This window comes from Thermobia domestica, chromosome 9, assembly GCF_964235325.1.
Source record: "Thermobia domestica chromosome 9, izTheDome1.hap1.1, whole genome shotgun sequence".
Classification (NCBI taxonomy): domain Eukaryota; kingdom Metazoa; phylum Arthropoda; class Insecta; order Zygentoma; family Lepismatidae; genus Thermobia; species Thermobia domestica.
The window spans coordinates 126,603,095-126,747,273 of NC_137462.1; the positions used below are offsets into that span (position 1 = coordinate 126,603,095).

General features: G+C 35.4%; 1 protein-coding gene across 2 annotated transcripts; it reads right to left on the reverse strand.

The window, feature by feature from the left end:
* Window positions 1-18,185: 18,185 nt before the first annotated feature.
* LOC145694105 (uncharacterized) lies at window positions 18,186-101,166 on the reverse strand. 2 transcript variants are annotated; one of them, XM_081770222.1, is made up of 4 exons: window positions 100,899-101,166; window positions 86,331-86,464; window positions 22,285-22,594; window positions 18,186-18,318 (listed from the first exon to the last, which is right to left on the reverse strand). In XM_081770222.1, the coding sequence occupies exons 2-3, from the start codon at window positions 86,457-86,459 to the stop codon at window positions 22,313-22,315; spliced, it is 411 nt and encodes a 136-aa protein (XP_081626348.1). In that variant the 5' UTR covers window positions 86,460-86,464; window positions 100,899-101,166; the 3' UTR covers window positions 18,186-18,318; window positions 22,285-22,312. The 2 variants fall into 2 exon arrangements, with proteins under 2 accessions (XP_081626348.1, XP_081626349.1); XM_081770223.1 differs by lacking the exons at window positions 86,331-86,464; window positions 100,899-101,166 and adding an exon at window positions 31,380-31,444.
* Between the last annotated feature and the right edge of the window lie 43,013 nt (window positions 101,167-144,179).

Below are 144,179 nucleotides of genomic sequence, written 5' to 3' on the forward strand. Positions count from 1 at the left end.
CGTATACAGGGACTGCATATCTCCCAGGCCTTTGTTTCATGGCCAAATGATAATGAAAAACGAAAGATAACCAATTCTCCAAACTGAGATGAATCTTTATTCTTTGGAGTGTTTTGCCAATGAAAACTATAGGCCTATATCACTGACATAATTATGAAATGAAATGAAATCTTAAAGTTTAACGTCCTACGGTTATGCCGGTTAGGCTAAACGAGACAGTGATAATGAGAGATGAGTGAAATGGTGGAATGAAGAAAGTGCGAAGAAACGGGAGAACCCCGAAAAAACCCATGAGCACGTTGTTTGTCCACCAACTGACATAATTAATTGTGTGCGTAATGTATTTGCTTATTACATATTGCATGCAGGAAGAAAGAAAACACTAATCATAGAAACTCCAACTCCAAAAATTAGAAACTCCAACTGGAAGTAGGCTCAATCTTGCAAACGGTGCGAGATATTGAAAAAAAATATTTAAAAAATCTCCCCTTTATGATACCCATTGCGGATTTTTATCAAGACGTCTTTCACTTGTGCCTGTAAAGGGACATGTAGAGATGTTATGAGGAATGTCAAGGAGATTCATACTTATATGTGAATTATGCGTTGTGTAGAGAGCGCAGGTTCAGCTAGTTCTAAATAAAATAAAATTATCCATTAAACTGTATTTGTATCATTAATATTTATCTACTGTGACAATATGTGCAGTAATAAGTAGTATTATTACAGAACAAAATTGGTTTCAAGAATTTTGCCGATACTTTAAATTTCAGGTCTTTGAATTATAAAACAAAATTACATTTTTGTTTATCAAGATTCTTTCTTCCTGTCAAGATATTAATAATTTAGGTATGTAGTTAAATATTGTGTAATGCTCATAAATACAGCCTTTTCGTTATACAGAATTATAAAAAAATATTGTTAACTGGTAAATACTTTGTATGTACAGTAATGAAATTCGCGTTATAGAAAACCTGTGTTATCTGAGGTATTCATGTATTTCTTTAGGAGCTTTCCACACGGTTTACTTGCGATGCTAATGAGATTCAATTCGTTCTAGGATTCGAACACAATCCTTTGCGAATCCAAATTACAACGTATTGATCTTTTAACTTATGTGTCACGTATAAAGATACAGTATTATCGTATTGAACTTCTTCTTGGTAAAATTTTATTGACATCAAATATGAAACAAATTTCTCAACTAAAATGTTATTATTTCTTCATCCTGTTTATTGGAGTACATACTGTATACAGGATGTTTACTGCCACAGATGATAACTCCTTATTCACTTCTAAAACAATAGGTATGCATGCTTTGTCAGCCAGTGCACACCAAATTCCTCTTGAATATGAGAATTATTTCAATGATGTCATTGCAACACACGTTTAAGTCTGCATTCCAAGTTTCGCATGTCACAAGCGTTTCATCATGATTCATGTTATAAGCAAACATAATTTTGTGGGGGATCAACAATAGGAAAAACAAAATAATTATATATATATATTCATCTTTATTTCACGTTTCTTTATCTAACATGTCTTTTGACGTCATCATATTTTCTTTCCCACGCATATCTCGGACACTCTATTTCATGCAGTAATTTTGCATTTTCAGTTCATTTATTTATTTGTTTGCTTCTTCTTCTTCTTTTCCTAATGCTAATCATGAGCACTTCCATGAGCAATCTTATCCTAAGATCTTCCAATCATCTTTTTCTACCATTTTAATTCTATTAATTCACAGTCCGTAAAAATCGAAGTGTACCTTTGTAAACAAGTGAATAACGCACATTGCCCCAGTCTCGATCCCCAGTTGAAACACTAAATCCCAAATAAAAACAGCCATAGTAGTTTGGATTTGACTTTAAATAAAGCTCCCGCGTAACTATTTGGCTAATGTACGTTTGTTCGCTACCGGAAACCCAGACTCGATTCCTAGCGGTAGCTCATATGATTCGAATCCCACGTTTTATATAGCCTCGCTGTTGAAAAAGGGACGTTAAAGGTATACTCGAACAACCACTGACTTTAAGCAGTAGGTTTGTCTCATATAGAACTTTAAAAAAAAGTTTTTTTTTTTTTAAAAAAAAAGGGACGTCAAACTACAATAATTGTATAGATCTACCTATAAAAAATCAATTCTCTTCCTCATAGGTAAATCAACAGCGTCGTTTCAGATTTTTTTCTCGGATGGGGGAATTTTTCCACCGACGGAAGTGTTTCACGTTTTATTTTTATTTTTAATGTACGGCAATAGACAGTCTGTTTGAAATTATGTATATTTCAAACTCAGGAGGATCGATTAACTTCTCGACTCTATAAAGAAATGTTACCTACGGAACCGCATTTGTTTAACTATCAAATAACGAAAAAAAGTTATTGTTACCGTCTTTAAAGATATAAACAACAAACTTTTCTATAAAATTTGCATTGTATTCCGTAATTCCTAACTTTTTTCTTAACCGTTTATCAGTGATTCCGTCTCGGCACATTACTGTACCGGAATACACATTTTTTTAAAAAATGTCTGCTATGTGTAATTATTTATTTGTTAGCTTATTTACTTGATTTAATTTGATTTTAGCGTCCCTTTCAGCAGCGAGGCTATATGAGACGTGGGCCTACAGCTTAACGTGGGATCCGAACCACATGAGCTATCGCCGGCAATTAAACCCGGGTCTCCCACAACAAAGGTGCGTATCCTAATCACTTAGCCACAAGAGAGCTCTGTTTGCTTATTTAGTTAGCTTCTGTTCAGCAATGGTGTTTAATGTGCTTTAGAACTAAAATAGCACGAGTTAAGTAGAAATAAAATACGTTATCTTCATTCTGCCAGAGTCTTACATAACTCTCCTGGGTCGACAGATTTCCGGATAAACTTGTAGAAATCTTCTTTTAGTGTGTGTGTGTGTGTGTTTTTTTTTTTTTTTTTTTTTCTTTTCTAATTCAATTGTCACACTTTTGTATAGTTACTATTTTCTGTCGATTGTTTTCGCAGGTCACCTGATATGGAAAGAAATTTACGTATGTCACATTCACTCTTACAGTTACTCACGCTAACCAATAAGTGAGTTTCATTTCACTTGAACCGGAAACGATTGACGTAACCCTTTCGATTTCAATAAAGATGAGAACAGTACCTACTCTTGGTAGACTGAAACCAACTTAATACGTTTTCTTGTACCTCTTAACGTTTTTGCTCTATTAGCATCCAATATGGTTACATTTATCAAATTGGAAACTGGTTAAATTTATCGTTGCCTGTTTCATTAGATATATAAAGACAGGAATTTTGAATCTATCCTTGAGATGCTGAACCCACGTAAAATATTCCTTTCTGTCTCTTATTGTTTTTGGTCTGTGACGATCACTATAAATACCCGAATGCGGTATATTTGCTTATATTCCATAATATATCACATATGATATCGTTTTATTCCATAATATATCTGCTTCCTTTTCAGTAGTGAAAGCATAGAGGTGGGGGATGGAATCTATTCCTAGGACGCCAAATCCGTATCAATAAACCTACATCTAACCATATAATTCTTATCATCTGATACATGATATAGTTAATTTCCAATAGACGTGGAAAGTTACGTTTCCAATGTAAATCCCGTAAAAGGGAATAATGCTTCACGTGGATATATGAAGGGTGTGAGGCAAGAACATGGTAACACACAATTTTACTATTTTAAGAAATTAGAGGTTTTCTGCTGCATAATTCATTTTCAAAGTCGGAAAATAATTTCTTACATAAGACTACACATGAAGGATTAAACAGACAAGGTTAAACAAAGCGGTATGCGTTGCTCTCTATCGGGTGCTGCAAAATGCAGCAATTGCAAAATTGTGGGTTACCATGTTCTTGTCTCACACCCAGGGGCGCCGGTCCTGGGAGGCCGGGGGCCCGGGCCCCCCAAAGCTTATGTGGGCCCCCTATTGTATTTATGAATATGCAATATTTAGCATAATTTGAATGCAATTTGTCTTAAAATCCTCATATATATATATACCTTCTGCATCTGAATGGGCCCCCTCAAGTTTACTAAGAAATCGGCGTCCTTGCTCACACCCTTCATATGATAAATTAAAATATGGCTCCTTTCATTTTAACGAAGTTAAAAAAAGAATTGTAAAGTACTTTGCAAAAGTATTATAATCTACTCAGCCTCTAGGTTATCGTTTCCCAACCTATTGTCACAACCCTTTAGTCACATTCCCTTACCAGGACCCCGATAGGTAATTTTCTGGTTTGTTATAAACTGTTTATGTACACTCAAGTTTGACATTAAACTTCATTTTCAGTCGTCTTAGAATATTCAGTTTTTGTTGTACAGGGTGGCCCAAAAGTAGGTATACAGTCCCGTACTGGTCTGTTCACTGTATTTCATATCATTTCTTATTGTTATCAAACAGGTAGACCTAGCTTCTTTATTACTTGTTCTTAATGTCTTTTTTGCTTATACCTTAAGACCAGAACAGCCGAAGCAATTAAACCCATAAGCTAGAATGTTATACTTGATCAATGCAGGCCACCCTGTAATTATTAAATATTTGGATACAAATACAACAAAAAACTTAATATTCAAATACAATTCAAAATGAAGGTTAGTTCAAATACAATTTAAATGTCTAGGATCAACATGAACAAGTCGAAGCTATAGGTCTATCCACGGAAAAATTAAATGTTGATTAAAACCAGGTAGTTTGTGTTATTATTCGGTTCAAACTCTTTTTGTCTTCATGAATTATGTTGAATAATTTGAAACTTAAAATACATAGACAGATAATTATGCCTGTAGTACTAGGTCTATATTGTTACAAAACATGGTCGCTTACTTTGAGGAAAGAACGCAGACTGAAAGTTTTGAGAATATAACATTGAGTCAAATATTCGGATCCAAGAAGGGCAGGAATGGAAAGTGGCAGAATTCATAACGACGAACAGCATAATTTGTGCGGTTTACCTAACGTTGTTAGGCCCATTAAGTTTAGGAGGCTCAGGTGGGCAGGTCATGTAGCTCTAGAATGGAAGAGAGTAGGAACGCTTTTTAAATTTTAACTGGAAACCCAATCGAAAAAATTATCATCAAGAAGATCTAGGATGGGAGGACAATATTAAGATAGATCTGACAGAAATAGGAATACAGTACAAAGTAGAAACTGGATCTACTTGGCTAAGGACGGGAGTCAATGGAGAGTTTTTGTGAATGTGGCATTGGACCTACAGGTTCCATAAACCATAGAGTTAGTTAGATGTAGGCCTATTTGTAAGTTTTTGCATTCCAATACGCATATCAAATTCCATTCCTCTTTTATTCCAATAATTTTTAAACGATTTTTATTTGTTTAAACTTTGTTTAATATTCTTTGTTATATTTGACAATAAGTAAGGGAATAAAAAAATATATATCAAAATAAGAAATTCAAAATGATTTTTTAAAAATATTTTTCCGTTACTAGATTTTAATTACATTTATCTTTTTATCACCTGCCTCTACAATCACCATGTAACCCTTTTACGTCCCCGCCAGGGTTCCCGACCTCCAGGTTGAGAAAGCACGATGCCGATAATTCGGAATTCTTGTAAATTTGACCGCTTTCCAGAATTGTACCTTACGAACTTTTGTTCTTTAAATGATGAACACAAACAACATCATTTATCTGTTTAATAAACTTTCAGATACAGCGTACAATGTCAACGAAATCAATAACAGTCACTAACAATTAGAAACGAAGTGGAACGAAGTCAGTCAGAGCCTGTTTTTGAAAATACTATCAAGGTTGAAATGACGGAAAATGCTGGCAAAATTAGGCTTACAATTTTCGGCCACAGTAGTCAAACTAAAGATCTCTCACTTGTGAAAACAAGAGGGCTAACCACTAGCCTACGCAAAACGAGACATTGGACTTCGCCTACTTAAGCTAAAAGCGTCCACTGGTCATTTTACAGCTTTAACCTTATAAACTTTTGCGTTCTTCTCTTGTAAACGTTTTCCCTTTTCGACTGTTTTAATAGATTGTTTCCACTCTTACATGATTATCGAGGTGTTGATGTCCACCCAAAAGTCAAAAATCTTTAAAAAAAAAAAAAGTCGCTAAGTAACATGTAGCTTAACTGCACGTGTTTTGCACGAAAACTATCGGGAAAAATGTAAATGATTTAAGTAGGGAAAGGCTCATTTGCAAATCAGCTGTTTACACAACAAACTTGTTAGACAACAGTTGATTGGCCATGATTAGTGGGTATGGTATCAACTAGAACAAAAGTACTAAAAGGAAAGAAACACTTCTTTATTTTTTCAACGCATAACAGTCCATATGCACGCTAAAAGGTTAAGACCGTTGCTGGGTTAATTTCAATGGTCACTTTCTTTCAGTACTTATAGCTATGAAATTAAGCATGTGGGTTCAAAAGTCTTGGACATTGCACAATATTCCGTTATACAAGTAAAACATAATGATGGGCAAAATTCGTGTTTCACGTAGCATTGCATACGATTAGCTTTGTTTATGGTGTTGAACTATGTTTTCAGTTTTAGGCTTAGTAACCGTTCTCCTGTTTAAAGATTTATCTTTCATCTACAGGAATCATGGAATGACAGGTTGACGAGTTATCGGATCACTTCTGTCTGCGTCTCTCTGTCTCTCTTCTTTGACCCAGTCTGACTAGTGAGTCAGTGACATGGCGATCAAGACAGACCCGGCGACTCGGAGAGACAAACTTGGTGATTCAAACAGAACCAATGATCCGGAAGCAACCGAATTATCAAGTGTAGTGTTACTGCATAATGTTATATAGTAGATTAATGATTTCCACTACTCGGAATATGTTTGATTCCCGGTGTGACAATTTCAAATGCTGCATAGGGAGACGCGGGTTCGATTCTCGGCGGGAGCTCATTTGGTTCGGATTCCACGTTAATCAGTAGGTCCACGTCTCATGTAGCCTCGCTGCTGAACGGGACGCTAAACTAAAATCAAGTCAACTCAACTCAAATGCTGCATATAATTTGATGTTTTTTCATTTCCTATTCTGAAAAATAATGCAGTTGGTTTTGAATACGTAAAATTATAATAATAATAATAATAATAATAATAATAATAATAATAATAATAATAATAATAATAATAATAATAATAATAATAATAATAAAAAGCATTTAACGTAACATTGTTTGGGGTTAGCTCTTATACTCTATACGATAAGTTTAATAGGCTTGCTCAATTAAATTTTGACATCCCTCATAAGAAAAACACGTAGCTTTTATACTGTATGATTTTCACAGGCTTACGTTTTGATTGACTTTGTAGTAGTGCTTTGACGCACTCGTACACTTTATATTGACAGTCCTATACGTACTTTCTGTATGTGTGATGGTGTATCGTCGTCTCCGGGTCACTTGACTCATAGGTCTGTCTGAGTCAGACTGGGTCATGGATCTGAACTTCTTCAAGGTGACAACACACAAAGTTGGTGATCCATTTCATCATTGAAATATATGTGTACTTCCTATTTGGGACTTGTGACCCACGGGCACATGAACTATGTTGACATTAGTAGGGTTGCTCACGAGACAACAAGTATCTTTTTAAATTTGAAACGAGACAAGAAGTATCTTTTTAAATTTGAAACGAGACAAGAAGTATCTTTTTAAATTTGAAACGAGACAAGAAGTATCTTTTTAAATTTGAAACGAGACAAGAAGTATCTTTTTAAATTTGAAACGAGACAAGAAGTATCTTTTTAAATTTGAAACGAGACAAGAAGTATCTTTTTAAAATTGAAACGAGACAAGAAGTATCTTTTTAAATTTGAAACGAGACAAGAAGTATCTTTTTAAAATTGAAACGAGACAAGAAGTATATTTTTAAATTTGAAACGAGACAAGAAGTATCTTTTTAAATTTGAAACGAGACAAGACGAAAAACATGACAATTCTTTTTTCCGAGACGAAAGTAGAAATGAGATTCGAAATTTCCTGAGTCTCATGGACAACACTAGTTCACTCAAATTCTAGATCTCAAACATTGTGTCAGTGTTACATGATTCATAGTATAAAATCTGTAAATGGGTAAAAGTGATTGTACGACCACAACGAAGAGCATTTACCAATGTTTACAGATATGCAAATAATTACACAATAATATACTCCAATAATAAATACGCCTTAAATGTTGTATCACATCTTTCGCGGATCTCAATTGACAAAGAAGTATTCTGATAACTTCTAGATGAGATTAAGAAAAAAAAGTCCGATTTTGTGCATACAAAATGAAACTATTAAAGATTTCCGAAGATCGAAAACGAGACTAGGCATAATTATTAGAGCCGAGCCCAGCCTTCTACTAAATTGACGAGACGAGACGAGACAAGCTTATTATTTGTCTCGTCTCCTCTCGTATGCAACATTAAAGATGAGGCTCTCCTTTTTCTTGAGTTTACACATATAAAGGTGACGTAGTTAGCACCTTTGTTCAGACACTGTTCGTAGGTTTCATTAGGTCCTCATTTTATACAAATGCTGGATGAACCCGAAAGCGTTGCAAATGAGTCTTGAATGAAAAATAAATCCCGAAATCCAGAAAATTAAATGGGGCTGAAAAAAAAAGAAGTTTCATGTTTGAGACTCCTTGTTTATCCTAGGCTGAGCAAGAATAACAAATGAGTTTCGTTTCGCACTGTAAAACCACGGTAAATTTCTAAACTATATGAACTCAATACTAAAACTTGTCTTAGTAGATGCATAACTTCCAGTTGTAATGCAGGAAAACACCATCGAAGATGAAACTATATCAAGAAGATATTTCTTGCTATATCTTATCATTTTTGGTATATGAAGGTTATTATTCAAACCGGAAGTAGAAGTAGCCTTTTACAACTTCCGGTACACTAAAGGAATAAAGTCAGAGATGGAAGTTATGCTTCGGACGCTTAATCGATTGGAGAAAACTTATTTTCGTTTTCTATTCCCGTTTTAGCTCTATGAAAAGCCAAGGTGGTAACGAAAGTAGTTGTAACATTCTATCACTTCCTGATTTAGTAGAGAGATGAAAATGAAATGAAATCTTTCAGTTTTACGTCCCACGGTTATGCCGGTTAGGCTAAAGGAGGCGGTGATTATGAGAAATGAATGAAACGGTGGAATGAAGAAAGTGGGAGGAAACGGGAGAACCCCAAGAAAGCCCGCGAGAACGGTGTTTATCCACCACAAAGTCTACACGGCGCGAGTTGGGATCTAACAGGCGACCCGGAGGTGAACGCTCTACCACTGAGCCACCGCGCCCCTCTTAGCAGAGAGAGATGTAGGTGAAGAAAAGAACCGCTTCACGTTCTCTGTTACCGTTTATTGTTCCATAGCGATCAACGTCGAAATTTCAAATGATCAATTTCCGGTTTCAATTGTGAGTTAACGGATGGGATAAAACCTATTCTTGGGGCCCTGAATCGATTCCAAAAGAAACCGCTTCTCAATATATATCTTGCCGTTTTGCCTTAATGGTTTTTGACATACGAACAAAGGTGATCTATAAGACTTAACGATACTTATACCTAACATAATTTGGAAGTTTAAAAAGGAAGAAAGGAATAAAAGAGAAAGAAGAAGAAAACTGTTTGAGTTTCCAGATCCGTATTGATTTATTAATAAATTCGAAACAAATTGTCCTATTCTAACTGGAGTCAACTTGTCTTTGACATAGAAAAATTTAATCCTCTGCGGAGGTAAGGAGGATCATGTACCTTAAAGAAGGTAGGGGTATACGCAAGGGATAGATCCTGAAGTTCTGGATCTCTTACCTTCCCGTAATTGCGACTTTTTCTGTAACTTTATTCTAGTTTTAGGAATGTACTTTTAAAAGTTTAATATAAATTTATTTTCATATTGAATTTGGAATTCCCACAAAACAAATGAATCCACTTTCAAAATAAGTTCCTGGGTATGTGCTTGAGAGAAATTGTACTCTTTTGTTTGAAACTACATGAAATGGAAGGGTATATACAATGATTACAATGATTGAAAAAAGAGTTCACTTGGGTGGAACGAAAGAACTCGAATTTTTAAATTTTATTTCTAATAGTGCAGAAAAGTTGCCTTTTGATGTAAAATAAATAAATAAATAAATAAATTTTTAGGGTAATTGAAGTATGCTTTGAGGTGCTGCAAGTATGATAAAGTTTCACATATATGACATTTATTCCATTTTTTCAGCCTCTCTCATTTTTATTTTATTTCCACTATAAAACATTGATCCTACTTGTTATTTCTTATTATTGAAGAAACAATCTCTTTTGGGGAAGAAGAAGGAATAATTCTATCTTCGAATACAGTAAACTTTTTGTTTAAAAATATATATTTTTTGCTCCATTTTTTGGCTTATGATTTGATTTTTTTTAAAACTTCATAATAAATTTAAATTTCCTTCACCTCCCCCACCCCCATGAAGTTTGTTTCATCAATAAATAGATATAACAAGCGCAATAAAGGTTTTTATAGAGCAAAATAAAAGATCAAAAGAGATTGAAATAGTACACAAAATTTTAAATTTGTGAAATATTATGATAGTTGCGGCACCTCAAAGACGAGACGAGAATTGTTATCCTTTCGTTTTGGAGATGAATTTCGAATCCAGACAAGAAATATTTCATCCTGTGGACGACACAGACACACACACACACACACACACACACACATATATATATATATATATATATATATATATATATATATATATATATATATATATATATATATATATATATATATATATATATATATATATATATATATATATTACAACTTAAAACGTACAATTCACATACGTTCTTGTACAGCTTGAAACCGGTAAGTTCGAGACAGCCAAAAAAATAAATCACCAAGCCATATACAGCCTAAACTTCATATCTCTTCGTGCGCTAAAATCGAAAGCAAAACAGCAAATAAACATTTTTAAAAGAATCCTTTTATTACAGTGTAAGACGTGCGAATATTAAAATTACATAATGTATGACCTTTCATATAAAATTGCAACTTGTGGTAATATTAATTTAAGGACGTCTTGCAACTAGAAATATGGATATTGATATCTTCTTGGGGGCTATCACACACAATTCAACGACCGACTCCCGATATATATGTATATTTTTGTGTCAGGAGAACACGCGGATTGAATGAGAAAACCAGTTTTATTGCATGTGGTCCATTCATTCATGCAGAGCACACACTCTCTCCTCCATATGTATATATTACCGAACAAGGATTGATCATTAAGATTTCAATTACAAAAAAACAAACGAAAAAGTGGATGCATATTGAAATCGCTTGTTTACTGCAATATAACAGGAACGGGGGAGCCATAAACAAATGCAACATTTGAGTTCTTTTTAAGTTACATAACTCTAAACATGTTTTGTTTGGCACTATAAAATTTGTAATTAAAAAAAAATAAGTTTGGTATTTCTTTTTCTTTCTTTGTTGTACGAGAAATTGGGTGAACGAACGTGGATTACATTTTGAGTACAATCATGTTCAAAAAGAGTTTAACACCTATCAAATGAATGCAATAACATCGTGAACTTGTTAACGTGCGTTTTGAAGGGAACTCTACATTCTTATCGTTTAACGGAAAACGAATTACCCAAAGATAAATATGAAATGAAATCTTTGAGTTTTACGTCCCACGGTTATGCCGGTTAGGCTAAAGGAGACGGTGATGATGAGAGAGATAAGTGAAATGGTGGAATGAAGAAAGTGGGAGGAAACGGAAGAACCCCGAGAAAACCACGAGCACGATGTTTGCCCACCACAAAGTCCATACGGCGCGAGCTGGGATCGAACCAGGGACCCCAAGCACCGTAGGTGAACGCTCTACCACTGAGCCACCGCGCCCTCTTAACCAAATATAAATTGATCAATCGATAGATTATATCGAACTGAACAAAATTGTATGTGAATGTAAAATCTGATGCGTATTTTCCGAGAAATGGAGGAAACCGTAATTAAACTTAAAATTGATATTGTAGGAGAGGCATGCAGCTTATCGAGGTAAAACATGCTGATCCTTCAATAAGTGATCCGAGGAACGTACGTAGTAGGTGGGTTCAAGGGGTACGGATCTCCTCGATATCCCGACTTTTCTGTAAATTTAGTCTACCTTAGGGGTGATTTTTTAAATAAATGTTAATATAATTTATCCTTATATTGAATTTGAACCCTCCAAAAGAAGCCTTGGATTCATCCCCCGAAATAAATTACTGTGTACATGCTTCAGCTCTCTAGTATGACACTAGTAAGATAACAAAACATAGTATAGTGAATGAGATATTGCCCAAAAATTGTCGTTAATATTTGAATTTTAACTTCTGTTTAACTCCCCAAATAAATTCATGCGTACGTGCATGAGCTCCCCCAGTTCCTCCTCCTTTCCCCTAAGGCGATGCGTGGTGACACTCGAGATATGTTTTCCAGTGTGTTAAGATTCTACTGTTCTACTGATTGTTATTCCACTAATGATGAAATAATTGATGATATAACATTTTACAATTATGAATCCTATACCACAGTTCTTATTCTCTATTGTATATCACTAGAATATGTTAGTGGACTAGTCTAGCCCTTTGCAATCTGGGTTTGTGTAGGCTTAAACTCATTATACCTCAATAGGGCGCACACTGAGATTCACGCTATCTGAAATTCGCACTCTTTCGAGCTTGCGATTGCTATTCTCAATGAGATTCGCACTCTCTAGAACTCAAGCACGCTATTCTCAATGAAATTGATTGCATTCTCTCGAGCTTGAGTTCGCTTTCCTGAATGAGATTCTCTCTCTCCTAAGGTCAGGTATGCTATCCTTAATGAGACTCGCACTCTCTCGTGATCAGGGTCTGTATTCTTAATAAAGTTTGCACTCTCTAATTTTAGGGTGCGTTAGCCTTAATGCGATTCGCACTCTCTCGAACTGAGGATCGCTATTCTCAATGACATTCTCACTCTCTGAAGCTTGAGCACGCTATCCTTAATGAGATTAGTCGCATTCTCTTTGAAATTCGCACTCTCCTGTATTGAGGTACGCTATCCTCAACGAGATTTGCACTCACGAGCTCGTGTACGTTATCCTCAATGAGACTTGCACTCTCTCGAGCTCGACTACGCTATCCTCAACGAGATTGCGCTCCCTGAAACTAGAGCACGCTATTCTGAATAAGAGTAGTCACGATCTTTCGAGCTCGGTCTCAATATTCTCAATGAGATTTGCACTGTCTGGAGTTCAGGATCTCTATTCTCAATGAAATTCGCACTCTCCTGTGGTAGGGTATGCTACCTTTAGTAAGATTCACCTCTCTCTAGCGCGGGATCGCTATCCCCAATGAGATTAGTTGCACTCTTTAAAGCTTGAGCACGCTATCCTTAATGAGATAAGTTGCACTTTTTGGAGCTCGAGCACGATATCCTCATTGAGATTAGTCTCATTCTGTTCAGCTTGGGCTCCATATTCTCACATTGTCAGTGAAATTTGCACTCTCCTGAGCTGAAGTACGCCATCCTCAACGAGATTTGCACTCAGGAGTTCGTGTACGTTATCCTCAATGAGATTTGCACTCTCTCGAGCTGGACTTCGCTATCCTAAATGAGATCACACTCTCTGAAACTCGGGCACGCACTCTGAATAACGGTAATCCCACTCTTTCGAGCTCGGGCTTAATAATCTCAATGAGATTCACACTTTCTTGAGATAGGGTATGCTACCATTAATGAGGTTCATCTCTCTCGTGCTCAGACTCACTATCCTCAATGAGATTCGCACTCCTTCGAACTCGGGCTCACTATTCTTAATCACTGTCTCGAGCTCGAGCTCACTATCCAATTATTAGAGTTGTGCTCACATGGGCTAGCACTCATGTATTGCTCGAGAACCGATTGAGCCCGAGAGCCGGGGTGGCAAGGAAATCTGTATAGTGGATGTACGGAGTCTTATTATTTTTAAAGAAAGAAGAAAACTGACCATCCACTTATGTATGATCTCTTATAGAGATTAACAAATAGTGTGAATATTTCAAATGTATTTTCTTTCACAATTTCATAGTGTTGAATAATAATCTAGTATAGAAACTCCTTCATTACTATCTATAATTCCGTTATTTACGTCAATGATGCCGGATTCAGTAGAAATACGTCTCATGCCTTATTTTGCTCTTTTCTGTTTCTCTGCACATTTACGGCGACCATGCAACGGAAGTAGTTGCCTAATTGCATAAGTAGATTCTTTATAATTACTCTTTATCCTTGATCGTTGTTCGTTTGTTACACTTTTATCATTTTCATTGCTATACATTTTGTTTCTATACTTGTTTTTCCTTGAATATCACTGCACTATGGCTGTGGCACATCCGTAAGGCACAGAGCGACAAATGGCAAGAGACATGCTTCGGTCTGCACTGCTTCTTAAATATAATCGTTCGACCGATGTGATTTTATGTAGCCTGTTCACAACTCCCTTCCACTTCCTCCAGCTAAAGTTCGATGCGCCCTTTCAAATTGATGGAAATCCCGACAATAGAGATATCAAATCGATTGTGTGTAACAGTAGCATATTCTTAGACGTGATTCTTAAAATTACTTCAGACGATTTTGCTCATATTTCATAAATACATATTTCGTTAACAACGTTATATAACGTCCATAAACTGTTTCTCCTGAAAAAAAAAAAAAAAAAAAGAATCCAAAAGAGATAGTTTACTCTTGGAGGAGACTTCTACTCGCACGATTTTCTCAAGAAACTACTTTAGCTGATTTTGTTCATATTTCCTAAACAAATATTGAGAATCCTATAACATTATCCTGGAGTTGTTTCTTCTGGAAAATCCCACAATGAGTATTCTACTCTTGGAGTCAAATTTTTCAGACGGTTTCATTAAAAAACCTTTTAGGCTATGTTGTTCTCATTTCATAACTGAACATTTAACTAACAACCTTGTAATGTGGCGAAAAGATTTTTTTTTTTTTTTTTTTAGATATCCACAAGAGATAATTATTCTTGGAGATAAGTTTTATTTCGGATGATTTTTTTTTAATTGTTGAAGTGATTGATTTTGTTTATATTCCATAAAGAACTTCATGACTGATATATGGCGTAAGTAATTTTTTCTGAAAATATCCAGAAGGAATTAGTCTGGTCCTGGGATGTCTTCTGATAATTTTCTCAAACATTATTAAGGGGATTTTGTTCATATTTTATATTTAAAAAAAAAAAAAACACACACACACAAATAGTACCCTACAACATGTTATATGTCATATCAAATAAACAAGAATTTTAGGTAACCTAAAAATAGTTCAAAAGATTGCGGTCTTTGCCAATAATTAGTTTTTTTGATCAGGACCCACAACATTTTTGAACGAACCCTAAATCGAGTTTTTGTATTTTCTATAGAATAAGCACATCATACTGATTTAACTGATAGTTTTGATTTGGCTACACTATATGTAGTTCTCCAGGTATAAGGCCTACAAGAAAATGTTTGATTGAAATATATTGAATCCTTTGACCCAGAAATCAACATGAAGTAGTTTAGTTTTGGGAGTAACTTTTCTTTGAAGCTTTTTCGAAAACTTCTGTAATAATTTTGTTCATATATCATAATTGAATGTTTTAATTATAACTGCCGCATGGCTTGATTTAATTCAAATAAGAGTGAGATAGGTTATTGGTGTGGTCCGTACCTTTTATTTTATTTCTTTTTAAATATGGATTTTAATAAATTTCCTTGATATAATTGTTTAAATAGTAAAGAGTATAATGGTTACTTAATCTAACCTAAAAACCAGGAAAAGATCAGGAAAACCAGGAAGAGGAAGACCAAGGATAGAATATCTAGATGCAGTTACGAAGAAGAGACTTTATCAAAGTATAAACCAGCTCTCCCAAGGGAGAGAAAAGTTTAAAAAAATTCCATGTTGCCCACCAACCTATGGCTGAGATGAACACGAAGAAGAATCTAACCTAATCTTTCTTCACTTTAGAATCACAAATTAATAAGAGATATATTGAGAGCCACGATAGGATACGATAGAGAAGGAGGAGAAGAGGGAAACAACAGTTTAATTATATCTGATGCGAAAGAAATTATGATAAAAAAAAACTAGAAGCCCGATCAAGAAAATTATTAGTCCCATTACACTGCTAAAGCGCTGTTCAGTAAATTTCATTACAAGGAGCCTCTTAAGCTTGCAGTAAGGGTGTATTAATCTTTGTACATGTCATATGAGTAATGGGTTAATAAAAGTTTTTGAAATATCAATAATAATAATAATAATAATAATAATAATAATAATAATAATAATAATAATAATAATAATAATAATAATAATAATAATAATAATAATAATAATAAAAATAGTGTATTATTATTATTATTATTATTATTATTATTATTATTATTATTATTATTATTATTATTATGAAAGTGGGTAGCTGAAGTGAAACAATGTAATGAAATTGTGGTTATTATACCTATACAAACATTGAGTAATTTTTGCTTTAGAGTAATTTAGATTTTTTAAAGATTTATGTCTCTCTTAGCATATTTATGGCCCTTCAAACATTTTAGGCCGGTTGCAAGCCTTGATGTAGGCTCCTAAACAATTCTGAATTTGAAGGCCATAAATTATTTGAAATTATTATTATTATTATTATTGTTGTTGTTGTTATTATTATTATTATTATTATTATTATTATTATTATTATTATTATTATTATTATTATTATTATTATTATTATTATTATTATTATTATTATTTACCGATTTTCGTTACGATGATTGAATTAATGCAAGAGCTTTATATTTTGAAATTTATGTGGACATTTTAATTTGTTTTAATTATAATTACCTATCTAGAAACTCAAAAAGGCAATAGTTTCAATTAATTCCAGATCATCATTAATGTATAACGAAAAAAAATATGTCCATATAGATAAGACAAACACTAATTAGTAGATCTCATTTGTAACAAACAAAATGATAGGTTATATGTGTGAGCGTAAATTGTCATGCATAGTTTACGACAAAAATAAAAATAAAAAACTATAATTATCTTATTTGTAAACTTAAAAGTTGATGTTGTACAATAAGTAGTCCACCTACAAAGATGAAACTGTTACTGAAGGGTGCAATGATTTAGTTGGATCGGAACCCATTAGTACGCCGTTCCGCAAATATATATTTGTTTAAAATATTCTGCAGTACAGTAACAAATTGGCTCATGAGCCGTATTCATTATAGCTATTTCAGTAAATATCCGTTTTTTTTTCAACCAAATTACTGGAAGCATATCTATATCATCATCAAGCGGTTTCGTGTATCATTAGCAAAAGAGGGCATCACACAGCAATGTTAATGAAATACCCCAAAATTAAGATTAATGAACTCTTACACTTTAACATTGGTTTAAAGTATATTATTGTGAAAATATGAAATAACATCAAGCTGAAAAAAATTAAATACTTAAGAGCAGGTGTAAAAGTGGATCTGAAAAAGTAGGGGACGGTAGGTAGCGGCATGACGCCCCGCCGTCCCCCTGTCTATCTTTGAAAATTGTATTATTTTTAGGAATTTGGGGGATGGCGTACCTATTTTTTTGGAGGTAGGGGGATCGCATCCCTCACGTTTCCCCGCACTTTTACCCCTGCTTAAGAGTAAAATCCTCATGTTTACTTTTCGTGAAAATAGATTTTAAAAAATCAAAATTGTTATGCCGCTAAAAGAAGTACGTCATTCAGGGCCGGATTTCCCAATAGGCCCGGTAGGCCCGGGCCTATGGGCGCAAGCTCCCAGGGGGCGCACGGCCGAGAGAAAAATTAAAAAATATCTAGAAATAAAAATAAATAGCCATAACTTAACATATAGGCCTGATATAATTTTTTAATAAAGGTTTTTAGGAAAGTAACTTTAACCAGACTAGGGGGCGGAAAAAATTATTGGGCCTAGGGGCGCCAAAATGCTAAATCTGGCCCTGACGTCATTCATTTACAACATTAGCCTACTTGATAATTTTTGTTCCGCTGGAAGTGATTCTTTTTATTTACGTATGTAACAAAATATTGTCAAGTAGCAGCAGTGACACACGAAGTATTTCTTATTATGTAAGAACAATTAAAAAAAAACAATATTAAATTGCACTTAAATTAATTTATTGTACATATGTGATACATGAATAAATTATTGAACAGTGTGCAACAATGGAAAAGAAGGATTGCCGATCTTATTACAAAATTTGTTTTACTGCTTTTGGACAGGAAGTAGATGTACATGAAGAACTGAAACAAACAAAAAAGAAAATAATATAAGAATTACGTTGAAATGTTTTCGACATACATGTCAACAAGTATCAGTATTACATAAGTAAAGGAGTTTGGTTTGTATGACGTAGTATTTTCTTCATGTAATATTGAAACCGGAAGTGATAGTAGATTCATTACCTATTTCGGTTTTAGTAGAAATATTAGACAGGAGATGTGTACTATATTCTTGAGACGCTTAATTGGTTGCAAAGAACCGTTTCTCGCTATCTATTACCGTCTTTAATCTATACCGATTAATGTTAAAACCGGAAATTGTTTATTTCGGCCACTTCCGGTTTGAATAGAGGAAAAAGAGAGAACATGCTACCTATTCTTAGAATGCTAATAAGATATCAAAGAAATATTCCTTGCTATCTTTTATTATTTTAGTTTTACGTATATCAAAATTGAAACCAGAAGTTGTAGAGAGGATTATTATTACTTCCGAGTTTAGCAGAGTTAAAGATAATAAAGAGAGTCGCTTACTCGATTTCAGAAAACCGCTTCTCGCTATCTATTATCATTTCTGTTTTATAGTGCTCAACGTTAAAACTGGAACTGGTTGATTTTTTTTTTTTTTAACAATTTCCGGTCGAAGGATTTCCTCCGTCAACGATCCCAATTCCTAACTTTTGATCCTCTAAATTCTGCCCAAAATTGATAGTGATTCATCAAATAATTCTTAAGTTCTCTTGTCTCCCGGACGGACGAATACATCACCATACAGAGTAATTAAATATATAAATGACTTTTGGTCAACCAAATTCCTTGATAAATTAAGAGTAAAACTAAAAGTTATAACTAAAATACGAGGAACGTTCAATTTATAACTGAAATTCCTTTTCTTCCAGTGCGCAGCCCTGGCGTCTATGTCCCACCCTCTGATATGGTAGTCCTGACACTTTTCTGCCCAATGGGGAGTTAAGGAGATAGAGTCTTAGAGGGCGGCCATGGACGATAGCAACAAGCCTGGTAGTGTGGCGCTGGAGGCCTCAGTGGAGCATCCCTGCATCATCAAGTTCCTCTTGAAGGAAGGCGTGAAACCTGCTGAAATCTTCAGAAGATTAAGTGTACAATGTGACGAAGAAACTCTCTCAGTTGCAAGTGTACTAGTGGTGTTCAAAACTCAACGCAGAAAGATAATCCGTTCTTAATGTAGCCTATAGTTACTGCAGTCGACGAAACGAACATACGTTGGGGAAAGCAGCCCATTCAGCGAAATCAACACATCACTGTGAGAGATTTGAGTGCGAAAAGAAACATGAGCGTGGGAAATGTGGAAACGATCATCTACGAACACCTGCACATCTGGAAAATCACAGCCAGATGGGTTTAAAAAATGTTAATGTTCATCCAGAAGCACAGTAGGGAAAACGTCTCATATCAACACCTGCAGCGATTTCAGAAAAAAAGGTGAGAACTTCCTTGTAAAGATAATCACCTGCGATGAGAGCTGGATGCATCATTAACTCCGGAATCAAAGTGCTCCAAGCGTGGAGTCGAGGCATCCAGACTCTCCGCCGCTGAAAATTTCAAGGCCCAAGTTTCTGTCGGCAAAGTGATACTGACGGTATTTTGGAACATAGACAGGGTGATATGCACTGATTTCCTGGCATGTGGGGCCAGAATTAATATGTCGTGCTACAGCAACCTCCTCCAGACTAAAGTCAAAGATGCTTTGAGAAGAAAACGGCCACAGACAGTAAAGGATGGCGTTATCATCCTGCATGACAACGCGCGTCCTCATACGGCCAGGACAACGGTCACAACTATCACCAAAGTTAGTTAGGAGATCCTAGATCATATTCGTATATCACCGATCTGTCGTCTTTCGAATTCCATCTTTTTGGTCCCCTCAAGAACCACTTAGGAGAACAAAAATTCCATACTGAGTCAAAACGAGTGTGCTAAAATGGCTGAAAGGTCGTCCCAAAGAATTGTATGCCGCATGGATACGAGCACTCCCACACCGATGGAACAAGTGTGTACGTGTACATGAGGACAGTATTTGATTCGTCCTTGAAAGAGAACAGTATTTGATTCGCATGTTTTCTCTATGTAACAGAAAAAAATAAATTCCTATTATAACTTGAACGTTCCTCTTATATAACAGCCAGTATCAAACTACATATGTATTATAATTTCTCAAGAGATGGCAGGTGTATTTATTTAGTCCGGTGTTCTCCCTTTTGTCTTAGTAATAATACTTCATGGAGAATTATTCCATTCATCTGTTTTGGAATTATTTTATTATTTTTACTTGAGAATGTAGATTACTGTATAATTAAACCCTTAAGTGAAGAAGTAATTCATATTATAAATTCTTCTAATAATTTATACAGTTTCTTTAAGATATAAAATGTATTACTAATATCTCTTAAAAGTTTATCACTTGCATATAGAATTGTTCAGAATACAGATCCATTTTGTTGCTGATATAAACGCATTATACGATAAGAAAAATATTAGAAGGACGTTGTATATCTCCTTGGCATGCGCACTTGAAAGCAACCGACAGAAATATCCTAAGTAGACGGAATTCACTACATGCCTTTGCGAAATCAGCTGATGATTACATGAACCTATATGAAGGTACATTAATAAAAGCACCCATAAGGCCCCCTTGCAACTTACTAACCTATGTTCACTCAATCTGGGCCTCTTCCAATAAGAAAGACTAAGGTTATTATAAAGACACGGCCTCCTAATGTCAATAAGGTGAAGAAGCTTCAAATCCCGACGAGAAAAGTATATGAACGCATTAATTGTCCAAATATTGTTTAACATATTGGTCATTGCTATTTGCTAGCTGTGATTGTCAGTTGACTTGTCTCTCTATTTCAACACCAATGTTGATAGTTACTTTCATCTGGAAAAGCAGATGCCATTAAGAGAGTTAATTTCACTAGCCTCACTTTATTAGAACTCTCAGTGAAAACTATTATTATTATTATTATTATTATTATTATTATTATTATTATTATTATTATTATTATTATTATTATTATTATTATTATTATTATTATTACTATTATTGTCATTGGTTCGTTGGTTTGGAATTTAACGTCCTTTAGCTTCCAATAGGAATCAAACTCACGTCTCCTGCTCAGTGTTCGTAGATTTCTTTAAGAAAATTTTCCTCGATTGACAAAAAATTCTCCCTATTCTTATCAAATTTTCCTTAGTGTTTTGAGTATCCAATACCTATGACAGGAATTAAGTGATAAGATTAATTTAGTTATATTAATGGAAGTGCCAACTACATTTGTTTTATTCCTTGGTTTTTGGTTTTATCGTTTTAATAAAAAAAATTTACAGATACACCCAGCCAACAATTGGTGCACACAAACTATTGCTAATATATTGGTTTATTTCTGAAGAACAAAGAAATATTTAAGGATTTATATTAGTCAATCAGTCAGCGAGAGGATTTCCCTGGATTTTCAAGTTTTATCGAAAAATTCCCTTTTTTCCCTTTTTGGAAAATTTAACCATGAATTTTCCCTAGATTAGGGAAATTTCTCTTCAAACTACGAACACTCCTCCCGCACCGAAGGTGCATAATTATGTCGTCACCTAATGCATACTATAATACTAAAAAAAAAAAAATAATAATCATGAAACTTACGAAGTAGTGCTATTTTTCATCATATCTGAAAAGCAGGTTTGCTCAGTGATAGAGCGCTCACCTCTGGTGAGTGTGGTTTTTGTTTCGATCTTATACCATGTTCTGTGTATTGGTTTTCTCAGTGGTGTTTCCCCTCGCATCCTTATTCCATCAATTATTTCATCTCTTTCATTAACCATCCATATCCTTTAGCCCACGGAACATAATGAAGTAACGTAAAACTATAGTTTTCATTTCATTACACCATATTTAACGAGTGGGTGGATTGATAATAAATACTGTACATTAGTGTTGTATATAGGCTATATACTTACTATTGGAACACATTATAGGTGAAGCTGTTTAACCAAAGTATCCGTAGCCGATGGGGGCATGAGCGTAGGTGGCAACAGCTGGAGCGACAGCTGGGGCAACAACTGGAGCATGAGCGACAGCTACTGGGGCATGAGCGACGGCGACTGGAGCATGAGCAACAGCGAGAGGAGCATGAGCAACAGCAGCGACTGGGGCAGCTACAGCTGGGGCAGCATATCCAGCATATCCGTAGCCAAGACCAAGAACTCCTCGCTTGTCCTTCTTCTCTTCGGCGGCGGCGAAGACGGCGAGAGCCAAAACGATAACAGCCTAAGAAAAGAAGAAAAAGACCAATTTTTCAGACTAATATTTATTCCCTATGAAGAAAGTAATCAAAGCATCAAGCCCAGAGGTGGATCTAGAAGGTAAGAACTCGGGGGGGGGGGGAGCCAGACCCCAGACTATAATAAGTATATCATGGGTTTACTTTATACTTTTAAAAATAATAGTTTATATTAATTTTGTCGCTCAAAAACTGGGGGGTCTAGGCCCCTGGTTCCGGGTTTGATCCGCCAGTGATCAAGCCCAAAGTGATCAAACCATGAATTAAAAAAAAAGGGGGGGGAATAAGTTTCTGAAAGGCGAATATTAAAAGCAACGTATTTTTAAAATTTCATGTGCAACTCATAGATGTCAGCTCTTTCATTTTCAACGAGGGAAATAAAATATTACATTAAAATTGATTAATGAAATATATATTTATCATTATCAAAATAAAACAAAATATTGTTGTTGTAGACATTTGCATAAAATCCAGTTTTAATGGTGAAAATAAAACACATTATATCCAATTTAGCTTTATCCCACTTAATGACATCTGTGCATAGTATATATTATACACTACAAAGTGCATGACACAAATATGAAATATTCGAAAACAAATTCATTACAGAGATTTAAGATACTTACTGGTACGTAGTGATGCCAACCCGTGAGATAAATCCCAATTTGTGGGATTTTTTAAATCATAATTTCTCGAGTAGGAATAAAAGGAATTTTCATAGAAATTGGCAGCATATATGGAATATTTCATACATCTACTTGATCAACGCCAACAAAAATTAATAATGAGCGAGAAGTAAATTAATGAGTTTATAATAGGCGTAAAATCAGTGCTAATTGTCAAATTTTGTTGTTGTACAATGTATGCTAATATGAAAGTGATTTAAACAGTGGTTTGAGATTCTCATGACATAAATATCAAGGAACGTAGATTGAAATCTGATATTTAAGAAAAAGAAAGAAGAAAATACGAAATGAGAAACAATCAGCTTCCAAACTTTCGACATGTAATGACTCCAGAATGATACTTGTCTATTTTCATGACGTTCCGTAGAAGACTACAGCACAAAAACCTGCTTTAAATATGATGTTTTGACGACATAAATATGAAGTTTTCGTGAACATTTTGAAGTATTATTTTTTTCAGTTAAGGAAGATACTTTTTCACAAACTATTTGATAAATGTTGAAGATCGGAATTTACAGATAATTCACTCATATATTGAAGAAAGAAGTGACACTATTTTCAATTTTCATATTTTTACAAGTTTTATTTTTTTTTTTATAATTAAGTTAGTACAACGTGGGAAATTCAAGAGCAAAATGGGAATTTCTGCCTCTTGAAATGGTATTTTGTAACATTTTAGGTTGGCACCACTGCTAGTACGTACAATATCGCTTTGAACTCTTAAGCTTATCCAGCGACTTTGAGCACCCCTGCATTTGGGGTGGTGTGTGGTCAGCGCATCTGATTCCCTCTGCTACTGAATTGTTTTAATGACGCTGGGCAATGCTAACACACTGAGAAAAATCCGTTCTCCGGACAGCGGTATATTGTACAAATATACGGTATCCTCTTGCTTACTATAGAAATCAATACGGAGCATACGTTATCCGTATGATACATAGGCACTGCCGTTTGATGTTACATCATGCCGTTGCAGGATGTATGACATCTAACAGTTTTCCGTATATCACATGTATATACTTATGTTACCTTCGTCAGCTATATGCTATATACGTCCATTTGTATGTGAGATCCTGACCGCCTACATTGTTTCATACAGAAAGTACGTATAGATGGAACACTTATACAGAAAGTATTATAAAATATGCGTTTTCAGTTATACGTCTGGTGTACGTTAAGTCCAAAAACTACAGGAATTACGCATGTAACCTATCTTTTTAAGTATGCCACCTACAATTTTTTTTCTCAGTGCACCAGAAACCATCACCCATCTTTCCTCTGACCAGACCCGGCATGCTGCTAAGGCGTTGGCATAAACTTTAGTGCTATTTGGTTTTAATCTTTTAGCTTCCCTCCATGCCATAACCCTCTCCTCCTCCCCGGACCCCTTGTGAACATCACTATTTTCACTCTTCTGTTTATTCTGTAAGACAGATTGACTTCTAAAGACAGGTTGTGTCCAACTATCAATGCTCTGATTTAAGTAAAATTTTTCTAAACAGAACTAACTTACGACCCTGTTGGTTATATTTATGTTGAAAAATGACCAAAAAAAAAAAAAAAAACTAATTACAATATTTTGCAGCATATTTATTGAATATGTTTCTAGGGGTTAGATTAGAACTTCTAATTGACTTCTTCCGACAATGAATTAAACTTTTTCGTGTAAAGAGACCCTACATGATTATTGCATATCTTTGCATATCTTTGTGTATATTTTTTTTATTATTGTATATTACGTGTTGCACAACGGGAAAGTCCAAAACTATTGAATTAATCATTAGTAAAGCGATTTAAATATAACTCATTTTTGGATATAATAGCAATGATGAAGTAAATTTACAATACAAAGACACGAAAAAACACATACATTAGGAACATCACGGCTTCAGTGAGTTGTTGAAGTGATATCGTGGCTTCGTGAGAGGAAAATACTTGAGACCAATTTCTGAGTCTCATGGCCAGTGGCGTATTTACGGTTTTGTTTCGGGGGGGCTTTGCTAACTTTCGAGGGGACTTTGCCTGAAAATGTGAAAATTCTGCAAGATATTTCATATACTTTACTATAGTAAGTAAGATTTCGGGGGGGGGGGGCTTAAGCCCGGAAGCCCCCCTAAATACGCCACTGCTCATGGCTGTCAATCTAATACATTAATTATTTCTAAGACGTTAAGTTTCCTCTTAAGGTCCACATGCCTTTATAGGTTGTAACGCCAAAAAATTAAATTTTAGTCCCTATTTATTTAATTATTTTTAGCATAGCATGCGACGTACAGTATTTCAAATAAGTACACGCTAATAATTTCATATTGTACGAAATAAAAATGAAGCAATTATAGTAATTTTGTAATAGTAGATGGTGGGATATTTTGTACTTAGAAAGCTATAGTAGAAATTAAGTGTAGCGAAAAGAAATATATATCAGAAAGTAAGAAAACTGTTGCGACTAAAGCTTGTCCTGAATAACGTTAAATGCCATATTTGGTAACATAGAAAGATGGTTTAATAATATTGTATATAATTTATAACACTAGCAGTTTCATTACTTCGAATGATAAATAGAGATTTCAAGCAAACTAACTAATGATTAAGTCATCTATGTCTTTTACTAAGCTAACACATATCAGCGTGCCAGTAACGTTAATACGCAAACTTCGAATTACATAGAAACATCTAGGCAACATATTTATACAGAGTGGCTCAAAAGTAGGTATACAGTCCCGTACTGACCAGCTCATGGCATTTTATATAATTTACTTGTTGTTATCCATACAAGCAATGACTTACAGTTTCTTTATTATTTGTTTTTAATCTCTTTTCACTCATACCTTAATCTTGGAACAAACAGAAGCAGATAAACTAATTATCTTAATAAACTAAAATGTCATACTTCGTAGGACAGTACACCTACTTTTGGGCCACCCTGTATATCATTAATCCTTATAACAAACGCAAATCAGTCATCGTAGCTCCTCATAGTTCACAGTTAGGTTAATAGTTGGCGCTAGATATGTTGCATCTTTCCTGACACTAAGAAATATCACTAGCATGGATAAAATTTGCAAAGGAGCCGAAGCAGAGATGATTTCAAGGGGTGACCTAAAATCTCCCTCCCAGAGGCAAATTTCTGAAGATCAATAAGAGTTACCTGTATTTTCATAGTATTACTTTCATCCCCGTGTATTGAAATCCCCTCCCTTGCGAGAAATCGTCTGAAGTCATCACTGAACCGAAGGATTGGGGGTAGTATTTGTAAAAAATACAAGCTGTACGTATTTATTGTAAACTCACTAAGTACCTACGTTAAAGAAACCGTAGCTTGATCAAACAACCAGTAGTGGGAAAAGTAGTCAGAAACAGGGAAAAATAAGCGAAAGTAAACTGTATTGAGATCAATTGATTTATAACCCTATATAGAAGCAGCATGTAAAGCAACTTCTAAAATAAGAACAATACATACCCTACCGCTACACGTGACGTATTGGTAATTTATGTCTCTTTGAACATTGCTGCATTTGCTTTCTTCTTGTTGTAGTTGTTTGTGGTTTTACTTTTTCTCAAAAAGTGCACAAAAAAAAAAAAAAAAAACAGCACTTGTAGCACAAGTTTAAAACCAGTTTTAACGAAATAGCCTAGCCATAACGACAAATTTTTAGGCAATACTTTAATTTTTTTGTCAGTATTTAATGTTTCCAAAATCCCATTCCTAATTAGTATATTTTATAGTTCTGTCCGTAATGGTTAAAAAGCGAAATATATATATATATATATTTGGTATATTCTGCTCACTATTCCTGCTACCTAGCTTGAAATTCTAACATGGGAATAAAACTAATCATAATTTTTACAATGTTATATCATATTGTAAAAATATGTTACTAGTACAACTGTACAAAGGTATCTTGACTAATATTTGTGAATGATTTTTACGCTTGTTCTAAAAATATTTCCTTTATACATGTTTGATAACTTGTAAACACTTGTGAACTTGTAAATCTTGAGCAACAAAAGTCCAACTGGTTTCCTTTCATTATTGGTATTAGGGAGACGGTGTTTCAGTGGTAGAGCGCTTACCTCTGGTGTGTGGGACCCCTGGTTCAATCCCCAGCCAACTAAGTTTGTGGTGGACAACATCGTGTCCGTGGGTTTTCTCGGGTATTCCCGTTTTTTTTTCACTTTCTTATTCCACCAATTATTTCATCACCATTCACTTGCCTTAAAAATCGTCTCCTATAGCCTAAAGGGAAAAAACGTGGGATTTTAAACTGAAAGATTTCATTTTATTGTTAGTATTGTAAATCAACATTATATAGCAATAATGATACTCTGAAAAGTGTAATCAATTATTAAGAGTCTTCATCTCGGCGAAATTAAAATACCGCTAATTTTACAGTAATTATGTGATATCTTCAGACAGATAAAAGATAATTGAAATATAGAATAAGAGCGCCCTAGACAATATTATTTTGCGTGAGGTACCGTTATCACAAGTCACCAAGTGGCTTTATGTTTTCAGCTGTTTAGAAACGCGAAAATAAATGCTGATTTTTGAAATGGCTCGAAATCGAAAGCAGATAAGTGAGTCGTGATAACGGTTTTTCACGTAAAATGGTATTGTCTAGGGCACTCTTGTTCCACATTTCGATTATCTTTTATCTATTTGAATATATCACATAATTTCTGTAAAATTAGCGGTATTTTAATTTCGCCGGGATGAAGGCTCTTAAAGCCTACTGATTATCCATTGATTTCCCTTATTCCTGTGAGATGTCTACCTACACTTCTTTTAAAGTTTTTACGTTTTGTGTCCTTACACAACACGGAGCTAAGAAAGGACGGGACTTCCTATTACCATGGACTCCGACTGAGGCTTGAGTATGGTGCAGTTATTAGTTGCATTGAGCAAGATTAACCCTCACAGTACAGATCTCTCTCTCTCTCTCTCTCTCTCTCTCTCTCTCTCTATATATATATATATATATATATATATATATATATATATATATATATATATATATATGGTTTATAGCTTTTAGATTAATTGTCTCGTTTCAAGTTTAACATTCTTTTTTCCAGTACCGAGGCTATATTATTAATAAGACGTGGACTTACAATTCTACTGCAGAATCGGAAAACCGGGTCTCCCGCACCGAAGTCGACTTTATCTTTAGAATGTAGCCTACTATAGTTTGGAATTATAATTTCTTAAGCGTTGGATGAGGAGAAAACAGACTTATAAAAAAATAGGAGCCAATTATTTGGCTTCAATTAAAATGAACTTTCCATATGGGAATTTTTAATTTTGATGTTTATGCTGCGAAAATCAGAGATGTAAATAATTTTCGGATAAAAAAAATATTATGATTAGTGTTGCTCACTAGACTTCTCGTCTTATCTCGTCTCATAAATTTTGCAGAAGTCTTGTCTCGATTAGTTGAGCATAATCGTGGGACAGATTAGATTCTTAAAAAAAATTCTCGTCTCATTTTGTAAATATATGTATAAAATTAACACAATGATTTTATTCTTAATTTCCTCAAGAAGTTAACCGAGTTCTTCCGTGTAACGAGAGGTCCGCGTAGAGTGTGACATAACAATATTTAAACCATTGGAGTATATCTGTAACCCTTTAATTGGCAAGCATTGATAGCATTACCATTCAAATATTTAGTTCGAGCTCCTTCGTGGCTAAAGGGTTAGCGTACGCGTCTTTGACGCGGGAGACTCGGGTTCGATTCCTGGCGGGAGCTCATGTGGTTCGGATTCCACGTTAATCATTAGGTCCACGTCTCATATAGCCTCGCTGCTGAACGGGACGTTAAACTCACAACCAACTCAACTCAACTTAAATATTTAGTTTGCTTTTATGGTTGAACCATGTCTTCCTGATCATAATTTCGTAATTTTTTAAAAGTATTTTTGTACTTTGGTTACTAAAACACAGGATGTCTATTTCAAAGCATTATTGCCATAACATACATAAAATACATCTTATGTGTATCTACTGAGCAGCATTGCCCTATTATGGTCAAATATCATAAGAATACTCTTAGCAATTAGCAGCAGTTTCTTTGAAATATTTTCTCACAGAGCAAGAAACCACAAATAAAGGAATACATAAATAAATAAATAAATAAATAAACCTTTCGCGGAACGTAGGAGATAAAGCTTCTACAATACTAAATTTGATTGTCCCCTGTTGACGAAGATTAGAAGTATCTAAAGAAGCGACCCATGTATATGAATATTGTATGAAAGCAATCATGCCAACTAAATGATCAATGAAGTTATAATTCGTGCGAATAACCCAATAGAATGCGATGTTACTTGAGAGCAACAGTGCCAAATAAAGGGTTAAACATTAATAAGTGCTCTTCAACGTATTCACTCGTACTTTGTGTTCGTCCTTTATGAATTATAGCTTACCTATTTGTGAATCATGTAACACTAAAGGAATGTTTGAGGTATAAGACTTGGGTGAACTAATGTGAGTTGCCTACAAGACTCGTCAAATCCTCGTCTCGTTTTCGATTGTAACTTGTCTCGTATCTTCTCGAATTTAAAAAAGGTAGTTTTCGTACCATGGGCAATAATAATTATGATCTCAATGGTTTGTCTGGATCCTCATATGTTAAAAACAATTCAGAAAAACGTGGTAAAATATTTGAGGAACTTGCTGTGAGAATAGTGACAACCATATGGATTACATTGATTTACAGTAAAGTGCTGCATGACATTACTCCGATTACTTCTAGAGTGTAGATTGTATGCTGGCCTTTAAAACGTAATTTGTTTTGAAGAGAAAAACGTATTATCCATTATCCGTACTTGTTTTAAGTCTATAGCCTACTATAAGGTTTTTAATGAAATTACAGGAAATTACTAGCAAATTAGTATTGCCAATAAATTACAATTGCTAGTAATTCCTTGTACTTTTTCCTGAAAGTATTCTTTTGCTTTGGTCTTATTTGGAGATTAATTGAGTTGAGTTGATTTTGAGTTTAACGTCCCCTTCAGAAGCGAGGCTATATGAGACGTGGACCTACTGAATCGTATTAACGTGGAATCCAAACCACATGAGCTCCCGCCGGAAATCGAACCCGGGTCTCCCACGCCAAAGGCGCGTACGCTAACCACTTAGCCACAAAGGAGCTCTATTTGGAGATTAATGTTCCATTTTTATTAGTAGTGAGGCTATATAAAACATGCACTTACAATTTAACATGGAATCGGAACCATCGCCGGGAATCGAACTTGTATCTTCCTCGTCAATGTAGTTCTTTACTTTTTTTTATATTAACGATATTCTTTAAATCACAATTGATTTCAATTTAACAATTACGTTTGTGACATCATATTTGCCAGAGTTAAATTGTAAATATTCTGAAAAGCTTAACAAATATATGAAAACGCCTCCAGAATTAAATAAGCTTCTTGTTCTATTTATTCTACCGATAAATTCAAAATTGATTCCACGGTTTACGGGTGTTTTCTGTAACTTCCGGAGAATTTATCATTATTCAGTATTTTTTACCCTAGGAGTTTGTTCTCAGAGTAAGAAGATTTGTAACGAAAATTTATTTTTCACGAAGTAATGAAAATGTAAGTACAATTTGAAAAAGTAATCAGTAAAACAGTAAAATCATACCATTAATATTGCAAAGGAAATGGAAAAATAATTTCCCTGTATAAATCTGGAAACTAATAAAAAGTGATAGTACAGATATATATCAAAGTTTGATAATATAATCCACGTAAATTCGGCGAAGAGCTTCACTGGGATGGACGGAAGTATGCTTGATCGTATATGTTATCCACGAATACATTTCAATCTTCCAAAACTCATCGGGTAGATCCCATGATTATGCCATCACAACGTCTCACACTATAGAGTAATCCCATATTTATCACATTAATTTTTAGAAAGGTAAAATCGAAGAACTCAATATTCTGTAGATCACACTTATTATCTGTGTAAGAATTTTTCCTAGTTTACGAAGATACAAAGGATTCGAGAAATAAGTCGTAGAATCGTAATAACGAAAGAGATCACAAGAGAAAAGTTCTCCATTCGTAGAATACTTACAACAGCCTTCATGTTGGATAAAGTGTGTATTTCTGGGATCTGCAGTCTCAGATATAAATTCACTCTGGAATAAGTGTACTGATTTACCAAAGTGTAGCGGCACCCTTTTATACCCGATTTTTCCTATACGTTCACTTTCGCTGGATGCAAAACCACGCCTCCTTTAAAAAATCGCATCTTGAAAAATGGGGGAAGGAAAAAAAACAACGACAACATACCCTTCCTTTTCTGTCAAAATCCATCCTCCCTGTCCCTTTACTCTTCTCAGAAACTATCTCAGTATTTGCTAATATTAGTCATCGCACACCATCAAAAAAAAAGTTCTTTTTTTTTTTCTTTTAGGAGGTCTGGTGACTTTAGTAAGACTTGTTTTGCTTGTTTTTGACCTGGTTTTCTCATTCGACAATATCTCTCTCTACTTTCAAGTTCAACTCCACCTAAAGTTGTAAACTTGAGAACCATGACCATGTTATAGTGTTGATGTAGTCATAAAGAGAAAACTGCAAGAGGTGGGGGGTGGGGGGCACGAAATAGTATTTTAGGGGATCAATATGTACACATATACTATTACCACGCATACATCCCCGACTACCATGTTGCCATTGGGTTCTTTTTCCTATAATAAAAAAAAGTGACGTTATATTAGTTAAAATAATAATAATAATAATAAAAAATAGACATGCTTACTCAACAGTGTTTTAGCATCATAAAAATTTATTTCATTTTGGCCTCCGGAAAATTCGTTGTGTATATATGTCTTTTCACCACGTGTGTGTGTGTGTGTGTGTGTAATTTTGACGCGTAGGAAATTAAGTAATGGATTCTACCTTTAGCTGTGTAGTATACCGTCTCCTCGCACCTTTTTTTCTTTCTTCTTTCTTTACAAAGTCATGCATTCAGAAGAGCAAACACTTTCAATTGTCATTGAAGTAGAAGAATTTTATTTAGTATAGTCTTTATTGATTTCAGCAATATAATCTAATTTCCTTCCATCTTTTTTTTTTTTATGTTTTCAATTTACGTTAATGTTTCATTTGTGCTACCCGGATTTTCAATATCCTTCCTTTAAAAAAATTGTTTATTGTTTTATGATTATTACATTGATAACAAGTATCACGATCTTGTTATCGATGCATTTCTTCTTTGTTCTTGAAAATGGAAATACATTTTTCTTTTGTAAAGTGCTTTACTTCTTAAATATGTATGACGAATAAACGGATGTCAGTCACTAATAGTTGGTTACTAGTAGAGACAAGAAGCTGACCTGACATCCTTAAATGGTCGACTGTCTGTCTTTCTCCTGCAGGTATAAAAGAATCAAGGATCTAGTATCTTTCCTTATAGTATTGTAATACATGCGGCAATCTTTTTTTTTTTCTTTATTTCCTTGAAAGATAGTAATAATGTGTAATATGAAAGCAAACAGTTTAATTTAATTAAGATCTGGTTATCAGAAAAAAAACTCTAACCTAAACTGAACTAAATTTCACGTTAAGAACGTGAACATGAATATACATAATAAACTTTTTTTTTTGTTTGTTAAAAATATAGTGGTGTTGAATTCTCTTATACAGGATGTTTCAAAACAACACCGACAACGTTTGGGGGTGATTCCTGACAAAAAGACAAAAAAGTATAGACCAACCTGGGTGCTCAAATCCTTCCTTTCGGAGTTATAGGCTGCCGAAAACATGAAAAAAAAATGAACTTTAAAGGTCCATAGCTTCAAAACTATGGGACCTACTGTAGTTGGGTCAAGACTTCATTTAGGAACTAATATGTGCCCTATTCAAAAATCCATGTTTCAGAATCCTAAGTTACTCACGCAACAATTTTTATAGATGAAGCTTTGCTAGAAGCATATAATTTGAAATACTCACCAACTACCTCATATAAAAATTCTTGCGGAAGTACCGCAGAAATCCGAAACATGTATTTCTGGATAGCGCAAATATTAGTTCCTAAGTGAAGTCTTGACCTGTCTACGGTAGGCCCTATAGTTTTGGAGCTTTGGGTCTTTAAAGCTATTTTTTTTTAATGTTTTCAGCAGCCTATAACTCTGAAAGGAAACATTTGTGCTCCCAGGTTGGTCTATACTTTTGTCTTATCTTGGTGTCAGGAATCACCTCCCAAACGTTGTCGGTGTTCTGTTGAAACACCCTGAATATATTATGATAGGTTACTTTTCAGATAGAGGATAATATACAGGCTTGAAAAATCTTGCATGGAAGTACTAGCCAGACCATTTTGTAGTCACAGTGTTGGATCTTTCAGCAGGCGGTGGATCTTTCAAGCCCTGTATATATATAAGTGAGTATGTTTGTGACTCTCAATATCTTGAACCACCCAACCGATCTCGATCAAATTTTTCACGTAGACACAGTTCTGGCCTGGGAGTGTTTTTAGCTATTCACATTGACGGTAGAACTTAGGGGAAAGGGAGGAAGGGGAATTATAAATAAAATATAAACTTAATAACTCTTGAACAAAACGACCAATCTTGATCAAACTTTCAACATAGATAAGGTTCGGACCTGGGATGTTTCCGTCAGTTTACTTTGACGGCACAATGTAGGGGAGGGGGAGAGGAGACATAAAAAAAAAAATAAAAGTGACTGTCTTTGTGACTTCATCACGCTTAAACCACCCGACAGGATCTAGATCAAATTTTCAACATAGATGAGGTTCGGGCCTGGAAAGTTTTTTTTTTTTTTTTTTTTTTTTTATACTTTCATTTTGACGTAACCTAGGTAATGGGGAGAGGAGATTAATATATAAAAATAAGTGAAACTTAACTCTTGAACCACCCAACCAATCTCGATCAAATTTTCAACCATCGAATCTGATATGGTTTTTGTCATATCACTTTGACGGTGTAAGCCTAATAGATTACTTCAGTACTTTTTGCAAAGTTAATAGAACACAGAAACAAGACATAGGAACAAAGTAGCAACATATATGAGGCATTAAGAGCACTCCAAGTACCAATGTTATGAGAAAAAAGATATAGGATAAGAACTCCTAATATGAGGATAGGCATCTAAATTGAGAACCCTACCTATCTTGTGAAGCAAGAGCTGCAATCTAGTGGAAGAGAGCTAAACAAAAGCAAATAGTCCACCACAGCACCGGAAGTCACGTGAGATCGTTGTGTGGAAAGTTTGTTAGTATAGTGGAGGCTCGCACACATCAGGCGCTGAAAATGGATAAGGTGAATTGATATTCATTCTATCATTACTTTCTTTTATACCAGTGAATATGTGTGTTGCAACATGTAATGAGTTACCGGTTTTCTTCCACTTATGTTTGAGATGGCGTTAGGCATTTGTTTATCAGTCGAATGTCTTATTATGAGACCCTTAAAGGGTTCAGTATATGAGACTGGTCTCATAATGTGACCCGTATAGAAATATTGGGTCTTATATAAGGAGCTCATTTGTATCGATATTTATGTATTCACAAAGTAGTCTCTTAGGCTTAGTCCTGTACATAGAGCCAGTGATTTTGTTGGCATTGTGCTGTCATTTTGGACACATTTCTTAACTCATTTGGTACATATTTGCACATTGAAAGAAGTGATTAAAAATCATTGCAGTTTATGGGCACAGAACATGTAAAATTTTACAGTACGTATATTCTAAAATTGAAGAAAGTGAGTTAGATTCAAAGTGTAACGTTTTATATTTTTGTGGCATCACAGGATTTGGATTAAAGACAGTGTTGAATGGTGAATTAATAAAATAACTCTTTTAAGATTACACAAAAAGCCGGGGTCTCTTATTAGATACCCCCTCATAAAAATGGCAGTGTAACAACTTTGGTCACATTTTTCAATATAATTTTTGATTGTTATATTTTTTTGTACTCCAATAGTTTTTATCGTAAATTAGACATTCCAGAGAATATATTAAAGTAACAATAGTTTTTGTTTATGCTATAATTAACCAGTATATAGCATCTTAACTTTTAGGGTCTCATGTTCGGGGTTCTTACAATATAAAGTGTATGCGGTACGTTTAAGTTCCTTACATCACATATGAGTTGTTTACAATATCTATGATACAGATCTTAAAGATCCAATATGTCCAAATTAATTAAGTAGACTTAGACCTAATTCAGTTGTGAACTGAACACGTCATATATACCATGAAATAACAATCAATCTTCAGAACTCCAAGATCGGGTCATTTTTTTTTTGACCCATGTTTATTTCTTGTAACAAATTGTGTTCTTTTCGTACATAGCTGCACTGAGTCAATCGATGTAAGCGATCTTGCGTTGTCTAAAATATTGTGTTGTGACTTGTAGTGACGTTGCTTCTATATTGCAAAAACAACTCATTTGTTGCGAGAAATATACATGGGGTCAAGAATAACCCAATTTTGGCGTTCCGTGGGTTAAAAACTACCCTTGCACATTTTTATTTGTGTCCCAATGAATGATGGCTTTTAAACTTTAATATAACTAATTCTTCAGCATTAGTATGAGTATATTATGCAAATTTTCTTCCTTTGCTCGTAGCGATAAAATGTTAAAGTTTCCTGATGTTTCTCTCATGAGCTGTCGCTGGCTATAACAACAGCTACAACTTCATATAATCTTTCTGTTGTATCAGTTCTTTTATGATCAATATAGAAATGTACATAAACTTTAATATTCCTTGCATATACCTCGTACAAACTACAGAACCGTGATTTATGTAATGTAAAATATCCGCCTATAGATAAATAAATCCTACTACTTAGACAACAATTTTCGCTTTTAATTACGCACGTTTATTACCGATTTGTTCCAATTGTGTAAGATCCAGTCTCTGAGATTTATTTTTAAAGAGAAACGTTTCTGGGTATTTTGTCTTTACTTAGAATACCACAGTACTCTACTAGGAATACTAAGTATCATGAAAGTCACACGTAGGTTTCATATTTTCTGTCAATTATTTGAGCGTCTCCAATCTGTCTTGCAGGTGATAATAAATCTGCTTGTTCTGACAAATTCTTTGTTGACGAGGCAAGTTAATCTTTAAAACGAAGTACCCTGTTTCTGTTTGTAGTAGATGGAGCGAAGTATCCTGTTTCTGTTTCTACTAGATGGCACAAAGTATCCTATTTCCGTTTCTACTAGATGGAGCGAAATATCCTGTTTCTGTTTCTACTAGATAGAGCGAAGGATCCTGTTTCTGTTTCTACTAGATGGAGCGAAGTATCCTGTTTCTGTTTCTACTAGATGGCTCAAAGTATCCTGTTTTTGTTTCTACTAGATGGAGCGAAGTATCCTGTTTCTGTTTCTACTAGATGGAGTAAAATATTCTGTTTCTGTTTCCGAACTAGATGTACTATGAGAATCGAAGTTAGTGTAAAGTTAGCGTATTCGTTAACCTTCTGAACCATGATCGACTAATTATTTAGCCAGAAGTAAACTCTGAGGACGAAAAGGATCTCCTATAAAAAAATCTCATGTGGTTAGCATGACTGTAATTAAAATCTTCTTATAATAAATACTAAATCATCTTAATCTGTGAGTAATGATAATTTCTAATGTTAACAATCACTGCTTCGCTACGTTCGCCGCTTGTCTACTTACCGAGTGTAGGACAAAATCCAAGTGAACAAAATCCAAGCGGACAATTGGATTTTGTCCGCGCCCCCTACTTACCTGGCTTAATTGACAATGGATAGTATGATGATGCCGAACATGAATGTGCTTTCCTGTCGATTATTAAGACAAGGACTATAGTAAATGTAAATAAGATTGTAGTTACTTACGTAAAATCTACGTAGAAGTATTTATTACGTGCCAAGCACAATATAATTTATAATAAATAAGCAACATGTACACATACAGTTGCTATTATTTACCTTGAGGACAGTCCAATATTTAACAAGTTTTGTCTCCATACTAATATAAGTATGCATTATTTGTACATTTGGAGCTAAGCAATTGACCTTTATTATTCATAGAACTTTTAGTCCCTCAATTGTTTTCGTGAACGAACAACACTTGCAAATACTTGAATTTGGCATATCAGCGAAAAGCACAACAACTTTGAAAAATTGTGTTTGCAGAACAAAACGAAGAGGGTTTCGCCCTATTTCTAATGCTGAAAATTCCAGTTCGCATTGTTTACAATGAGAATTCGTGCGCCAAATGCTTTTCGAAGGTTAAGTCTGTGGGCATCCCGTTTTTCGATGATTATTCCTCAATTGTATGTCCGATCGGGACAAAAGACTCCTCACAATACTCAGCGCGCGCTCTCGAATCTCCATGCCATTTTTTTCTTTTTAAGTAATGATTCAAGCATCTCGGAAGAGCATCCAGATAAATGAAGTCTAAATCATGTAAAGAGAAGCTTTGCTCCAATAAAAGTACTATTTACGTATAGCATAGGTCTATCTGGTGGAAATAGGTGTCATTAAAAATAAAAAGTGGTTTCTCATTGGTATTGGTGAAATGGTGTTATTTTTTCAATAGGTCTTTTCTGATTGACTTATAATGGTAGTAGACTTTCGATTTGAGGTCGCAGCATGATATTGATATTTCGTAGATGTAGTATGAGTATTCGTTTATATGGGACCACGGTGGCTTAGTGGCAGAGCGTTCACCTCTGGAGCATGGAGTCCCTGGTTCGATACCAGCTCGCGCCAAGTGAACATTGTGGTGGACAAACACCGGGTGCGTAGGTTTCGTCTTGGTTCTCTCCCGTTTCCTCCCACTTTCTTCATTCCACCATTTCACTCATCATCATCGTCTCCTTTAGCCTAGCCGGCATAACTGTGGAACGTAAAACTCAAAGATTTCATTTCATTTTATTCCTTTATATTTCCATTTACTGGTTAAAGTTTCTATGGAAGCAGTCATGAATGAATATTAAATAATGATGATATAAAATATAATGCTACTTAATCCATAGAAAAAAAATTAAATCTCATTTTGCAGAAGTACCTTCCTACAGTCTTCAACTGGATTTATTAACTAATTTGAAGACTTGATTTCTACTGTGTGGTTGTTATTAGGCTAACTAAAACTAACTAACTCTATGGCCTATGGAACCCGGAGGTTCAATGCCGCGTTCACAAAAGCTCTCCACTGACTTCTATCCTTAGCCAATTGGATCCAGTTTCTACTTTGTTTTCTACTCTGCGAGCCTTGTATTGTCCTTCCATCTGCGCCTAGGTCTTCCAAATGGTTGTTTTCCGATTGGTCTTCCAATCAAGACTTTCAAAGCGTTTCTACTTTCTTCCATTCTATACGTGACCTGCCCACCTAAGCCTCCTAGACTTGATGACTCGAACAATGTTTGGTAAACCGTATAAATTATGTAGTTCCTCCTTATGAAGTTTCCGCCATTCCCCATTCCCGTTTCTCAAATACTTTCAGTCTATGTTCTTCCCTAAGCGTAAGCGACCTTTGTATGTTTTACAACCTTACAGAACAACAGGCATAATTATCGTTTTATATATTTTAAGCTTCAAATTCCTCGACAGAATTCGCGGCGACAAGAGATTTTGAACTGAATAATAACACAGATTCCCTGCATTTAGTCGACATTTAATTTCTTTGTGAATATGATTTTCGTCAGTTAATATTGATGTTAGATATTTGAAATTATCCACTTTATCAAAAACATTACGGTATTTAATATTTTAACGCATCCATAATTTACCGTATTACGGTTCCGACGCACTTTCATGTACCTAGGTACCGGTATTTAGTTTTCTCTGCATTTACTTCTAAACTCATGTACACTCATGTCCAAGATTATTGTCGCATATCTATAACTATCTTGTAAGGATATCATTTGATAATGATTTTACAGGATACTTTTAATACTGATACTATATGTATAATCGGGAAATGTATATTTTAGTAAATTTCATAGGAAAAGAATTATAAATATTACAATTGTAATGAGTAAAATAAAATGTTGCTAAATGGACAATAAAATCTTATTTTCGTTTTGTTGTTCTTATTTACTGCTCTTTTGACATTAAATTTACCACATACATGTCTTTGCCGATTATACACATACTAACATTATAAAAAATACCGGGTGAATTCGTTATCAAGTTACATCCTTAGAAAAACAAATTTATAGGCATGCGACAATAATTTTGGACATGAGTGTACCTGCAAACGCTTAATAAGACCTCTGAATTTATTTCTATTGTTGTTCTATCATCTCCTATTAAATTTACATCATCAGCATACGCCATAACCTGGTGAACACGGTTCAACTCTAGGCCCTGGTTGCTATCTTTGATTTTCTTTATAGCGTATTCCAGGACAAAGTTGAATAATAATGGCGACAACGCATCTCCTTGTTTCAGGCCATTTTCAACGTGAAAGCTCGTGGACAAAAATTTTCCTACCTTGACTTTACTTTGGGATTCATTTAAACATACCTTAATTAATCTAATTAGCTTTCTCGGTATTTCAAATTTTGTAAGAATGTTGTACAATGTTTCTCTCCTAACCGAGTCGTAAGCCTTTCTAAAATGAATAAATAGTTGATGTACTGTTGCTATTACGCTATTGGTCTTATTTCCTAACGGAGTTCAGGACACAAAAACACTAAGTGCTTTAAAATGGTGAATTCAATTATGTAGCCGTCATATTGGTGGTCAACTTAAATATGATAAATAAGTATTAATTCTTCATTGCCCCTTCTTCTTCTTTTTTTTTTTAAAAAAAATCAGAATACCTGACATGATACATATTACAAAATTAATAACAGTAACACCTTCGGCGTTAAACGTAAGTTGAAGAAAAATTGATTGCGTTTCCTTTTGTGGTTATGAATAAACTGCTGAGGAAAACCTCTAATTAAGATTCATAAGAGAGGTTTCTTAAGATACTACATAATTGGTTCATATCAGTTCCAAATTGTTTCTGTCAGACGCATCTTGTAGTGGAAATGCTTAGAATACATACTACTAGAATACATATGTCCGAACAAACTGGAGTCACTGTTGTATAATTTTTCTCAATACAAATCTAGGTTCTATAGTCATCGGTAAAAGAAATTAGTATGAATGACTCGTAGATGTAACATGCTATATTTTTCTGTCGCATACTTTAGAGCTTCTAGTGTCATCCGTTCTCAACGATGCTCTAGCATTTAGCGTGTGCCTTTCGTGCACGAGGTTTCCGGGTTTGTTTCCTGGTGTAAGATCCCACTTCGAACTGTCCTTCGTACGGTATACGGTATATTCTTGCTGATAAAGAACATACATACGAGAAGTAAAAAAAAAAAAAAAAAAAAAAAAAAAAATCCGCACTTTCGCCATAGCTCTTTAGATTGTGCACACTGTCGTATGTTGTCGCGTATTATAATCTTATATTACATTGTGGTAATGTAATAAGAGTTTAAGCTTCATTGCGTCATTTCCTTTCTGCTATCGCAGAGAGAACAGGGCTGCTTCACTGGTAGTGTGCCAGTATTGCCAATTTGGGGGAAAAGTCGCTAAATCTAGGGGATTCGCCATCCAGGATAGCGACAAAAATTAATTTTTGCGATTAGCGATTTTTTTGGTGACTTTGGAATGACGATTTGGCGACTTACTTACAAATCTAGCGACTTTTTTGCTGCAAGCAATTTGTCCTAAAATAAGTACTATTAGCTCGAATCAATTCAGATATATATGTATTTTTCCTTTTGCTTATTTGAATCAGTGCAGGTGTTGATAAGTTGGGAAAGTACACATTTATCTGGGAAAATATACAACATTTATCGTTATATTCCCAATTTGATTGCTGTTATCTCTTACCTTCTACCGGGGACCAAATCTGACCTTTACAGAGCTTCTGTTTAGAGGCACAAATAATACATTATCGATAGCAAACTGATTACTGTAGAATCGTGAATAGAAGTGAAGTAAGATTTTTTCTCTAGACCTTTATTTTTTTTCGTTTTTCTAAACTCATTTTTGATTTCGTTGAAGCAAAATTGATCATAAGGTTAAAAATATTCAAAAGTGAAATACACATTTGAAATGCATATATGAAAGGCAAAATTCCACGAAAAATATTTTAGGGACTTTTCACTCAAAATTGGAGTCATTTCATCTCCTATTTAGCGACTTTTTGTAACAACTTGTTGGCAACACTGTAGTGTGCACCAACGAAGAACAGAGGACAATGATTCGAATTCTCTCATCTGAAGGTGTCTCCGATGAAACACATCGAAAACTTTCAACGCAATACGGGGACAGTATTCTACTGCTTAGAAATATGTATTATAGGATAGACAAATTTGGAATATACGAGATGGAATGTACTCTAATAAACGTGGCGCAAGGAGAAGGAAAAGTACGACCGTTAACCTCTAGCACTTACTTGACGGTTATAACAATGAAAGTGACCTTTTTTTTTAAATTTTTTAAGCAGATGTCCTATAGTACGAGCCAGAACGCCCAAACGCAAAACATGTAGTGGAAACACCCAAGATCAACAATGAAAAAGAAATTCAAAACTTAAACTTTTGAAGGAAAGGTATTCCTAACCTTAATTTGGGACTCAAAAGAACCTATAGCTACTGAAAGATTATTTCTAAAAGAGGCTACAGTTGACAGTACCAGCAACCTGATTCAAATGATTAGATCTTGTCAAAGAAAGTATTGTTGTTGTATTTTCGCTGCTATTTGTGCTTTTTTGGTGCACACTGACAATAGAGCGACTTCTTTCCGTAATTCTAAAGAGAAAAATGAAGTAATTAAGACCAACATCTCATAACATTACAAAGTATAACACGCGTAGGCATAAGGGGCAGTGTGCTCAAGAGAGCTATTGGGAAACTGTGGACGTAGCCAGGGAGAGTCCGGGGGTCCGGACTTCTCCCTTCGAGACCAGAAATGAAAAAAAATAAGGAAGGATGAAACAAAATGAAATGAGAAAAAGAAGGATCAGCGTTAAAAATAAACTACAGGAAGCTTTTGGTTACTCTTTCTTATCAGGAAACTTGCAATACATGGTTGCGAGGTGAGCGATATATCCTGGAAGAGTCAGGGAATTTAAAATTTCTAGAAAAATTGCGGATTTCTCAGAATTTCTGCTACTAGTCAGGGAGATTTCAAGCTTCCGAAAGCATAATGCCGTTGTGTAACCTCGTGGACATTTTTTATCATAATTTTTCGTCATCGCATTCTTGCAATATCAAACATGTTATTTCAAAAACAATTTTCTGCTGCTTCTTTAACCTGTCATTTGAAACAGACAGTAGTTGACGGAATAATAATAATAATAATAATAATATATATATATATATATATATATATATATATATATATATATATATATATATATATATATATATATGGAAAGAAAGTTCTGTTAACATTTGATTCAACAGAAAAAGGAACGCAGATATTGTAAAATATTTTACAAGACATTATTGAGTATGCACTTTTTATAATAGTGAATATGTACTTTTTATAATAGTTGAGGTCATAATGAATGGAAAATTGTTATATTTGAATAAACAGTGGAAAGATGTAAATATTGTATAATCTGTTTCAATACATTTTTTATATTATTTTACTCGAGATTTCTTCATAGTTTATTAAAATAGGCTCACAAACCAACATATGTTGATAGTAAAGTAGTTTAGATTGACCGAGCTCCTGGGCCTTCAGAATTTCATGTCACCTCCACCCCCCCCCCTTACCAAATCCTGGCTAAATGAACCAATATATGTTCCAGTAAAATTGTTTAGAATGATCGAACCACTGGTGTGATGACCACAGTATTTCATGTCACGGACCCCCCTCCCTTTATGCAATCCTGGCTACATGCCTGCCTCGTACAAATGAATCAATAAATTCTTGTTATTCTAAATTATGTACTTAAACATGTCTAAATTCGAATTTACATATATTTGTAATTTATATGTGTACACACCAGTAGCTTTTCCAATTTCTTCAAGGAGCAGCGACTCAAGCACTCAATTACATTTTCTTTTGAGGTAAGCATAATGTTTGCATCTTAAAGTAGTAAATGTTTCTTCTTCCCTAATATTTTGCTCAAGAGGTTAAATCTCGAAAGCCACACTTGAGTACGCCATTACACACAATGCATTGCAAACAGGTGGCCGTTTCATTCAGTTTTTAAAATCAAATATTAACAAGTACTCATGTTCTTTTATTACAAGTTATTTACATCAAATTTCACAATGTTGTAAGGGATATTCTAGCCTGTCTGACAGCAGAGGCGGATGCAGGACGGACTTCTGGGGGGAAGGGGCGGTGGGTTGTAATACTGCTAGTTAGAGCTACTTTTAAGAGCTCCAAACTCTTGCATGGGTTTTATTTATCCTCCTCGGTCCTGAGCATATTTTTACAGATAATTGCATGTGTGTCTGTATTTGCTTCCTTCTTTAGCTTTGGCACGCATGCGTGTGATGGGAAGAAACTGGTGATACTGTTGTCAGTGTAAGAGGTCTATGTTTCCTGTAGGCGACATTGGGACTCAGTGAGTCGAAAATTTCTCAACTATGGTTATGTCTCCTACAGGAGACACGGGGACCGAAGATTATATATAAAACAAAAAAAGTTTCCTCTTCTTGGGGGTGATCACCCCGATCGCCCCCCCCCCCTCCTGGATCCACTACTGTCTGACTAGGATTCGTCATTCCACAGTATAATATTATAAGATTCAAAATATTGGAAAAGATCATTAAACCATAGCGTTAATTTATCCTTTCTTTGTTTCATTTTAACGGAGCTGTTTAACACTGGCAAAATGTAATAATGCGAATTAGAATGTATTTTCTTGACCATTTATTATGAAATTTTATGACCAATGTTTATGCTATTTAAAATAAAGAAGATTATGAGAAATGTCTTATGATAATACAATGAATAATAATAATATTATCTACTCGTAAGCAGCATACGAACCGGAATCTGTTAGGTCTAGGTCATGCAATTATAATCTAAAGCAGGGATGCAAATAAGCACACGCCCACTCGCCCTTCCTTCTTCCTGTTATTTCCATGGTTCCAATCTTCTTTTCCATACAGTTGTTCTTTTTTCGTTCCACTTATCGAAGTTATGTCAAACTTTCATTCTTGGATCTTTACTTAAGGCTCTCATCTTAACAATGCCTCTTATGTAGTCCTAATTGTTCTTTTATTTTATGCTTCCTTGTCACACCATGCATTCATCTTAACATTTTTATCTCTGATACTTCCGTTTTCTTTTCCTAAACCCTTGTGATTGTCCCTATTTCACTACTGTACTGTTTTATTAGTGTTTTATGGATACACATGAACCTTTTAACCCGCAACTTATATACGTACTTTCTTGAGCACCTGGCTCATCCTTCTTCAGTTTAACCAATCAGAATATATTCTGTGTTGTATTTCTGTACATAGTCTTCCATTCTGGTCGAGGTACGATCCAAGATACTTAAATTTCGAGATAGGTAGTAGAAAGGGACTAAAATAGATTTTGTATTCATATTGCATATCCATCCATTCCTAAAATCAAACTTAAAGTTATGAGCATTATTTTCTTTTCATGTCATGAAAGTATCACTTTGAAATTAATCTAATTCCAAAGAAAATATTTAATAAGTATTCAGCATTTTTTTTTTTAAATCATTAAGTGCTTGTGCTAGTCCGAAGAACTCGAACTGTTCTTCTCGTACATTGGGCAGCAACTTCATAAACTCGTCGGTTTCCCCCCAACAATGTCAATACTAATTAAATATTTAGCCTAACAGTAATCATCGCTGCTTCCGGCATCCTACCACGCTAGAGTACAGGAGTGTACAATTACTACTCATACAACCACTTTGAGCGTGTCAGCCGGATTTTGTTGCTCAGTTGTAGATAATAGGTGACTCTTATTTCAGCCGCATTTCTAAAATGAAACTCTGTAACATTTCGTTCGAAAATGGTTAGAAAATTGACCTTTCACAAGTATATCAATTTATTTGCTTACGAATCTATTAACTTTATATATGAGTCTACTGTTTACTTTAAAAAGAGATGTAAGAACTTTTCTTTTCACAAACGAAATATTTTAATATTGATTTAAGATCTCAGTATGCTTTTGAATTATATTTATAGATAATGAAGATTCTGCAGATTTTTTATGAACTTAACGTTCACCAAATCCTTCCACTGACTTCTCTTCTTAAACAAGTGAATCCAGTTTGTACTTTGGATTCCTTGTTCTGCTAGATTCATCTTAATATTGTCCTCCCATCTGCATCGACTGGGTTTCAAAAGTGTCCCTACTTTCTTCTAGTTTGGCTGCATGGCCGGTCCATCTGTGCCTTCTAGACTTAAATACCCTAGTCAGAGCCGAATTTAAGTCTGATGAGATCCTAAGCTCTTGAAGGGAATGGGGCCTTTAGTATGTCCAGCTGTGCAACCAATCCATGCAGAACGTAGGCACCCTACATACAGAAATGAGCGAACTATTGATATTTCAGGGAGCAGGCTAGCAGAAGAGAGCCCCCATTGCTTACATCATAGGAGCCCACACAATGCAAATTACTGGTGCTATATGTACTTTTTGTTTTATGTGTTTTTTAAAAAATCTTATAGTATATTTTGGAATTGATATCCAGTTTTCTTTTGCTGGAGCCCCCAAGAGAGTGGAGTCCTAAGCTATAGCTTGTTTAGCTTATACGTAAATCCGGCGCTGACCCTAGTAATGTTAGGTAAACGGTACAATAAATTATGCAGTTCTTCGTTATGAAGTTTCTGCCATTTCCGCTTCCTGTCACTTTTGGGTCTGAATATTCACCTCAGAATATTATTTTTCATATATTTTCATTCTCCGTTATTTCCTCTAGATAAACGGCTGTGTTTCGCAACACTACAGTATGACAGGTATAATTATCGTTTTGTATTTTAAGCTTCAAACTCGTTAGAGTTTGAGTGGACTGAATAATATTTCCTTGCTTCCAGTCATTTAATTTCTTCGTAAATATGGTTTCGATCTGTTATTTCAGTGTCCACTAAAGTATGATTACATATTTTAATGTATCGATGATTTACAGTACTACGGTCTCTGCAAATTTTCATGTATTTCGTTTTCTCTGCATTTTGTTTCTAAATCAATGTCCTTGCAGATCATGGGTGCCCGAAGGGGAAGACAGGGAGGGCTCCCTTCTGGCTCACGAAAATGTATATGTAATATAACAAACCACGTATATTAAATACCAGAAATACCAGACGTATATATAGCAACCATGGAGATGACCCCCCTAGAAAATTTTCTTCGGACGCTCCTCATATAGTCTCCGATCACATTCACATAACCAGCATTCAGCTCTAGACCCTGGTTACTACCTTTCATTTTTCTTATAATATATTTCAGAACAAAATTGACTAGTAATGACAACACATTCCTTTTTCTCAGGCCACTCCATAAGGTAACTTGGCCAAGTAACGCCATCAATTACACATATTGCTCTGGAATTCAGATTGTTTTTATTTCTACAGCCGTAAAATTTACATGGGCAAGAGGATGAATCATTCGCTATAACATAGTGAAGAAACAGAAGTATTGCGATCACACGGACGACGACAATGGGCCAAAAAGTGAGTGAATTCAAGAAGGCGTTACAATTAGACATGTCAGAAAATAACGCCACTATATTCTTAACTATAATGAATTGATGTTATTGTCAAAGTACATTTTCTAATGCAATTAACAATGTTATTGGCAATATGGTATCTGGTTCGATATTACACAAAATTGAGAACACATGGCTGAGATTGTAACTCGTATCAAAATTGCAAGCATTGGAACATAACTATATGTCACAGGCAAACATTTAAGTTTGCATTCAATACACTGAATCCAATTGTTATGACTCGTGAGATCGTAATACAGTGAAACATCTACTAACGGATACCTCGCGTAACGGACATATTTTGTAATCCCCAAACACTGTAATAGGAAAAAACATATTGGCAAACCTCTCTATAGCGGACACTCTCTAGTACAGACACGGATAGTCTTTTCTGTTTTTTTTTTTTTTTTTTTTAATGTATTATTTACCTCCGTATTACGGACACTTTCTCTAGAAACAAGTTGAAAAGTACAGTGAAAATAAATTTTTAGTAATACATACATGCGTCACCAAGGAACCATTGTGACAACATTTTGCCTCTTCAACTGTGTGCTCAGCAATCCAGACGGAATGTCTCTGTTCAATAACACTCTCATGTCCTCTGCTTGTATTCCACTCCCACCCAACCTGTTTTAGACTGAAAAGTGATTGACAGTTGTCCGCCATTTGGGATAACACGTCATTCTACTGCCCCGCTGGAATCTCTAACCGAGCAGAAAACAAGTTCGGTACTTTTTCGTCCGCCGGTATTCATATTGTCTCAAAAAAGACACCACTGGACCGCAATTAACCCACAAATTAAAGCAACATACCGAATATGTAGTAATTAGTGATAAGTGTAAAGTGCAGAAAACTACAACATCTTATTTTCATGTTGTGCCTCGAACATAGAGTATTGGATGTCAGATTATACTGCAAGTACAGTAATATTTTTGTAAAATTCGTAAATAGATGATTCATGCATTTTTTTTTAAATTGCATGTTACCTTGTTTACTAATTTACGTAAGAAAATATTGAAACCTCTTTAAGGCAGACACCTCTCTACAGCAGACATTTTTGAATCCTCACGATTGTCCGCTTTAGAGAGGTTTCAGTGTAGTAGTATCCCACACAGTCTTCGGAAGACAATTAAAAAAAAATGTGCCTCTGTGTAATTACAAAAGTTGAAATACTAGCTTTCTGCATACATGGTTTAGATCCTACTATTTATCTTTTAAAAATGGGGAGTGCAGTGACGAAGTCAAATCTTATCTTAACGATTGTTCTGTAAGCTTTATACCAATGAGGCATAAGATGCATATAGATAAGGTATGGACTTTTAAAAATAATCATACCGGCACTTTTGTTGAAATTTATATCATGTAAGCCTATACCATTAGGGCGTGTCATTTTTGAGGGTGAAATATACTTTTCTCAATTTTTCATGATGAGGGGTCTTAAAAGTATGTTTTTAGGTATGAGAAATTCAAATCTGTACTTAGTTTTGCGATTAAATAAATTCTAGCTAGGTAAATCAAGATTTGAATATAACACAAGAGCAGTTTTTGAAATTTCATACTGAAAAACTTTCGAAAATGCCATGCAATGCTATAAAATAAATTATTTTTCCGTATGAAACATTATATTAATCATCAAACATATTAATAAAGCTAGAGACACAGTAAGAAAGAGTAAATAACCAATACTTTGAGAATACAGTCAATAAAATTTTTGCATACATAGACGTACGTATTGAAATACTGTACCGGTATTTAGACTTTATATTATTGCATTGCAGTAACTAAGAACAGAAAGCATTATTTTGATTACGTACTATTATACTTTATAATTGTTTTAGTAAGAACATGTAGACCCCTAACATTCTCCATATTTGAAGTGTGTAGCTTCTGTTACAAATCATGAGAAACACATTTTTCATTGATTTTAAAAATACCTTACAAAACCACATTGACAAACTACTAGTTTTCATTATAATAAATTATTTTGTAACTGCTGCATCATACAGTTCAAACACTTCTTATTTACTACTATAGTATTACTATATATATGCTACATTTGTGTTACATTTTGTGATAAAGCTGTCCTTGTTTTACTACAAATTTATTCAAGAAACAGCAACAAGTAAGCAATACTATTAGCCCACAAGTTATTCACAAAACAAGTTTCATTATGTCCTGTTTTGATTCATTTTCGGACATCATCTGTGGACTTGCTTCTTGAACTATCATGTACCCCTCACGTTTCTCATGCGTATAGACTTTTGCTGCTGCCTCTGTGACTTGTTTCATACACCTTTCTATAGATTGAGCGTGATTTGTCCGATGAAAGTACCAATCGGAACGTCTACAAATTTCTTTACTACCACTGTTGAAAGTTTGCATGTCAAGGGAGGTTCATAAACACCTTTAGACCAGTCGATCATCTCTAGCACGAACAAGGCATTGTGGTCGATAGCAGGTGTTTTCCTCGGACGTACAGAGAGATTTCCTTGTACTGCCTCACTTCTCAAGTTAAGTATCTTTTGAAGTACAGCATCCACAACAATTTTCTTCTGCATATTAAGTCACTGCAGTTGAAATAAGATGTGGCGTGGCCCTTTTCCCAGCAATGCTTGACTTTGATGTTTAACCAGCAGGGCAATAGACACTAACAATGTATTTCACTATCCGCCTAAGATTTATGAGATATTCGACGTTATGTTCATGTTTAAAAACACACAAGTGACGCAGTCTATTTGCTGTAGTCAACCATCTTGAATGACTGACTGGATCAATTTCAAAAAGCGCCAGATTCCATGGAGGTTTTCCAGTGAGAATGGCCTGTGTAATCTGATATCCGTATGCTTGATCGTAGATAAATCTTTTACGATATTTTCACTCAGCGCAATAAGAAACTCTCCAATCGGAAGTTTTGGCTATGAAGGATCGATTTCAAGTCCAGTAACCGCGTCTAGCATACCTCCAATAGTACCTTTCCACTGATTGCTTGACAAAATTATGCCATCCGGTGTTGTGATTAAGTGTCGTAAAGGTAACCCGCTGGTGTGAAGAGCACACACTAACCAATTTAGCTTACGACCGAGTTTGACTTCTACCCAATGCATAGTACGACCTTCCCAACCAGTGTTGATATTGGTAGAATCATCTCCAATTGCTTTTAAGATTTTATCAATGCCCTTCTAAAATCTTCAAGATTATCAGCAAAAATTTCAGCTTGCTTTATATTGTCACAATCTTTCTGAGGAGTGAAATGATAAAGATAGCGTCCACCTGGCTCGCTGTAAACTGAATAGTGTTGTTCTCATATAATCCCAGGGAACTGGTGATTTGAATTTTCTGCTACCAACATAACGTTCGTAATATCTGCACAGCCGACAAAGATGCAGTTGATTATACCTTGCTGACAGAACTCATCAAATTCTTGGTCCACGGATTTCATTACTTTTTTTCTTGTGCTCTCTTCACTTTATTGTGATCAATCACAAGCCTTTGGTCTTTGTCGGTCATCAAGGCAACATCCATAAGGGCGGCAGTAGATATGGCAGCTGTGACACGTAAGCCGACACCATACCAAATGCTCTGCAGGACAACATACCTTAACGAGGGGAAGTTCAGAGGATAACAATTCTCTGCCGGTTCCAATCAAATTACTCCTATGTGTAAATGGATTACGTTTTGTTTTTTGTCTTAGAAGTCATTGTAAAGAAACATCAAGAAACCAGGATGTTAATGTAAAAACTAGTTGAAAACGTTTACACACTCAAATTTGAAGCTCCTAATCTTATACCCTTGGAGTTATTAAATAACAAATGTGAAAACTTTAGCACTCGTTTAAAATTGAAAATGTATCTAATTTAATGATTGTAGAATATAAATTTGACATAATACTAAAACTGTAACTCAGCAATGTGCAAATAGATAAAACTAATCTTAACAAGCACGTATTTCTGCTCAATAAATTAAATACAACGCTGGTGCCATCTATGAACAACAAAATTAAATTTGTATAAAAAGATCGAAAATGAGAAAACTTTAGACTTTAGACTGATACCTAGCAAAACAACATTATATCGAATTTGTAAATATATGCTTCGAAATACAATGTCAGGTCTCAACTTTTTAGCATCCCTCATTTTAGGATTTTGAAAATTGAAAAAATCGACACGCCCTACTATACCATACCACAACCATCAAATAAAAGGGTTACAAGTTGTTTTTTTAATAAGTTTGCTTCCAAATTGACTGCTGGGAAATATTCAGGCGTATATTTAAAGGGGTATGTTACAAATGACGCAATACTTAAAAAAGATATGCTAGTGTTCTCACATGTTACCGGTATCATAGACTACCAAACACAAATAGACATTTATATGGAAAAATAAACAATTTATGATTCATATCCTGAATCAGGCGTGTCTTGAAAGGATTATGAGATTGAGGTCTTGAATCACCCCTTGATAAAAGTGTGCATAAACTACTGATTACTTTAACATTATAACTACTGTAGAACAACAGACAGACTAAACTAGCTTTGGTATTAGTGCTGTATCACCGGACCAATTTGAAAATCGAAAAAAAAAAAAATACGAAAATGTACTGCATTCGGTTATATTTGGTTGGATTACATTAAGTTACGTTAGATTACGTTACATTAGGCGTGCAATATTAATATACGGATTCATAGTATAAGTAGTAGTAGTAGTAGTAGGAGGAGGAGGAGGAGTAAGGAAGAGAGGGGAAATACCTAACACAAGAATTTCGACCTTTTTCTGGAAGACCGTAAACCACGAACAAAAATTTTCTTGGGTAAATGAAATAATAATGTCTTATGCTTTAAACGTATATACTGTTTGATCATTATTCTAAATAGTACAGAGTACATGAGCAGTTATAGAAAACATATCAAAATTCGGATTTGCCCCACTAGTGGGGTAAGTCCGAACGACCTACTTATAGTAATGTAATGTGTAGAAAATTACACTGTGCATTGTACAATGACACTGTATAGAATATGACACTGACAAAATATGAATATGACTAACAATATGAATCTGAACGACAAGACCCTATATGAACTTAACATATGGAAGTGAATGAAAAACATGTTAACTAAATTTTTTTTAATATTCGTAAATCTGTTGTACTAATATTTGTATCAGACAAAGTACGAAAATCTTTTAGTTCACCGTAGCCCTACTCTGATACTACTACAAATTATATTTCTTTTAGCAGCACAGTTCCAAGTACAGTTACAATTGTGCAGACTTCGTACTTTACTGTTGATTTTTCTACGCCTAGTCATTTTTGCACGGCACAGATTTGTAATATACCATTACAGTTGAAAGTAATGGCAATTTTTTTTTTACGCACCCTGTACCTAGCAATTTTTTTTAAATTCAATTTCGGTTTAGTTACACAATTTACTTACTCTCTTTACTTCGAATTAAATATAATAAACCCAAAGGTTTTGTTAGTAACCATATTCCCACTGTATAATATATTTATTTATATTTTGATTGAGTGTAAATCCCATTTACGGATATATAACTTGAATAGTTACAAGGTTTACCATTCTGACGTCATACCGGAACATAGTTCCGTTATTGGATATAAATTTCCTTAATTTCAGACCAATGTAGATTTTGGCCAGGTACCTAATCTTTCCCTCACCCCCTCTCACTAGTCCATAGTCACTTTCAGATCCGGTTATATCTGGATTTGCCAAATTTCCATTCGCTTTGTAATTTCCGCGGCTAAAGTTTTCTTTCTGATTGGAGGAATTCTCTTACCTCTGGCTTTTTCGGCGCAATGTTATCAGAACAATCGACGACACCCTACAAGGGGCAGCTTGTGAATTTTGTGCTACATATTTTTCGGGAAGAATTCCAATTTACAAGGACAACTAAGGTAACATATAATGTAATCCAATAGTTAAAGATTTACAACAGAATAGGAGCCCGAAAAATCCGCAAATTTTGGTAAAGAAGCTGCAATTCAGTGAAATAACAAATTCCAGTTCTGTTTACTAGGAAGCCATGTTTGCTGCCTATCGAGAATAGACAACAGTGAAAGAGTGACTTTACTTTTTTTTATTTCAAACTCAAGTAGGGATTAGGGAAATTACGACCTGTTTGGTGCATGTTGTTCGTGTATTAAGTAAATGTGACTTTCTATTATTTATTCAGTAATCGCATGTACGTAGGTTTGATGGTTGTAAAGTGAATAATAATAATGGCAGCTTAAGTTAGCTTAAAAGGGCTCCTATCCCCTTTTCCAAATTGAACCAGTTTCTAGCGGGGGAATGGGTTAGTTATTGTTCGTTTTAGGGCCTTTTCCCCTTTCAGGGGAAGGGTCCCTCCATAAACCTCGTTAAGGTGCCCCCCGGGCATCAATTTTTGGCAATCATTATGTAAACAATTGGTCAGGTCAATTAGACCTAGTGTTACCTTTCTCATTTTTGACCCCCTTTAAATTAAATAGAGCCGACTGTATATATATCGACGAGGGAGTAATGTATTTTAAATCTAATGTGTTAGGTTATTTTCGTCAACGTGCATGTAACTAAATGGTGCATGTTTAGTTTAGTTAGTTGTCTTTATGTATAATACTAACAGTGGTGTATGTAGTTAGTAGGTTTGTGTGAGTGTGTGAATTTTCGATTTGGACAGTGTATAAATATGCTTTAATTTAGTACCATTTTTCTAACATAAATAAACCAGAGTAAATATTAAATTTCCGATTAATGAGTACAAGTATATATTTCAGTACACGGTAAATTATGCCTCCACTACAGCGCCATAGCGTCAGTTTTCGGTAGTCAATTGTTTGTTGACATTACGACATCGCATAACTTAGTGATCTAGATTGTTTGATTTTGGCCATTTATTCTCAAATTACTTCCCGTGGACATGGTTTTCGGTTCGGATGAGTATACCTTCCTATAAGATAGCATGAGATCTTACTGTACTGAAAATTTCAGTTTGCTAGGTCCAATAGTAAATGAATAATCCGCTGAAATAAAGAACACCTATTTTCTTAATAGAAGTAAAACCCATATGCTGTTACTGTTTGTTTAAAAATGTAGTATTAAATTCTTTTTCTCTCCCGTGGCTGTAGAAAATTCCATTGTTGCTTCAGTTTTATCAACAAATCAGAAATAGATTAATCATTGACAATTTAACTTTCCGTAAATACATGTATGATTTTTTTTTTAAACCTGCAAAGTAAATACAATTTGGGTGCTTCGAAATAAAGAGTACGTGGTTCGATGAATGTGATCGTGTGGTGGTTTGAGCGTGATAGATTGTGATAGTTATATATATATATATTTATTACTGCGTAATGTAAATATGTGTATGGCCTGCGTGAAAATGTACGAAATAGGGTGTTGATAAAATATTACTTCGTGCGAAAATTAGTAGATAATGAATGAACGTAATGATATGTTAATAATATGATATATAATATGAACGAGATGACGACCCCTATATTTAAATGGATAGGCCTAGTGAATTTTATATAGTGAAAATATGAATATGTTTACGAAAAAAAAAAAAAAAAATCTCTCGCGTTTTGACTTCCACACCAGTGCATTCATCCAACCGAGTTTGCTACTTGAATGTAAATTATAGTTGGGAATTGTGTGTTACTTTGCATTTATGTACCTCATAATAACAGCCCCAGATCTTAAGCCTTTCAATAGATAGAGTAGTATCATATGGGAATTACTTCTAAAGGTTGACAGAAATGATAATTAAGAAAACCAACTGCTATTTCCTGTGATCATCGAAAAGTACAGGTTTCGGTCAGTTGTACCTTTAACATTCATAGCCTCTCCGAGATTTTTTTTTTTGTTGCTTACCTTATTTATTTATGGTGCAGTGTTCATATAACTCAGTTCGGACTATCCGATTAAATTAACTGCTACTAAATTTAGCGTACCCGGACGTCGACCCCTAGTCCCCTTAAGTATTTTTCATGTCTTTTCTTAGTTTAATTAGATGAGGGAAATTAACGACGTCCCAGACGGTGGCATGTCTGCGCTGGGTAGCCATCGGTGATGTTTCGGTAATTGAAATCACCGATCCAAAATTCAGTTTATTTATTTAATTTTTTTTTAATTTTGGCGAATTACTAATTAGGGATACCTTAGCTATTACTCTAATTTCATCCCTATTCTGGAATCTTCTAGTTTCCAAGAGGTCGGATGATTTTTTTTCTTTTCTTGAAATTCTAAATTAGCGCCTTCTCTAACCTTCCGGACGATTTCCGGGAACCTGCTGGTTTGGGCCGGATACGGGGATCGGATTTCAATCTTACAACCAAACTCTTGTGGGATTGGGATCTGATGGACACAGAACTTGCATCCTTGGCAGCAGGGCGTTCCTTGAGTCTACGTATTTGAGTAGACCACCCTTTTGGCATGTTAAGAATATTTTGGCTATGGATTTGTCGAGATAGAAATTCGACTTCTAACTTTGTAGCGTTAATTATTTCTCACTTAAGTCTTTGGCGCCACTATTCTTCGTCTTCCTTCTTCTCTATCTCTCTCTGTCTTCATTACTTCGAGATTTTTTTTTTTAATTTTTCAACCTTGCCCCCCCCCGGTTTCTGAAACTCATGAAAACGTACAATATTCATATAACTTATTTCGATCGTATGTACTAACTGAGACATCGAGGGATGCAATTCGTGGAGGTATTGAGCACAACTCAGGACCATTTCCGCGATATTCAATCCACCACGGGAGAAATTGACGGGAAGGTACACTATGCTTTTAGATTCCTAGAGACCTTTGTTATTCATTGATCATACAACTTATATCAAATGGATTACTGATTTCTGGTTTTTATTTCTATTGATTGGTCATATAGTGTGTATGTATTAATAGTTTGGGCCCACTAGTTTCGAATAACATTGATTTTTTTTTTGTTGTATATACATCTATATATATGTACTTACATAGTTTTAAAAGTTACGTGCCTGCTCTATTTGTTGCATTTTCCACTTCTTATGTCAACTTATTAAATAACACCAACATTTTTTTTTTCATATACGCGGATCTTTAGTAAATTGAAAATGATTATTGATTATCGGGTTTATACATATAAAATATAATGTTGCAACCTTATGAAGGAAAAAGGTGAATTTTGATAGTCAGGGTTTTGTTTTGTCTTTGAGCCAAATAAATATAAATATTTATAAAATATGAATACTTGTCGAATATGAACGGTTATGTAGAAGTTAAACGTCGACGAAATATTAAGATAGATATTAAAGTGAAATTTATTGTATTGATTAATATGAATACATATATGTATATATATACGAGTATGTATGTAATGGGCTCGGTATTTACCCTGGTTTTGTTTAGGTTGCCATAGGTTTTTGACACCCGACCGTTACCAACTATTTGTGACATATAGTGTTACCGCGTATATTGTAATAAATTACATTTTGTTGAGTGGTTACTGATGTCTGTAACTATTAAAGTTGAATATAATGTTAAATACCGCATGTGAATAAAACAAGTAGCGGGTCGTAAGATAAATAAGAATAACCCTAATCCTTACCCAAATTTACTTTGCGAGTGAAATTAGCAACCTACGAAACAGTGTGCCCCACCAACGAATTTTCCATCAGTAAAACATGGAACAAATCCTTCCCCTACGATCGGACACCAAACTATTCAGTATCTAGAATTTTTGACTACAAGATCTATACTAGGGAAAAATTTAGTGATCTTAAATTCAACGAACTAAAATCTGTTTAATAAGTTAATGCGAATACCGGAATATGGAAATATGTTCCCAATATCTGTGACTGGATTTGATAAGTTTTCCTTAATATTGACAAACTTTGAAATTTTAGATAAAGTGCGTCGAGTGACGAAATGAGAAATATAGATATACATATATGTGATATGAAGCAATTAGTTGTCTACAGTTAAGACAAAAACAATTGAACACTCTCATGGACACAAACCACAGTGCGAAAAGAGAGTTGGAAAAAGGAGCTATTATCGATGTGAGAACAAAGACTCATAAAATCGTCGAAATGTCTCCTCTTGGGACAGAGACCTAATAAAATGTTACTAAAGTGTTTTTTTTTTAGAATGATTAACCAATTATATATATATATATATTTTTTTTTTATTTATTTTTTCTTTCTTTTTCCGCAACGATATATATATATATTCATTACATTGAATCCTAAATGTATTGATCTTTGAATTTTTTTTATTTTTGTCTTTCATTTTTTTTTGTCAAATTCTCTTTTATGTAATTCAACTTTTAATATATATATAGGAAGAGAAATGTGTTATTTGGTCTTGATAAAATTAGCGAATTTCTATGCATGTTAATGAAACATTCTTTCCATGTATTAAATTTTTTCCCTGTTATGTCCAACTAATTTTTCTTTTATTGAAATGTAATAAATGTATATAGTAATGTAGTTAGGTTAGTTTAATTTAACTAAATACAACCCGAAGTATACATTGTCCTGTATGAATGTGTGTGTGAGTGAAATGTAGGTTTAGTATTAAGTGCATCCATTATTTTGACATATATGTGTGATTTATTATAATTAATGGTAGTTATCAATTAAACTCATTGAATGTTAATACTAACTTAAGTTGGCTCTATGAAGGAAGTAAAAAGGACTGAAGTAGCCTGAACGAATGATCAGCATGGGAGAACTGTGAGAGTCAAAATCTTCTACGAATATGTAATACTCTGACTTTTTTTTTTTTTTCTTTGTGGTCGATTCTAACATGCCATCAACTTCGTCGTTTATTTTTCAAATATTGGATATTAGTGGAAATATTGAATAAACTGTAGAATTAAACTTTCTCATCTATCTCAGATCTAGATCGGGATAATTTGGTAGTTAGGGTTAAATGGATCTAGATCGGGGATGTATGGGTTACCATGTGTCTACCGTTGATCACGTTAATACCAGATATTCAACTAATAGCTATTGGAAATGATCACAATTAGATAATTATTCGCTTTCCTTTACCATATTCCTTAAAATATCTAGTAACAGTTTTCCCTTTATCACCTTCTTACTTTACATCTTTCCTCTTCTATCTTCTTTCTTTTCTTCATCTTCTTCTTCTATTTTTTTTAATAAAACTGGAAGGGGGGTCGTGACTGGGAATTCTATATGTAATAAACACGGTCATGTATTTATTTATTTTACTTTATTTTCTTTAGAAGTCCGAAAAAAAGTTTTCTCGTTTCGATCGAACCTAGTATGTTCGAAATTAAGAAATGGAAATTATATTCCAATGTAATTAGGCATAAGCTGATAGCTTCATGAACATCCCCACCAGGGGTGAAGGGTTCCCACTCACGACTTATTTCTGTGCATCACCTTTGTTGCAGATTTTTTTTTTCTCAATCAGTTGTAGATTGACGCGCAGCGACAGGATTCGTTGTTATGGCAACAGTGGTTGCTGTGGCAACGGCCCCATAAGCCAGTTATTAGAATGGCGACACGTGACAAGACTGTTGCCATGGTAACGCATGTTTACTGTGGTAACGGATCTGAAAATGCTTATTGAATAATACCAGTTATCATGCCAATCAGTTTGAATTGTTGAACCGCGACAAGAATGGTTGTCATGGCAACGCTTGTTCCCATGGCAACGGATCTCCGTTTAAATGGCGACCGATAGATTTGAAATTTTTTAAGAATGTTAAAGAGTGAGGTTGAAGGCATGTTGAATTGATTACAACATTGAAATTAATACGAGAAATTTTATAGTGAAACAAGTAGAGTCGTTGGCTACTTTGTCATTTTTGTTTCCTTTTCTAAGGGGGAAAAAGAGAAGGAGTGTCAAAATTTTTCTAAAATAGAACTAAACGCTAGAAGGGTGTCAAGGAAGGAAAGAGAATGGGAGTCCATTAATTTATGAATAATACTTGTCTGGATAGCGAATAAGTATTTTATAGTATATGTGTATTTCTGATATATATATCTTGTCTTTTGTAAAGTGTAAAGTGTCTCAAAACTATGGCAACAAAAAAGGTTGTTGTGTCACAGGACGAGTGTGATGTCACGTGCACTCAATGCATATTAAACGAAAAAGAGAAAAGATCTCGCGCCCCGCGGAGACTTATAAGATGTACCGGTTGTGGACTAAAATGGATCCACTTTGCTTGTTCCAATTTGGACGATACTGCTGAAAATGCAGAAAAAGTTCAAACCGGCGAAATAGAAAAATATTGTGAGGACTGTGAAAAGGACCGAGGCCAAATATCTCCAGCGGAGATATCTGACCTCGACGATGAGGAAAAGAGTGGAAATCAAAGTGATTCTCGGGATCAGACGGCAAACCCGAAGGAAGGAATGTCATCTGGAGGGTCTGACGCGTCTGTATTAATTCGCCAGATGATGGAAATGATGCATGAAAAATTTTCTAACATGGAAGTTAAAATAGAACAGAACGGTGCAGAAATGAGGCGTGAGAATGCAGAAATGAGGCGTGAGAATGCAGAAATGAGGCGTGAGAATGCAGAAATGAGACGTGAAATAAATGAGAAGTTTGATACCTCGAAACGAGAGACCGACGCTCGATTCGAGGTATTAAACAATAAAATTGACCAGATCTGTTTGGACTTTGCTTCTTCGATGAGCAAATTGAAAGAGCAAACATCTACTGAACTGGAGCAGGTTAGATACCGGGCCCAACAGTCCACCGAGCAGCTCAGAGACGAAACAAATGAGAAATTCAACGAAATAGATATAAGGTTTGAGAGTACAAACAAAAGATTTGGTGACATCGAACAAAAAGTTGAACAGCAGCAGGCTGAAATAAGTAGATTGAATGTTGTAGTATCCGACCTATCAATAGAATCTAAACTAGAGTCGGTTGACCAAAGAATTAGTCGAATTCAAACCGAAGTAGACAGTATTAAGGGGAATATTACTAAATTGCAAATCGCCAAGTCTGATATCTCCTATCCTTTTCCTGATGGCGATTCTCCAGGGAAAATTTTCCCAGAAACAAGTAACGTCCTCCCGGGTAAGAGTCAAGTGTTGCCTGATGCACGGGACACAGCAATGTATTGCCCCCCGCATCAGCCAACCTCGAAATCATGGTTGAGTAATTTTGATGTACCGATGCAGTCGAGTGTTGTGACTACAACAGTCACTAGCGTAAATGCTCACTCTACCTTTGGAATGGTACAATCGTACAGCGTGCTGCCAGGAGGGGAAAGGAGATGTGCCGGACCGTCGGTTACTACCGTGGTGGGTCCTAAGTTTGAACCTTACATGGTCAACACAAATTACAAAACCTCTCTTGGTCATATGGGAGCGTTCAGTTCAGTGACCACTCCGTCGGTGGCAAATCCGGTGACAACCCCAACTGCTCAGGATAACGCGTTGATTCCACTGGATTATTTTCCTGCCCCGTATAGTATGAGCTCTAAAGTTTCCCTCCGGGATATTGAACGTTTTCCCACTTTCGATGGGAACATTACTAACGGGTTACCTCGAGTTTTCCTGCGGAGACTGCAGCAATATTTAGACATGTATAAACTTACTGATGGGGAACGCCTGCAGATAGTTGAAAAATGTTTGATCGCCGCTTCGGGCGCATGGTTTGCTTCGGTTAAATACCAAATCCGAACGTTTAGTGATTTTTTGATTCTTTTTAAAGAAGAATATTGTAATGAGCACATCGAACGGCTCCAAAAGAGAAACTTACAATCACTCCGGTATGATCGCTCCAAGTATGGGTCCCTCTTGGACTATGCTTGGAAAATTATCGAACTATATTATCAGATAGCTGAACATCCCTCTCAGGCTGAACTTGTAGATATTATAGTTAACGCTCTTCCACCCGATGAGTCCCGGGCCATAGCGTCCCACTTGTGCCAAACGGTGCGAGAAGTCACCTCACGTTTAGCTGCCTTGTGCGGCAAGGAAGTTGGTGGTCCACCAAAACGATACTTCGCCCGACAGGCAAAAATTCTAAAACCGACGAAGACGAAGGTAACGGCAAGTTGCCAGACAGATTTCCTGAGTTATACCCAAGCTGGATCTCGTTATCCTAGTGGGTATGGCTCAGAAAACAACAATAATGGCCGGCGACTATTTAGGAATCGGCCCATGTTCAACAATCGCCGGAGTTATCGTCCCTATGACCGTACCAACATGGAATCGAACCCGGGTAGGGGCGATAACACCAGGAGGAATTTTAACAGGGCGTACGGAAGAAGGGAGAACGGTAATAGTCAGAATAATAGTAACAATAATGTAAATCGACCCCAGAATTCAGTCCCTTCGCAAGTGCGTGGTAACGGTGAGCCTAGAACAATATTAAATGGCAGTGATAGACGGGAAACTGCGGCCTAATGTCATCAGATATACTAGTCGACGGCTGAAGCCTTACGAATTGTATCTGTCGATTTCTCAGTTATAACTTCTGTCCGTTCTATTGCTATATGAACACTACTGAAAAAAAAAAAAAAAAAAAGTATCGGAACTCACAATTTCCGAAATTTAAAGATTTTCAATTGTACAGAAGATAAACGTAGTGAATTACTTGCGCAATACCCCAAGTAGATATAATATACTGTCCTAGAGTGACTGGTAACGTTTGAATGGGATGAATGAGTGTGTTAACTTAACAAGCATCATTAGTTGGTATTCCCAATTAGCAAAATTTTGTTATTCTAACAAAATTTTGTTAATGGGCCGGGGAAAACTGTAATATACCATTACAGTTGAAAGTAATGGCAATTTTTTTTTTACGCACCCTGTACCTAGCAATTTTTTTTTAATTCAATTTCGGTTTAGTTACACAATTTACTTACTCTCTTTACTTCGAATTAAATATAATAAACCCAAAGGTTTTGTTAGTAACCATATTCCCACTGTATAATATATTTATTTATATTTTGATTGAGTGTAAATCCCATTTACGGATATATAACTTGAATAGTTACAAGGTTTACCATTCTGACGTCATACCGGAACATAGTTCCGTTATTGGATATAAATTTCCTTAATTTCAGACCAATGTAGATTTTGGCCAGGTACCTAATCTTTCCCTCACCCCCTCTCACTAGTCCATAGTCACTTTCAGATCCGGTTATATCTGGATTTGCCAAATTTCCATTCGCTTTGTAATTTCCGCGGCTAAAGTTTTCTTTCTGATTGGAGGAATTCTCTTACCTCTGGCTTTTTCGGCGCAATGTTATCAGAACAATCGACGACACCCTACAAGGGGCAGCTTGTGAATTTTGTGCTACATATTTTTCGGGAAGAATTCCAATTTACAAGGACAACTAAGGTAACATATAATGTAATCCAATAGTTAAAGATTTACAACAGAATAGGAGCCCGAAAAATCCGCAAATTTTGGTAAAGAAGCTGCAATTCAGTGAAATAACAAATTCCAGTTCTGTTTACTAGGAAGCCATGTTTGCTGCCTATCGAGAATAGACAACAGTGAAAGAGTGACTTTACTTTTTTTTTATTTCAAACTCAAGTAGGGATTAGGGAAATTACGACCTGTTTGGTGCATGTTGTTCGTGTATTAAGTAAATGTGACTTTCTATTATTTATTCAGTAATCGCATGTACGTAGGTTTGATGGTTGTAAAGTGAATAATAATAATGGCAGCTTAAGTTAGCTTAAAAGGGCTCCTATCCCCTTTTCCAAATTGAACCAGTTTCTAGCGGGGGAATGGGTTAGTTATTGTTCGTTTTAGGGCCTTTTCCCCTTTCAGGGGAAGGGTCCCTCCATAAACCTCGTTAAGGTGCCCCCCGGGCATCAATTTTTGGCAATCATTATGTAAACAATTGGTCAGGTCAATTAGACCTAGTGTTACCTTTCTCATTTTTGACCCCCTTTAAATTAAATAGAGCCGACTGTATATATATCGACGAGGGAGTAATGTATTTTAAATCTAATGTGTTAGGTTATTTTCGTCAACGTGCATGTAACTAAATGGTGCATGTTTAGTTTAGTTAGTTGTCTTTATGTATAATACTAACAGTGGTGTATGTAGTTAGTAGGTTTGTGTGAGTGTGTGAATTTTCGATTTGGACAGTGTATAAATATGCTTTAATTTAGTACCATTTTTCTAACATAAATAAACCAGAGTAAATATTAAATTTCCGATTAATGAGTACAAGTATATATTTCAGTACACGGTAAATTATGCCTCCACTACAGCGCCATAGCGTCAGTTTTCGGTAGTCAATTGTTTGTTGACATTACGACATCGCATAACTTAGTGATCTAGATTGTTTGATTTTGGCCATTTATTCTCAAATTACTTCCCGTGGACATGGTTTTCGGTTCGGATGAGTATACCTTCCTATAAGATAGCATGAGATCTTACTGTACTGAAAATTTCAGTTTGCTAGGTCCAATAGTAAATGAATAATCCGCTGAAATAAAGAACACCTATTTTCTTAATAGAAGTAAAACCCATATGCTGTTACTGTTTGTTTAAAAATGTAGTATTAAATTCTTTTTCTCTCCCGTGGCTGTAGAAAATTCCATTGTTGCTTCAGTTTTATCAACAAATCAGAAATAGATTAATCATTGACAATTTAACTTTCCGTAAATACATGTATGATTTTTTTTTTAAACCTGCAAAGTAAATACAATTTGGGTGCTTCGAAATAAAGAGTACGTGGTTCGATGAATGTGATCGTGTGGTGGTTTGAGCGTGATAGATTGTGATAGTTATATATATATATATTTATTACTGCGTAATGTAAATATGTGTATGGCCTGCGTGAAAATGTACGAAATAGGGTGTTGATAAAATATTACTTCGTGCGAAAATTAGTAGATAATGAATGAACGTAATGATATGTTAATAATATGATATATAATATGAACGAGATGACGACCCCTATATTTAAATGGATAGGCCTAGTGAATTTTATATAGTGAAAATATGAATATGTTTACGAAAAAAAAAAAAAATCTCTCGCGTTTTGACTTCCACACCAGTGCATTCATCCAACCGAGTTTGCTACTTGAATGTAAATTATAGTTGGGAATTGTGTGTTACTTTGCATTTATGTACCTCATAATAACAGCCCCAGATCTTAAGCCTTTCAATAGATAGAGTAGTATCATATGGGAATTACTTCTAAAGGTTGACAGAAATGATAATTAAGAAAACCAACTGCTATTTCCTGTGATCATCGAAAAGTACAGGTTTCGGTCAGTTGTACCTTTAACATTCATAGCCTCTCCGAGATTTTTTTTTTTGTTGCTTACCTTATTTATTTATGGTGCAGTGTTCATATAACTCAGTTCGGACTATCCGATTAAATTAACTGCTACTAAATTTAGCGTACCCGGACGTCGACCCCTAGTCCCCTTAAGTATTTTTCATGTCTTTTCTTAGTTTAATTAGATGAGGGAAATTAACGACGTCCCAGACGGTGGCATGTCTGCGCTGGGTAGCCATCGGTGATGTTTCGGTAATTGAAATCACCGATCCAAAATTCAGTTTATTTATTTAATTTTTTTTTTAATTTTGGCGAATTACTAATTAGGGATACCTTAGCTATTACTCTAATTTCATCCCTATTCTGGAATCTTCTAGTTTCCAAGAGGTCGGATGATTTTTTTTCTTTTCTTGAAATTCTAAATTAGCGCCTTCTCTAACCTTCCGGACGATTTCCGGGAACCTGCTGGTTTGGGCCGGATACGGGGATCGGATTTCAATCTTACAACCAAACTCTTGTGGGATTGGGATCTGATGGACACAGAACTTGCATCCTTGGCAGCAGGGCGTTCCTTGAGTCTACGTATTTGAGTAGACCACCCTTTTGGCATGTTAAGAATATTTTGGCTATGGATTTGTCGAGATAGAAATTCGACTTCTAACTTTGTAGCGTTAATTATTTCTCACTTAAGTCTTTGGCGCCACTATTCTTCGTCTTCCTTCTTCTCTATCTCTCTCTGTCTTCATTACTTCGAGATTTTTTTTTTTAATTTTTCAACCTTGCCCCCCCCCCCCGGTTTCTGAAACTCATGAAAACGTACAATATTCATATAACTTATTTCGATCGTATGTACTAACTGAGACATCGAGGGATGCAATTCGTGGAGGTATTGAGCACAACTCAGGACCATTTCCGCGATATTCAATCCACCACGGGAGAAATTGACGGGAAGGTACACTATGCTTTTAGATTCCTAGAGACCTTTGTTATTCATTGATCATACAACTTATATCAAATGGATTACTGATTTCTGGTTTTTATTTCTATTGATTGGTCATATAGTGTGTATGTATTAATAGTTTGGGCCCACTAGTTTCGAATAACATTGATTTTTTTTTGTTGTATATACATCTATATATATGTACTTACATAGTTTTAAAAGTTACGTGCCTGCTCTATTTGTTGCATTTTCCACTTCTTATGTCAACTTATTAAATAACACCAACATTTTTTTTTTTCATATACGCGGATCTTTAGTAAATTGAAAATGATTATTGATTATCGGGTTTATACATATAAAATATAATGTTGCAACCTTATGAAGGAAAAAGGTGAATTTTGATAGTCAGGGTTTTGTTTTGTCTTTGAGCCAAATAAATATAAATATTTATAAAATATGAATACTTGTCGAATATGAACGGTTATGTAGAAGTTAAACGTCGACGAAATATTAAGATAGATATTAAAGTGAAATTTATTGTATTGATTAATATGAATACATATATGTATATATATACGAGTATGTATGTAATGGGCTCGGTATTTACCCTGGTTTTGTTTAGGTTGCCATAGGTTTTTGACACCCGACCGTTACCAACTATTTGTGACATATAGTGTTACCGCGTATATTGTAATAAATTACATTTTGTTGAGTGGTTACTGATGTCTGTAACTATTAAAGTTGAATATAATGTTAAATACCGCATGTGAATAAAACAAGTAGCGGGTCGTAAGATAAATAAGAATAACCCTAATCCTTACCCAAATTTACTTTGCGAGTGAAATTAGCAACCTACGAAACAGTGTGCCCCACCAACGAATTTTCCATCAGTAAAACATGGAACAAATCCTTCCCCTACGATCGGACACCAAACTATTCAGTATCTAGAATTTTTGACTACAAGATCTATACTAGGGAAAAATTTAGTGATCTTAAATTCAACGAACTAAAATCTGTTTAATAAGTTAATGCGAATACCGGAATATGGAAATATGTTCCCAATATCTGTGACTGGATTTGATAAGTTTTCCTTAATATTGACAAACTTTGAAATTTTAGATAAAGTGCGTCGAGTGACGAAATGAGAAATATAAATATACATATATGTGATATGAAGCAATTAGTTGTCTACAGTTAAGACAAAAACAATTGAACACTCTCATGGACACAAACCACAGTGCGAAAAGAGAGTTGGAAAAAGGAGCTATTATCGATGTGAGAACAAAGACTCATAAAATCGTCGAAATGTCTCCTCTTGGGACAGAGACCTAATAAAATGTTACTAAAGTGTTTTTTTTTTTTTAGAATGATTAACCAATTATATATATATATATTTTTTTTTATTTATTTTTTCTTTCTTTTTCCGCAACGATATATATATATATTCATTACATTGAATCCTAAATGTATTGATCTTTGAATTTTTTTTATTTTTGTCTTTCATTTTTTTTTTGTCAAATTCTCTTTTATGTAATTCAACTTTTAATATATATATAGGAAGAGAAATGTGTTATTTGGTCTTGATAAAATTAGCGAATTTCTATGCATGTTAATGAAACATTCTTTCCATGTATTAAATTTTTTCCCTGTTATGTCCAACTAATTTTTCTTTTATTGAAATGTAATAAATGTATATAGTAATGTAGTTAGGTTAGTTTAATTTAACTAAATACAACCCGAAGTATACATTGTCCTGTATGAATGTGTGTGTGAGTGAAATGTAGGTTTAGTATTAAGTGCATCCATTATTTTGACATATATGTGTGATTTATTATAATTAATGGTAGTTATCAATTAAACTCATTGAATGTTAATACTAACTTAAGTTGGCTCTATGAAGGAAGTAAAAAGGACTGAAGTAGCCTGAACGAATGATCAGCATGGGAGAACTGTGAGAGTCAAAATCTTCTACGAATATGTAATACTCTGACTTTTTTTTTTTTTTTCTTTGTGGTCGATTCTAACATGCCATCAACTTCGTCGTTTATTTTTCAAATATTGGATATTAGTGGAAATATTGAATAAACTGTAGAATTAAACTTTCTCATCTATCTCAGATCTAGATCGGGATAATTTGGTAGTTAGGGTTAAATGGATCTAGATCGGGGATGTATGGGTTAACATGTGTCTACCGTTGATCACGTTAATACCAGATATTCAACTAATAGCTATTGGAAATGATCACAATTAGATAATTATTCGCTTTCCTTTACCATATTCCTTAAAATATCTAGTAACAGTTTTCCCTTTATCACCTTCTTACTTTACATCTTTCCTCTTCTATCTTCTTTCTTTTCTTCATCTTCTTCTTCTATTTTTTTTAATAAAACTGGAAGGGGGGTCGTGACTGGGAATTCTATATGTAATAAACACGGTCATGTATTTATTTATTTTACTTTATTTTCTTTAGAAGTCCGAAAAAAAGTTTTCTCGTTTCGATCGAACCTAGTATGTTCGAAATTAAGAAATGGAAATTATATTCCAATGTAATTAGGCATAAGCTGATAGCTTCATGAACATCCCCACCAGGGGTGAAGGGTTCCCACTCACGACTTATTTCTGTGCATCACCTTTGTTGCAGATTTTTTTTTCTCAATCAGTTGTAGATTGACGCGCAGCGACAGGATTCGTTGTTATGGCAACAGTGGTTGCTGTGGCAACGGCCCCATAAGCCAGTTTTAGATTACAAGTATAATTGGTTCCCGAGATTTCTGGGTCGAAGTCACTACAATCCTCGTTGCACCACTCCTTACACTTGTCGCACTGATTCCATTTTTAGCTCTGTGCATTTAAATAATTCTTCCCGTCATATTTCTTCTCCTACCCACATCATTCCCCCTTTCCCGATGAGAACCCACAATTTTAACGCTGTGTTTACAGAAAAATTAGACCTCTATCTGACTCTCAACATCCCTGCTTAAATTATTGTGTCATTTCATTTTTGAAATACTAATGCAATATCAACATTTTGTAGTGGAGGAAATCCAAACGGATTGCAAGCCTTCTGTTCGCCTTTCCCCCACTCTGTACTTCAATTTAATATTCCACTTCCCGCCTGAACAAAGCAGAGCAATAGGGATGCGCACGAGTCGAGTCGAGTCGAGATTTAAGCCTGTCTCGAATCATCTCCAGAAAATGTTGTCACGACTCGAAAATATGTTTCTGTCTCGACTCGGCTCGAATTCGAGACGTCTTGAAATTCGAAAAAATGAAATGAAATCATTAAGTTTTACGTCCCACGATTATGTCGGTTATGTTAAAGGAGACAGTGATTATGCGAAATGAATGAAATGGTGGAATGAAGAAAGTGGAAGGAAACAAGAGAACCCCCAGAAAACCCTCGAGCATGGTGTTTGCCCACCACAAAGTTCACACGGCGTCTTGAAATTCGAGTCGAGACAATGTATACGAGTTAAAATATATGCACACATCAGCCAGAATATTTAATTATGACTACTTACATAATTGTAAGTATATCTACCTTTGACACGGATAACAACGGCGAGGTGTCTTGGCATGGACGCAATGATTCCTGGTAGGTCGCTGGAGAGTGTTAGCCCCACATGTGTACATACAGGTCCCTAATTTCCGTAAATTCCGGGGGGGAAGGAGCGATGCGCTTTGACGTCATGTTCAATCACATCCCAAACGTGTTTGATTGGGTCCAGATCCGGCCAGTTGGGGGACCAGCACATCACTTAAAACACCGTCACATCACACTCCATCACTCCACCACTCCATCACACTCGTGTGGCTTTGTGACATGGTGCATTATCTTGTTGAAAATGCCATTACCGTTGGGAAACATGGTCGTAATGAAGTCTGAAAGCAGTGTCGGCCGTCATGTGCCTTGCTCGAGCTCCACTAGACACATAGATGCTCACGTGAATTTTCACCAGAGCATATTTAAGCCACCGCCAGCTTGTCTCCGTCCCAATGTACAGAGCTGTTCTCTTGAACACGACGGTTCGCACCCTCTCATATCATTCAGAGAATTTATGAAGTTCACTTTATCGCAATGGTTTTATACAAATAGATATAGGTTACGGATAATAGTTTAAAACAAACTAGATAATCTATTATTATTATTATTATTATTATTATTATTATTATTATTATTATTATTATTATTATTATTATTATTATTATTATTATTATTATTATATCGCACGTATAAATATCACGACATTAAGTATTAGTTTTAATTAACTGAATTGAGCTGAAAATAAAATCTTGATCTCGAAAGATTAACTATTAACTTTATGCGTTTTGTACCTTTGTAAAGTAATAAATACTGGAAATGGTTTCAAAGCTGCTTCTGAGTAAATACTTTCTTCAAAATAATTTATTAAAAATTATAGAAAGATTTTCGAGACACTCGAGACGAGAAATACGTTTGTCTAGACTCGTCTCGAATTTTACAAAGTGTGTCCCGGCTCGAATCTCGACTCCAAATCGAGTCGAGTCGAGTCGAGATTTGAAACATCTCGATTCGTGCGTATCCCTACAGAACAATATGGATATGATGTTACACATTAGTAACTCTATTTTCAGCAATGTCAATCATAAAATATTACTGTCAACACCATAATATTATTTGTGCTATGTGGCTAGAACTTCTCACTTATTCTATCTTTATAACACGAATGTGTCAAATTGTTTTTGTGAATTCTTCCTACAAGTACAGAGCGTCCTCACACTTAACCATTTCTCGTACAAATCTGTTACTAGAAGAGGAAAAAAATTAGTACTTCTGTCCACTTCATAGCATTGCCAGTTCCTGGAAATTGCAGTGTTCGGAATTACCCACCGTTCGGTTTTACCCTCCTCTCCCTTAGTAGTAGTAGGAACGGGTTAGAAACCCCGCAGGGGATGGTGAGGTTCTGTTCTCGAATTTAATGAGCAAATTAAAGACTTGCACAATTTTTTTTATGTACATTTTACAATCTATGGATCCGTAATTAAAGCATGTGTACTTCATCCTCCTCCATATACAATGCCGCTTACACCAAGAAGAACGAACAAATACAACCACATTCTTAAATCTTACTATTCCCCTGACTTTCACTCATTCTTTCTCACAAACTTAAATAAATTCTCCAATTGACCCGGCAAATTTCCAAAAAATGGTCCGGCGATACAGCAATTAATCAGCCCTGCTTTTGTATGTTCAATTTACCCAACAGATGGTAGACACAATTTAGTTATTGCACATTTCTAGAGTTTGTCTCAGTATTAATATCTTTTTTTAAGAATTATTACATTTATTTATTACATTATTTTAGTGCATGTGATTCAGAGTATAAAAAAATGTATAACTCAATCATTCAGTAAAACAAATAATTCACATAATAAACTTTTTTTAAGATTAACGTAGTTTTTAATGTTAAAAATGCGGATCATTCCAATTTTCTCTGTTAACCTTAAATGTCGCTAAATTTAATACATTCGATTGTAAATTACTGGATAAGTAGTATTGATGTCTCATAAAACATTTTCTTTCTCTTCAGTGCTTAGCTCGAGCTCCCTCGTGGCTACACGGTTAGCGTACGCGCCTTTGGCGTGGGAGACGCGGGTTCGGTTCCCGGCGGGAGCTCATGTGGTTCGGATTCTACGTTAATCAGTAGGTCCACGTTTCATATAGCCTCGCTGCTGAAAGGGATGCTAAACTAAAATCAACTCAACTCAATGCTTAGCTCATTCTTTGGCAACTTTATTCTTTCAGTTTTAACAGAAAATGCAACATTGCCACTAAAACAAGAATCAATTTTAGCAGCAAATGCACTATTTGCATGAAGTATAGAGGTAATCAACAGTAATCGTTGGAAATGAAATGAAATAAACTCTTTTAAGTTTTACGTTCCACGGTAATGCCGGTTAGGCTAAAGGAGATGGTGGAATGAAGAAAGTGAGAGGTAACGGGAGAACCCCGAGAAAACCCCCCACACACGGTGTTTGTTCACCACAAAGCTCACTTCGCGCGAGCTGGGATCGAACCAAGGACCTCATGCACTATAGGTGAACGCTCTACCACTGAGCCACCGCGGCCCCCGTCGTTGGAAATGGATTCCGTGGTTTTGCTAAATGGAAAGGTATACTCAATTGAAAGTTAGCGAAAAGAAGTTGAAAGGTGTTTGACGAGTAGTCAAATTCGAATTATTAGTTGGTAATATTTTAACTGTGCAACTTGTACATATGGATTTGATTCTACTCCAAATCTGTAGTTGTTCTTTATGTGATAGTCAAATTGTATATATCAACTGATTTTCCATTTTTGTAAGACAAGAACAAAATGAAATTTAAGCGAAAGTGAACAAAATAATTTTATTTTTCAATCACTATATATCTACACATACATAAGTTTGGAATGAAGCGTAATAAGTAATATCGGTTGATACATCAATACCCTTGCATCGTTGCAACTGGAGACGGCCTACTAACAGCAGAACTTAAACCCATATAACCAACGTGATGTCAATGGAAGGTCCTAGTCTATCTGGTCTACAGCTTTGATCTATTCTCATGCGATTTCAATTAGATCGGATTAAAGAAACTGTTTGAAGGGGGCTCAGGCAAGAAGTGCATCAAAAAGTGCGTGCTGCAGTCATACAGCTACAATACTTCTATAGCGAAAACATTCATCGTCACCTGATGTAATTGTCGGTGTTAGTTCTTGAAACAACAAAACCACTGTGCAGTCTTTGACCAACTATCTTAGGTTTCCATTGCTGTTACTATATTAAGCCTGAGAACGAAACTAAAACATCTTTGAATAGTTTGTTAAAGCATTTGCAGAAACTATTAAACCAATTGTAAACTTGTCTGAACGCCAATGAAAAATTCGTTAAAACGCTGAAAACTTTCTAAATATCATAAGTAAGTAATATTCAAAAAATATATATATTTGGCCTCATCAACCCAACTTACAAACCTACAACATCTTGATTTATACATACTATATATAAAATGTAAAACATCATAACTTAACCATTAACCCTTAACCCTTAACAGCGTTATGACATATTCCTTACATTATTCACAGAACGCCTTTTTGCCATGGTGCTATTAGCCAATAGTTAATTTTATCATTTTCAATGTCCAACAGTGTGGGAAAAAATTATCTCATTGATTACTTGTATTCTTTTACGTGGCTTCATTTCAATGTCCTTTACATAGTTTGATGTTAACTTGCGTTTTATTTGCCCAAAAAACCTAAACAAGATTAACAAACTTCTGATTCCTATTCCTCAATTTAAGCCCTGAGTAGATAATTTTCCCCTCGAAAATTTAAAAATGTTTACATCGATCGGACATGATTATTTGTCCGTACATGCGAGGCGTTCATTACAGCGTTTACACACAGTACTTCACTTATATGCTACCTGTACTAAAACTCACACAAAGAACTTGTAACATTATTATTATTATTATTATTATTATTATTATTATTATTATTATTATTATTATTATTATTATTATTATTATTATTATTATTATTATTGAATACCGAACACTTAACTGTGGACCGAGAATTTAAAGTACAGTTTGCAAATGTTTTGTGTATTGGTGTATTAGATCAATTTCTTATATCAAAGACATTTTGTGAAGAAACAATCAGGCCCCCGATTCTGATTGTGCTAAGTGTTCAAACATCCCTCCCCCCAAAATTCTTGTGGGAATCTGTAGATCCCATACAAAAGGGGGAATTAAAATAAGTAAAGAGAATTTAAAGGGAAAAAGAAGAAAATTCTAATCTTTTGTCATATTTCTTAAATGATAGTAGCGCCAAAATTTTTCATAGAGCGGAGACAGGAGATAAAATATTTTAAATTGTGAACTAAAGACAAGTATTTCATTTCAATTCGCTGCACTGTATACGTAATCATTACTCAAAAATATGCAATTAAATTTTGTTCAGTTAAACTAACTTAATTTGATTCCTATCTTTTTAAAAATCTGTAAATGAAAAGGTTAGCATTGAGAATCACGTGATGAGCTCTAAGATAGAGAGTTAGAACCCTATAAACTCTCTGGTTATGCTATTATACTCTCATTCAAGAATATTTTCCATTATGAAAATAAAGTGCATTTTTATTCAAAAATATTGAAATCTTCCTTTTCAAGAAAATTAATTTTCATTTTTTTTTTTGGGAGGGGAAAGGACACTCGACCCTCTGTAACCCTGTTAGTACCAACAGAATCCCAGTTGTGCAGCTTGAATTAGAGCACCAGCACACAATTTCATAGACCGGCGCTCCTGGAAAGAATTTTCTGTCTCTTGTTTTACATCACAGATTTATTTTCAAATTGCGGGCAAGTGTTCTCGGTTCTAAGTAATTATGAATTCTATTATAAAGAGGTTATTGATGCGTTGGTGGAAGACTTTCGTATCCGTGTCTCCATCAGAAAGTGTTCTGTCGCGTAATAATACATGTAGGAACCGCAATAGCTCAGTAGTAGAGCATTCATCTCTTGCGCGTAGATCCCCGGTTCGATTCCAGCTCATGCCAAATGAACTTTGAAGTGAACAAACGCTGTGTATGTGTGTGCTTTCTTGAGGATTTTTTTATTTTGTTAAAGGAAGTTTCAATATTAGAGCTTGATCTAATCATATTAAAAGTCTGACTGTGAAAAACTCACATTTCCTCAAGTGTATTGAGGAAATATTTTTAAAATGAACTTCTTTAATGAAATGGTTATTAATTTTGTCATGTTATGAGTGACCACAGGCTAGTTATTAGCTTTCTTACCTGTAACAGAGTGTTTCCATGTTCACATTCTGAAGTTGGCCACTCTAATTGAGATCTTTTCAGGAATTTTAGTCAGTTACATAAGCCGAATACCGCGATAGTATCTTTAAAATAATAATCTCGTCTGACTTCCTTGTCATTGTCACTGTTACTATTTTCATTGGTTCTTGATGATTCCGTTGTATTGACCTCATAGGCCATAATATGGAATTTGCTGTTAAAGAGATAGAATAAATAAAACTCAGATAAAAGCATGCATTTGAGAAATCCTCTTGCCGATTCATTTATTAGTTGCTGCACACAAATGCCATCACTTGCCTTTGAATTTTACATTTTAACAACATGGCATTTAGCAAGTTCTTTTAAATCTTACCTGAAACTATGCACGCGGCGTCATTTAAGATCGTCATTTACACACAATGTTAATCAAAGTTTCAGCAAACCATGTAGTTTTTACGTAGGAATTTGCACTTTATTCCAATTACGTTTTGCTTCATCCATATATTGATTTTTGCATGATACTTTGTCCTTAGTGTCACTCTTGAGATCATGGTGAATGTATCGGTACCTCATCTATCAAACTCTAACAAATGGTTTGGTGTCTACGTGAGAATAAAAAAATTACGAACTTACATATACAAACGTGAAGAAAACCTTATTTTACCTTTATTATTTGATTTATTACAGTTACAAGTTTTGAAAAGAAGCTTTAAAGTAATTGCAACTTTCTTTCAGAACAGTTTAATATAAAAATATGTATTACCGATTCTAATATTGACTTTTCTCTTAAAATTAATTTCAGTTTTTATGCTTCCGGTGTGAGTCACTATTCAATTAATAACATTTACGTGATGAAAGAGTTGCAAATGCCTGCCTCAGGATGTACAGAATATAGCTGTAAGCATATAGTCCTGAAGCAATTGCACTTATTAATGTGTTAAAAAATAGTACTTATTCCCTTTTCCCTACATTATTATTAGCAATTAAAGTGGACTTTATAATATACATTTTGTTGTGACATTTCAAATAAGTACTGACTTTTCTAAATGATTTTTATGAACATGTTTTAATGAAAAATGTCATGTAATATGAGTTAGATATCATGAGAATAAAATGATGTTTCGGGAAAGCGTTATTCAACATTGACGCCTGGTTGCACTCAAATAATGTGATATTTGAATCTACCAGTACTACTATTACAACTACTTGCACTATTTCAACAACTATCGTTACTACAACAACTACTAGAGCTCCCTCGTGGATATAAAGTTAGCGTGCAACCCTTTGGCGCGGAGACCCGAGTTCCATTACCGTTAGAAGCTCATATAGTTCGATCCCACGTTAAGCTGCAGTTCCACGTCACATATAACCTAGCTGCTGAAAGGGACGGTAAAATCCAATCCAATAATGATAAAACTTCTACTATTTGTAATAATAATAAAGATATGTTGTGCATCACTGGTTTGTAACTTAACCACAATTTAAAACCTTTCATACGCTGCGGTTTCCCGCTAACCTCTTCCTTGTATTAATTAGCCTTTTAGTTGTTTCTGGTTTAGTAGAATAAGCAAGCATGAAGTAAAATATTTCATTTACTGCATTCACGTCCTTTGTCAGTGGCAAGAGTATATATAACATAAGACTTACAGTTTGTAAGTAAAATCTCAATCACTATAGTGTGTTCGATGATTCCTACTAAGAACGTTACTATGACATCCTGCAAGCAGGGCACGTTCTTTAGCCACTGAGTAATATAATCAGCACTGAGGTGTGGTTGGAATATGTCAATCCATCTTATATATCATAAGCTAAATAATGCTTTGACTGTATATACTAGTAGATATATGGACTTGCCTCATTTGTGGATAAAAGCTGAGTCAGATCTTGAGAATGGCAAATATGGAAATCTCAGAGACAATTGCATAAACCATGACTTCTTATTGAGTTCTTTTCCTACCAAATTACTTATTTGGGACTTTCATGATTTTTTTTCTGATATATCGTACGAATTTAGCCGAACATGCCCGAGCTACATCTAACTCGGCATGATAGTAGAGCTTGAGCTTAGTATGCATATGAAATATTATGATACACATACGTACTTTTGGTTCCCGAGTTATGGGAGATAAGTTTGGGGACAAATTTTCGAAAACAAACGAAAGAATCAACCGAATTCATCCCATTTTCATCAAGTTAGGTACCGTATATCAAGTATGTCAGATCCTTGACCTGATAGAAAAAGTTACAAAATATTATGATATACAAGCTTTTAGCTTCCGAGTTGTGGGTAATCGAATTTAGCGTTTGGACTTTGTAAAATTTTCGCAAAACGATTTTAATAAAATTTTGCCTAAAAATCAATGAAGGACGACTGTCTTATGCAATTGGGAATCTTAAACGAATTTAAAAATTATTATTTAAGAATTCTAGAAATTTTCAGAAAAACAACAAAACATTTTATATGTATGATACATATTTTCATATGTAAAATTTAATTACGCGTATTAACTCAGAAGCGAGCAATTTATAAAAGTTTTCCAATACAAAGAAACTTATTACTCCCTTTCTTTTTCCGAAGCAACTGATACACGTGATAAGTGCTGTCATCCCACAATTTTATTTCTAAAAGAAACTAACAAAACTGTTAGGTTCAACCGTTAAAGTTCACCCAATGAGCACTTTAAAACTTTAATCATTACTGTGGCTCATGTGATCTATTGGTTAATAGACATTTCTGTCCTTTTTCTAATTTTCTTCTTTTTCTTCATTTTCTGTGTCTGCCTTGTAAGAAGTCTCACTTTAAAGATTTTTAAAGAGCGACAATTATCCTTATGCAGAGGTTCAAAAGTTATTAATTCACAACTAATTTATTCTTGAAAAATACTTCGTAACATTAATTTTCATTTTGAAAGGGCTTTATTTATAAGGGTTTGTTAATTTAACTACTCGCATATGGTTTTGTCTCCTGTACGTGGGGCAACACTCATATGAGTAATGTTTGCAACTTCCAAAGGTCTTGCTCTCTCTCTCTCTGTTTGCCAATCCTCAATGTAAATCAACTTACACCTATAATGTAAATTATTAATAAGAAATTCTGTAAAATTACATTTTTATCAATAAAAATATCATACTTTCTTATAAATTTACTGTAAATTTCTACAAAAAAATACCAGAAAATTTTGAAGTTTAATCTAAGGAAATGTATATCAACTTACAAAATGAAGAGTAAAGGATTTTACATTGATGTTTGGCAATTTAATTACATTTTTTTTTTTCAGTGTAGAGAATGAACTTTGATGATAGTTTTGTAGAGTTTTGTAGATCCTTCTCAAATCAAAAATTAAAAGGTCTCAGGATTCTTTTTATACCTATACAATATATATTTAATTAATTATTTTCTGGGTTAGTACTTCCTGACTTTCGAAAAAGTTATATGGTTTTAGAAATAGGAAGTATTCAATCTTTCACACTATATAACAGCCGAAGTAGAACAATTGAAATTTTCACAGACATACCCTAAGTATTTTTATGTAGAGATTTACTGATATCCTGTCATTTGGTTCAATGACTTAAGCGCGTGTTCTTTTGTTGCAGAAGTCACGGGTTCTTTTTCCGGTGGAAGAATATTGAACGCATTACTATGACTCGGATTACAACTTAAACTGTTAAGTCCACATCTCATACAGTCTTGTGCTGAAACGTTCGCTAAACTTTAGTAAATAACAAAACAATAATTGATAATGTGAATTTTAGTTTTAGCAGCTCGTTATGATTTGTATAATGTTGGTTAATTACAGGGACGCACACATACGGGTGCCCACCGGGTCCGGATCCCTCTTAAACTTCGTAACTCTGACATACATTTATACATTTTCTTATTAAAATTATATTTGTTTAGCAGAGAAATTATTGGTTTAATATAAAGGTTTGAGCTTATTGTTGATCTGTATTCTTTCTTTTCTTATAGAAACAATCTAGTATTTTTTTCTGAAATATGCGTGGCAGTACTAAACAATAATTACTTGCTGTCTTTTTGGGTGTAGAATTATACCGGTTCAGTACTATATAGATATGGTGTCTCGTAGTATTGGACCCCTCAAACTTTGGATTCCTCCCAGGCCCTATCCAGGGGGGTCTAGGGGCCTCTCCCCAAATTTTTACTGGCTCCTCCTAAAATTTTCACAGTAGGCTTAAAAGTGAACTATAATATGTTGATGAACTATAATGTGGTTGGATCGGGCCCCCCCAAACTTCGACCGACCCCCTAAATTTTTTGGCTGGCTACGGGCCTGATTTCTCCCAACAAGAATTTCTAGAATCAAGCCTGGTTGGTTGGCTTGCAGTTTAACGTCCGTTTCAGCAGTGAGGCTATATGAAGCATGAACCTTCAGTTTAATGGAATTCAAACCGCATGAGCTTCCACCGGGATGGTTTGTATATGGTGTAGATGTATCTATATTAAATTCCAAATACTATTATGTATGACTAATTATTATACATATGTAAAATTATAGTTTCATATTTTCATGATCATGAAACATTTAGAGACATGTGCTCAAGGTCTTATTGACCTTATTGTATTGTGTTAATGTTTACTCAACATATGGGTTTATTCTCGTATATGAAACTGTATTTTAGTTGAGGGTCGTTCTCAATTATTTTAAAGCACTCGTTTTCTGAGAAACGACTGCCTGAAGGACACAACACGACCCCAAATCACAACCAATAAAGCACACTTAATTGTGTGGCTGTGTGCTGATTTTTTTGTGGACAGATTTCCAACAAGATTTATTTGGTGCGTTTTACATTTTATGAACTCTGAATGTGTGTGTAAATATGTATGTGTGTGTGTTTAACTTTCTCTTTACTTAAAAACTTGCTACCCCCTCCCAGCGTTGTGTTTCCTCAATGTATTTATTAGTTTCTTTTAAACTTGCAGAACCACCATTATTTTTATGATTTTACCGCTATTTTCTACGTAATTCTGAGTCTGTTTTTTTCCAAGATTTAATTTTTCTTTTACAAAATACCATACTTAGTTTCCCCTAGTCGCGTGTTCTTAATGTTTTGTACTAATAGTAGGCCTATACAGCATTTTTTACATACCATACACAGCTATATATATAAAGCTTGTTTCGAAAACATGGAGAGCTTCATTTACTCATACCTCAGTTCGGTTGCGTTCCTAGTTTAGTCACTATATTGTATTCATAATACTTTTTTTTTCTGTGCGTATATACGTAGCGTTTCTGAAGAATTTGTCTTTCTTACTGTTATAGCTGGTTCTTTGATTTCATTAGCTATGTATCACTACTGTCAGTGTACTAGATTATAAACTTAACTGAAGTAATAACTTCCAGATTACGACTGTAAATTAAACTGAACTGACTCAGGTCGGTTGTTTGATTACTTATATTCGTTCACTTTGTAAGAAACCTTTATGTACAATTTTTCTATTTCGATATCGTCCATCAACTGTAGCCTTCATCGCCTTTTCCCTCTGTTTCCTACCACTATACCTTCTAGCATGTCCCTCATGATACAATTCCCTCTTAGCCAATGTTTCAATCAGTTTCTCTTTCTCTTCTCGATAATATCTAAAATATTTTTTTTTTCTCCTCCACCATTTCTAACACCCACTCATTCACTTTCCGCTCGACCGAACTAATTCTCTCAATTGTCTTCCATACTCACATTTCCAAAGCTTCCAGTCGTTTTTCATCATTTTGTGGAACGTTCATGTTTCTGACCCATATAGTACAATACTAAACACGAACGGCCTTATGCAGAGTCGTTCTGACGCGTGATTAGTGCCATGCTGAAGAGTTCGACTAACATATGTTTCCTGCAGTAGTCAGGCCTTTAGTAGGGGGCGCGGTGGCTCAGTGGTAGAGCGTTCACCTCCGGTGCTTGGGATCCCTGGTTCGATCCCATCTCGCGCCGTGTAGACTTTGTGGTGGACAAACACCGTGCTCGTGAGTTTTCTCGGGGTTCTCCCGTTTCCTCCCACTTTCTTCATTCCACCATTTCACTCATCTCTCATCATCACCGTCTCCTTTAGCCTAACCGGCATAACCGTGGGACGTAAAACTTAAGGATTGCATTTCATTTCATTTCAGGCCTTTAGTATGAAGCTAATCATGCGTCAAAACGACTCTGCATAAGGCTGGAAGTATTTTGTGAGTCTTTTTCTTAACTCTTTATTCAAGGTTCCACTAAACAGACTTTCCTTCTTCCTAAAGACTTCTTTCGCCATTCCTATCCTTCCCTTTATTTCAGCTCGCACTTCATATCATCAGCAATAATACTACCCAGGTATCGAAAACTAGTCCCTGTTCTGTTTTCTCCCCTCTCATTTTTATCTTTGACACGGACCGCTTCGTTCCAATCACCATGGCCTTTGTCTTTCTAACATTTATTTTCACTCCATATTCTTCAGAGCCCTTCCTCAGGTTTTCTAACATCTTATTGATTTCCTTTTCAGATTCCTCTACAAGCGCTACATCATTTGCAAACCGTATACATCTAATCATTCTACCTCCTACCGAAATGCCATTGAGTCCGTGGGAATCCCGACTACTTTCTCTGAAATCCTTACTTTTCTGTAAATTTACTCAAGTTTTGGGGATGATTGCACAAATTTTGGTATTATCTATTTCCATAATGAATTTGGACTACACCATAAGCTTTGGATCCCTTCCACAACAAATTCCTGTAATACGTGCCTGTTTCTAAGTAACTGCAGGGAAGAGGCCATAGGCTATTTAAAATTGTTAAAATAAGATTCCTAAAAAAGGATTCAATATTTAAAATATCAAAAAATAGACTTTGTCGTAATCACCTGTTGTTACACAGATGAAACGTGTTTTATATATAGAGGGTGTTTGAAAACAACTCCGACAACGTTTGCAAGGTGATTTCTATCACCAAAATAAGTCGAAAAGTATAGACCAAGTTGGGTGCAAAAATGCTTCCTTTTGGAGTTATAGGCTACCGAAAACATGAAAAAATGAATATTAAAGGTCCATAGTTCCAAAACTATGAGACCTACGATAGTCGGGTCAAGACTTCACTTAGGAACTGATATGTGAGCTATCCAAAAATACATGTTTCAGAATCCTAAGGTACCCACGCAACAATTTTTATAGAGGCAGTTTGGATGCGTGCATATAATTTGAAGTACTCACCAACTATCTCTATAAAAATTGTTCCGGAACTACCGCAGGATTCTGAAACATGGATATTTGGGTAGAGCACATAGTAGTTCCTAAGTAAAGTCGACCCGACTACGGTAGGTCCGGTAGTATTAGAGCTATAGACCTTTAAATTTCATATTTTCATGTTTTCGGCAGCCTATAACTCCGAAAGGAAGCATTTGTATACCCAGCAAAGTAATGTAACCTTTGTAATTTACGGTTTTGTCCTCATCAAAGCTATACTGAGACGTGAAACCCAAACATTTCAAGATAACATGTAACCCTAACTACATGATATTACCACATAGAGCAGTCTGCTGTATCTTCAGTTGAATGAACAGAAAGTTACATTTACATTTTGTGATTTGTTTCCCTAGGCACAAATAGTTATTTGGATTCGTGGAAAACATTTTCACTAAGAAACTTTCAGAAATTATTCGGGCAAATTCAACATTTGTATTGTATACAGTGAAATATCCGTGTCATATTCTCTGGAAAAATGTGTGACACAGAAATTCCAAGAAATATATTAAAAATTGACGTTTTAAAGAGACGTAAATATGCGTTACCGGTAAGTACCGGTATGTCCAATTTATATATATATATATATATATATATATATATATATATATATATATATATATATATATATATATATATATATAGATATAGATATAGATATAGATATAGATATAGATATAGATATATAGATATATAGATATATAGATATATAGATATATGAGTGGTTAAAAGGAGATACATGAGGCGCCTAGTATCAAAATCCGCCACATAAATTTCGCTTAGTTTCGAGTAATCTCGCAAAACATGCAGTGAAGTTCCGTATATACAGGCGTACAAAGTCCCATATTTGAACTAGCTTTTTAGTATGAAATATTAAGCTTCTAAACAAAATCCTGTTTCCGAGGAATTCCTTAGACCAAACATATAACAAGTGATATATAACTCAATTTCGGTAATTAAAAAAAAAAAAAAAAAAGACTTGGCGGCTTTCGATACTAGGCGCCTCATATTTCTTGTAACTCTCTTAACGCTAAAGTGAAGTAGTGGGTAACTATGAACACGAGATTTTACAATGCCTCTTAATACATTCATATTAATGGTTGATTTTGCAAGCAAGATTAATATATTAAATCCAGTAGTAGTATATAGTTATCGTTGCCTTGTCTTCATAAATAAATAGCTGAAGCAATTGCATTGAGAAGGCACTACATTTTTTTAAAAATTTTAATGCAGTAGAAGTTTTGTCATTAGTTGTTACACAAGTTAGGATTAGGGATATTTCAAAATTTCGAATAACATTGAATAGAAGATATCCTTGACAAGAAACAAGAAGGACTTTTAGTTTCTTAAGTTGCAGGATCATTAACCATATAATACTATATTTTAGAACATTTCTAACATAATCGTTGTGAAGCCCTGTAAGTGGAAGCTATATCACACGCTCTGAGAAAATAGTACATATGTTTCAGTAAGGAGACATCTCCTGTTACCATTATTCCTGAATTGCGTCCAAACCAGCAAGCCAATTCAGTTAAGGAGAAACCTACCAAGAAGACTAAGTTTGTTTCGGATACAGCCTCTAACAAAGTAGCATCTAACAAAACATTTCATCAGTCTTATATCTTTCGTATAACAAGAAAACGTCTAGTAGCATCTTCATCTCATTATTTGACTCAGAAGGTTTACGCCAAGCTATTCCTGATTCTCATTCCAAGCACGGCCAATTTTTAGTAGCCGAGAAGTTATTCCCTTCATCTAGGAGTCTGTCTTATCTGGTGTATCACCACCCAAAGCTCCACCTCGTTTCAGACCTGTTTATACCCGACTTCCTGTCTGAGATTGGTACCGAGTGGCATGAAGTTTTCCCTAGAAGCATTACGCAAAATACATAACAAAAATAGACTTACGCCGCTAGTTCATCTTTTCTTATTTGATCCCATGGGAGTTGCATCTCTCATAATATCAGAGATTACTTATGAAGGATAGAAATATATAATAGAGGAGTTCCACAGCGATCCCCGGCTTATTCCTTGCTGACGTTGCTTTCAATATGACCACCTTATCCAGGAATGTCCACAAGAAGGAGTCTGTTATTGCCGTGGTGATATTCATACCCTAGGATACATATTCATCTCCTTCCACCAAAAAGAATATTAAATCACAAGTAGGAACATCATCTCTTTGTTTTTCTAGGAAATCACAGGATTCTAGGAAATCTACACTTTGTTACATTCTTTCGCGACTATGCATTTCGGCCCTTAGCAAAGCCACTTCAAGCAACACCTTCGTCAACCATTAGAACAACCGAAGGCCAGTCGACTTTCTTCTTTTGGATTTAAAAGGAGTCGTTCACTTCAAGAATACTATCGAATGTTCTGGATTCAACGTTATATACACACATCACATCTCACACGGGATAAAGTAGCCTTGACTATGTTCCTTTCCTTCTTTCGAGAGAATAAATTGATATTCTATAGATAGAACATTCCGATATTTAAATATTTTAGTTGTAAGTATTACTAATTTTCGTTAAAGTATGGTTAGTATTTATTTATATAAATGATTGGTGTATTAATTTCACTTCTGTAGATTGTTACACAGTATTTTTCTGTGAATATATCTAACTTTAAATTTGTCAGTGATGTAGGAGATTTTCTGCTCCCTAACTAAAGACAGACGAAGAAAGCATTTCAATAGAGTTAGATTATGAAAAATGAAAATGCAAAGTGAATGTAGTTTCTTATTTTAGTTCGTCTAGTTTTAGTTTTCTTCAATATATACGTATAATTATGACATCGCATTTCAGATTATAAGATGTTAAAACTAAATATTATATAACAGATTAGGTTACATATACAGGATATAAAATTGTGACATTCTTAATATTCAGATCAAACTCCGAAATTCATTTTAAAAGTATATAATAATTTTCCGAAGATATCTGTTAATACAGTATGTAAATAAGGTATTGGAACAGAAATTTTAGGGAAATTTTACATGGTTTTACTAACCGTAAGTCTCAAGAGACGCTTCAGGTCTTTTCTTGTTATTAGAAAGAAAATCAATCGTATTCAGTTAATCGGGGCAAAATCCTATTAATAAAAAATCTCTTCTTTTGAAAACTCTTCCAATTGTGATTAAAAAACAAAAAGATACAATTTATTAATTTCTAACTGGGAATATTTTTCATAAGTCCATAACATTTTCCATAATATTTTCCATAATTCCTAACTGGGAAACTTATAAAAAGAGTTCCAATGTTATTGGATAGGAGAATACTCGAGTTTGAGATGGTTCAGTGAAGAGGTACTAAACACTGTTAGTACTGAACAAGAACTCCACACAAATACCAACTTTGAATAGAAAGAGAAACTCAGTTTTCCTAAAAATAAAAATGCACACACATCTGAAAGAAATCAGAACTCACTCATGGTTATATGGTTTGCATATATGTCTTTGCGCGGGAGATCCGGGTTCGATTCCCAGACCGAGCTTATATGGTTTGGATTCCACGTTAAGCTGTAGGTGCACGTCTTATACAGCCTTGCTGCTACGGTAAATTCTAACCCAATTAATGTAAGAAATTCAACATTTTCTCGATGTTTGCCTATCTCTATAGACGAGCTATGTAACACTTGGAGCACTTTATTATTTGTTAGTACAATTTCGTATAGAAACACATGCTATGGGATTTCACAATTCTATACATTGTTTATTGACATCGTAAAGCAATACATGACATTTTAAGAAGTCAAGGACGTCTGTTGTTGGTTATATACTTAGGTAGGCGAGGTAGCACAACATTTGAACATTATGTGTGTCTCAATCTAAAGAGGTTTCAAGAAGTGTAATGCCAATATATTATACTAGCACATGAAAACGAAATAAAGATATGTTGATCATTTTTCACAAAGTTGTTAGAATTTTCGTTCGCAACACGATGGTATCGTTCGTGATGCACCTTTCAGACATCCGTTTGGGCGGTTTCGCGTTTGTCAATCAGAGAAGATTTATAGGGTTAACAATCTTTATCCAGATACCAATTGCAAGTCACATATTTCATTATCAACCATTAATTAGTACGTATATTTAAAAAAAAAAAAAATGGGTTACGACCGTAGACCTACTTCTGTATTGAGTAGTGTGAATAAAAATGATTGCCATACACATGTAGTAAGTATATGCTATTGAATGGATCTTCAGCGTACAAGTAGCTACATTACCTATTGCCTCACTTCTTTCGTACAGCGCACATGGACTGCTTCATACAGTGCATATGGAAAAGTTGTCTTTCACGATTTGTCATATTACAGAACAACTTTTGCTGTTTGCTTTCAATACGTTTTGTGTTATTATTATTATTAGCTCTTAAGTTGCTGTACTTTGTAATGTATATGACATCATAGAAAGTACACCTGTTTTAATACTGAAATATGTTTCAAAAAAGGAATACCCAGTATACCTTGATGTCTTTCGTAGAGTGAGTCAAGACAGGGAGTATGTTACTTCACATACTCAACCCTACGCTTGATCTTATGTGTTAACCTGTAATTATATACTGTTCGTATGGAACATAACATGTATTGCAAGATGTAAGAGATTAATATCTTTTCAAAACCCACATTTCACTTCAATGAAGTTTTATGACAGGATACTTATCATATTTTTCTTTCCTTTCAAAATGTTTATATATATGGATCGCAAAGAGTTTAAGCCAAATGAAGGTGTTACAAGGTCACTTGCTAAAGTAAAAGTATGTCATCTTCTCATTTATACTGATAATGTGTGAAGTCTTCGGAATCTAGAGCAAAACGTTGCAGAAGGGATGATAATCATGAAAGTACGTACGTAAGGGTAAAATACTGTATTTTCAGTAAGGTCTGTTAATTTCATCATTTATTTAGATCAAAATACATGAATATTACTGTTAGAGTAGGGTTCGCATAGGAGTTTTACTTTTGCTATTGCTACATTCGACGATTTCTGTAGCTGTTCTATCCCAGTTTGAAACTAGGCGAGTTTTTCTTTTAAAACTATATATGTATATAAACTATTGCTAAACTACCAGTTTTCTTATTGCAAACAAAATATAAATTATTGCTTTTAAAGCATTTATTACTATTATTATAAGTGTACACTTTATTTAGAATATAGCTGATCAACTATTTCATCATATTTACCTTTTTATTCCTTAGACCAAAGGCCAACTCGTATGACTTACAACTCGAGAGCCGAAGTCTTTCATCATATAATATTTCATAGTAGCTGAAATGCTCATTGTTTGCACGGGAAGGATAAAGCTTGTCCATAACATCTGAAAGTAAAGAAATTGGTGGAATAAATAAATAATATAGAGCAACGTATTTGTCCTAAAATATGTATTGTTTGTTTCATACATGCAAAGCATTCTTTTAAAAAAGTCGGAAACGTGCATTAATTTTAAGCCCCTACCAATTCCCCCTCGAGACAGAAAACGAAAAAACGGCTTCATACTCTGTAAGAAATGATTCCTCATGAACCATCAAATCTTGTACACAGTTAGATCTTTCCCATTTCTAATAGAGACACACACATATACATATATTATTATTATTATTATTATTATTAGTAGTAGTAGTAGTAGTGGTAGTATTAAAGACATGTATGAAACTAGTGAAGATGACAAAATTGGTAAAAAAATCAGATCATGCCATGCTTGATGAGAAATATGTCAAAAGGGTCTTAAGTTCAAACCTCAACTTCGATAGCTTCTAACCCATCTCGATATCTTTTACCGATTTTGTTCTGCAACTGGAAGTAATATTAAATTTGAACCACTTACAGTTTTGGTAGAGTCTTGGGATAATCGTGGTACATTGCCTTGGGATGCTGAATCGTTTGCCCCCCCCCCCCCCCAAAAAAAGCTTCTTGCTATCTGCTACCATTTTCGTTCTATGGCGATAAACGTTAAAATCTGAAATGACTAATTTGAATCACTTCTGGTTTGAATAGAGAGTGAATGAAGAAGATGCAACCCATGGTTGGGATGCTGAATCTATTGCAAATAACTACATCACGATATTTCTTCATATGCAGATGTGGCGTCAGAAACCCGGACTCGATTGTCGAAAGGAGCTCATGTAGTTCGGATTCCAAGTTAAGCTGTAGATCCACATCCCATATAGCCTCACTGCTGAAAGGGACGTTAAACTAAAAATCAAATCAAATCGATATATCTTACCGTGTTTACACTAATACTTTTCGACAGACAGACAGACGGGCGGACAGAAAAAGCCGTTGATACTTATGCATAGCATAGTTTGGAAGTCTTATAATTGCCATCCCTATGCCCCCTCCTTCCTCGTCAAATTTCCAAAAAGCCTTCCTTAGTGGTACCTTGCATCACAAATCCAATACGCTGTCAAAATTTGAAATTTCTAGCTTAAACTGTTTGGCCTGGGCATTGGTTAGTCGATCGGTCAGTCATTCAAGACTTCTTTTATACGTACATAGAGATAGTAACATGCGTAAAGTCTTCGATATTTGACATATCTTTGTACATTCCTATGATCACTCAGTACCAAGCAAATACCTATGACATGACACAGAAATATACGAAACTGTTCAATGTTTCATTCAATAAGCCCATTCCAATACATGTCTAGTACTGGAAGATATGATTCATCGTAATTAAATTTAGAACTTACGGCACAGTTTCATTACTGAAATAGTTGCTTCAGCTACCGTAGATTCTAGTAACATATCTAACATTGACCTATAAAATATGTACGGTGTAAATTCATTCAGAGTGGTCTTTGATGGACTTTAATGTGTTCAAAAATCCTTGAATAAGCATATAAAAAAAATCTTGTTGGGCAACTCTTGAGGTAGTCCTCCTGATGTGGAAAGTTGTATCTTTCTTCTTCTTGTTTATAATTTTATTGTCCAGCAACGTGTTGCAATTTATCTGGAAGCTTGTCGTCTTAAACGAGAGCATGATGGGTGGTGATAAGAAGAAGTGAAAGAACTTACTTAAAATTCAAGAAGCGATTTTTATTAGATGGCTTTTAGACAGGCACATCCACATTATATGGCATAGGTTTCTTTTTAATTTTTTATGATTTCTTTTCCTTGTATTTGTACAAAATGGTGTTAGGTAAAATAGGAAGGGGATAACATCTGACAGATCATTACAGTGATCAACCATGGAATATTTTCATTTACCACCTGCGCAGAATTGATGTTGAAAAACTTGTTTACTGGCTAGCTTCGTTAATTAGAAACATTGACGCCCAATTAGGACCAAGTCACTTGAATTAAAACAGTAGCGAATTTCCTGCTGAATTAACTCCTCCTACAGAACGAGCAGAAAACCAGTATGAAATAATGTTTGAATTCCAGTTCTGTCATCTTTTGCTTCTTTAAACTGAATTATAGCTCTCTAGTAGCACCATGCTTTCGGTGCGCGTGTTCACAAGTTCGAATCCAGTTGAACATACAACGTGGTTGCAGTTTCACTTCATTTGAAGATTCTACCTGTTGTATTAGTTTAAATTTCCAGTACACACAGAGCCCGAAGTACATGATATGGCATAAAAATATATGTCAAACCTGTCCGTAATAGGGCACACACACATGTCGTAATGATGCTAAACACACTGCCAACAACGTGAATAATACTGTCACTAAGCACACTGCAAGAAGATGCTAGAAATATTAATTTTAATGGAAATAATGCTAATTTAGTCACTAGACAACATTTAAAAGGTGCTAAATTTTTATTTTAACAATGATAAATGAACCAATTGTTTTTGATAAAAATATCCTTAAAAATTTCTAGATCAAGCGACAAAGTGCTACATTGGTAACACTGATAACAAGAGACAAACGACAACCGCCTCGCGTTTCCGCGCATATGTATAAATTTTTGACGTACAATTATATAATCTCAAACATTGCCCCAATAATTATAAGCAAAACATAACATACTAATCAAAACTAATGAAAACAAGGCAGTAGATCATTTTGGCATGCTATAGTTGCTCACATTTTTTATGTTCATGGCGGACGTATTCGTAATATCAAAAAATCGACATATTTCCTTATGTCCACCATTAGAAGGCTATTCATTTGTACACATTAAAGTATGTCCAAATTTGAAGACGCATTTTTGTGTCGTTTTGGGCTCTGTATGTAGAGTAAACAGAAATGAAACGCCCAATTTTTCATATTTTATTTATCTGCGACTATGAATGGAAATGCACTGGAAAACAACCCGTACGAAATAGAAGGTACATCCTTCGGTATTTCTACCTGGAGGCCACATTATGTAATGTTTGATGCTGTAGGAGATAAACTGATGTTTGTAAAGTGAGAGCAAAATGGGCATAGTACCCCATCGTTCGGGTAAAACGCCCACATACGTGGGGTAATATGCCCATTCACACAACACCAAAGTATATAAGACGGAAATGCATAACATTTGAAAATCACGTTAGCACAGGTGTTCTCACACTACAAGAAATTATATTACGCTATATTACGGCACAATTTACAAAGCATTAAGTATCCTATAAAGCAGTAAATTACAGATACACTTCCTGAGCTTTAAAAATACAGAATAGAAAAACGCATATTAATTGAAAACTCGATATAGAAAAGCTTGTTTAGTTCCATTCTAATTGTGAAATATAACTGTCTTGATACAAGTAAAATATAAGTTTTGCACAACAGAATAACATGAAACTGTCTTACGGGAATATTCCGCTAACTCCAAATGAAAAATATGATAAAAAATAAAAATATGACACTCATTGAAGGAAATGAATTGAATTTACATTTTCTACTTTTCTGAAACAGTGAGCGGCATTTAGAACACATGTTTGGAAACTGTGTACATACTTCATGGAGCCACATTTGACAACGAATACACTTGATCCACGACATGTAGACATAGGTTCACTACGTTTATAATAATTTCCACCACAGATTACGCAATAGTTATCTTCATCAGTATTAGCTGAGTCTATACAGCTGCACTGATTTTCACCTGGAGCACTTCAATTTTTTCCGAAGAATTTAGTAGTATGCATAAGTTGTTTTGACTGTTTGGATTTATTTGGATCGCCTACGTTCTTCTTCTCCTTAGGAGGAACGGAGGTTGTCGTACTAGATTTTGCTGATCTCTGTTGAATGCGAAACTCATGTCCAGTCAGGATCATCGCTCGTAGCCTTTGCTTTGAAGTAGAAGGTGGTACGAGTACAATATCTTCAAACATCACCATATTCTTTCTATTGCCATGTTGATCTCCATTTGCTTGTGGGGATTCTAGGTTAATTACGGCATCACGTTCCGCACCGGCACATTTGACGTTGTGGGAGAGGATAGACATGAACTTGACAAGTTGGTGAAAGTCAAACGTAAAGGGAGACGTTAAGGGAGAGGATAGCCCTCGACTTGACACTACGGCTACTGGAATTAGAGCGACACTCTTCGCAACTTACGTTTTTGTTTCCTGAAAGAAAAGCGTGTTTTGGAATGATAGGATTGAAATGGAATATTTCACAGACACAGAATTCAGCTGCTCCGTTTTCTACTGTCGTTGCTTTCGACCATGCTTGACTAAGTAATTCTCCAAATTGGAAGCGTGTAAGTTTGCGCCCAGGGTTTGCTTTTGATCCAATGCTGCATAAAAATGTGTTTTGAGAGTTTTAAAAATGTAAGATCTAATGGTTGCAGATATCCCTATTCCTATCTGGAAGTTTAACTACAAAATGCAGGAATATTTTGTTTAGAATGAACTGCAACTACTTTTTGATGTTAACGCAAATAATATACGGTGCTCTATTATATTTACTGAGCTTTCAGTGCAATTACACCGCTTTAAAGTGTGCTACCGTGTTTGCTACCATGAGAATATTGGTGTAAAACGTCCACAGGACATTCGCCCCCCCCCCCCCGACACCAAGTGGGCAGTTGACCCCGATGCCAAACACGATTTTTTTAGTTCATTAAACTCTCATGCCATGGAGGCAGACTGGTATTGCATCAGAACAGCAGAACCCTGCTTTGTGTAACGCGCATGCATTGAATTTGCCAGTGCACCAATATAATCATTATTTCTCCATAAATTTGAAACGTTCAAAAACATTCCAAGTAAAAGGTATGTACTTATCACATTTAAATCTGCCTGTACGGCGGGACGCCTTCAATTTCTTCACACAATGTCGTTTGGTGTCACCTTCGTCTTCCATAGAATTGCGCCTTCACACAATCGTGTCACTGTTGTCACTTCATACCCCACTTCCTTGTCTTTCTGGGGGTGGGCATGTTCCTCTATTGGGCTTTTCACCCCCTCTTACTCTAGTAACACTTCCATTGGTAGTACTTCCTTCATTGGTGGTCCATCCTTAGTTGGTACTGACTACTAAAGGTGATATTGAAAGTTTTCGTTTAATATGTCATTATCTAACGTAGTGTCATTTGAATCAAATATAACTTTATGTTTGATTCACAACACCGTTGATCTGGAAGTATTGCAGAGTCAAACAATGCCCCTTTGTTCATGTTCGCATTGTTCAAATTTCAGCGGTTTATACCTATTTGTTTAAACGTTCCGAGGGCGTTTCAAGATAAACAGTCCTACCATTCCTTATTCTGTATATATACTTGTGTTTTCATAGCAACTTTATTTATTTCAGAATTATTGTCATAGAATAGTACTGTGTTGAGATATCACAATGCCACGCGAGGCGTGTTTTTTAAGTTAGCACTGTTTTGAAATCCGGCCATTGCAGTGTTGCATTACTATAAGAAACAAATGGTAGCCATCATGTAGGAATACCATATAACATACTTTAAAATGGAGAACACTTTGACATTTCACAATTATATTATATTACACTAGAAATCTTTAGATGGCATAGCAAGATATATAATTTATAGAACTAAATTTTTACAACAGCGATTACGGATAGAGTTGCAAATGGAACGAGACAACAAGCCCGAAATTAGGGTTTGTATCATTCGGAGCAAACACGAAATTTGGCGCTTCCTTAATCTATACACATTTTCTTTTAGGCGCCCCACCAATTATACGCCCCGCTCACGTGGCCCGGTTGTTAATCCTACTGGCAGCGCGGTAAGACAGAACTCCTGCAAACGAAAGTGATATACTTTTCGAGACGAGGCAACACTTTTACACCTTTTCGAGACTAGAATACGCCAAAATCTGGCCGCGTGCGTAACTGTAATTATGGAAATATAAGTTTCTTTCGCACTTATTGCTTGTTGTGTTTCTTTGAAAATTGAACACTGTAGTAGCCTGTAGTCCTCCAAAAGAGGACATCTTTTTATTTTCCTAAAAACCTGCCCATTCCATTTTTAAGGATTGAAAAAGGCTGGTCCGAGTAAAAGAGGATGTATGAAAATCCTACAATTATGTTGCTGCATAAGAACCAAAGCTAGAAATCAAATATGGTATTCTGCAACGTACACTGGACTGATCACTGTTTTTGCTCTTAAGATCAATGAAACCACATAAATGGTTGATTTCTACCACTTTCAGTTTGATTAAGAGAAAGGGTTAACGTAAGAGATGTGGAACTACGTGTTCATCGTACGTAAAATCGATTTCTAAAACCCGCTTCTCGCTATCTCTAAACGTACTTTTACCTAGCGATGCATTTGATAAGCAGCGCAAAACTCCGAGCGTATGTCGTTTCGCACTTGTGCAATTATGAGAAATCTGCTTTCCTAGATAGATAACATACGTTATACACTTTCGGAGAACTCCAAGTGCGAGAAGGAAACTGCTTTCTGAGGAGCTAGGCCTATATGCGTACCGCGCAGCGTAAAACACACGGAGAGCAAGTTTTACTGCAGGTGTTGTCGAATTTTGGACTCAGTTGTATGCATACAAGACAACTTTGTTCTCAATCAGATTCAATAGAAAGTTAAACTGGTCCCTGATGAACCTGAAATATCGTTTCGATTCATCGTCGGGCAAATGTATTTGTAACAAATCTTTAAACCCACTCTCCTATCCTCGATATCGATACATAGTAGCTGTAGGTTTTCTGGTTATATAACAGCCTAACTTGTTATATACAGGTCCTCAGTCAAAATTTTAGCTATGTGGCACAGAATTATTGAAATAAAATACCTCTTTTAATTATGCATACATACTTTATATGAGGATTCGTGAACTATTATATTATATAATCACTAAAATAAATACACTTTAAAAGATTGTGTGCATATCCCTTCCTTAAGATGGTTCTGGAATAATAATTTATTGACAATTCGTCGTCATGACAACGTAAGAACACAAAACTCATCAAATTAACATACTAGAATCAATTTTGATTCTATTTCTTTTTTCGTATCTTTTTCGTATTTCTTCTTCTTCTTCTTCTAACTAGTAAGTGCATATTTTAAAATTACACATTGCCCAGAAGTATAATAAAAGATATTTAGAATTACATTGAAAATACAAAGATATCGTTATAGTTACGAACCATTACCTCCTCTTTTTCTACTTTTTTCAGGTACTTGAAAAGAAACGCTTCAAGATTTTTTAAGCAGTCATTTGGATGTATCCACGCCACTAATTGCATTCTTTCCATTGTGTTCGGCTTTTTGGAAACTCTTCGCCGCTACAATATGTTGTGTAACGCAGAGCTTGACTAGTTTGTATTTTGTGCCCTGTGCCGCGTAACAAATGCGTCGCTAGGAAACATAGCTTTAGGACCGTTTTTGCTCTGATATCTGACGGTAATAAGATTTACCATGTTTATGCATAACATATTTGGGAAGTCTAAAACATACTGTTACGTTTATGTATGCAAATTGCGATCTGTTAAACTACTGATGAGTCTAATAAGTATACATTCAGAAACGATTTTTGTACATAGTCATACACTTTACACATTGACATTCTGAACAATCCCGGATGACACTTATTCATCCTTTTCAGATTGTTCTAGCGGTATTATGGCTGTTTCGTTCTGCTCTACCTCCGGAATGCCGCACAATCTGTAGCGATTGATAACACTACCAACATTTTTTTATAACCACTTTGTCGCCATCTTACAAACTGATCTCAACTTTCCTCTCTTCGGTGACAAGGAAGATTGAATGTGCAAATGTGAGAGGTACGCTACAATAAATAAATAAATCAGTGTTTTAATATGTTTTTGAGACTCTTTAGAACTACTTTTGAATAACGTTCAATTAACGTGTCAAAAAAAGTGTTTATAAAAATGTCTAAATGCATCCTAACAGTGGTGAACAGGAATTGCTCTAAGAATGCTCAAAATATACCTGAAATTCTGATGTGTCTAAGGAGTATATGGGCAGATGTAGTTAAGACACTTTCAAATATAGTTAAGACACTTTACACATTACCGACTGAATGCATGGTAGAGAGGCAGTACACAGGTTATCGTTTCCCTCACCTTTTATTATAAAAAAGTTCTATGTACACAGTACTACAAATAAGTAAATATCTCTAATAATAATCCTTTCTCTTTGAGTTTGGATCTCCTGCCCAGAGCAGCGCAGAGGTAGGAACGAGTCTTCTGGCCAGTGCTGCATGGAGACGAAAAAGCAACCTCTTGCCTCTAGCAGCGCAGAAATGGGTTAGGAGTATCATGCCCAGTGCAGCTCGGAGACAGAAAAGAATCTCCTGCCCAGAGCAGCGCAGAGGTGGGTTAATGTCTCTGCCCAGTGCAGCACGGAGAATGGTAAGGTTACGAAATCTTTATAGCCCAGACCAACTTGGAGAGAAACGGAGGAATTGATCAGCTGGAACTGATGTATTTTGTCTCCTGACTTTTTTTTTTTTTGCCGGATTTGGAGGCGGAGCTTGTGAAGGGTTTGTAGGGGTATCTTTGTGACTCTCCGTGTCCTCCTCGTATTTTGTCGGAGACGTAATCCGTTGGCTGCTTGTAATCCTTCTAGATAAACATATAGTGTTGTTTGTAGATCTAACTATGAGAGGGAATTGCAGGAACTCCTTAAACAACCTCGGATTATCCTTATTCACTTTTTTCAGACATTTTTGGATACCTGGCCCGATATGCAGGGAAGTGGGTTTTGAGAGGAAGGCCTTTTATTTAAAATAATAACATTTACATAAAAAAATTACACATGAAAAAGATAAACTCTAACAAAAATTAAAGAATATCGAGATCTGGCATCGAACCGGGGATACCATGCACAATTGACTTAAGTTTATTATAACTCTTCCCCTACTACATATAAGGAATCACGTCACAAAGCTTGGTGACCAACTTTCTAAATATACTGTACAGGATAATATATAGATTTTACCCTGTTTTCCAATTATATCCTAGGGTGTTCGCAAAACATGTCATAACTTTATTTTCAATGTGTTTGACAAGAAGAAATGTTTTAAATACAGTATACCCAACTGGAACGAAGTTTTGAGAATTATCCCAGCGAAACAAATGCGCAACTAGTATTTATAAGAAGGTATCCTCGCTCTCCAATTTCCTTTATACAATTTGTTTCGCCAGTTCCGGATGAATATAAGACGTGAATATTTGGACAATGTGCATATTAGTTCCTGTGTAATTCCTGGAACTGCTTGAGATATGTTCCATTCCATACTTTTCAAACCAGGGCGTTTCAAAGCGTGATATTTCGCACCTTTGGTGCAGGGTGCGAATTACCGGGGGGATGAGGGGGATTTCCCCCCTCAATCACATTTTGTTCCCCCCCCAAAGAAGTCAGCTGAAGTATCCCCACCGGCGATGCTCACTTTCCCCCTCAAACTATGCTTAGTATAACTCCAAATTTCACTGATTTTTGTTATTTCTTGTAAATTTAATCTTCTAGCTGTATTTCGAAATGATCGATGTAAACTGTTCAGTTTTGGTCATTTCTACTTACCACCTAATTACCCACTATTTTCAACGTTGTTTAGTAGAACTATATTATTATGACTACGGTTGTTACTTGCAACTGTACCTTCGTACCCTTCAGTTCGTCATCGTTTGTGAATTTGAATGTACTAATTGCGTATAACAAAGCCACATATAGATTTATAAATGTTCTTAGCGGTTGGCCAAGAAGAAGTAAACAAATAGCTTCTTCTACCATACTTGGCGAAGTTCGGATATGTCATATTCATCCTCTATATTTGTATCGATTATCATCTTATTTTAATTTTTGTTATAACATGTTATTTCATTTTCCAGTGTACTCTTTGTTAGCACATGGTCTTCATTCCTAGTAGGTTGTGTGTATGCAACTCAAAAGTTGCATTTAATTTGTGATAATTAGCATAGTAATCACTGCTTTTACAGTTTACGGAAATGAACTTTTGAAACTGTACTCAAAATCTGAGTCGTAAGTATATGTTAACGTACACGCTGGGGGATACGCTCCTAGTGAGCAGGCATGTTAATGAAGGTGATTTTTAGGTGAATAAGCGAATAATTCAAGATTTGTTTCAGCATTTGTTAATACGACTGGTTCTCCGTGTCATTGTCCGTGTCTGTATAAGCGTTTCAACTGGAGCGGGTTTTTTAAAGTTAACCCTTCATTTTTCCATCTTTTCGCTGTACAGTTTGCTGTCCACGCAATTAATGTTGTCTGAAAAACTTCAGTGTAATGTTTTACTTTATTTGAATAACGTAGCCCATAGTGAATCAACTCATCTTCAACCTAACAGTAAAGTAATTTTTAAGTGTTGACTTTCTGTGCCCATCACGGAATCGATATTTGGAGAAAAAAAAAGGTCGTGATGAGCACAGCTTTAGCGGGAAGTAGAAGCACAAGCTCGAAATTTGAATTGAGAGATTTTAAATATTTGGCCTTCGATTTGACCTTGATGTGAGAAATCGGGATCAGCAATAATCCATTTCTTATTTGATAGGCTAATATCTAGATTTTCTAAAAAAAAAAAAAAAAAAAAAAAAAAAAAAAAAAAAAAAAAAAAAGATATGTCCGGTTTAACTGATAATTTTAGTGGTTTTCACAAGACTGAAGTAGGTTTCTTTTCGCAACCTGTATGTATTAATGCAAAGTGGAAGCTTTCAATATGAGTGGAAAAATTAACATATGCTTGTGATCATGGCTATCGCTCGAGCCGAATTATTATCTAAATAAACCTTAGAGAGCTACGGGGACAAGAGTGAGTACAACATTAAAACACGTTCAGAAAGGTTTAGTGGGGTGTGTGTATGTCAGACAATATATATGTGCATAGTTATTGTCGGTAGATTTATTAAATTAATAAATCTCTTATTTATTACAGATGTCACACATACACACACACACACACACACACACACACACATATATATATATATATATATATATGGGGGTAAGGAGTGTCCACCCCCCTTATGTCCATGACGCACCCCCCAATTGTCTATCCGTAGGTGTTCTTCCATGAAAAAAACTTCTTTTCGATTAATTTTTACACCCCCTCAAACATATTTATATAGATTTTTACCCCCCCAATATTTCAATGACGCAGTTTGCGTCATAGCCCCCCTCTGTGGGCACCCCTGGGTAAGGCATTTATTGTCTCATTTTGAAATTTGAACCTTCAGACTATGTTTTTTGGCCTAAATTTATCCCCCCCAATATAGATTATCTAATTCGCACACTGCTTTGGTGGTTTATAACTACCTATATAAAAGACGGCGTTTCTCTACCTATGTGTATCAAAACTTTGGAATCACGTCCCGTAGGTTGGTGACTAAATTTCTAAACTACGTATAGGATAAAATATGGTTATTATTGAGTTCTTTCGTGGCTAAGCCACTAGCGTACGCGCCTTTGGTATGAGGGACCCAGTTCGATTCCCGACGGAGTTCATGTGGTTTGGATTCCACGTTAAAAAATAAAACACCGGACACTGTAAAAAATAAAATACAATTTAAATACTTTAAGTACGGATGTTGAGGGCTAATTGAACAAATAGTGTTTATAAAGTGTACTTCGCATGTCCAAAAGCGTAAATTCTCTAAAACCATTATCTAGTATGACATATTTAGAACACTTCTTCTCGACAAACAATTCGAAAATAAAGTGATGACACATTTTGCAACTACCGCCTATGTTTCGTCTGTGCTACAGGTGCACGCACGAGAAGTCCACCCTGTCAGAAGCTCTCTAATGTTTCGATTTTGGACCCCCGCAACAAATATTTCTGAACCTGGAAAGCACACTCCTACGTCTTACATTGGCCAATTGGAAATGATTGCTTTATAATATCTTTGAGGAGTTTGTATCAAACTAATTTACCTGTCACCCACGTCTTTGCAAATTGATTGTACGCTTGTGACATCTTTTGGCAGTAGCTAGAAGGCAGCATAACTAACGACATCTCTTAACTTGACTCTGAACTATTGTGAATTAGCGTGACTGACAGACAGGTATCTAGTTTACGAATAAGAGTGAAGAATGTATAAATATTTGCTTCTAGATGTCCACATAACTCTTAAATGTTTTCAAATTTTCATATTGGCTTTACCTTCAGGCTGATATGTTCTTTGCATTATACTCAATAAGGATTATACTTTTGAAAAAAAAAGTATGTCTTAGTGAAACCAGTAAAGCAGGAATAAGATTTTTTTCTGTCAAATGCAATCGAGATCCATAACTACCTGAGGCAGGGGGATGCACTATGAATGTGCGATAAGAAAATAAAAGATAGCAGCAGAGAGTACATTACAATGTAAAGTTAATTGGAAATCACGTAAGATCAAAACAAGAAAATGTCAATATTGTGTTGACAGTAAGTAAAGGAATAGGCCTGAAAGCAAACATGAGAAAGGCAAAGTATGGGTAACGACTTACAATTAGATGACATAATTATAATTGGCGGTAGTAAGATATAAGAAATAAGGAAATTTAAATCCTGCACCTTAATTAGAGTTATAAACAATAGTTGATATTTTCCGTGAAGGGATTGAATTATACAATAGTATAGAGTGGACAAAATAGGTATAGAGGAAGGTAAATTGAAATAATTGATACTTTCATTACTTCTAGTGACAATGGAAGTGCGGTTCAAAAAACGGCATTTTTTCAATTCCAAACAGTATGGATGCTAGGTAGTAGTGCGGTACATTGTGTTTATGTACGTAATATTGAACTGATGTTATTGTATACTCGAGAAAATTATAAGAAATTTTAAAATACTTCTACCTGTATGCTCAGAAAAAAAAAAGGTTTTACAAGCAGAGGAAGAGTGCAGATGTAAAGATCAAATCTTTAGGACATATCAAGCATTTTTCCTCCTAAAGCAAGTATTAAGAAAATGTACAAATGTCTGTCTGGTTAAGTTAAGATTGGGCGACAACCGGACTAGAACTGGACATCCGGAAGCCTGTTGAGTGTAGTAGACAAGCTACACAAGTACTAAATGAGTTGTAAAGGTTTATATATATATATATATATATATATATATATATATATATAGGGATCTGGACTACATGGACCATTGCTGCTGCTTAAGTTAGCGTGAGCCGCTGATATGTTTCACGTTTGTGCTCATGCAATATCTTTTCCTACCTATTCTTACTTATCTTTGATCTATTTACAAGTAGTATAGGCGTTACTGTTAGGAGAAATAAAAAACAATATATATATATATAAGCTGCTATTTGACGATGTACAATATTTATATACAGTACATAAAAAAATAAAGTAACCCAACAGAATAAAAACGGCATCAGATAACAACGAAGAATATACATTTTAGTGCTATAAAAATGAGTTTTTTTTTTTATTTTCTCGAAACCTACGCATGAGTGAAATTTCTTTGCTCAGTAGCACAATTGTACCCAGGGCCACCCATGAAAGCATCACTGTTTATAGTTACTCCTTTACACGATATACAAGCACTAGCGTGTACAGGACATTGGGAATGTGGGTGGCAGGTCTAAAGTACCGGTACCACCATATGGAATGTCGTCCTCCCCCCTTTCCCCTAAGAAAAGATAGCGTCATTGCACCCGAAGCTGGGTCGGCGACGCACGGCACACATGCAGACGGGAAATAATTTACACGTAATCTCTTCTCAGTTTGTAATAATTCTACATAAAAAAAAGTTTGTCTAATGGGGGTGCCAAGACACCCATGGCACCCACGCTGCGCACGCCTATGTATACAAGTTTGAATAAATGAGTGATTTGTAAATAAACATTAGATTTCGAAGTTACATTTTCACTTGAATTAATATTGAGATCATAATCGTTAACAGTCATCAAACCATCCGTAAATACATTTTTGACTCTAGTGACAAATTACTTTAATAAGATCAAGAATTAATACATTGAAGATCTATCATAAAATACAGCAATCCATTAAAGTACTCATGACACTTGGATATATTCATATTTGGGGTCAAGTGGGCAAGACTTTGATTACGATTGGATTTAAGCTTAGTGTCCCGTTCAGCAGCGAAGCTATATAAGACGTGGGGTCCGAACCTCATGAGCTCCCACCAGAAATCGAACCCGGGTCTCCCGCACTATACATGTAGCCCGTTCATCCCAGAAACAGTGGTATGAGCCATTCGCATGCAAAACTTCGTTTCTTACCACGAGAGACATTTGAATGATTTACTTGTGCAAGGTCTAAGAGAGAAACTTTGGTAACGCGAGAAACAAAATATCGATATAATAGGACCAAAAACACATATATTGCAATTTGTGACCGATTGCTATATTTCCCTCTGCTTAAGATAATTACGCTATCTGAACAACAAACCTTTTCTACTAACCTGATAGTACTGCTCCGCTAGTCAGTTTTCAAGATGCAGGTGTGGGATTTCAATTAAGTAATCAAAACAAAGTGGAAGAGAACAAAATGCACATCTAACTAAGGCCACTTTTTCACATTTAACTCACTTTTGTATTCAAACAGTCCACTATCAAACACCAAATAATTACATTTTCAAACAATGATATTGGTATCTCAAGATCATAACTGCGTTTTGCCAAGTATATTGTAACAAGGCTTCTTCTTCGATAGAGAAGGTTGATTGTATAGCACAGAGTGAAGTTCGATTTTGAAATGACGATCGTGTAACCTAACTTGTGGTCTTTCACATTGTAGTCTTACAAAATCAACGATCTTTCTCACGTAGAGTTTATATTGCCTAAAGAAGTACACATCAAGAGTTTGACAATATTTTGTTGTCTTCAGTGGCATGGGGAAACAGAATCCCTCTTTGATTACAAACATCCTTGTACTGAAGATTGAATTACTATATATATATAGGTATATATACAGTATACATGTAAATATAACATACAGTGCATTCCATAGCAGTACGTAACGCTACACGGTAAAATATCCTTTTTCAGAAGTTTAGAAACTCCATTTCTCTACCTTTTCTTTTTCTTCCTTTCGTATTTACGAAATGAATTTTTCAGATTAAATCGATTTGAAGAGACGCTTCTGCACCTCGTGCGAACATGAAGGTATGTCATATTTTCTAACTTTCGAAAATTTTATATCTCTAATCTTAACTGATTTCAAGATATGATGATCTTTCTTTTAACAATTGCAACCACATTTGTTTTTCTTCTACCTGCCTTTTTCTACCCATTCTAAGAGAAATATATATAAACCTGAAACACGTCTCTAATTACAAGACATTCAAATGAAAAATCTAAATACCAAATTTCATATGTATAGCCTTAACGAATTTCGAGATAAGGCCATCCAATTATAACAACTGTAACCTCACCGTTTTTTCTTCCCTTCTAGAGCAAATATTAAAGTAAAAAGACGACGAAATATGTGTCTATGTATTTTAAATCATAACACCGAATTTCTTGTGTCTAATCTTAAGAGATTCCGAGAAATGGACATCTTATTATAATAATTGTAATTCCCTCCCTCTTTCCGCCTCATCCTTTTCTTCCTTGCTAGGTCAAATATCAAAAAGCGCTGAAAGACATGTCTAATTATTTTAAGTCCATATATACACGTATATATATATATAACTTTCAGAGATTCCGAGATATAGATATTTTAAGACAACGATTGCCACCCCTCTGTTCCCCATTTCCCGTCGAATTTCCAAAAATACTTCACTGATGGGATCTTACATTACCAATCATCCTATATTCTGTCCAAATTTCAAGTTTCAACTTAAGCGGTTTGAACTAAGCGTTGATCAATCAATCAGTCAGGACGTCTTCTTATACGTATCTATTGTAATATTCTCTGTGTAAGGTGCTCCACGTGCTCAACAACATCAATAACACCACCTAGCAGACAGTGGATATCATCAATCAACATGTTATCCGAAAAAGCCGAACTGTCATCCTGAGGTTGTACGAGGACTCAGGAGGATGTGATATATATGATGCCGCATTATCTTCGAAGGCATGAGTCTAGGACTGGTCATCTTACCCTTCTCCAGCAACAACAGGCAGAAAAAAAAAACCTCACTTCTCTCAGATGCCAAACGGGCAGGAGAGATATCTAGCTTCTCAGTCATCGAACTGAGAGTTCTTCTTTAGGCCAGGCACGTAGGCAATCACTAACTACCAAATACGGGACTCCATTTCGTTTTTGAATCACCTTTAGAGAACAGTTGTGGAGAAAGTCCAATCCCGTGTGTACCATCATTTGTCCCTACCAACCTGCTTTCAGCAGAAGTTTTATATATATTCCGAAACTACCTCGCCAATAAGGTGTAACAGAGGGAAGACACCTATGCATGGATTTTATTTCGGGAGGGGACCAATTGCTGTTTGTTCAGGCTTGTTTCTGATTGTAGTCGCTCCTTTACGTATCTACTGTAAAAACAGGACGAAATAAAAGATTCTATAATTTACTTGTGGCCTAATTCTAATTTTACCGTGCCCATTTGTCTCTGTCACCAACGATTATGTTCGCATTTCTGGCTCACAATCTATGGTAGTAAATGTGTATTTTGGTGCCCTCATCATCACAGTAATATTGCAGATATTTCAGAGAAATAATAGAAACTAAGTGCGTTATCTAATAATATCGCCAAGCCCGTATCCAGGGGGTCTAGGGAGCCGGCCCCCTAAATTTTTACTGGCCCCTTCTAAAATTTTCACGGTAACCTTGTAAATTAACTATAATATGGTGATGAACCATAATATAGTTGGATCGGTCTCCCTTTAACTACTACCGGGCCCCCTACATTTTGGAGCTGGCTGCGGGCCTGAATATCGCTACTGTTAATCTCCTATAAGATCTTGTCTAATACTGTAATCTTGTAGCAAACTTAAGCCAGAAACACAGAAAATAAACGACAAGGATGGAACGGATCACAAAGTTCATGATCTATAACCCGGAAGTAGTTAGATCTGAAACTCAACAGACCTAGTGACAGGCCGGTAGCCAGCCAAAAAATGTAGGGGGGCCCGGCTGAAGTTAGGAGGGGCCCGACCCAAAAATATTATAGTTCATCTCCATATTATAGTTCATTTGCAAGCCTACCGTGAAAATTTTAGTGGGGCCCGCAAAAATTTAGGGGGGCCTGGCCCCCCTAGACTCCCCTGGATACGGGAATGCCTAGTGACACGTGATTTGGTGACCTGGACAGATCCGGAAACGATGAAACCTTTTCATGCTAAAAAAAAAAAAAAGAGAGAGAAAACTGAAATCGATAAACTAATATTATTATTTGAAGCTTCAATATAAACATTTATTACTTAATTTTTAAATATTTTTATTTTAAAAATGTAAAAATAACAATTTTTATTAACATGTGTATTATAAATCGGTTTTTATTATTTTTATACAAAATAATAAATAAACATAAATAAATATAAATAAATAAATAAAATTAGATAATAAATAAGAAAATTTTAGAGAAATAAATACATCCTTTAATTTGTTTTTTTCCTACTTTTTCTTTCTTCCTCATCACGTGTTTATAATTTCACTCATTTACGTCCCCAATTATTATGGTCTTCTCTTTCTTCTAAGCCCCTTTTTTGCTTCATTTTTTGTGTATGAAAATGTGTACCTTCGGCTATTCGTGTTTGCTGAAATTGAAAGCAAGTCCAGGAACTATTCATTTTAAGCAGACGTTCTACCATCTCTTGGACAACCAATTAACCATCCAAAATGTTAATAAATATTTATGTTACGGGTACACTGTGTGCTTCAATTTTAACTTTTTTTTTTTTTAAAAAAAAGTGCAACTTGTATACAATAAAAAGAAAGTTGAACTAGCCTAAAGCATAGGAAGTTCTCTTAGATAACGTTTAGTGCTTCTGGTTTTTTTTGGGTAATGGCCATAAAGTTAGGTGAATTTTCTTTCCTTCTCATTTTAAAAAAGTGTTTTCTTCCTGTAAGGCGGTTGGTTGGTTTGCATAAATGATTTAGTGGTTTTTAATAATGCCGTTTCTGCCAGTGGAAATTTAATTTCTTCTTCGAGCATAAGTGGACAATTTTTGAAAGATGATATTTTCTATTTTAACAAAGAAGACATTTTCCATTTACTGAAGAACATTTTTCAACTGTTTGATGAAATTACATAATTTGATTAATTGATTTATGATTTTATTTACGGCCTTGGTCAGTAGCGAGACCTATAATTTGAACCAGAATTTTTAAATAAATCAAGAGACACTGTAGAGTCACTTCAGGCTTTACCAGGAAGAGGACGGAGCAAGATTTTCCACCGACATAGAAGTTTAACGTTTCTTATTTAGTATCTCTGTATAAAAGAAAAGTCCTGGCTGACTGATCAACATCCAGGCAAAATCACTTAAGCTAGAAATTTCAAAATTTTAACACTACATAGACTTTGTGACTTAAGATACCGCTAAGAAAAGATTTTTGGAAATCCGAAGGTAAAAGAGGGAATAGGGCTGTTTTTGTTTCTCATCTCTTCTCATCTATCTCTTCTCTTCTAGCGAAAATATATATAAAACAATTTGAAACACATTTCTAATTATTTTAAATGGGAAATCCATGTACCAAATTACATGTCTCTAACATTTCTGGATTCGGAGAAATGGATATATTTTTCCCATATATATATATATATATATATATATATATATATATAGTGGCGTATTTACGATTTTGTTTCGGGAGAGGCTTTGCTAACTTTCGGGAGGGGGGGGGGCTTTGCCTGAAAATGTGAAAATTCAGCAAGATATTTCATATACTTTACTATAGTAAGAAAGATTTCAGGCCCGGAAGCCCCCTAAATACGCCACTGTATATATATATAAGAAGACGACCTGAGTGTGTGAGTGACTGATTAACCCCAGGTGAAACCAGTTGGGCTAAAAACTTGAATTTTTGACAGTGTAGAGGATTTGTGGTATAAGGTACCACTAAGAAAAGATTTTTTTTTTTAAATTCCACGAGGAAGTGCAGAAATGGGGATAGCAATCATTATATTAAAATGCCTGCAGCTCTATATCTCTGAAGGATACAGATATGAAATTTTATATATAGAGTTTCCATTTAAAATCATTAGAGGTGTGCTTAAACACTTTTTGATGTTTCTTTTACAAGATAATAAAACAGATGTGAAGAACAAAGGGGTGAGATTACAATTGTTATAACAGGATGACCATATCTCGAAATTCTTTATGGTTGGAGCCATAAAATTTGGTATTTAGATTTTTCGTTTAAGATAAAGGTGAGTTTTGGCGTTTATTGGTATTTTTCCCTACACGGGAAGAAAAAAGCAGGTAGAAGAATGAGCGGGAGTAGCAGCTGTTAAAATAAGATCTCGTAATCCTCAAGATTAGAGACACGAAATTTGGTATTTGGATTTTTTAAAAGACTGAAATAAGAGGTGTGAGGCCATATCCTTAGCAAATGTAGGGATCTGGTAGTAAAGTCTGCAGCTAGCCGAAGTCTAGTATTAGTATACAATTTATTAAAAAGCAAATATTTCTTAAACTCAGGAAGGGTAGTTATTCCTGCCCTCCCAAAATGACGCCCCTGCTAGGACAATTTCGAGGAAGGGACGTAGAAACCAAGGTGTCTATACTTTGATTGTTTTGAGTTTTGTTCCGCTCATTAAATAATAATTCGAACTAACTGAACATTATGTTGACTGACAGTAAGGAGCGGTCACAATGAAAGCAAAGACAATATTAGTCAATTTTCAGAAAAAAAGAATCGTCAAATCAACCTGTACCCTAGGAATAAAATGAAACTAGTGGACATTGTAAATGCGACATAGATTATAATCATTATTATTAGGTATGTATTTTTCCTGTCGGCAGGTTGTGGGACTCATAGGATTCCCTCCCCCCCCTTAGATTAGGTTCTAGAAATTTTTTCATGTTTCTCGATCTTCAGTTTCCTCTTTAAAGTAGCAATATTTTCTATTTTTCAAATCATCGATTAGTTGTGTTCTTCTTCCTACTCCTTGTTTTTCCTGCTTCCTTCTATTTGTGATGCTATGAAGAAGACAATTTCTTCGCAAGATATGTCTAATCGAAATGGTCTTCTCATGTAGGATGCTGGTTAAAAATGTCCTCAAGCCTCGCCATGAGTTTTAAAGCATCTTTGTTTATTACTGTCTCCGTCCACGTTACCTTCTCCATCTTCCTTTAACACCACATTTCGAAGCTCTCTAAATATTTTTTTTCCCTAACTTCTGCAATGTCCAAGTCTCCGAACTATATAATTCCATACTCCATATATCGCACTTGACTAGTCTCTTCCTTAGTCTGTAAGGGTTGTTTTGGAGGGTGTGGATAGCCTACAGGATGATTAATGTAAACTTGAAATACGGAGTTTTACATCAAATCATAATAAAATACAGCAATAATTTATATATAGGCCTATAAAAGTAAACCTTTTGGAGTGGGACCCCTGCCCCCAAGTCTGCCTGTGCCTTAGTTCAACCTTAAGGCTGCTTGTTAGGACTGATCTTTTCTTGTTGAATGACTCTTCGGTTACTTCAATTCTTGACTTGATCTCTTTGGTCTCCCGTAAAAATATTTTCCTACAGATTATATATATATATATATATATATATATATATATATATATATATATATATATATAATCACTAAAAACAGTTGTCTTGTTTCGGGTTCCTTTTGTTTCGTAAATATGATAATCATGATCTAAGCACCTCAAAGACACCTTGTTAAAACCTAAGCGGAAGGCAAGGTGGGGCATTTGCCCTCTCTTCCTTGCATTTTCGAAGGATATTGAGTTCTAGGAGGTACATTTCAAGACATAACAATTTGCTTCCTCACATACTAAAGTACCGGTACTTAATATACAGAAATAGTAATAGTTTATTTTATGCAGTTACTAATGTTATGTGCGTAAATAACTGTTGTTTTATATTATGTATTATGTGTACGCGTACATGAGTATGTGTGTTCGCGACTGCGCTTGTGTGTCAGTCTTTTGCACATCTCTGGAATTGGTCTTTTGCCAAGCTTGGAAAAATCCTGTGGCAGTCCCAGCCACACGTTTCCATATGTATGAGTGATTGTAGTGCCCACGTTGATTGTGTTGAGTTTAGCGCCCCGTTCCGAAGCAAGGCTATGTGACACGTGGGATCCGAACCACATGATGTCCCGCCGGGAATAGATTATTTAATTAGTGAAAATCGCATCAACATATGACCAACGGTTCTCGATATAATCGCGAACAACAGTATAAACAAGGTCAAACTGAAAACCTTTTCTTTAAGTCGTTGAAGAAAGTCTTATATCTCATTTACCAATCCGACAATAAATTTGAAATTCATCAATATTATGTTAGGCTATACTTCAACGTTTCAGGAATAGTATACGAGACATGAAGTCACTACCGGGAGCGGACATTGATTTGGGTCACAATCTCCTAATGGCAGAAGGACTTTAACTAAACCTGGTTAAAGTCAATCAAAAAAAAATGGGAGGAGAAATCGAAAATCGAACTTAGAACGACAAGAAAGTACGGACAATAATGTGAAAATAGAGATTGAAGAAAAATTCTGTGCAATATGCGATATGGTAGGCAATGTACAAAATAGTTGAGGGGAAATTAAGCACACACACTCCACAATAACATTGGCAGGATGAAAAGAGAACTGAGATAATCATGGACAATTTAAGCGATGCTTAAGAAGATGGACGAACGCAGAAGGGCAAAAACCATGGACTTCAAAGAATACAGAAGGCTGAATAATGAATTGAGAAGAGAGACGGACAAAGCCAAAGGAAAGTACATGGAACAGACATGTGCAGAAACAATGGAATTTCAAAGGCGCGGCAGATATGATCTGAGTATCAGAAAACCCAAAAATTAGGAGGGAAACCTAACAAAGTGTACACGCGTTTGGAATTGAATATCAACAAGGTCATACAGTCACTGGTCATCAAAGAATCCTTAGGATCTGAGAGGAATGCATAAAATAACTGTATGATCAGAAGAATCGGCCCAAATATATTGCGCTCAAAGTAGAGGAAAAGGTGGATGATGAAGAAAAAGGATCCAGTATATTGAAAAGTGAAGTAGTACAAGTCATCAAAGACATGCGAAAAAGGAAGGCCACTACAAGCGACGACAAACCAGCAGATTCCCTCGAGGGAATAGAAGACAATGCAATGATAGTACTGACTTTACTTATTTATAAGATCTACCTGAGTAGAGAATGGTCAAAGGATTTTCTTGATCTTACAGTGATAGCATTACCCAAGCAAAAGCAAGCAAAGAACTGCAATTATCACTGAGCCATTAGCCTTATTTCCGATACTGGAAAGATTATTGCGTGCATACTGGACTGGCGGCTGGAAGATAAGATAGTGGAGATGTTGGAGGAAGATTAATTTGGATTCCGGAAAGGAAAAGGCACCAGAAATACTATTGGGTTGGTGAAAATTATCTAAGGACGAGTTCTTGACGTAAAGGAACAGTTGTGTTTGTGCTACATCGACTGGCAAAAAGCTTTCGACTCGATCAATTGGACCAAACTTTTGAAACTACTTAAAGAAATCTGGTCAACTGCAGATATATACGATCCATTCACAACCTGTACACAAGACAACGATCCCAATTGAATGAAGAATAAACCAATAGTGTGGAGATTGGAAGAGGAGTCAGACAAGGACGTAGTATATCGCCCTAGTTATTCAACATTTCTAGTGAATGTTTAATGAAGGAAGCATTAATGGGAATTGTAGATTTCATGATTGGAGGGAGATCATTAACAAGATTAGGTATGCAGATGATACGGTTATTATAGCTAGGGCCGAAGAAGGACTACCGGAGATGATTGACAAAAAATTGACACTGAGAAACTATATGGAATGGAAATCAATATTGAAAGTCATGAGAATATATCCCGTGGAAATGCGCTCTTACGAGTCAGAGTACAAAAAGAAAATCTAAAGAGGTCGATCACTCCAAGTATCTGGGAAGTATTTTGAGAGACCTACTGCACCAAAGAGATCAGATCACTAATTACGATAGCCAAAGAAGCATTCAACAAGAGAAGATTACTCTTAATTAGCAGGCTTAATATTGGACTAGGGAAGAAATTGATCAAGTGATAATATATAGAGCATTGGACTTAGACATTACGGAAGTTAGAGAAGAAATATTTAGAGTGTGGCGTTGGAGGAAGATGGAGAAGATAAAATGGACAGAGAGAGTAACAAACGAAGATGTCTTACAACGGATAGGAGAGAAGAGGATGCTTTTAGCCAGCATCCTTCGTAGAAAGGCCAATTGGGTTGGACATATCTTCCGAAGAAATTATCTTCTTCATACTGCCATAGAAGGAAATATGAAAAAAAAAAACGACGAGTAGTAAAAAGAAGAACACAACTGATTGCTGAATTGAAAAATAGAAGAAAGTATTGGAAGTTTAATGAGGAAAGCTGAGGCTCGAGGAACGTGGAAGAAACATTTCCAGGCCCAAATATAAAAAAAAGTCGCAGGATCCGCCAAAAGGCAGAATACTTAATAATATTTCATTCATATATATATAAGCAGGTGTGTAACTAGTTATTCATACAAACGAATGAATGAATGAAAGTATGTTATTCCTTGACCCTGTCACTAGAAGCTATGTGTATATTATTATATATATATATGCTGTACAGCCATGCGCAAAACAATGATCTACTCCTTTTAGAAAAAGAGAAATTAATTATAAGGCGTGACATAATAGTGAAACGTTTGCAGACAGAAAGTCTTCACGTTTCTTTTCTGGTAACATTGAAATAAATAACGAGAGACATAAGGAGAATTTGTGGTTAAAACTAATTATTATCCCTAAATATCCTTAAGGTGCTTCTTTATGGTTAAAAGTTCAAGGATTAAGATTACTAATCTGATCAAAGAAAAGGATTGACTAATGGAAAGTATTTTGCAAAAAAAAGAATTCCTTTATAATTTGTCTTCACATTAACCTTCCACCTACATTAAGAACAATAAACTAGTAATTACGTGTCACTAGGTACAGTTAACATTTGAGAGTAACAGGGATTGTGTCAGATGTGTCACCTTGCCTTTTTCCTCTTATTCTTTCTTTGTAATGAAGGTCTCCTCATAAATGAATATTTAAATGTGTTTACATGATTACCTAAAAATGACTTCCTGACTGTTTCTATCAGTGTTGTTCTGCTAAAATAGGTTTCTCTCTCTCTCTTTCTCTCTCTGGCCTTGAAAATTACACTTTTCCTGTGTATTGAATAAGAACAGTAAGTCTTAGCATAGATCATTTCCTGATTCTTTTTTAAAAAATCCTTGATTGTACACTAATACATAATACTTGAACATGCGTAGTATTTTCTTTCCTAACCCACCAAAATAACGAACTTTCGTCTTGATATTTAATACAGTAGAGCAGTAGCGTACCCAGGAATTTATTTCGGGGGGGTCCAAACTAAATATGAAGCTATTTTATATTAAAATTGCTAAAATTGCCCCTAAAATTAGGCTAAATTTTTAAAAAGTCGAAATTTCGGGGGGGGGTCCGGACCCCCGTGTCCCCCTCTCCGTACGTCCCTGCAGTAGAGTACCATTTAACCGGACTTGATGAAACCGATAATGCTTCGGTTAAACCGGAATAAAGTTTGTATTGATATACAATACTGTATGTTTGTGTATAAATTTCATGTGGCAGGTATTTTTGACCTTTACAATACAGTACAGTGCAGTACCATGCGTGTGTTAAAATATACATGGATGTGATAGAGTGGACGAGTACAGCCAATGTATCGTAACAATGAATCTAATCTTTGATAAATTAATATTAAACCAAAACAACTATTGTATTCATTTATCGCCCACTAGTAAAGACTTTTTTTTTTTTTTTTTTTTTTTTTTTAGTGATTCGATTAGCCCGGGAATTCGGTTGAGACTGTAATGTATCGTGGTAAGTTTGCCTTTGTTCTCTCAATTTAAAGTTTAGACTAATATATTTTACCCACAAGGGAGAAGGGATCATGGCGTAAAATATGTCATAATTGAGAGGTGAAATACATAAACCAATATATTTACCTTCATACATAAATATATAAGTTTATAACATACGTGTGTTTCACGTTTCAATCAATGTAACCCTTGGAAATCGAAAATTTAGCTTTTGGAGAGAGGGTAGGTTGTGAAGATAAATTAGGAGTTAGTGGAATATTGGAATGTCTTACTATTTATTTAAATACGTCTCAGAAATTATTTAAATATGACAAACTACTTAGAATTGTCTGGATGTATTCAAGATGCTCCTAGAGCAGCCATCTCAGCATTAGGTTAGTGCAAATGAAATGTTCACTCTAGATGCAGTACTTGATTAATCAAAATAGTAACCGTCGACAACCACACACTTAAACCATCGCTTAGGAAATCCATCGCAAAAGAAGTCTGAATTTGTGATGCGAAGAAGTCCTCAACCGCAAGTTGCACCGCATAAAGAACTGAATAAAATAATTAACTGCAACCCAATACCTTCAACGTTACCTCTATCAAAAAATAAAGAACCGAATATAGTAATTAACTACAAATAATACCTTCAACATTACCTCTGTCACAAAATAAAGCACTGAATAAAGTAATTAACCACAAATAATACCATGAACGTTACTTCTGTCACAAAATAAAGAACCGAATAAAATAATTAACTACAAAAATACCTTCAACGTTACCTCTGTCACAAAGTAAAGAACTGAATAAAATAATTAACTACAAAAATACCTTCAACGGTACCTTTGTCAGAAAATGAAAGCTGAGCAGAATAAATAACGAAATGTATTGCCCCTGTCAATTCCCTGGCCAGTAGACAATTCTCGTTCTTTGAGTAAACTTTGGCTTAAATGTCATCGGGACTATCACCGATCAGCTTAGCGACTCTGAAAACTATGAATTCGTCATTAATCTCGGTCTTTTTAGTAATTTTATTTTTCACCGTTTTCTCAGCCTCACTCCCCAACGCCGATAGTGACTGAACTTGGATTTAGACGACATCATCTCAGCGATTCTGAGAATTATGAATTCGGCAATATATAGGGGCCGCGACGGCTCAGTAGTAGAGCGTTCACCTCTGGTGCGTGGGGTTCCAGGTTCAAACCCTGCTCCCGCCAAGTGAACTTTGTCGTAGACAAACACCGTGTGCGTGGATTTCCTCGGGGTTCTCCCGTTTCCTCCCACTTTCTTCATTCCAGTATTTCATTCATATCTAATCATCACCGTCTCCTTTAGCCTAGCCGGCATAACCGCGGGACGTAAAACTCAAAAATTTCATTTTTTCGACAATAATATCGGTCGTTTTCGATTATTTTTCTATATTTCACCCCTTCCCATTCCATTTTTAGAACTACCATCAGCAATTTCCATTTCTCACAGTCTAGCCTTTTGTAGATCAACAAATACAACATACACTTCTTTTTCTATGAATCTTTTCACTAATTACTCTTAATAACCAATTGCGTCTCTTGTGACCTCCACTCCTGAACCTGAACTTTTTCACTTCAACTTTTTCATTTGTTCTTCTATCAACCTTTCGTTCAGTAATTATTCGAAGCATAACTTTTCCTTCATGCGAGGTGAAACCAATAGTTCTATAATATTCACATTTCTCTGGGTTCGATTTCTTAGCCATGTGTATCATGATCATCTTCAGAAAATATTTTGGACTGCTTTCCGGTTTCATATACTTCATTGTAGAGTTGGAACAATTTCTTCTTCCCTTGTCCTCCATATTCTTAATGAATTCGATTAGTATATTGTATATCCTTACTGCCTTTCCATTCCTAACCTTGAATATATTTATTTTTCATATTAATTCCGAACAATGTTAAATCTTTTATCATCCTCGCGTACTTTATTTTTTTATTCAACATCTAGGTCACACGTTCTTTTATTTTTTATTTTTTATTCTTACGGGAAAACAGTTATATTTCTCCGACTTTGCCATTATAACATCTACTGTTTGATTAAAAAATGTCTTGTGTATATATATATATATATATAAAATTATGTGTGTTTGTCTTTCTTTGTTAGCAAAGGCTTCTGCAATTTAATATACAATATAATTTTTTTTAATTACAATTTAGAATGAATCCATGACTGATTTTTAACATGCTTCGATATTAAATTACAATATGGTATTGCATCATGTAAATTTATTTGTATTCCTATAAGATGCAAGAATAAACCGAGAACGAGCTAGTTACATTTACAAATATTCTCGCCTTCGCTCAGAATCGCACTAGTAAATTGTGTATAAAACTAAATTAGAAAATTATGAGCTTTTTTAATTCGAGTAGATTTATAGGTAGTTATTTAATAGCAATAAAACATGTTAAATATACCATTTAAAACATATTTCTGATGTAATAAATTTTCACTATGTATATTACGTGTTAGTGTCCGGTTAAAACACGTAGAATTTATGTTTTTTGAAAATAAGAAAAGAAAGTGGAAATAAAAGAATCAATGAACGAGAGCAATCTAGAAGGAATCCCATGTGAAAGACCACAGGAGTAGAGATAGAAAAAGAACTAAAGATTTGAAGAGATGACAATTAGGGCAGGGAAAGGGGGCTCACAAGTAAACGTCACGTTTGGATGAATCGAGTTGCCGCCCGAAACACATGTAATAGAATAGTATAAGTGTGCTCAATATGTCAGAGAAGTTTTAGGTGCAAAGCTCAAAGTGTTTAGGAGATAACAGCCACTAGAATGTCATATGGAGGTACCTGTTATAGTCGTAATACATCATCCAAAACAAGAGGGAAGTTTTATACGTATTATTTCCTCTGAACTAGTTTATGTTCGTTTTTCCAGCATATTTAAGTGATGAAATACAAGAGAAAGTTGTTTGTTTTGCAAATCCGAAGTGGTTTTGTTATTGCATAGAAAAGTTACCTATTACTACAATCAATATGCAGTTCAGAAAAAAGTGCATGCCTCGCACAAATACTCTGCTCACAGTGAGCACACCTGACAAACGCAATGAAATCGCACTTGAAACATTTGTCGTTCACAATTCCGTTAAGGCAGTAATTGTAAGGAAAGATCCAACTTTCAGGCTCCTCATTCAAGTATCCTGCCTTACGGAAAGCGAATCGAATCATCTTGCAAAAACGAAGAGCACTGAACTGGTAAATTGTGAACGACTGAAGTTGTATGAACTTCACGTCACGATGCTAAATATTCACGTCACTTCCTGTTATTACTGTATCAGTGATGAAACGAACAAAGGCTTCGTATGGACGGAAGAAGTGAACATCCAAAGACTGAATCATGCCACTACATCCACCAGGTATCAGTCGTTTGATCAGTGCAAAACCTTCTGGCACACACTGCGACGAAAGATTGTCGTCTTTGTTTGCAGACCATGAATTAAGTAACAGAATCATATCACTTGGAATGCTTTTCCACATGACGTCCGAATGGAAAGTCCTGCTTCTTCATGTTCGCTGTTTTACCAGTAAATGAGATTAAGATTATATTAGCCGGATTGGCTGGCTTTACTGAAGTGAATTTACCGTTTGGTTCAACCACCACTCCTTTCATGGACACAACTGGTATTATCATGTAGGAATAAGATGTTGCACTCACATATCCCACTGTTATTTGGATCTTCACTGATACCTTCTCTCTCAACGTCCGGCACCAATGCAATTCCTTCTCGAAACGACTTTGATACGCAGTGAAGACCCAATTTCATCAGTGATCATAAGATCACGTACTGAAGTAAACTATAATATGTACTTCCATGTGGCCTTCTAGTGGCTGTACTCCCTAAACCTTTTGAGCTTTACAGCTAAAACTTCTCTGACGCATTCACCACACTTAGTATGTATTACTCTACCACATATATATCTCGGGCAGCAACTCGATTCACCCAAACGCGACGTTTCCTTGTCAGACGTCAATACAAACATTACATCAAGGTCTTCTAAAAGTTTCTTTCAAATTTCAGAAGTAAGGGGCTATGCCCCTCCCAAAGTAAAGTATCCTAGTTATACCAATATGCAACATATTCACAATTTACTTATTTATATTATTAATAGAGTACTTTAACTTTTAACTGTAACTCTGAAATACTATAAATAGTGATTACTTGTCACGGGAGACCCGCTGATTTTCCCGACGGAAGCTCATGTGGTTCGGACTCCACGTTAAGGTGTAGGTCTACTTCTATATAGCCTTGCTGCTGAACAGGACGTTAAACTCAAATCCAACCAATGAACAGTAATGAATATATTTCTTTCACCCGTGAATGATTTTGTGCCCTAGAACATATCCAGTTTTTAGGAGGAAAGCCACAATGACGTTCTTCTCATGAGGAAAAACCTCGAAATTTACGAAACAAGGAATCACCATGACGGTGATTAACCACGGAGCCATCGCAAATATAGGTATTAATTGTATAGTAATAATGGTAAACCTTATTGTGGCCCATCCTGTATGTAAAGCATTAAAGTATAAAAAAGAAGTTTATATAAGAAAATAAGTTTTAATCAACTTTGCATATGATGCGGGGCGGGGTGAAGGGAGAAGTATTAGAGATCAAAAAGTTTGAGACTAACTCGTCTCGAAACAGTTATAGTGAAAGTGTTGTTTCGTCTTAGAAAATATATCTTTGTATTTAAGAGCTGTTTATAATTTCGTCATGAAACTTCATTCTCGTCTCGTCTCTTGGGCAAAACATTTGAGTAATTTTTAAAAAATGGTACTGATTTTTATGTGACATATAAGTGCAGATTTGAGGTAGGAGGTTGTTGTGAAATATATGAGAATATACAAAACCCCTGGGTATCAAACATAGCGGGTATCCTACTTACAATTAGTCATAAATTAATTTTATTTAATATTATACGACCACTCAATATTCCAAGTTAATAACTTAAGACCACTTGAAATTGAGCTTTAAGAAAAATTAATAAATAAGGCAACCTTATTAAGTGTCAAAGTTCATGAAAATGACGGAACAGTAACTTTCTTCAATGACCGTAACCTTTGGTGATCAAGCAAAAACGGAAGAAATAATATGTATATATATACAATAGCGTAGTTTAAACGTGACTTGTTTAACCTTAATTTTTTCTACATTATCTCCTACCTTGTACTCCTACTGAAAAACTTTCACTACATTTTTTTTACATAAGTAGAAAAAAAACAACGAAAAGAAATAGTAAAGAATAAAAAACTGGTTGCTGAAAATAATCAATACTTTATGTAACAACATCCCCTGTTAATTGAAGATGGTGATATTTTTTGTTATTGTAAATGACTCAATCATTTATATAACAAGGTTCTCTCCTGTATGTGCTGCAATGCTGGTTTCGGCTGTTTTGGAACCCGTTCATGGGATGCTAACCAATAATGACGGCGCCGTGGAGCTTCCTACAGGACTCACTTCTCATCACATGTCAACACCTTATCCAGAAATGGCTCCTTCTTCAGACGAGACAGCAAACAAACACAGGTGTCTGCTCGCGTTACCTTCTGGCCCGTAGTCATATCATGTGGGACCCATCGACTCAACTTGTTGTCTTTCCCAAGTTGACAGAGGTGCTGCCGAATGATTTTTCCACTCACACTGAATTGCAGTCCCAGTTCCTCACATTTCTGGCCACTGTTCGCCCCAACTGCTGTCTGAAGACCTTCATTTTGTATGTGTTGGTTTTCCGGCAATTAGTATGTCTTCGAGTGTTTCGTCACCGCCCTTAAACTTGTTAAACTGCCGCTGCACTGTCTGTGTAGTCACGACACCTTCTCCAAAGGCCTGGCATATCTTCCACCCACTGCAGGGCGTTTGACCCCAGTTTGAACTCGTACAGATACACGCCTTTACGATGCTCTGTGGATGTCCTATGTTCACTCTGTTCTTACGCAAGTTCACAGTGTAACTGAACTGCCACAACCAGGTAATATGTCGGATATGGAAACACCAAGAACTGACCTTCACCTTATCTCCATTCTCATTCAACTCACGGTGTGAGGGCCAATGGAACACAAACCTCCACAAAAAGGGAAAGAACTTTCTTGGTTACCTTTATAGTAGAAACATGTTCTAAAAAACAACCAATAACTACACAAACGATTGGCACTATAACTACTATATAAATGATTGACAAACTTAATAACAATGACGAGTCACTGTCAAGTACACGTGCTTTAAAAAGTACACAAGTGTTGTTAGTTGCTGGATGATAATAAGTACTTCTGTATTTCTCGTCATTCACTTGTATGAGCCTTGTCTTTCTTTTTTCGGAAGACTTCGGCTTATATAATCAAGAATACGATATATACTATGAAGGACAAATATTCTTCTAGCATAACTTGAAGGGAAATTTGATTGATTAACTAAATGGTTCCCAACTTGTTTTGACTAATTACACATTTTACTAAACACCTTCTAACACATTTGTTTCAGTTTTTTTTTTTTAAATTTATTAATGGTATAAATTATTTATAGTGTGAGTCTAAAACTTTCCATAAAGCAGTATCGAGCATTGTTACTGTCGCTGGAGGTGTTGTTTGTAACGTACAACCTAACCTCGTGTGAAACAACCAGATTACATTTGTTGCAATATGATAAGTTGGAAGGAAGGACAATCGAAACAATAAGCCAAGAAATTGTTCGTGTTTCCGTATAATGTGATACACAACTCAAGTATCTTTTTATCCAGGGGCGTCATTTGGAGCTTCAGGAGGACAATTGACCCCCTTCGAGTTTGAGATTTTATATATATTCGGGGATGTACCTATGAAGTTCCTCTTGGGGGCCATCACTTTTTCAGGAGAACGTACACTAAAAGTGAACCGAAAGTCTTGTTTCAGGATGTGAAAGATATTAATAACTCATCATCCACTGATAAATACATGTTATTATTATTATTATTATTATTATTATTATTATTATTATTATTATTATTATTATTATTATTATTATTATTATTATTATTATTATTATTATATGTACAGTTGAACATGAGTTGGTCACTGTGCAAAATTAGAACCACAGGTTGTAGATGTGTTAATAAATTGTTGTTTTAAAAATGTTTTAGAAATCCAATTTGTTTGACTTCACCTTTATATGAGTAAAAAATGGTGAAAGAAATGGAAGAGAAAATAATATAACGTTCTGACACTACTCATAAAATCGTACCTGTGTGCATTCAAGTTAGGTAAACAAGAGCAACGAAGTTTATGATTAATCAGAATCACTGGCGTAGGAAGAAGACTGACTCGATTTACGATCCCTTCCTTTAGTATAGTGATACCGAAATTGATACTACAGTATGCGGCAAAACAAACAGTACTGAAATCACATCGTTGACATTTATTTATTTATTTATTTGTTTGTTGTACAACATAAAGAAACATATGAAATGCTGTCAACTAAATGTTACTCAATACATATTGTAAATTTAAAAGGAATCGCACCTGTACATAATGTGTTTAAAATGTTGACCATTACGTCGCACACATTCTTCATAGCGGTCCTGTAGATCGAAGAACGTGTTAGTGAACACGGGTTGTTGGAAAGACAAAACAAAACCGAATCCTCCCTCTTAATCCCAGTATTGTGGTAGGGGCTTATCTGTTCGGAAAAGTGTTTCCTTCAGCATACCCGATATGAGACATCTGGAACCATGAGGTCAGGAGAGTGGGAAGGACATGGAAAACCCGTTCTACGGAAAATCAAGCAATCTCCAAACTCTTGTGACCACAAGGGTAAATGACTCACTTGCAGTGTGGACAGTAGCTCCGTCTTGCTGCAACCATTGTTGTAATGGCAAATTTTTGGCGTGGGAAAAACCACGCAAGTCATGCAAGAATGTGTCAATAATGAACTGTCGATTGATGTAAAGATCAAGATACACATGACTTCCATCACTGAGCCATGTTCTGCTGATGAAATCTCCATCTTCATATGCTATATGTCCAAAACAATACAGTAGACGAGCGCTCATCTGTAGCGAGATGCTGCCTCATACCGTATGAGCGGGAAATAGTGCTCGACAATAAACACCTTCTCTTCTGTTGTAACATTATCTTTACGCCAATTGCACACTACGCTAGTCTACACACAACTGAACACACATGTGGCGCTTATAGCTCATACCACAGTGCACTTGCGCGCCATGCAGACGCGAATTTCTGTACTGTTTGTTTTGCCGCATACTGTACTTACATGTAGTATTTTCCATTTGTGATTCTCGATGTCACAATTATATATATATATATATATATATATATATATATATATATATATATATATATATACAGTGAAACCTCTACTAACGGACACCTCTGTAAAGCGGACACCTCCCTTAACGGACATATTTTGTAACACTGGAATAGGAAAAAGCATATTGGCAAACCTCTCTAAAGCGAACACTCTCTAGTACGGACACGGACAGTCTTTTCTGTCTTTTATAGGTATTATTTACCTCCGTATTAGGACACTTTCTCTAGAAATAAGTTGAAAAGTGTGGTAAAAATGCATTTTTAGTAATTCATACATGTATCACCAAGGAAGCTTTGTGACAACATTTTGCCCCCTCAACTGTCTGCTCAGCAACCCAGACGAAGCGTCTCTGTTTAACAACACTCTTATGTCCTTTGCTTGCATCCCACTCACACCCAAGCTGTTTTAGACAAAAGTGATTGACAGTTGCCCGCCGTTAAGCGACCCATACACGTAAACACATGCCTGAAGAAACAGCCCGACTTGTATGAAAAATGATAAAACCACAGGCAAGTTGATCGTGTATGGCCTCGTTCATTCATGTTGAAAGTTTTCAAAATCTTCTGAAAACATGTTTGATGTTTAGGCCGTTCTGCATGCATGTTTACCGTGTATGGGCTCGTTCATGCAAGGTGGCTGTTTTATATTTAGGTCCGCCAATCACGACAGCGGAAGAAATCACGTGAGTCTCTCCTCCGTCGCATGCCAAGGTCGTGCAGTTGCAGAAAGAAAAAGCACGCGTTTCCTCGTCCTCCACATTTCTCCAACTACTTTCAGTATGTTGGACAGCACGTTGGTACGTGTGTGGGCAAAAAATTCTTTCAAGATGCATGATGAAAGAAACCTTTCATACATGTTGGTAATCCAAGTGCGTGCGTCTATGGCGCGCTTTAGGGATGACACATTATGCTACTGTCTCGTTGGAGTCTCTAACTATAGCTCGACAAGTTTCAAACCAAGATGCGCAGATCGCTGCGGAGCACTTCGTATTCCGCCGTCCTCCCCACTACTCTTCCATCCACTGGTCTGGCTTTGTAAGTTCCAGTGATACTAACTCAGCAAACTTATGTTACAACAAATATCACCGGCTAAAATGTTTAAAGTCCGAATCTTACTTTTTTTAGTAGGTAAGCAACCTCATGGTAGAGGTCTGCACGAGCTCGGGCCTAGGGCTGGGCTCGGGCCGTAAATTTTTAAATAAACAATATTTCTCTGGACCTTTTCGGGCATAATACAACGATATTTTCTGGAGAACTTTTAACGCAACCTAAATTTGTAACTTGAGACGCCCACACTTAAAATCACTGTGTAATTGAGAGAAAAGCTGTGTAATAGTGAAAAAAAAAAAACTAAAAGTAACAGAAATAAATATGCTTAGGCCTAGCTTGTCTGAGTGAAAATACTGCTTCTTCCACTGAATTAAAGAACAAGAGCATTGGGAACAACGTGTCTTGGTTTTTTCTTCAAGACAATGCCAGTTTATATTATATGAGAATTTATATAATGACTTCTTTTTTTAAAGAGAATTCATAGTTAACTAAATGTAAAGGATAACCTTTATTTCCTTGTTGTCTCTGAATCATGAAAGCTTTTAAACTGCAAAATTAAACATTTAATTGTTGCAAATAAAAAATACACTTTTGCCTTAATTGTTAAGTTTTTGTAATTCGGGCTTATATCGGGCTCATTTGATTATCACATGGGGCCTGGCCTAAATGCTAAAACATATTTCTAACTCGGGTCGGACCTCATATTATTAATTCACGGACCGGGCCCGTGCAGACTACCTCATGGATACACTATAAGCAGTGACGCTTTCCGACGGGGCGATCCCTTCATGCCTTCTGAAAGGAAAATTTCTCTTTTCGTTATTATTTTTTCATTGGTACGAACTGGCACAGTCAATATACAGCTTTTACACTCAAATGTCGTAGAAAATCCTCAGACCATTCCGTTCCCTGCAGATTGCAACACTGCAAAACATCATCGTTGCGGAGAAGGGAGTGGGGAAATGTAGGATTAGGTGCGCAACAGCTAGGCTTCAGCGTTCTGTTTACAAACTTTTTTACTTATAACCAGAATACAAGTTCAGTACTTTTTGCCCTCAGGTATGTATATTGTCTCAAAAAGAACACTTCAGGACTCCAATCATCCCACAAATTAAAGCGCCACACTGAAAACGAAGGAAGTACTGATAAGTGTAAAGTGCAGAGAACTATAATATGTTATTTCCATGTTGTGCCTCGAACATAGAGTATTGAATAACAGAGAATAATGCATGTAATATTCGTAAATACGTGATTCATGCCAAAAAAAATCTAATTGTATATTATCTTGCTCACTAATTTACATAAAAAATACTGAAACCTCTTGAAGGCGGACACCTCTCTATAGCGGACAATTTTTGATTCCCCGCGGCTGTCCGCTTTAGAGAGGTTTCACTGTATATATATATATATATATATATATATATATATATATATATATATATATATATATATATATATATATATATATATATATATATATATATATCAGACATGTTAGAAAAAACTTACTTCCCATAATTTCTATTCTTTTACCTTACACAAGATTTTAGCAGATTAGCTGTGTATTTTACTCTTTATCTTTTTCCAACTCTTCTTCGTTAGTATATACACCAAATTTTACTATCTGTGGGTGCAAATAGAATGCTGAAAAAAAGAAAGTGGGTGGTCAGATAGTATTATTTAGCTCCTGTTACACCGATTATTAGCGTGCCTGTCCTCGGTCTCCGTGGTTTGTGGTTATGTTCTCGGTGAAAGCACTAAACTTTTCCGTTATCCACTTATATTCATTAGGCAATTGGGAAGCTGTCTGAATTAAGAGGTAGCGAACTACGATCCAGAAAGCCAGAAACAATGGCGCCTGGGAGCCGATGCGCTGACTATGCATCACCAAGTTTTACGTGAGCCATCTGGCTATCCATAACCTTTCATTAGGGGCGGATCCAGCGGGGGTGATCACCTTTCCCCCCAGAGAAGGAAACTGTTTGTTTTATATATATATATATAAAACCCATTCCAGAATTTGGAGCTCTTAAAAGTAGCTCTAAGTAGCAGTATTACAACCCCCCGCCCCCCGCAGAAGTCCGTCCTTGATCCGCCCCTGCCTTTCGTGGGCAGTAGGGCAAGGAAGTTTAATTTTAGTACCTATTTCGTATCAAATTTCATCATTATTTCCATACTATGTAACTAAAGAAAACTCAGAGAAATGTGACTTCTACGTTACCTGTCTCCTGCAATTCGCCTAACCTCTGAGTACTGAAAGAAAATACTAAACTTCGTGACGCAAGAGCTCCTTAGTCTGCCCGACCATATGGTCCACATTTCAGCCTGAGATGCCACATACTGCTTGGTGTATGTATATATGTATGTATGCAGTGGCGTATTTAAGGGGAGATTCCTTGCTTAAGCCCCCCGAAATTGTATTTACTATATTAAAGTAAATGAAATACCTTGCAGAAATTTCCCATTTCCAGGGATAAAGCTAGCAAAGCCCCCCCTGAAACAAAATTGTAAATACGCCACTGTATGTATGGATATATGTATGTATATATGTGTGCAAGCGCATTTCTGCGCTATGGTAATTATTAGCGCCCTCCAAGATGTGTTTCTGATTAGTATGTCACTACACTAATCTGTGCCACTGATTAGTATTGCACACTAGTTATTGCATTTGGAAAGTTGAAAATTATTATAATGCAACCTGGTTTAGATTTTCTTTTCTTCTTTTTTTTTTTTCTCGTGTCTACTGTTATATGAAACAGTCAAAGTGACTTATTAATGTAAAGACGATAACTACTACAGCCAGAAATATAAAATTTGAATTGGAAACTCCTTTCACCATGAAAACAAGGGATGATAGAGGATTTTTTGAGATGTTCATCCTAATAAGATTCAACAGGGTTTCATTTTTCTTTTCCAAAAATAAAGTGTCTAACGTTAGGAAGACGAAACTATGAGCTTTTCGTTGACTATAACTGAACACATGCATCAGCACTTCTAGAAAATTCCATTCTGAAAGAGGGAAAGTGGGCAATTTCTATGTTATAAATATCGACCCTATTGTGAAACTGCCAAATGTAAGGAATCACTCAAATTGGAGGTGTGGAATTAGGTATTTTAAGGGGGGATGTCCGTGTTTGGGTTTAAAATTTTCGATTTTTTAAAAATATCATTTTCAGAATCTACGGTCTTTGAAGTTTTATAGCTGGAAGTTTCATATTCATACGACATCACGTTCCTCACGAAAAATACAAATTGGCGTGTACTCCCGTTTTGTATTTTTCTGGCTTAAATATAGGTCTATCTATTTTCAGTTTTAATTTTCATTACAAGTTGTTTGATCATCCCGCTCTACTGTAATGATGTAGCAAATATATCTTTACTTTGTTGTTCCGAAAATAATACACACATCATTTTACTGTTGCGTACTGCGTTCATAGTTCTCTGTTTTCCGTATTAGTCTGTGCTAGTAAGCTTAGCGCGCGTGGAATTGTATGAAAGCCAAATAAGCTATTGTAGTTTTACGTTTATCAGTAATTATTATTTTTTAAGTGAGAAGAATTAAAGGTGTTTTCAAAGAGCGTACTTTCAATGACAAATGATATACAAGTTTGGCAACTGGTAATGACCCAAAGAAAATAGGCTGCGTATGAAATTTCAGTGCAATGAGAGTATTGGTAACATAAGAATTCATTGCCTGCTGCAGTGATGGGTGGTATCATACTTATCTACAAAGCTCTTTCGGATCTCGCCCTTTTGGGAAAATGTTTGCATGGGAAAACGTAGAACCACAATGAAAGTTTCAATGCACTGATATTTCAACGATGTCCAGAAACTACATTTGCGGGTTCTAAAATCGTACAAATTGCAGAGTGTAAAATGCTGTTCAGTGTTTTAATAGTGGTCGTGAAGCAAGAACTTATGTTCTGGAAAGGATGGAAATTTCAAACAGTGAATACACCTCAAAACTAATGCGAGACACGGACAGAAAGCATATAACAAAACAGAGTTGGAAACCCTGACGTTTACCAAGGAATCAAGAATGAAGAAAAGAAGGTTTGGAAAGTTGAAGAAGACATAGCCGAAGACAAAGAATGTGATTATGCTGCTTTCTGAATGTTGTGATCCGCCTCATTGATAAAAATCCGTTGTCAATTTTAAACTTTTAATTTCTCAAAATTGCATTTTTGGACATACATGTACTATTTTCTAACAAACTGTTAATATTAAAGCAGCCAAATTTCGCACACATTTTACTTAAATGCACCTCTATATACTGAACTAGAATTATAGCATAGTTGCTTTATTTCACTCAATTACTCTTTGAAGAATATTAAAAAAAGACATTATTAAAATTCTTCGAATTTTTAATGGCTTTGTATGTAACTTAGAAAAATAATCCTAGTTCGGTAGCATTACCAGCTAGTGTCGGGTGTGTGGTATAAAAATTAAACGAATTCCTTCAGTGGTTTCCAAGGAAAAGGTACAAATACTTTTAGAATTTGTATTAACAATTTGATCCCGTTCCATATGCCTGAAAGGCAAGATAGAAAGAAAAAATAAAACACAGGTGCAGACAAGGGCGCCCATCAGGGGGGGGGCAAGGTGGGGCGCTTGTTCCCCCCTAAGAGGAAATTGTACTTGTTAATATCGAAAACCCAATAGAATTTTTACATTAGTTACAGCAAAATTTGAAACTATATTTGAAACGTCGCTTGTACTTGCCCCCCCCCCCTGGAAACCACAACATGGGCGCCCTTGGGTGCAGAAGTTCTATACATATCTACCTACCAAAAATTAAACTTGTGCAAGCAATAGCAAATCGTCGGTTTGCAAATTTCTCTTAAACAGCCAAAACACTGACGTCCCCCCTTAACTCTTAAATTAAAAATAAGAGAACATATGTTTCGACATTTTCGACCAATTCCGCTTCCCACAGAGAAAGAAATCAATTTCTATAGTATTCGCATTGCCAATCCTTTATAAATAAAAAAAAAAAATTGATTTCATTTCCTTTATAAAAAAAAGCCTTAATGTGAATATTTGTTTAACTTGGAGGTATGAGGTCCGGTATACCGTACAAACTCCTAATTGAAATTAATCAAAAACATGTTTCAGAATTTTCAAATATTTAGATCCTAAATGGAACAGTTTCTAGTATTAAACGCTTCTATTTTTTATTCACAAACTGCGTAATGTGAAATGTGAAATACAATGTATATAAACTCATGATCAACGATTAGGATTAGGAATTAATTAGATTTCAGGGCTTTCGGCATTTATGGCCATGTTTGCCCCTCACGTATAAGGAATGACGTCCCTCGATGATCACACTATCCGGGGAAAGAGAAGGAAGAAAGGACTGATTAAGGACGGAAGCGGCCTGGGATCTGTATGTTAGGTACCATCCTGGCATTTGCCTGGTATGAATGAGGAAAACCCAGGAAAACTTCACTCAGGATGGTTAGCCTGAAAAACACTTTTACGCTTTTTCGACCTTGTCCTCACTGGGAATTCAACCCGGGACCGCTCGCACAGAAAGCGAGAGCATTACCAACTAACTCATGATCAAAACTGAGTAAATATGTGTTGTAGCGTTTTCGAAAATTCCGCTTCTAAAAGGGAAAAGAGGGGCAAGTTTTACAATATTCAAATTTTTGGTTTTATATTCAGTAAACCATATTATTTCCGTGCGAAGAACGAGCATTTCTAGTTGTTCTATTATAAACATTCTGCATTCTGTAGTGAACATACTTATATAAACACTGAACAGACGATCTCCATTTGGGGAGGAGAGAAAGTCGTTTGGGGGAGGGGGAGGGTTCCCATTTGTTCCCCCGTAGTTCCATCCCCTTGGCGTGGGAGACCCGAGTTCGATTCCCGGCGGGAGCTCATGTGGTTCGGATTCCACGTTAATCAGTAGGTCCCGTCTCATATAGCCTCGCTGCCGAAATGGACGTTAAACTTAAAATCAACCCAATTCAACGTAGTTCCATCCCCGTATATACTTAGATCAAAAGATTCAATAAATATATCAATCAAAAATTTTCTTGTACGCCTTATATCTGGAGAACTACATATAATTGTAGTCAAAAACTCAAACTATCACTTAACTCAGTATGATATGCTTATTCCATAGAAAATACAACTCGATTTAGGGGCCATTCAAAAATTTTGTAGTCCCTGATCCAAAAACTAATTATTTGTCAAGATCGCAATCTTTTGATGCATTTTTTGATCATTCCTTAATTCTCGTTTAAAAAGTTGCATAATAATATATCAATGAAAACATGAAAATCTATTTATATCGGAGTAAGGGGGGCCATGCCCCCCAAGCAACATCTGAAATGACACTTCCGATATTACTTTCCGAATTCCTAAGTTTCGTGGTTTGGATTCACTGTCTGGAAAAGGTTATTTCTTACTCATTGGAATTTTCTATTTGCTACAAATAAAAGTTGTTTCATTCATATGTACTGGCCACCTGTAACTAAGATGGCAGTCTAACTTGATACATAGTTAAGATTTGAACTTATGTCGAATTTGAAATGAACTGCATTTAACCTATCTGAAAACACTTTCCTTGTAATTTAAGACACTAAATTGTATAATTTTAGATGAAATAATTATTGCAGTTTTAATGTTGTCCGGATATGAACACAGCTTATACAAAAATATTTTTTTCGTAGTATGTTATACAAGTAATATGGTTTTAGTTAATTCAAATCAATATCTCAATATGTCCATATATTCACGAAAGACTATTGTAACAAATTGAGTAATATGTGCGGAGGCCTTGAGTGCCTTATTAAAAAATACAACATGCTTCGAACGAAAGTTTGATTAATTGCATAAAGTATGAAATTCACAAACACTTAATGAAAAACAAGTTTGACATCACCTAACCTGTCATTTTTCTTTTCTGAGAAATGAAAATGATGATTATTCACAAATTATTTTCGCATAGTTCAAGTAGTGAAGGAAAATTAAGCCTTAAAATGACTCGAGACGTAAAAACAGATTTCAAAGCTAATTTTTGTTTTATCACATTTTTTGGACCTCCTGATACTCCTGAGAAAAATCGCCAAAATTCATAGTTAGGCAATCACGTAAAATGAAGTCATCGACATAGAGGTCACGTGACTACATCCATTTATGCTTAAACGCTAATATCTTATCACAAGATTGGGATACAAATTTCATTCTGGCTAAATTAAAGATAATGCATGGTTCAAGTGGTTTCAGCTAATAACTTTCCTATGCGTTGCCGCTTTATATAAATATGGCGGCAATTGTCTTAAAAATTCATTTTCTCCGTTCCATTATATTCGCTTCATAGTAGTTTATGTAATTATCAGTAGCATACAGAAATATTTTTACAACTAAAAACGGAAAAGCTAATTTTTGGAAGTTAATTTTTGATTTAATACGAGACACATGTAAAAAAAATGTTTTTATAAAGGTAACCAAGAAAGTTCTGTCGCTTTTTCATCCACCATCTTCGAACATCTATATGTCACCAAAGACGTACCTGGAAAATCAAAAATAGTCTCCATCGACGACTTTCTGCCAAATTTCTGGAAGCCCATGGATTCCATCGCGGTAGAACTTTGTTGGCTTGAAGCGAAGAAGGTACCAAGTGCATTTTGCACCTCTACTAGGAACTTGAACTGGCATCCTCTAAGGTGATTGTCCAAGGAATGGAACAGGTAATAATCGGACGGTGCAATGGATGAAATACTGTTTCCCATCCAAGGCGTATAAAGGTATTCCGGGCCATCATATCTATGTCGGGTTTTGCGTTGTCCCCTAACAGAAGGACCGCTTTGCGATTCCGAAGTGCTGGCTCCAAAGTTTTGAGTTTTTCTTGAATACGGCTCAACTGCTGACAGTATACAGTTGCATTGATGCTCTGACCACTGGTAGCAGTTCCAGATGCACGATGTCGCAAGCAGTGCACCAAATATACAGGAAGTCCTTCTTCTGGTGCAGTGCTGGTTTCGACTGTTTTGGAACCGGTTCATGGGATACTAACGGATGATGACGGCGCCGTGGAGCTTCGTATAGGAACCACTTCTCATCACATGTCAACACCCTGTCCAGAAATGACTCCTTCCTCAGACAAAACAGCAAACAAACACAGAGCGAAGCACACTCTGAATCTGCATACTGTGTGCAAGCTAGCAATATCTATTTTCATTAGGCATGACTCCTAAGAGTATGACTTATTATTATTATTATCAAAATATGGTGACGCTCTGACATGTTAGTATTTTTTAATTCCAACTTTATAATTAGGATAGTTGGTTATTTTTGCTCTACAACGATAAAGGTTGAAATCATAAATCGTTAAAATCAACCACTTCCTGTTTGAATAGAGATTTAAGGGAAGAGATAGAATCTTCCCTATAGGGACACTGAATCGACTGAAAAAGTTCGCTTTGATATCTCTTACAGTTTTTACTTTATGAAAATTAGTAATGAAACCAGAACTACACTAGTAAATTGAACCACCTACTGTTTCGATATAATGTTGGGGACTGTGATGATTGAGATACTGTATCGATTGGAAACAAACTGTTCTTTGGATATAAATTTTGATCCGGAACAAGTTAATTTGAACCACTTTAGGTTTGAATGGAGATTTAACGGAAAAGATGGAACCTAATCTCAGTAAGCTGAATCGATTCCAAATAACCCATCTCGATATCTCGCCATTCTTTGCTCATGAAAATCAGTATTGAAACTGGACGTAGTAGAACATTTCAACCAATTTCGGTTTTGGTAGAGTGTAGTGGGTTGTGATTATAATGTTCTCTTAAGCCTCTGAACAGATTGGCAGAAAACCGTTTATCGCTATCTATTACCATTTTTGTTCTATGTCGATAGTTGCTGGGAATGATAAATTTGAACCACTTCCAGTATGAATGGAAGATCAACGGAAAAGATGGAACCCATTCTTGGTAAGCTGAAATCGATTGCAAAGATCCGCATTTCGATTTCTCATAACATTTTTGCTCTATGCAAATCAGTATTGAAACTGGAAGTAATAGTAAATTTGAACCACTTCCGTTGTAGATAGAATGTTTTGATGATCATATCATGTTGTCTTATCTAAATCTTTTGCAAAAGAACGGCTTCTTGGTATATCTTACCGTTTTTGTTCTATAGCGTTAAACGTTGAAACCGCAAATGTCTAATTTGAACTACTTCCGGTTTGAAGAGAGGGTTAACGGAGGACATAGAGCCTATTCTTAGGACCCTGAATCGATTTTTAAAAAAATGCTTCTCGATATCTCTTACCATTTTTGCTCTGATACTTGTCGACAGGCAGACGGATGGACGGACAAAGCTGTTTTACAAGACTACCGACACTTATGCATACCATAATTTCGAAGTATAGGGTCTAAATTCGCTATAAACAAGGAGCTGCTGTGGCTCAGTGGTAGAGCGTTCACCTCTTGCGTATGGGGTCCTAGGTTCGATCCCAGCTCGCGCCAAGTGGGGTTTGTAATGGACAAATACCGTGTGCGTGGGTTTTCTCGGGTTTCTCCCGTTTCCTCACACTTTCTTCATTCCACCATTTCATTCATTTCTCATCATCACTATCTCTCTTACTAGTTAGCCTAGCGGGCATAAATATTAGACGTAAAACTCAAAGATTTCATTTCATTTTATTCGCTATATACATATTACTTTCGGAGAATCTTATTCGTTGTTTACATGGTGAAAAGAAATTCAGCTCAAGAGATGGCAGCACTAGCCACATATATGAGAGATTCGCGGAGAAAAAAATGTAAAGAAAAGAGGGAATTCTTTTTATGTTACGGTATGTCTTAAGACTTGCAGCAATACAAGGAAGATGAAGAGATTGTATGAAAATAACTGTTTTTTTTTCAGTAATTAATAAATCGAATATTTTCTACGTAGTTTTTTTTTTCTGGTAAAATCCACATGGCGAAGTGAACAATAGCATGTATCACAACCGGGTGACTCGAAGAGGAAAATGTCTCATTTGAACTCCTATGATCTCTCACTTGACCTTGTTTTCCAATAATTATCTTGCAGTTATTTATTTATTTATTTATTTATTTATTTACTTGATTTCAATGAACCACCTGCATTCAGGATACAGTTGCCACCAAATTGGTTGGTTGGCTGGATTAGAATTGACCGTCCCTTTCAGCACCGATACTATATGAGATGTGGATCTACAGCTTAACGTGGGAACCGAACCACATGAGCTTCCATCAGAAACCGGACCTGGGTCTCCCGGGCGGAGGACAAGTACGGTATTTATATATCTTTCTTTTCTCAATAACTCTGAGATAGTAACAATTATTTGAGTACATTTTTCCAAAAGCTTAACATGTAAGTTAATTGAAGTGGTGTTGAAGCCGGTAGCCAGCCCAGAAATTTAGAAAGGCCCGGTAGAAATTAGGAGGGCCGGACCCAATCATCTTATAGGTCTTCACCATACTATACTTAATTTGCAAAGGCTACCGTGAAAATTTTAGGAGGGCCCGGCCCCCCTAGACCCCCATGGATACGGACCTGGTGGTGTTGTACTGTTTTACTTCTGGAACGGCTTTATTTCGGACTCTAGGATTTACTGTTTTGTAAACCCAAGTTCCTGCTGGTATAAGTGGCCATACGATGCTAATTACGAGCAATTTATTATTCGATTTCCAATATTGAATTTAATTTTGAAACATTTCGATAGTAACTACGAGTATCACAAGATTACGCACCATAGCACATTTTGATTTTGTGAATAGAGCAGCAACCAACAGACAGTGAGTTTTACGATGATGTTGGAAGAAAAAGTGCTTTTGGTCCATCAACTACGAACCTCACTTTTAGTCATTTTATATTTCCATCTAAATAAATAGAAAATGGTTGACGGATTCTACTTTAAGAATCACTAGTGTAGACTTTTAAAATGTTTGAATAGTATACGAAGAGCTAAAACCAACGGTCTACTCCACAGATCAACGATTTGTATGAAAGTGAGATTATCTTATCTTTTTGTTTAGTAAATGTTTTCGTTTCCGTAATACTTTCTTTGAGTCATCCACAAAATCTAGTCTCCCGTCAAAAAAAAAAAAAAAAAAAAAAAAAAAAAAAGATCCAACATATTTCAGGCAGAAATTTTCTTGTAGGCCTTATATCTCGAGAACTACAAATAGTGTAGCCAAACCAAAACAACCATTTGACGCAGTATGAAGTCCTTATTCCGTAAAAAATACGAATCTCGATTTAGGGGACATTCAAAATTTTTGTGGGCCCTGATTCAAAAAACCCAATGTTTTTTCATTCAGTTATTAATTTTCATGTAGGCCTTATATATGGAGAACTACATATACTGTAGCCAAACCAAACATACCATTTAGCTCAGTATGATGTGAGTTGTAATTGCTACACTTGAGGACAATTTGGACTTTGACCCCGACTTTTGTGACGTCATAGATCAAAGGTCAATGACTTTGGCCCGGGGTCAATGACCTAGAAGTACTTAGGATCACCCCTCAAGATTTTGGCAGGAGTACCTTGGCCCACCCTCTAAATTTTGGCAGGGGTACATAGGACCACCACCCTTAAATTTTGGAAATTGCCAAATCTAAAAATTTGGTATGGTAGCCTAGGACCATGGTATGTATCACTATTAGTATTGAGGGTCTATCTCGTTCCTTTTCATGGGTAAAAAATTGCCAAAAAGTCAAATTTCGGGGTTTTTGACCTAATTGATCCCCTTTAATGAGGTTCAATTACCTTATGTGGTTATATGGGCGTATACAGGGGTCCATTTCCTTTCATAAGACATTAATGCACCCCTTTAAATTTTTGGGAGGGGTACCTTGGCGCACCCCTTAAAATTTGGAAATTGTCCAATTTAAACATTTGGTATTATAGTATAGGACCCTAATATATATATCACTATAAATTTGGGTGGTCCACCTCGTTCCCTTTTAGGAGTACAAAATTGCCGAAATATAAACGCAAGCAATACGTTGTACAGTCACGAACATTAATAAATGGAGGCTGAAGCCACTATTTCTTATGGGTCCAACCTTCATTTATTAATGTTCGTGACTATACCACGTGTTTGGTTTTTGACCCATTTTATTCCCTTGGATGAGGTCCTATTACCTTATATGGTTATATGATCATGTATGGTCATTCCCTATCATAAGACATGGGTACATTGGAGCACCCCTTTAAATTTTAGGAGGGGTACATTGACCCACCCCTTCAATTTTGGATTGTTTTAAATTTAACCCTTTCACAGAGGAAGTCGACTTTTGTCGACAGAACCAAATTTCCTTAACATGCGAATGTCGACTATAGTCGACGTGTTAAAATTTGTTTGTCCGTATCTTGGCTTTGTCGAGAGTAGTCGCCAAAGTTGTACCGTTCATTTTTGTTTGTGTTCTATTGTTTTCGATAAACAATAGAAATCACACAGAAAACCTTTGGCGACTACAATCGACAAACCCAAGATACAGACAAATTTTAACACGTCGACTATAATCGACATTCGCAGGTTAGGGAATTTTTTTTCCGTCGCCTTCCACAGTGAAAGGGTTAAGTATCATAGTACTCATCATCATTTGGTATCATAGTACACGAGCTCAATATGTGTCATGATAAATTTGGAATGTCCACTTCGTTCCCTTTCATGGGTAAAAAATTGTCAAAAAGTCAAATTTCGGGGGTTTTTGACCTTAATTTATCCCCTTTGATGAGGTGTAACTACCCTATATGGTTATATAGACGTATATAGGGGTTCATTTCCTTTCATAAGACATGGGTATATTAATGCACCCCTTTAAATTTTTGGGAGAGGTACCTTGGCCCACCCCTTCAATTTTGGAAGCCCAATTTAAACATTTGGTATCATAGTATAAGACCTTAATATGTATCAGTATAAATTTGGGTAATCCATCACGTTCCCTTTCATGGGTAAAAAATTGCCAAAATATAAACGTAAGCAATACGTTGTATCACGTGTTCGATTTTGACCTCAGTTATCCCCTTTTATGTGGTCCCATTACCTTATATGAATATAAGGGTGTGTAAGGGATCAATTACCTTACATAAGATATAGGTATATTAGTGCAACCTTTTTAAAATTTGGGAGGGGTACATTGGCCCACCCCTTAATGATGCTCATTCAACTGGGTAATGCATGGTCAGCATCAACTCCCAAGCATCATTAGTCTATCTGGTTAGAAATTTGCTACCTCAGGCAGGTCCCCAATTTGCTCATGATGCTGAGTTGAAACAGGAAAATTCTAGTGCTTCAACCAGAGAAGGAACTAAGGACCACAAACATCGAAGTCTCGCGCTAACCAGTCAGATAAATAGAAAATTAGTAGTATTTAAAAACAACGCGAACATTCATTTAATTTTCGCATCCAGATATTCTCATAGAAGATTAGGAATACATACAAACAGAAGAATTTCTGGAAAAAATATATTGATTACAACATGGTTCTTTATTTTCTCTGATAAACTATATATATAAAAAGAAGCCAGGAGTCATAACATCGAGGAGCAGAAACGGAACCTACTACTTACAAACAGAATCCATTTCTGTATTAAGGGTGGCTTGAATCGGGTCAGTCCTGCTTAGCTAAACCACTGTATTACAATATGGATTAGGTATTGTGAGGAAATATTGTTCAGTTGAAAATAACCAAATTGTGTTCTCAAAGGGCTCATACAAACCACGAATACCCACTCTATTAAGACCTCGTCAGATTTGAACTTTGGAACGTCAGGAAGATTTGAGGTAGGAAGTCCGAACCTGGAAGACACTCACTCCCCATGAGTGCGCCCTTGAGTTTTTGGTAGACTACTATCTAGAGAAGTGTTTCTCAAAGTGTGGGTCGCGGGCTGTTTCTTTGGTGGGTCGCGAGAAGATTTTCCTTTTAATTGTGAAATTTCTATTTTGATGCAGAAACATATGTTGTAAAGTAAGCGCCATTCAGAAAATGAAAATTGAGAACGTTTGTTAATGGGGTGAAGAGTAAGTGGCTACTCAGAACCCTGCCCTGCTGTACAGTCAGAAGAGATGCTGGGTTAAGATGGAAAGAGAATGGCTGAGTCAAAATGTGTCACGGGGTAGGGGATTGCGTTGAAAATAGTGTTAGCTCTGTGTTACCTTTATATTAAAAAATTATAAATATGATTTACAAAATTTAATTGGTTTCAAATACCACCATAAAAGTAGGTGGGCCACAAAGTGCTTTTTAATATTTAATGTGAGTCGCGGTAACAAGTTTGAGAACCACTGATCTAGAGTATCTTTTTCTCAGTGTTGCACGCTGGCTTTCCTGTGTATACTGTATATAATCAAATACGTGTGAAGACATTGTACACACGCTGACCTGTACAATAGTCCAAGTGATTCATTATGTTGTTGCATTTCAGAGATTTTTTTCCCCTTACAGTTAAACAAAATTACGTGTATATACAAAATGTGTACTCTACATCATGGTTTGATAGCCATAAATTTCAAACCTTACATTTCTTCTTGCACAATTCATATTCTCCCATCTATTTTTTTCTTTCTTTCGTGTTTCGGAAAACTAAATCACACCACTATATATTACGTAATTCTAAAACTGACGAATCCTTTTAGGTGATGTTTTGTTTTTTAACACACGCAAAACGATTACGATAATGGTTCACACACGGCACACTTTCTGGAAATTGTTTGACGTATTATAGCAATGATATTTGTTCTCCCACCACTTTGTTCCTTTACACATATATACGCACATACATACACGTGTATTCTCTCTCTCTCTCTCTCTCGTGAATATAAATATGTGAAATTCCCATACAGCATTAAAACTCAAGTGATAGAACGTTCTGGTTTTTAAGTTGGAGATATTTTATTATCGGCATTAATTTTCACTATTATTCTGAGTTCTTGCTAATTGTATGGACAACTTTAATGTTACGTATGTTATACGTACGTAGGTTTGATACCTGCTCAATGTACTTAAGAAGTATGTTCGTATGTAAGATTAGCTCGATCTTGAAGAGCGGTGCAGGAGATTCATTACTTTCCTTTTCACTGGTTTGTTAAAACCTATTCTCAGCACATTTTCTTTTATCTCTTTATTTATTATTTTTTTTCAACATCAAGTGATATATCTTATTAAACGCATACGCCACATGTTATGTCCTTTACGCTAAAAGAAACGGATGATTGGTGAAAGAGAATGGTTGTGAAAATATTTGTGAAATTAATAAGTATTAGAACAAACAGAAACAATATCGCAAACGCATTACAAGTTCTGGGATTAATTATTAATTTATTAATTTCATTATATAATACTTCGTTTCAGCACGTTTCACAATACATATAGATTTATTATGTACTAGCGGAAGTACCCGGCGTTGCAAGGGAAGAATAATGTTTATTGCAAAATCTTTGAAAGTTAAAAAAAAAAAAAAAAAAAAAAATCAGTGGAATACTTGTATCAGCGTTGCCAACATCGGCGCAAATCTCTATTCAACATTGGGGGGTAGGGACGGGTAAGACTGTTCCCATAATCTTTTTTTTTTATTTGTTAAAGTGATGTTCAAAATATTTATGAAGTTGAAAAACAATGCTGTGGAGGATCAGGAAGCAAAGTTGTCTTTAGCATTGGGAGGCGAGCAGATTTGAGGCTTATTCTGGAAGAGGGAGAGAGATGAGAATTATATCACGGTAAATTAATCTGATGTCTGAAGTGAACCTGTTGCATATTATACAGCAGGGGACATCAATTTCATCTCACTTTCCTTTGTAGCAGTCGGTCAAAAATCTCCCCCCCCCAAAAAAAATACATTTCACATCGGATTATTGGACAGGACATTTCACCCAGTTACAAGATTGGAGGGACGTCCCCCTCATCCCACCGGGATTTGCGCCAGTGATTGCAAATATCAGTTCTCAGGGCAGCAAACATGCCCGTTCTGCGTTCGGGAAGGATAAGGTGAATGCAAAATATTTTATAGAATTGAAAAATATGTATCGTGTAACACACTCAAAATTATTGGATTGGCTACCTCACAGGATATAGGGTTCACTCTACATATACGTACTTTAAATTTTGAACCCCCATCCCCCTTGAACTGAAAATTTAAAAAACGGCTTCGTACGTTATTAGATCTGTGTACGACATTCGGTTACTCATTTCTATGCAAAAATCTGATGAAAAACACACCTGCAGACACAAGTTATTTTAAATTTTAGTAGGGAATAAGAAATAGTAATAATAATCAGGGTCTAATAATTAAAAGGTAGTGGCTGAGCAGTAGAACTTTTACTTCTGGTGTAAGGGAGCCTTCGTTCGATACATACCAGATTTTGGTGGGCAATATTGTATTCCCAGGTTTTTCTTAAGGTTTCTTTGTACCCTTCCACATTTCCATGCTATCAATTCTTTCGTGATCATTCACTTTCATTAATCATCATCAGTCTTTATTTAGACTCAAGCGCATAACGATGGGCAGTAGAAAAAGTATCCAAGTACGTCCAACTGCATGTTGTATGATCTGTGTTTCGACTCCTAATAGCGTCGCTTCTTACTTTTTTTTAACCTTAAATTTTGTAACTTCCGTATTTAATCATCTCCATATTATTTTTAGGACGAGCTTTCAACGCTGAGAAAGTATTGAACCCTCACCGACTACAGTTTCGTAGGTTTCCATGAGAAAATTTTCCTCAACTAACACAAATTTTTCCTCTCTTTTTATCAATTTTCCCTAGTTTTTTGAGTGTCCAATTCCTATGATAGAAGTTAGGTGAAATTAATTTAACTATGTTAAAGGAAGTATCAACCACATTTGTTTTACTCATTGGTTTCTGCTTCTATTTTTTAAACAAAAAAAAAAATACAAACAAATACACCCAGCCAACATTTTGTGGTAATTATGCTACTTTGAACTACACACAAGCTAGAACAAAGAAAAATTTAAGAATTTATATTGGTCAAACAGTCAGCGCGAGAATTTCCCTGGATTTTCATGTTTTACCGATAAATTCCCTTTTTTCTTTTCGGTGAATTTACCCATGAAATTTCTCTAGATTAGAAAAATTTCCCTCAAACTACGAATACTGACCGACCACAGTTAGACATTTTTCATGTTTTTTTCTTTTTTTTTTTAAAAAAAAATGTTTACCGAAGATGAAACAAGTAATTGAATTTACGCAAACTTTGTCCATTAACGATCCATACGGTTTGTTCAAAATATTCCAAGAACTCATTCTTGTAACATTTTTTTCATCGTCACTTTGTTGGTGGTAACAACATGTATACACATACTTTCACGCAATCGCTCCTTGCTCTCCATGAACTTGCACTTTTACTATTGTTTTTTTTTTCTGTCGCGGTGCCTTCAACAGCGATCTTCGAAACAAAAGACAAAGTGTAATAAATACTCAGATATTATTAATGGTGGATTTTTGTAATTCCAATGTAGTTACTTGTGGATCACAAACACTACTGTTATTACCGTTGACGAAATCAGTTAGTCATTTTTCCTTGGAATGAATTTCGATAACGTCAGGAAAAGTAACTACAAATTTAACTTAGAAAAACTTAATATTTTTGTTCTTTCTTTCTTTCTTTTTCCAATCGCCTTAGATTTATTTAATCTTTGGCCAATTACGAAGGAAATATCAGAGATATATATCAGTACTAACATCAACTTTTTCCAAATTACAATATATTAGACTTTTTCAAAATTACAATATCTTAGACTATATTGGGGGGCGCGGTGGCTCAGTGGTAGAGTGTTCACCTCCGGTGCTTGAGGTTCCTGCACGATCGATCCCAGCTCGCGCTGTGTGGACTTTGTGGTGGACAAACACCGTGCTCGTGGATTTTCTCGGGGTTCTCCCGTTTCCTCCCACTTTCTTCCTTCCACCATTTTACTCATTTCTCATTATCACCGTCTCCTTTAGCCTAACCGTCATAACCGTAGGACGTTAAACTTAAAGATGTCATTTCACTTTAGACTATATTAAAATTTCGATGCTGATAATATTGTTTAATGGAATTAAATTTACAGGCCAGAAATCTTTCGATCATGGGGAGGGCATATGCCTAACAGAATAAAATGAAGTATCTTTGAAAGTTTCATAACATGCTCCCTGTTACGAATTTTTCCTGATTTCTCTTCAGTGCTACGTTTTTTTTTTTTTTTCGAGTTTGAATTTCCATATGGTTCGGATATCACATTTAACAGTACACAGGTCCACGTCTCATAAAGATTCTTGCTGAAAAGGGTGTTAAACTTGAGAAAATGATGAGCTACCTAAAATACACTTTGTAAAGAAAAAATAGCGACACTTGCTCTAATATGTTTTTCTCAACATACTTTAATCAATATGAATTTTTACATGAATTCCTGATAATATTACAAGGCATATTCCTAATGAGCAGTTCATTCTTAATACTTGCGCCAGAGTTTCAGGCTTTTGACATGAATTTAGTGAATTTATATGCATATATAAGTAGCTATGTGTGTTTTGAGCAAAATCGTTTCTAGGAAGAGTAATTCATAAAGCTGAAAAAGATTAACAACAATAGCAGAAAACAAAAAAGGGAATTTCTTTAGGGTAAGACATATTGTGTGCAAACATCGAGAAGTACGATACACTAAACTAGTATTTTGTATGTGCACCATGGGCTTCCCGCATTGGTAACAAAGCTATTGCAAAATGCAACCTCGATATCACGGAATAACACCCGGATTATCTGTTCCTTGAATTCCATTCTATTTGAGATAGTTGTCTATTGGAATTTCTACTCATATTGATCCACAAATTTTCAACTGGATTCATGTCGGGTGAGTTTGTAGGCCGCACGAGTCTCTAAATAGTCATATTCTTGAACCACGTATTAACAATTTTGGCTCGGTGACATGAAGCATTATCGTCCTGGGAAAGGAAGTAGTCCATATTTTCTTCAGAAAAGTCATCTTAAGCTGTTGTAAGAACATTACGTACCAGAATTTGAAGATGTTTTCGTGCATCAAACGATCCTTCACATATATCCGTCGTTCTGACGTCTTTAATGGTGAACCATGCCCATATCATCACTCAGTAACTGAATATTTGAATCTCTTAAATAAAATCCTTGTCAGGTTCATTGCTTGTTCGTATCCACAACTTCACACCACTATCGTTTCCCACTATTCTAAACTTCTTTTCAATGAAGAAAACGACATGCTTTCAGTTGTCATAAGTCCAAGTTGCATATCGACTCACAAAACTACATGTTGAAGTCCTCTGTGTTTTGTCAGTTTCGACTTTCTACGCGGTTTCTTCTTTGTAATATACTCTTCATACAGTCAAGACAATATAGTTGTACAAGTAACTGCAGTTCCAAGATCATGTCAAACTACAAAAGCGATTTTTGGGGAAATCACTCATTAAATCTGCGGTGATATTGATTTCATTTAGCAATCTGCTCTGGGTGATGCTTTCTTTTTTCTTTCACACTGTTGACGAAGGGACGATTCGTTATGCTGTTTCCACTTGTGAATTACTCTTCCTGCCGTAGAATGATGGATTTTCAGAACCCCATCTATTCCTTTAGAGATTTGCCACAACTCACATTTCTTACCCATCTTATTTGTTTACAGTCCACATGTAGCAACAATATCACACACAAACAACACTGCACAACAAAAATTTTGCCACTTGACACACTGTCCAAACAATGAGAAAGCAAAGAACAATCATAAAATGCTATTTACCTCAGCCTACACATCACAAATGCAATGCAGAATTCTTACTACAATAATTTACGAGACGCACTCAGTGCCATCTATCGAAAATACTACTGATACACAAACAATTGACAAGCGATGTCCTACACCACAGGTGTCACAGATAACGCAAATGAACTATCCCACTCTTCATTTCCTTCTATTCTCTTCTAACGGGCTGCAACTATGGTTTTATGTGTAAGTTAGTTTGAGAATTGAGGTGTCGCTATTTTTTCTTTACAGAGTGTAGCAACATTACGGAGACAGATGACTGTGCTTACGTTCTTAAGTCATTGTCATTATTACCTTGGCGTGATGTGTATGACTCGGAAGTAAATTGAAGTATATAAGGAAGTAAATGTTTCAATTTATCGTCCCACGATTTTGTCGCTGTTTATTCTAAGGGAGACGGATGATTAAGGCAAATGAATGATTTTGGAAGAATTGGTGGAATGATAATGTGGTAGGAAACTGGAATACCCCGAGAAAACAAGTAATAGTGTCACGTAAGACTTTACGTAAAGGAGTTTGGTTTATATGACGTCATATTTTCTCACGCTATCTATTACTGTTTACACTCTCCTAACGTTAATACCGGAAGTGGTTGATTTCTGCCACTCCCACCTTAAATATAAGGATAAGAATGAAGATGGTACATATCCTTGGAGCGCTAAATCGATTAAAAACAACATTTCTCGGTATCTCTTATCATTCTTGCTCTACATAGAACAAATTTTGAAACCGAAAGTTATAACAGATTTCTATAACTTTTGGTTTAATAGAAAGTTAAGATGGAAATACAATATCTCTTTGAAAGTTTAATCGATTGCACGAAATTACTTCTATTGTGATCAACTATAAAGTCAGTAATCATTTATTTCTACCACTTCAGAGATAAAAGTGAATTTGAAAAGGGTGGGGAGACGGTAGGTAGCGGTATGATGTCACACCGTCCCGCTGCCTATTTTTGCCCATTTTAATTTGTTAGGAACTGGGGGGACACTGTATATATCTTTTGAAGATCGGAGGACGGCGTCCCCCCGCGTTTCCCCGCAGTTTTACCCTTGTACCACTTCCGGTGAATGGATCACCTTCATTAACGAACTCATCCCTAATTTTCGACCCTCTTCATACTGGCCAAAATTGATGATGATCCATTAAGTAGGTCTATTTCTTTATCTTTCTTGATTGCTTTCTTCTTCTTTCTTTTTTGTCTCCCGGACACCCCCCCCCCCACACACACACACATGGAGAAACATTGTAAACATGTAAAAGGAGTTTTGTTTAATTAAATTCTTTAAACAGGAGGCAAATTTGTCGGGGAATATTTGCAGAATTCATCATTCACTTGCAGGGAAAGACGAGAAAGAGAAAGCATATTATTAAATAATAATTAAAAAAAAAAAACTATTGGTAGCAAATTGACAGGTCTTTCTTTCAACGTAAATCTTTAAACTTTCAAAGTGTTCCGTGTAAGTACTATACGCAAGCCCGCGCACAACAATGCGTGATACATTTAACTAACGTAATAATTTAGTGCTGATGAGGTTGAGTAACATTTTACTAAAGTGTTTTATTTTTATTTTTATTTTATTTTATTTTATTTTATTTTGCTCTTAAACATAAAACGTGTTAACCCTAAAACGCATTTTGATACCAATTGGCATCATAGTGAATCAATAACAATAACAATAATAATGATATTCTTAAAATGTGTGGATTAGCGAATTGAGCACGCCGATGCCATGTGGCACCAATGGAGTTAAGCTTTCTACCACACAGTCTAGTGGCATATGTCGGACAGAGAGCGTCAGAGAGCGTCAAAAATCATATATAGAAAGCACCAGTGTTGCCACACTTGGTACAATTGTACCAAATTCAGCCCTTTTTGTCATTTATCGGCCCGTTGGTACCACGCAAGCATTTTCAGCCCCTTTTGTAAAAAAGTTGGTACAATTCTATCCAATTCAGCACCATTTATTAATAATGTGTTGTGATATCTTTTAGGGAATGTTCTAGAACCCTCGACCGGTTTTACATTTTTTTTACGAATGTCACTTTACTTACCTTATATTCTTCTTACAGTTTATTGTCCTCCGTCGGTCCTGAAATAAGCGAGAATAAGGTGCAATAATTTATATTTTTATATTTTATTATAACGTAGGCCTACTGTTTACACACGAACTCGGAAATAATTGATTTGTTCCTCGTCGTGCATATATATATATTTTTTTCATATATGGCCATAATACCGTTTTGGTTTATTGGTCACTTTGAAATAGAGGCGCGTTTGGTTTCCTTACAATATATAACGAAGTTGATAACTTTTCTAAAAATAATTTTGCGGTCTCTGTTATACTTCCTACGTGCGAGAGAAGTTTCACTTCCACGGTTGTTCAGGGTTCTCCTATTTGGATTTTTTAAAAACAGCACTTTCTTCATTCGGATTCTTGGAAGAGGGGCGGGGGGAAGGGAGGAGTGTTCTAGAACTTTACCTCTTTTAGTTTCGTGTTATAGATCCATGTATTATACTGGTATAAAATAATGAATTCAGCCCTTTTTGTTTCAATTTGGTAATATTTTTCAGCCCACTCCAGAGCTAGGACTGTGGTAACACTGGAAAGCACAAAACATGCACATTTGTTACACGTAAATGTTTTTCGCAAAACTTTTGTTTTGTTCTTCTAACATTAAAAAAAATAAATAATTGTTTCACAATCCATACATACCTTGACACTAAACTCTGTTTTCACTAGTGTAATACAACCATAACATCTATCTTGTAATTTGACACCCCAGAAGTAAAAACATTTTTAAAAAAATCATATTATTCGATATTATATTCATTTATCTACGTAATGCATAAAGAAAGAAAGAAGATAAATAATTTCAACACGAACAAAATTAATTCATGCAATAAAGGGTTAAGTTAGAATAGGGAGGTTAGATTTCATTAGCTTAGCAAAGTATACATTTGGTAAACTCCTTCTATGATACTTCACCAAACGAAAAAGTATGTGAATTTTGCATTAATATTACAAAAAATCATAGGTTCAAGTTTTCATTTACATACGCAGCAGCTAAGTCGTAATTAATGAATGTCTTGAAATGTTTTATACGGCTTCATTCTGCAGTGAATTATGTTAACGAAATGTAAATTTTTGCGTTTTTGTTTGCGATACTTGGTATGCAATTATAATTATTTATCTCGTTACTGGTATTTGCGTTCCTCTGAGATCCAAAAATTTTGCGAAGACTTACAAAATTAGATCCATATACTATTATTTAACGTGGCTCATAGACTGTTATTTGTTATGGTACCAATAGTTTCTAATGTTTGCATTTAGCGTTTACATGTATACCCTTAGGTACAAGGTTATATCCTTGCAACTGTTCGAAATATTTTTTGCAATTTATTGTACGAGAGTCACTTCAGAAGTTCAGCACACTGAAAGATATTATGGAAGTAAATAATTTATTGTACAAAATACCTTTACAGGCCTTAATATAATCTCTATTCTTGTTTATGACAGCTTCCCAACGTTTTGGTTAAT

What these genes read in the sequence shown, in the direction of transcription:
- LOC145694105 (XM_081770222.1), bottom strand. Translation starts at nt 86,459, where the DNA reads ATGGACAAGCTTTATCCTTCCCGTGCAAACAATGAGCATTTCAGCTAC. An exon ending in TTGGTCTAAGGAATAAAAAG is followed by an intron (nt 22,595 to 86,330) that starts GTAAATATGATG and finishes TTCTTTTCTTAG; the next exon opens with GCTGTTATCGTTTTGGCTCT.